The sequence below is a fragment of the Balaenoptera acutorostrata genome, chromosome 6, assembly GCF_949987535.1.
Source record: "Balaenoptera acutorostrata chromosome 6, mBalAcu1.1, whole genome shotgun sequence".
NCBI classification, from domain to species: Eukaryota; Metazoa; Chordata; class Mammalia; order Artiodactyla; family Balaenopteridae; genus Balaenoptera; species Balaenoptera acutorostrata.
The window spans coordinates 77,168,922-77,313,100 of NC_080069.1; the positions used below are offsets into that span (position 1 = coordinate 77,168,922).

Below are 144,179 nucleotides of genomic sequence, written 5' to 3' on the forward strand. Positions count from 1 at the left end.
AACAATAAGCAAACTAGCAAAGTTTTAGAGAAAACCTCCCTGGTTTCATTCTATTTCAATTCTCACCTTCATAGTTAGCTTCTTGGGAGAGCGTGTTCTCTACACATGTAGTATGTACTTTTCCATCTCCCATTCATTATTTTTCAGAATGACTTCATTTTCCATGATTTTTTTTTATGTGAGCAACAGGGGAAAAAAATGAAAGAATAAAATCACCAGAACTCTCACAACCCCAAAATAATCATCTCTTTTCTCTTTATAACATTTTTTCTATTACTATATACCAACAAGAGGGTGGATAGATAGGGGGAAAAGAATGTAAGATAGAATTGTATTGTAAATGCTGTTTTTTAAGTAAAATTTAATTGTATTTGAATTTAACAGAAGAAATGTTTAGAGTGAATGAACTGAAAAGATTGACTCTATACTTTGAACAATAAGGAAGTTAGCCTTTTATAATTCCCTTCACATTCTTAGTTTTATGAGTTATATTGTGGTTTTAATGCTGTCAAGATTTTTAATACTTAAAATTTGTTTTGTAATTATAATCTTCCAAGTGTTTACCCTTAGTTTTCTATTTAAATGTATTTGATCCTCAACACTGATCATTTTTACCATAGGTTTTCCATTCCTGAGTATATTCAACAAATATATTTGAGGCATCTAGACACTGGGGAGATAAGACTGAAAAACAGGTAAGATTCTTACACTCATGGAGCTTACCTCCTAAAGGAGGAGAGAAAAAATAAACAAAACACGTAAGAAAAAAGCCCACGATAGTTTTCAGATTGTGTGTGATTGGTGCTATGTACATAAGGACACATGGTAAATAAGTGGGGAAAAGGCTGTTTTAGCCAAGAAAGACCTCTCTTTAGATGTGACATATGAGCTGAGTCCTTGAATGATTAAAAAAAGTCAGTCAGAAAACTTCTTTAAGGGGAAACATTCTGCATAGAAGGAACAGAAGATGCCTCAGGCAAAAATAAGTGTAGCATGTTTGAGTACCAGAAAGAAGGCCAATGTGGCTAGAGTTTACTGGAGATCAGGAGAGGAGAGTATACGGTTGGAGAGGTAGACAGAGTCATTTCACACAGGGAATTTTAGGCCAACATATGAGATTGAGACTTCATTCAAAATATAATGTAAAGACTTTAGAAGGTATAAGCAAGAGGAGGAGAGAAGGACATGAACTAGTTTACATTTTTAGAAGACCAAATTTTGATTCCTGTGTAGAGAATGAATTCAAAGAGATGGTGGAGTGAAAAAGTAGAAGTAGGAAGTCCAGTTAGGAGATTACTGTAGTAAGCCAGGCAAGAGATGATGATGGCTTGGACTAGAGCAATAACAGCGAAGACACAGAAGAGTAGCAGATTTGGGATACACGTTACAAGTAGAAAAGAAGGGACTTCCCAGTGAGATGGAATTCGAGGTGGAAGAATGAGAAAACTGGAACCAAGGACAAATTCTAGTGTGTGTTTGCTCATGTGGTTGGTTGGTTGGTTTTGTTTTAGTCGAACAATAAGTTAAAATTAGTGCCACTTATTTTTTTTTTTTAGCATCTTTATTGGAGTATAATTGCTTTACAATGTTGTGTTAGTTTCTGCTGTATAACAAAGTGAATCAGCTATACGTATACATATATCCCCATATTCCCTCCCTCTTGCGTCTCACTCCCACCCTCCCTATCCCACCCCTCTATGTGGTCACAAAGCACCGAGCTGATCTCCCTGTGCTATGCGGTTGCTTTCCACTAGCCATCTATTTTACATTTGGTAGTGTATATACGTCAATAGTGCCACTTATTGAGAGGGGGGAGAGGCTGGAGAATAGGTTGAATTGGGAACAGGAGTTTAGGAATGTCTCATTTGAGATATCTGTTAGAAATCCAGTAGACAGAGCTATCTATATCTAGTCTAGAGTTCAGCGGAGAGAGAAATTTAGGAATAGTCAACATATGGATGGAATTAATACCAAGGGGGAAATCACCTTGGGTAGACAGTGGTCCTTAGTCCTCACTCTGCAACAAAACCACCTGAGATGCTTTAAGAAATACCTGTGCCCAGTTCCCCACCCCCAAATAAATCAGCGTATGTGAGGATGGGATGTGGCATCAGTGTAGGTAGAGAAGTGGACCCAGGACCAAGCCTTTGAATACACTCACATCTGAAGTGGAAGGAGAATCCAGTAAAGAAGACTGAGAGAGAGTAGCAGGGAGGGATGAGGAGAACTAGCCAAGCCCTAGAATAGAAAGTGTTTCATGAAGGATGGAGAGGCCACTCTGCTGCTGAGACATTGAGAAAGATAAGGACTGCGTAAATATGGAGGAAGTCAAGTCACCATCTGTTTGCTTTTATCAGTCATGTAAAGAGAAAACATCAGCTAAGAGAGTGCAGAAAGAGAGCGATACTAAAGGTTGGAGGAGAGAAAGTGTGTAAAGGTTATTTTGAAGAATCAGAGAGTAAAAAGAACACACAAGAAAAGCCAGGAAGTATCAAGTGCTCTTTTGAAAATTATGAGCACAAATTTATAGTGGGACTAGTCATTCCATTTGTATTAGTAATTCCAACACCATTCAAGTGCTCAGAGTAGAAGATAGTTGGGTTTAATCATGCAGGGTTTTTGTTTTGACTTTTAATTTTTGTTTGTTTATTCGTTTTGCCAAATGAATATAATGAAGGGAGAAGAGGGGAAAGGGAGTTAAACTCCTGGTTTCCCAGGGGCTGACTGCAGCAACAGACCATAGCATCAAAGCTTTCAATATGTGAAACCTTTTGCTCTAAACCAAGCACCATCCATAACAGAAGGGCTGTCATTCCCGTGGGAATTTTCCAAAAAACAAAATAAAAAACATTATTCAGATTTTCAAGGAATGTGTTTTTAAGTAAATCTAAGCTGGATAAAGAGGAAATAAGGCTAGACAGCTTGACGAATAATGAGAAGTGGTAGGATCAATGGACCGGGGATCCCAATGAGGTAGAATTCGTAGAGTGTGAACATGAGCATGAGCAGAGGACCAGTGGCGGTGAGAATCTTTGTTCTAATTGCTTTCAACTCTTGCATTTTTCCTCTGTGCTCACCATGATTTCCTCCAGCTTTTTCTCTGTGTAAGTAATCTGATTTTCAGCTGTGTGTACTCTGATCTTTGTTGTCTCTAATTTATGTATAAGTTTGGTAATGACGTTGTTTCGGTTCTTAATTTGTTCCCTTAGCTCTGAAATCTTCCGCACTTCAGGCTGTTGTTTTGTACCATTCTATCCTTGAATTCTTATTTCTTATAACCCTGTTCTTAATACGGAATTCCTGTTCATAATTCTTTTATGACCCACACCACTCATAGAAATATGGACTGAACTATTCATCTGTGTTTTGCCCAGTATGTTCCCACTTCCTTCCCTCCTTCACCCTCTTCTTTCCTTCCTTTTCTTCTAGTCTGCCTTTTCCTTCCGTCCCTCCCTCCCTTGCTTTTTCCTGCCCTTCCTCCTTCCCCTTCCTTCCCTCCCTCCTCTCTTCCTTTCTTCCCCTTTCCTTCTTTCTTTCTCTATTATCAATCTAACACCATGGATTTTTTTTTTTTTTTACACAAGCTTAAGGTAGACAACTCTAACCAAACCTCTCTTTGCTCTGACAGAACGCAAATCAATTCTTGGTGACACTATTTGCAGCTCATCTGAACCTGCATGGCTTTCTCCTCTGAGCTACAGGTTAAAGAGAGATTATTGTATTAGATTCGTTTTTCTATAGTCTGTGGTGCAAGGGGAAGGGGGAAGCTCTGCTGGGGCTCTGGGCAATAGCCCAGAACTCACGGGCTATTGAGTGAGTTCCAGTTCTTCAGAGAGTCTCTTAATATCTTATCTGAGAATTCACATCACATAGTTGTGGGTGCCATTCCTCTAAAAATATTCCCATGGGTCAAGGGTGCCCAGAGTCTTCAGATTATTGCTCAATTTATTTGAAGCCCTGGAAAATGTAAAGCTCTGGAAGCCCTTCTTTTCTCTACTGAAACCCTGTAATGATAGTTAAGGGTTTCTCTTGACTTTTTTCAAAGCTGCCTACTGCTAAGCCTAGCCATGCTAGAATCTTCTGATTTTCTTTGGCTACCAGGTTTTCACAGTTAGAGAGTGAGACTGTAACTATTCCCTTGTTTGATCACTGCTGGTGAACTTATTGCTGGTTTCAACTATATTTGCTGTTTGAGAGACAGATTTTTGTGATCCTCTTTCACACTACGGTCTAACCAGGGAGCACCAAAAATGAAGTGTCTGTCTTCATGGAGCTCACATTCTAGCGGAGGGAGACAGACATTAAATAAATACGTAAACAGGAAAGTTTCTAAATATTTCAACAGAAATAAAATGCAGAGAAAATAGCATTTCTTTAGAATCCTCTCACTAATTTTAACCTCTGTTACTCCCTGGATCTATCATTCATAGGGATCTAGCCCTACAAAGAGCACATTAAAGGCAGTTCCTTTGGTTGGATGCACTGAAGCTTTAAGTGAGGCTGCTCTTAAGTGAGTTGTGATGTAACATTTAATTGAAACTTTGTTATTTGGGATAATCAATGGGAGCAATGACAGGTCAGACACACTAAACCATTTCTGTAAACTGGCTCTCCACAGGTGGAAGGAGCCCTCACTTACAGAGTTTGCAAATTCCTGTGATAAAAGTACTTACACCATGCAATTTCAAACTACTAACAACTTAATAATCAGCTTGGAAAGTCCTGAATATTTAACAATGGGCTCTTGTGAGCCAATACAAAACAGGAAAAGACAAACCTTTCAACCTGTGACCACGAGGGCTGCTGCTCCCGAACCCAAGCTCCAGTCCTTATTTTCCGAGTGGCCTTGAACAAGTTATTTGGTCTTATTCAAAGTCTCCATACTTTTATCTTTATTAAAGGATCAATGATATTTAACTGATGCGAATTTGTGAAGGTTAAATCAGAAAATGTTTAGTCCATAAAATCTTCCTAATTCATCAAGCACATACATTGGGGGTCTATTGTGAGCTGAGCTCTGAACCAGACATTTTGAGAAGCCTCATAACAACTGAAGACAGGTTTCTCCACTCAATCTCTATAATAACTCAGTGGCGAGGGTGCATTTCCTTCTCTTGGGCCCTCTTTCTCATACACATAAATATCCAGTTTAAGCCACCTGAATGTCCAGTGGTAGAAACTCAGCTTTTAGTGCTGACTTCCTTGGGGACTTTGGACAAGTTATTCTGGCTCTTGGCCCTACCACTACCCCATGTGGAAGGGGAAGCTCATTCTCAGCACTCATACCCACAGACCTCACAGAGAAACTTTCCATGGTAGGTGGTATTAAGTAAAAATGTTTACCTCCCTCCATAGCCTCTGGTCCATTATTATATGTGACCTTGTGAATCCTTTTCCTCAAAAACTCCCTAATAGGGAAATCTGCAAAAGGCAACCAAGACGACAGGAGGGAAATGTGTCTTGGCTGTTGTGGCCCAATGGAGGACAAGCCCTGTCTGTGCATTACCTAGAGAGCCAAGCTCTGTCCCTCGAGGCAATAAACCTCCTTCCTGGAAGGCAGAAAGCACTAGGTTTGGATCCAGCAGATCTGGCTTTTAAAAAGGGCTTGGTTTTTCTCATCAGTAACCTGGGCATAATAATTGTATAGACTTCATAGTGTTCTATAAACATTAATTGAGAGCATGAATGTAAAATACTCAGTATAATACCGGGTGCCCCTAATGCTCATAAATGTTAGCTAAAATTATGATTAAGTGTAGCTTCTTATTATTAAGGATATCTTTCCAATCTTAGAGAAGTTCTGCCTATGACTTTCTTAAAACATGTGCCCTTAAGTAAATTTCAAACTTGCTGTTTCAGGACTTGTTTCACTATGTTGCTACTTTTTAATTTATCCAAAAAAGTATTCCATGATCCTTTATGCCATTTTGCCTGATAGGAATTTTTGTCTTTCCTTTACATGTCAGTTTTGACTGTTTTAAAAACCCTATTCAAGATTTGTTCAACATTCATTTCTAGCTTCTTTGAGAAATCTTTTTATCTTATTTTTATTACTTCCCTCTTTTCTTTAGTTTTATAATGAAGACTGAGAAGCAACCAGCACCATGACGGCCATGGGGAAAGTTCTTTGGGAAGGCTAGATCCATTTATTCATTCCATACACATCTCTTGAGTACATGTCTTATGCCTATGTGTGAGGAACGACCCTAGGATCTGAGGCCACAGAGAACAGAAACACAGTCCCTGGCTTAGGGACCCCAGAGATTAAGTAGGGATACAGACAGGCCAACTGGTAATAAATGTATGGTGTGATAAATGCTAGATCCAAAAATTCTATGATGCTACAGAGCCTGTGGGTCAGAGTAAGCTAAATTGGGAAAGGAGGAGACAGGGAAGAATTTTTGCAGTTTGAAAGTAATAACTAGATGACTGAGCTACAGTCAGTTAAGAAAGGGGACAAAGAAGTTCCAGGCAGAGGGAACAACATATGCATAAGCACCAAAACATGAGAGAGATTGGTTCGCTCAGGGAACCATATGTAGCTTGATTTGTTGGAAATTAGGAACAAGGAGAGGAAATTCCAGAGATGATGCCTCTCCCATGAGCCAGGTCAACCAGTTTATATTGCATCCTGATGTCCATGGTGAGTGATCAAAGGACCTTAATCAGAGGAGTGAAGAGGCCAGCTTTGTGCTTTGAGAGGTCACTGTGGTAGTGATAAGGAAAAGACTGAAAGACAAGTCTTTAAGTCTTTAAACAGAAAAAAGCCTGAAGATGGAGAGACCTGTAAGTAGCAGAATGCAACAGGCAGAGAATGAGGAGGGTCTAAGCTAAGGCAACAGCAATGGAATTGCTGTTGAGAAGTAGATAGCTATAAGAGATATGAAGTAGCAAAATCAGTAACTCTTGGTGACCAAACAGACATAGTAGAATGAACTCTTAAATGCTTGGCTTAGGCATCTAGACAGATTATAGTGGCATTCACTGATAGGAAGCATTAGAGGAAGGATATATTTAAGGAGTTAAAAAAATTATCCATTTTAAGTGTCTTCGGTTGAATTGTCTGTAAAATTTCCAGACCAGACAGAAGTGTTTAAGAATGGTACAGTAAACATTTCTCAATATTTATGTGTATCAGATCATCACATTGTACACCTTAAACTTACACAATGTTACATGTCAATAATATCTCAATAAAGCTGGGGGGGAATAAGGGTATGCAATGTATCTAGCTTGAAGTTTAAGAGACAGATCTAGGCAGGATACAGCTGGTAGTCAAGGACACAGACATATACAGAGAGTGAGTAGAATGAGAAGAGAATAAAGGGCCAAGGAAGGAGGACCGGGGAACACAACATCAAAAAAGGAGAGGTGAAAAGAAAAAGCCAAAGAGATAGGCAGGAAATAAGAAGAGTTGAAAACCACATTAATACTCAAGTTTTAAGACTCAGTTCAGGTACCACCTTCTGCAGAAAGGCTTTCTCTTGGTCTCTCTGAAACTGAGCAGGACCCTGTGGGGCTCTTGGGCACAGAAGCCTTTCTGTGTCCCCCGTTTCTTGTTTGTAGGGAACAGACTCCAACCTCCATGAACTTCCCTGAGTCCCAAAAGGGCAGGTTTAAACAGCTGCTAATCAGGGAAGGGAGGGGATGCAGAGACAAGGGAGGAGCAGCCAAGAAACAACAGTGCAGCCTTGGGGCAGGGTCCTCGTTCCACCTCAAGGGATACGCATAACAACATCTTTAAGATCTTTATAGAACTAAAACCTCCGAATGGACAATATAGCATTCTTCATTCCAGAGAAGACCACCTGAGGCCAGATTAAAGGAACCACAGAAGCTTATCAAGAGATTACCTGAGACCAGAATAAAGGAGTGCAGGCCCTGCACACACCTTAATCTTATCAGCAACCCCACCCTTGAACTATTGGTATAAAACTCCTCACCAAATCCTCCTGGGATGGAACACACAGTTTTTGAGGGCAGGAGCCTGCTGGGTCTCCCTTTGCCCGGCAAAGCGATAAAGCTATTCTTTTCTATACTTCACCCAAAACTCTGTCTCTGAGATTCGATTTGGCACCAGTGCACAGAGGCCATGTTTTCAGCATCATCTCCCCACCTCAGCACACTAACTTCTTTTCCTTTTTGCTCTTAAGCAGAGTCATAGCCCAGACCCCATGACATTCTAATGAAGCAGCATTTACCTGTCTCCCCCCACCCAAGCTCCAGCCTCTGAAGTTCTCAAGGGCAGGTCCAGGTCCTACTCATCTCCACACCTCTAGCACCCAGGGTGGCTTCTGGCACATTGTAACTGGTCCATCAATAAATGCATAAATGCATAAATAAATAAATAAATGCATGTTCAACACAATTGAAGGGCAGAAAGACGTTCAAATAAGAGGAAATAATCAACTCTATGAACTACTTCCAAGAAGCCAACTCAAAACATTATACTTACAAACAAGATATCAGTTGGCAAATTCTTGGCAAGAGAACTTAGTGGACTAAGAGGGGCAGCAACAAAACAACCATGGAAGTGGGTTGAGACAGTAGGGAAAGGAAAAGTAGATCTCTCCTTCAAGAAGTGTGACAGTGAAGCATTATGTTACCTCATGTAATAGATGGTCAGGAAAGGATTTTCACCATAATGGCTCTTCACTTAGCAATAAAGTTTTCAAAAATGAATTGAAGTTGTTGAGGGAGGAGTAGACGTAGTGGAAATGAGAGGGTCAAGGGGGAATTTTTTTTTTAAGAAGATAGTTAAGCATAATTACACACCAAAAGGAAACAAAAACACATAGGAGAGAGTAAAGACACAGGCGCCAGAGGCACCTATGATAAAGTGATATTCTGAGAAAGTAAAAGGAAAGGAGGTCCACAACACGGACGGATGAATTAAAGTAGAAGAAAGGCCATTGTTCTCACAGAAACTAAGGGGAATAGAGAGAATAAAGGCTTCAGATTCAGATCTGTGGGTCAGGAGAAAGACGGGGAGAAGCTCAGGGAGGAATGCCTACTGACCTCTTTTTCCCTGATTAAATGCTGGATGGTATCATCTGCTGAGAGTTTGGGTGCTGCTGAGGAAGGCTAGATACTGGTGAAGGTTTGGGCAGTTATTGTGGACAAGCCAGAGGTTGCTAATTGGAAATGAGCAGAAACATTACTGGACATTTGTATGTAAAAGATACTGCCGGCCTGAAGCTGCTAACAGCTGACTACTACCTATGGGCTCCTGTTCCTGGAGTTCTTCATGTTTGCACAGCATCTATATGAATAAAAGAGTTGATTTTGGGGGATGGGGGGAATGGGGAAGAATCTTCCGTGTGTAACTGGTTTATAAGAATTATGTATATGAGGGAAAGAACACATTTTTCTCACATATTTTTTACCCATGTTCTATAACCTAAATAAAAATACATGAAAGATTATCTTTTTAAAATCCAAGTATCCAAATATCCAAGTACTTACCACCTATATTGAACAAAAGTTATTTTTGCCATATTTTCACCATTTGTTTTAAGAAATAAACATGACGTGGTGGTTACCAGGGGCTGGGGAGTGGGGGAAATGGGGGGATACTGGTCAAAGGGTAAAAACTTCCAGTTATAAGATTAACAAGTTCTGGGGATCTTGTTAATATACAGCATGGTGATTATAGCTAATAATACTGTATTATGACCTTGAAAGTTGCTATGAGAAGAGATCTTAAATGGTTCCACCACAAAAAAAAAAGGTAATTATGTGACAGGATGCAGGTGTTAGCTAATGCTAAGGTGGTAATCATTTTGCAAAATATAAGTCAAATCAAAATACACATGTACACCTTAAACTTACATAATGTTATATATCAACTATATCTCAATAAAGCTAAAAATGAAAGTAAGAAATATGACAGATATCATTGAAGACTCTTGGTACCTCTCACTTCCTCTCTCCCCAGAAAGCACCAGATTCTTTGACTACCCTCCATGTTTTCATAATTTATCACCGTGGCATGTTATCTATAAGTAATATTGATATTTACTTGATACCACAGTTTCTGGTAAAAAAAACATTATATGGAATACATATAGCACTGTTTTGAATGTTTTGTTTAAATAAGTGTCATCTTACTGTACATATTCACCAATTTGCTTTTTTCACTTTATTGTTTTTGAGATTTACCATGTTAATACATGTAACTGGAAAATTAGATTCAGCATTAGAGTTTTAAGTTAATGTTCGAAGCACTAATTTATCTTACTTGAAAAAAATCTTTTTGCAGGGAGGAAGGTTTTAACTACACTTTCCTAATTTAACTGAGCAGTTTTTATATACTGGTTGTATTAATTAAAACAAGAACAGAATGACTAACATAGTTTATTTCTTTCAGTAATAAATGTAATTCTCTATTACAAATATTTGAACAAATGTAGTTTCTTAAAACATACAGACATTGTCTCAAGTTTACAAGTCAACAGTCTTTGGACAATAGCTATTAAATAAACTTTTGCATATTATAGGAAAGTTTTTCCCTTTTAAGTAAACAGACTTATGTAGAGACAATTCTGTGATAACAAAATACAAAAAAAGTGTAGATTAATTTTAAAATATGATTACTGGAATGTAAATATTATTCAGCCTTCTGTGTTATCGTTCTAATCTTCACAAAGAATAATGGTTAACCCAGTGCTTTGGATTCTCAAAATCACTTACGTCAATACACTTCATTGAAGTTTCTTATTTATCACTGAAACATTATAGTTTCTACTGTAGTATTAACTGATGCTGGTTCAAGGTATTTGGGGTTAATAATGTTATATAATATATAACATTGAAGAATCTGTAGGTAGAATTTACCTCCGCATAGTACCAATTAATTCTAATTCTTCTGAGTACTCCATTTTATGAAGATCCTGCATTTTTATCACTCCCTAGTGAAAGAATTAGGTTATTTCCAGCTTTTCATTATCACAAGCAATGCTTCCAGAACATTTATGCACACACCTCTGTACACACATACATGCAAGAGTTCCTCTGGGTTCCTTGTAAGCAGAACTGCTGGGTCACAGAGAATGTGCATCTTCACTTTGATATAACATGAGGATTATATCCTTACTAAATACAGTCAAATTGTTCTCTAAGGATTGTATCAATGCACTCTCTCACCACCTATGTGTGAGACTTCTGTCTTGTTTCTTCACTTTCCCCATTCACATTGAGAATTATGAGACTTTTAAGTTTTCACCTATCTGTTGGGTATGAATCCATGTCTTAATTTTGTATTCCCCTGGTTAGTGGTGAGACTAAGCACTTTTCATATGCTTACTTGGGCATACTGCTTTTCTTTTTTGTGAATTGCGTTCATATCCTTTGCAAATGTTCTCAGGTTTTGTCTTTTTGTTTTAGATGTTTGCAAAAGTTCTTAATATAGTCTGGACATAAATTCTTTTTCAGTTTTATGTGTTGCAAAGACTGTCTTTCTGTCTATGGGTTTAGTTCTACCATTTTAACTTTTGCTTAGCAATCTTTTTCCTCCTTATTCTCTTACGTTTTCTCCTAACCTGCCTTCTGTTGTACTGTACAGTAATTTTTTAACCTATGGTTTTAAAGTTATACATAGTTTCTATTCTATTATCGGTCACCCTTAATGTTTTGATCTACAGAGTCAGCTACAATATTTTTCTAATCAAGTCTGGAGGACTGGTTCTAAAAGTGTGGACCCCAGGCCAGCAGCATAGGCATCCTCTGGTAACTATAAGAAATGCAAATTCTCAGGTCTCACAGACCTAATGAATCAGAAACTCTGGGGATGGGACCTACAACCTGTGTGCACCAAGCGATTCTGATAGATGCCACAGTTTGAGAAACACTGGCCTAGAATTATTTAACATCTCCATCCACCGCCTAAACAACCCAAGTCTTCTTTTTCTACCCAATGAAAAGACCTAGACTCCCACTTCTGCCTCCACCCTCTTTCTTGGTATTCTTATCTAGAATTTTGAGTGTGTGTGTGTGTGAACAATGTCAATGGTTAATTAAACATAACAGCATTTTAAGAATATCAGTTTCTCTTGTTTTTTGCATCTTGATCCTTGCATATGTGTTCATGGTTCTTTCATTGAGGATCTTAAGTGGTAAATTTTTCTAATGATGTCTGAAACTGTCTTTATAAGGTCATTATTTTTGAGTCATAGTTTAACTGTATTTAGAATTCAATGTTTGCAGTTATTTGCTATCAGCACCTTGAAAACATCTGTTGTAATCTGGCATCTGTTGCAGATGAAGAGTCTGCTGTTCATCTATGGGTATTCATTAACAGGAATTCTGTTTTTCTCTCTTGTGGCTTTTAAGACTCTTCTCTTTATGCTTGGAGTTCTGCAATATTACCATCTTGGATCTACATGTGAACTTATTTCTATTTTTCCTTTTCATTATTCTTTGTGCTCTTTAAAATGTGAAGATTTGTGAATTTCTTTAAACTCTGAAATGTCTTCACTCTCCTCTGAATATTTTTTTCACCATCCCTTTTTTCTTTTTAACTTCCTGTTGGATGTATGCTGACACCCTCAATCTATATCTTCCAAGTCTCTTCCCTGCTTTTCCATATTTTTTCTCTTATTCTCTTTGTGCTGCATTCTTGTGGAACTTCTAATACAACTGTCCAGAGCACTATATTTTCTTCAACTGTGGCAGCCTAGAATATATTGTGTCTCTTATTCCACTGCCTACATTTGTCATGTACAAGATTTTTATTTCATATGCATCTTTTTGTTTCATTTCTGCCTGTATGAAAGTTTTTCTTTCATTTACCACTCTGATGATCCTAAACACATGTACTAAAAGACTTTTTCATATTAATCTATTATTTTAATTGTACCTAAAATGAATGTCTCAAATTGTTGGCTGTCCTTCTAAGACTAGATTTCTTCATATGTTTTAGAGTTTGTAGTTCAAGCTCATTTTGGTAAAATGTCTTTTTTTTCCTTCCTTTCCAGCCACTCCCAGGTATAGCGGCAACCAGCAACTGCTTCTCTTCCCCTATGTCCTTGATGGTATTGCAGATATTAAAGATTTGCCATTGTGTGGGGCTTGCCTCATTTTCAGGTTGTGAATGTGTACAAAGTATCTTTCTTTCCTGGGCACTAAGTTCACAGAAGTGACAGCCCTAAGGAGCTCTCCAGCCTCCTTTCTTAACCAGGAGAACCCCACTCAAGGCCCTAGTTTGAAGAAGCTTCTGCCTGCTTTCAGACATACCTCTCAGCATGGTCCAGTACTAACCCCCAATGATAGCTTTGTTGTTCTGTTGTGCTTCTGGTACAGGGAAATGTTATTCTTTTTTATTAGTATATCTATTACTTTCATTTTCTCTTTTTAAACTGCTATATGTTTCAATCAAAGGTGGAACTTCAAAAAGTAAATTATAATGGCTCCTTGACACACAAGATCTGACAAGGAATCTGCTTTGTTATCTTTTTAAGACCCAGGAAAGTATACAGAATGATGTGGACTTAAAAGTCTCTGGTCCAGCATGTAAAGAGTTTGAAAGTTGCCATACCATCCTAACAACAAGTAAAATGCTAAAATAAAATTAAAATTGACAATTCTTATACTTATCAGAGAAGTGAGGTCACAGGGCAAACCACTGCCCCCAAATTGGAGAGACAGACAGGTAGATGCAAAGAAATCACAACTTAACCAGAGCAAAAACCCCACAGGAACCAATACCAGGGTAGGAAAACCTAAGCTGTAATTGAAAAATTGCTGGAGGCTCAGTCTGGACAAGTCTGAAAGTTAAACCTCCAAGGGGACCCAGTCATCAGGAGGGCCTGACACTTCTGTGAGTTCTACCTACCAGGTTCTCACAGTGAAAATTGGAGAAAAATTCTCTCATGCTTCCAGGGAGGGGAAAGGGAGCCATTCTGAAATACTCTATTCTTTTCTTAACAAGGTCTGCCCTCAAGAGAAACTATTTGACCAGAGCCTAACAAATTGGGAGAAGGGAAATATCCAACTCCAGCCTACTCTGGCTGTCCTGTCCCACCTATGGGGTAGAGTTGGGGAACTGAGAAGCACTTGTGAAGTTCACAGTCCAGAGGCACAAGCTCACTAAAAGACTGAGACTTAATCATGGGACTATAAAACACTTCCCCTTCCCCCAACACTTTACCACTATATCACTAAAGTCCTATTTCCTGGAGTTTCTTTTACCCAATACATCATGACTGACTTTCAACAGCAACAAAAAAAGCACAAAGCATACTAAAAGGCAAAAATCAGTTTGAAGAGCAAGCATCAGAACCAGACTCAGATATGGCAGGAATGAGACCTATTATTAGACTCATTATTATGAGACCAGGAATTTTTTAAAAATTATGATTAATATACTAAGGACTCTAATGGAAAAAATTGACAACATGCAAGAATAGATGAGTAACATAAGCAGAGAGATTTGTTTCTAAGAAAGAATCAAAAATAAATGCTAGCAATCATAAACACTGTAACAGAAATGGAGAATGCCTCCAATAAGCTCATTAGTTGACTGGACATGGCTGAGGAAAAAAAATCTCTAAGCCTGAGCATATGTCAATAGGAACTTCAAAATATGAAGCAAAGAGAATAAAGACCAGAAAAAAAAAATAATATCCAAGGACTGCAGAACAACTACAAAAAGTAACACAAGTCGAATGGGAATATCAGAAGCAGAATAATGTATAATAATCAAGTTTGCATCTATATGACCAATCAAATTTCATCTTCTAAGCAGTTCTCTTGGAAGATAAGACAAGTACTCTCACTGTAATTCTTTGTGAAATTTCTTCATAACTAAGTTATAAGCCACCCAAGAAAAGCATCCTTGAAGTCACATCTCATGCAGCAGGGACCAATACAGAAAACTGCAAAGACCGTTAAGTGTAAAGTAGTTTGCATAAGGTGTAAACAAGTGTCGGCAAATGCTCAGCATACACACCATGGCTGACCTAGGTAATTAATTGCTGTACTCTTCCCCACTGTGCCTCGGCAGTACCTCATGACCATTCTCAATGCAATGCACTGGGCAGTCACTTCCAACTTCCTGGAGTTAGCATGCAAAATGAATTCTGTTCACCAACATTTCTTAAGGTGTTTATGGGCAACTTCCTTCTATAAAACATTAACTGGTGAGAATAATAAGGTCAAATGAATTTTAAAATACTGAATCAAAATTATACAAGTTTTTTTTTTTGTCAGATTTAACACTATACATTATAAATTTCTATTTTCTGAACTTCCTAAACCAGGAACAGCTATAGAATTAGTGTTCCCTGAAACATACTTTGAGAAATAGGGCTCCAGGAATATTCATGGACACACTGTTTAGGGGAAGGTAGAAAAGTTTAGCGGTAGAGAAGGGATCGGCAAATTTTCGCTGTAAAATGCCAGATAGTAAATATTTGGGACTTCGCAGGCCAGATGGTCTCTGTCACAACCAATCACCTCTGCTGTAGTAGCAAAAAAGCAGCCATGCTCAACATTGACTGTAGCTGTATTCCAATAAAACTTCATTTCGAAAATGAGGCCTTTGGCTATGGTTTGCCAACCCCTACTGTAGAGGAAAATGAAGATGCTTTGCCACAAAACATTCCTTCATTCAACAAATACTGAGTGCCTACCATGTGTGTTCTAGGTCCATAAATATTGTTGGATGCCATAGTGTTTAGGGCACAGAGACTACAGAGTCCTGGAACCTTCATAGTTTACATTTACATGTGATTTTTCACTTGACTTTTTTTTTTAATCAGTATTTTTAGTATCACCATTGCACAGAGGAGGACACTGAGAACTTCTTTTGGTGGCTGAGCCAGAGATGGTATCTAGGAATGGTAGGTGTATAGGCATACCCTCAGTATGGCATTTCTAAGTCACTTATGCTTCCTGTGTCAACTTGACATTGCCCCCAACTTATAGTGTAAGTCCTGCAACTACTGAACCACAATAAAAACATGAAATATTAATTAGCTTTTTCCTCAGGCAGTGGAAATCAATCCAACCCTGCAGTGTTGTACGTTCCAGGATGGGACAGATTCTTGAACTGCTCAAAGAAACTGACTGCATCTTTTGCCACATCCAACTCACTACTCCTCTAACTGAATTCAAAACCTGGCCAGAAGCAAGGAAAGACAGAGGCACCCTCTGTTTTTTTCAATGTTTTGTTTTGAAATCCTGATAGAAAAGCTTTATTTAGATCTGGCTAGCCTGCAAAACTTTCCAAACAAAGGCTTCACAGCTTGGTTCTTTTCCTCTGTTGACTCCTGTAAATCAAGTTAACTTCAGTCGTGTTTGGGCTTTGTTCAAATCACCAGCAGCCTCCACGTCCATGTCTGTTTCCCATGCCAGCTGTTTGGACTACAGCATTCAAATATCTGCTTCCCCCGGTTACACTCTGCCCTTCCTAGGAAAAGAGAACCCAAGAAGATTCAAGCATTTAGCATCTGACAACTACAGAAGCAAGGAAGAGGAAGCAGTTTATAGTGAAAAGAGAGATTGGCGCCCATGATCACTTTCTCAAGCTCTGTTCCACAATCTTTTCTAATTGTAACCTTTTTGAATAAATGCTAGCCTGTATTTGACAAAAGAAAACACTGATGTCCCCACAGCACTATATATCAAGTTGCTGATGTGAAACAATGAGCATTATGTCCAGACATAGGACTCCAATTTTAAAAAGAGCTATGCTCCTTGAAATCCCTTAGGTTTGGCTGCCCTGCTGGCCACAGACCCAGCCACTGGAATGTTTAATAGAGCAAATGTTGCTCTCTGCCTAAGCCATTTGTTTCTCTTCCTAGGTTCTCTATGGAAATTTTCCTATGAAACAGATTTGAGAGTCAGGATGAACAAAGAACCTCCTTTTGAACAAATGACTTCCACTCCCCCACCCCCAGTCACACCAGATGAAAGCAAAAAATGTTCTCAGATTGCACAAGCGAAATTTGGGCCTTACAGGATTCATAAGAGCTAGAAAAAGTGGGGGCCATTCTTCACTGGGTTCAAATGTCTGATCTACATGAAAGCAAATTTCTGGGATTCCCTTTCAGCTGGCATCATTCAGTATAGCTGTTCCCAAATAAATGTACTGCTACTACATCGCCTACAAGGATTGTCACCACTCATAAACATCTGTAGATTTAACTCACACCAGAGCTCTGAAGAGTGGGAAATCAGGCATTAATTATTTCCATAAAACAAACCTACCTTGACCCAACAAGGGACAAAAACAAAGCAAAGCAAAACGAAATGACAAGAGACAGGTGTGACTAATGGAAGGCAGAATACAGAGACAAGGGAGAGGGCTTGTTCTTGGAAATGTGTAATAGACAGTAAAGAATGCCTGACCAGCTTTTAGAACCATGCCTTGAACAAGGAGACCATTAGGCCAAGACGGTTCTAATGCTCTGGTGGCCTACAGAAGCAAACCAAATCTAAGCCTATATTTGCCTCAAGGTTACAAAATCAAAATGCTAAGGACAACCAATCACAAATGGCCAACTAGGCTTTAAGCTATAGCCAATCAGTAATTTCCTTACTTTGCTTCCATGTTTTCTCTATGAAAGCCTCTCCCAGTTCCTGTCAGTGGAGCACTTCTAACCACTTCTGGTTTGGCACTGCTTGATTTAAATAATTATTTGCTCAAATAAACTCTTAAAATTTTTAATATGCCTCAGTTTATCTTTTAACAGTTCTGATGTCAGAAGAGGGGACTGAAGAAGCTCCCCCACCCCACAGTGTCTAGGGAGCAATGGGCAATGAGGCGGAGATACCTGCTGAGTCCCTTCAGCTTGCTGCTTTCTTGCTGCCTCTGGAGGTGGTGGGTAAGTCCCTTTTGGATCCTAACGCCACACTTTTTGCATTATGAGCTTTCTAACTTTATTTGACAGTTTCCTTTTCTGAACTGGGTCTGACTGAGAAATCAGGCTGAGTCTGGGGTCAGACTGAAACCTAGCAGGACTCTGCAGGGCCCTCCCAAGGACAAGTCCCTCCATGTCCCCAGCTTCTTATTTGGCTTTCCCAAGAAGTGAGGGAACACAGAAACAAAGGAAAAGGAGTCGAGCAAGAAACTAATGATAGCTTAAACAACAGTTCAGCAATAAAACAGAGTCACAGGACACCTAGTTCATCCTCAAGGGATATACATAACAATCTGACCCATATCTTTGAGTAGCTCTGCAAAAACTAAGATCCCCATCCAGGTGAAGGATGGTGACTACATGCTGACCACAAGCACATAGACCCCAGACTAGTTAGAACCAGAAGGTTGATGATTAAGATTCCTGAAACATCACCTGTTACCTCACCAACAAGCAACCAGAAGAATGTCCATGAGCTGATCACACACCCTGCAACCCTTACCCCTAATGTTATCTTTAAAAACCCTTGCCTGAAAGTCATCAGGGAGTTCGGGTCTTTTGAGCATGAGATGCCCACTTCCCTTGCTTGGCAACCTGCAATAAATGCTGTACTTTCCTTCACTATAACCCAGTGTCAGTAGATTGACTTTGTTGCACATCTAACGAGCAGACCCAAGTTCAGTTCAGTAACGGGAGTGGCTCTTGGTCTTGGTGTTAGGCGAAACACTGACTGAAACTGCCCACCCTGGCCAGGCAAAGACAGTAACAATTTGCATGAGTTATTTTACGACAGGAGCTCCTGGTAAGGAACACAGAACTAACAAGCCACCACCAACCAGAAGAATACAGGAAAGGTCAAAAAGAGAGAGGAGACGCCGGTCCACTTGTCCTAGCAACCTCCCAGAATCCTCCTCACTGGAATCCATCTTGGCTGAGTGGTTTTACACGCCACCAGAAAGGACCCTGAGTCAGAATGATTGGCCAGAGACAACCCGGAAACTAACCCCATCACCATAAAACCCGAGACTGCAAGCTATGTGGCGGAGCAGTCCTCCTGGGTTCCCTTACCCTCGTGCTCTCCGCCCGGGTGCCCCTTCCCAATAAAGTCTCTTGCTTTGTCAGCACGTGGGTCTCCTCAGACAATTCACTTCTGAGTGTTAGACAAGAGCCCACTCTCGGGCCCTGGAAGGGGTCCCCCTTCCTGCAACATTTCGAGGATAGTATCTCCAGTACTTCTTTGGGAAATGCCTCTTTCATTCATGAGGTTGTTCAATACTCCCAGGTATATTTATTGTTTGTCCTAGCTGAAGTCTGACAAGATACTCAAAAAGATTTTTTTTTTTAAGTAGCTCTATAGCAAAAGTTAGCCAAATTGGAAACTGATATTCAGAGCCTGATAGGAAGTTCTTTTTTAGGCCTTCTCCCCTAAACTAAATGAAACTATGTACCCAGAGAGAAAGAAAAACATTCCAAAGACAAACAGTTCTAAATCTAGAACATAGGAATCTTTTGATTTCCATCTTAGTTGAAGCTCTCCCTTATATAAAAAAACAAATTAAAAATGTTGTAGTTGAATGAATCAGTCAGCCTTGCTATCATTCAGGTTGCAATTCAATTCTTCGAGGAATTAAAAACTGTACTTGCCTTACAAATCAAGTCTTTCCAAGAACATAAATTGCCCACCTAACCTTTTTACTAATCCCAAAACCTCCCCTATTCACTTCAAAATTCTTGTAGGTACTGCAAAATTCTGGATTTAGGAAACAAAAGTCCTTCTTGGAGGAACCTGCATTCTTTCCCTGTGCCTTTGAGATGTAAATGTTCTATCCAGTCTTCTCTAGGAGCTGTGGAACATCTTTTTGACATGCAAATTTCAAGAGGTAATCCTTATCAGAAGGGAAGAAAAAGAAAAAATGGGGAAAGACTATTTGAAAACTAGACAAATGAAAAATCTTAACAAAAGCTGAAAGATCTCTGTTTTCATCTGTCTGTATATTTGTGTGTGTCTGTGTACACATGTTATGGATGTGTTATATTTTTCTACCTCTGGATGGTATTGCGAAAACTAATTTACTGTTTTTGTTTTTTTAATTTTTGTTTTATATTGGAGTATAGTTGATTAACAATGTTGTATTAGTTTCAGGTGTACAGCAAAGTGATTCAGTTATACATGTATCTATTCTTTTCAAGTTCTTTTCCCATCTAGGTTATTACAGAATATTGAGCAGAGTTCCTTGTGCTATACAGTAGGTCCTTGTTGGTTATCTATTTTAAATATAGCAGTGTGTACATGTCAATTCCAAACTCCCAATCTATCCCTCCCCCCAACCCTTCCCCACTGGTAACCATAAGTTCATTCTCTAAGTCTGTGAGTCTGTTTCTGTTAATTTTTAAAGAGCTCTATTTGTTAGGGAACCATCGAATGAAACCACCTCTCAGCCAGGTATGATAATAACCACTGGCAAGAGTTGTCTCACAACAGGAGGTCCCAATAAGGAACACAGTGCTGCCACCGAAAACTAACCAGGAGAATTCATGAGGGACCAAAAGGAGGCAGGAGACACCAGCCCATAATATGTCCTGCCAACCTTCTAGAAACCCTCACACTAGAATCCATCTTGGCTGAGAGAAGCGCGTGCCACCAGGAAGGACCCTTCAGTCAAACCAAACAAAGACAAGATGACTGGCCAGAGACAACCCAGAAACTAACCCCATTACCATAAAACCTGAGACTGCGAGCCATGTGGCAGAGCAGTTCTCCTGGGTTCCCTTACCCTACTGCTCTCTGCCCAGGCACCCCTTCCCGATAAAGCCTTTTGCTTTGTCAGTACGTGTGTCTCCTTGGACAATTCATTTCCAAGTGTTAGACAAGTGCCTACTCTCGGGCCATGGAAGGGGTCCCCCTTCCTGCAACTTATTTAATTGGCTAAAGGTCAAACAAATGCTATGTAAATTAAGTATGCTCTCAGATCTATAAACACTAACCCAAACGTTTTTCAAGTGCATGTGATCTAGGATAATCTTCAGTAAATAAAAGCTAGTTTCAGTTTGCTGCTTTAATTAAAACAAGCATGTCTTCAGAATTACCAGCATTAAATTTAATGCAGACATGCAACTTTTATTCTCCCTGGATTTACTAGTCAAATAAGTTATCTCTGTTACAAAATTTGCCAGCAAGAAAACAACGTTTAAAAAGATGACGGTTAGCTCTTTAACATCTGGTAGAATTTTCTTGACTTATGTAAACATGATTGTTACAAACGTGTAAATCAAATAGATGTAAGTGGAGTAAAAGTTTATAAAACTTTTCAACAGTGATGAGATTTTATAAAATATGTCTACTTAAGAATAGTTTCTAAAGTCTTTTGGTAACTTGGAAGCTTAGCGTTTCACCAAGTTAAGTGATGGAAATTCACTGACTCTCTAGGTCATTTTCAAATAAGATAAAAATACTGAAACATTGATTAATCAATATTGGTTTATCTACTTCCGGATCCCTATTACGAAGAAAGAGCAGTTATAATTAAGTTTGAGGTTTATTTGAAAATTTTGATTACCTATTTCTGTAAAACTTTTAATTTGCATATTTCAGCAATTCTAAGGTACACTTCTTTTTTTTCAAATTTAATACATTGAACTTGGATTTTCTTACAATCCAAGGAGTTGCATTCACGATCCCTGCCAGCCAGGCACCGTCACAACTGAGCTGTCATTGCTGGCATATGCCCCATTGGTCACAGTTGTTCATATGAATGTCATCACCTCTGTTGCGTTATATGCAATCTGGCACTACACTGCTGAATTTAACTGCTGTCTAAACGTTTTCAAAAATCTTTCACTATGATTCAGCATTTAAACAAAATGTTTGGAGAATGCAGAAAGGCACAGAAACACAGCAGAGGAATATAAATTTGACATGAGTGAAACAAACAGTCTATTGTATATGCAGAAAGACATGGAAACTGAGCAGAAAATATTCCTTGTAGGAAGAATGACCACGCTTCCATATTTTCTTATAAAGGAATAACTGACTGCTTTATAGGAACTAAGAAAAAAGATGTTTACAAGTAGATAATGTTGTATTTCATTACTGAGATGTGTGCAAAGGACTATCACAAGTCAGCGAATACCACTGGAAGCAGAAGAAATTGCCAAACACTCAGAAAAGCTGAGAGACATTTCAAAGCAATAATTGGCTTCTGAACCAATTCATATGGAGTTGTTCCTTTCTTTTTTAGTAGCGCATAAAATAATGGTGAGTCTTGCAACTGATGGAATCCTAAAGTTGATGAAATATATCTTCATTATGGCTGAGTATCAAGTAAACCTTGATAAAAGTTTGAAGTAATATGTTGTACTGTACTTATGACTCACGCACAGAATCTCTTCCTCTTCTTCAAGACCTCCAGGCCTACAAACCCTCAGAGCCATAACACACACGTCCAATCTTGCAAACCACCTGAAGGGACAGTCTGCAAAGCATATCTGTGCCTAGCCAGCTACATGGGGAATTGTGTGTTGCCTTTCATGCCTCAGGCCTAGAGAGCTTCTAGAAAACAGGTTCAAGTCATCAGTCAGATTTACTTACTTAATGGAAGAGATGAGTAGGAGAACATATCCACCCCATAGCATAGCCTAAAAGTCAGCCTGGAAGAGTATCAGGTGCTACAAGTGAATTCCCCAACCTCACGAATCAGATTAATCACTCTTACTCCTGTGCAGAGAGTGGCGTAACTGGAAATATTATTCTAATGCTGTTCCCTCTTGAGAAGTGGAGCACAAGTCTGCTATTAATTTTCTAGTACTACTATTAAAAATTACCACCAGTTTAGTGTCTTAAAACAACAGTAATCTGGCAGCGTGGGCCGGACAGAGGCGAGCAAGTGGCGCAGCGCCAGAGCAAGTGGCGCGCTCAGGCCCGGAGGGCAGCGAGGAGGAGGAAGCCATGTCCAGCTCTGGCTCAGGTCTCCCGCGCGCCCAGACCCGGGGCCCTTGCATCACACCAAGGCCCGGCCAGCGGTGCCCAGCTCAAAGGGTCGCAGGAGGGGACAGGGGAGGGCTGCTGGGTGACCCTGGTGGACGGGGCGACCTGTACAACTGGGAGGTGGCCATTTTCGGGCCTAACACCTACCACGAGGGCAGCTACTTCAAGGCGCGCCTCAAGTTTCCCGACTACTACCTAACTCCCCCAACCACCACCGGACTTTCATTTCCTGACCAAGGTGACATCTACAGCGACATCTACAAGACGCTGACATGCGCGTCTCCAGGCTCCACACACCGTGCCGGGTGAGGAGCCCCGGGCGGGCAGCTGCCCTCGAAACATCGGAACCCCACCTGAGCCTCAGGACCACCCTCCTGCGCGTCACCTCCCTCCTCAACAACCCGACGCCTCCTCACCAGCCGTCATGACGTGCAGGAAGTGGAAAGAGAGCAAAGGCAAGGAGCCGGACCACAGAGGCTGAATCATTCCGAAGCACTTCCTAGGACCAAGGCGGACGCCGAGCGCGGCGGCACGAAAGCGCCCGTCACGCGGGCGGTGAGCGCTGCGTGAAGACCAACGCGCAGGCGCAAGCGCAGGCGCAGGCGCAGGCGCAGGAGGAGGCTTTGAGCTCTTAACACCAGCCCCGCTGCTGCGAGGACCGCGAGGCAGAGGCCAGGCCCAAGGCTGCTAACGGGAGAATGAGGATGATTCCGCAACCAGGAGTCCTGACTCTGAGTCCTCCACCGAATAAACTTACAAGTTTTACCTAAAACAAACAACAACAACAAACAGAAAAGTACTTTGAAAGTTCTAGAGGCCAGAAGTCCAAAATCAAGGTGTCAGCAGCATTGGTACCTTCTGGAGGCTCTGAGAGATCTTTACCTCTTTTCTACTTTTTTCATGGTTGATGGCAATCCTTGGCATTCCTCAACTTGTAATTACATAACTCTAGTCCCTGCCTGCATCTTCACATGGCTTCCCCCTGTAACCCTGTGCCAAACCTCCCTCCCCTTTCTCTTACAAGGATACCAGTCATTGGATTCATAGCCTATCCTAAATCTTAGATAATCGCATCCCAAGATCTTTAATTTAATTACATCTGCAAAGATCCTATTTCAAAATAAGATCACATTCACAGGTACACATTCACAAAGACTTGGACAGATCTTTTGGGGGAAACTAAACAATCCTTATGAAAGCATGAGAACAAGATTCTCCCCCTACCTCTCTTTTATTGCAGGAACTGTGTCAGGTACCAGAGATCCATAAATGAGTAAAATCAATTCAGTCCCTGTCCTCATTCTTCACCTTCCCTACTGCCAATGGCCTATTAGAATGGTCTCCTAATTTTTCTCCCAGCCTCAAGTCTAACTGATCTGTCAGATCTGAAACAAAACGAAGCAAAACAAAGAAACCCTATAATAGAAGAAACAGGCAAGATTATGCTGCAATAACCCCTGTATCTCAGTGTCTTATAACAACAAAGATTCGTATTTTATTCATGTCTGTGACAAATAGCTGAGGGTTTTCTTTATGTCATTCTCCCTCAAGGACCAAGGTTCATGCTTCCATAAGACCTAAGGCAGGAAAAGACTCAATGGCAAATCAGATAGTGTCTCTTAAAGTTTCCGCACAGATGTGGCATACATTAGCATTGGTCAAAGTAAGTTATGTGGCCATGCCTAGATTCAAAGGCAGATGGGGAAGTATAATCCTAATATAGGCTTAGAAGTGGGAAGAACTGAAAATATTTGGTGAATAGCTCAAATAACTACCATAATCATTCTACCATTTAAATACTTTTAATGGATTTATCTCACCTACCAGCTCAAGTTTACACTCTTTAGCGTGGCATTCCAGGCTCTGTAGAGGGATCCCAATCTCAATTTTCAGCCTCATTTCCCCCTCCTTCACTGCCACATATATATGCTCCAGCTACACTAAATTTGACTACTCACAATTCCTTGCCATGCCATGCTCTCTCTAGCCTCCAGGCATTTGTTCACACTGTTCCCTTTACCTGGAAGAACCTTTGCCTTAATTCATTCTCCAAGTTTTTTCTTAAAGGTGTCTTCCTCTTTGAAGCTGTCTCCTTAGGTAGAATTAATCCCTCCATATGCGAACACATTTCATTTTTATTTATCTCATTCCTTCACTGATTTATTTACTCAAGAAGCAAATCATGTGCCAGGCACTGTGCTGCAATAAGAGAAAAGTGCATAGCTCCAGTCCTGGAACAGTTATCATGTAGTGGGGGAGAAAGAAAAGTAACAGGCAATTATAACTCAAATTTGTACGTGCCACTCTAGGAGAAGTATGAGGTGCTATGGGAACCCCTGGCACAGTGGCAGTTTCCCAGAGGATAGGATGGTTAAAATGAGATCAGAGGTATTATAGTTAGCCAAGAAAAGGAGCGGGGTGGAGAAAGATCTGGGTAGAGAGAAAAGCCTGTATGAAGCTCAAGAAGAGAGAACACGTGGTGAGTTTGGAGAACTGAAAATATGTACTTAAAAAATACAGGGGAAATACGTGGCATACACTGTAAAGCAAATTGAAGACTGAACCACAGTTCCTGAATTGGAGAACAAGTGAGTGCCTATTTCCTACTTTTGTGATTCAACATGGGGATTGGTTCCTTAATTTAGCTTCCCTGGCCTATCAGTTTTTCTAAGAGAGATATTTCTCTTTGTCCCTTAATGCTACCTCCTATCATTATGTTTCCTTCTTTTTTCACTATGAATTTTCTTGCTTAGTATTTTAGTAGTATTCTATTAATATTATTCAATATTAATATTGTTACATCAACTTTTTTGTATATAATTTAGTATATAATTTTCTCTTTTCACTTTTAATCATTCCATATCATTTTGTGTAAGGCATGCCTATAAACAGCTTATATTTTATTTTTTTAACCAGATTTTTTAATCCAGTATTAGAAAAGTGAGTTTAATCTGAGGCTATTTACTGTAATTATTGATATATTTGGATTTCTACCATCTTACTCTATATGTATATTTTTTTTAATTTGGCTGCACCGGGCCTTAGTTGCGGCATGTGGGATCTTTGTTGCTGCATGTGGTATCTTTAGTTGAGGCATGCGAACTCTTAGTTGCGGCATGTGTGATCTAGTTCCCTGACCAGGGATCGAACCCAGGCCCCCTGCATTGGGAGCATGGAGTCTTAGCCACTGGACTACCAGAGAAGTCCCTATATCTTATTTTTTGCTATTTATTTGTACTGCTTTTCTCTTTTTTGCTATCTTTCATTAAACAGTTTTCTCAAACTTCTTTCTTTTTGCTTTCCAGTTTGGAAGTTATGCATTTTGTGCTTGTTTTTTTTAGCAAGCATTTATAATATGATGACAAAGCCAATCAGTATCTCTTTTCTCTACTGAAAAAGACAAGGACCTTAGCACATAATAACTTCCTCTGCCTCATAACTTCCAAGTTATTATGTGGTATTTTATTTCTAGTCTGTTTTCAAACACAAACACAAATAACGGTTATGCTTGTTACTTTATGGAAAGTATTTTTTAGAATTATATTCTATGTTTTACTGCTTCCTTTGTTTATCATCACTTCTTTTACCCCATAGCTTCACTCTGCAATCATTTTTCTTTTTCCTGAAGTATAGTCCACATGGCTATTTAGAGTACCACCCTCAGACCTGGGTATATGGCCCTGATGTCTGACCTAGCACTTTAAAGGGTCCCTCTGGCCCTCCATCCAGTGTGTCCATCTTTAAGAACTAAGGAATCCAGGAGCCGAAGAAGATATACCCATCTGGGCATGTACCTCTTGTTTACTTCTGGACCATTTTCCAAAGATTCAGGATGCTGGAATTTCCTGCCTGGGTGGCAAATGTTAGGGGCAGACTTTTGGTCTAAGTTTCTGGTCCCCATGGAACTTTAGCTCCTGCTCTTTGTTACTAGTTCCTTTCCAGTTTCCAATATGTTTAAGTTTTCCAGTATTCATTTTGAGCTCAGCTGTGGGGGGGGTGGGGAAGGGGTGTATGAAAAATATGTTACTTAATAAATCTATATATTTTGAGTAGAAGGATTGTTGAGGGCGAGGGGACACTGGACTTTGCAAGTGCTAAGTGCACTTCCTTAACCTTAATTTTAACATGTAAATTAAGTGTAAAATTTAAGTGAAGTAAAATTAATTGAATCACATTGATTAATTTTAAAATTAAATTAAATTGCTATACATTAAGTGATCCTCTTACTGTGGCCCAAATCATACCTTGGACTAGGTATGATTAACTGTATGACCTAGGGCAAATTACTTTATCATTCTCAGCTTCAGTTTCTCTTTTTAAAAAGGAGATTGGTATGAGCTACACATCATGACTTCCTTCCAAAGAGTACAGCATGGAAAGAGGGGACAAAGGGATAACTTTACAGCTGAAAAACCTGACAAATACTATTTCTACCAGGTGATCAAGGTTACCATCAAAGGTGATAAGTAATGTTAATAATAGGCACTCTTGATACAGCATGATGAGAATGGTACTTTACCTCTATGGTCTTCTTCTCCAAAACCGAATCTAATCATGAGAAAAATATCAGACTCCAATGAGGGACATTCTACAAAATACCTGACCAGCAACTCAAAACTGTCAAAGTCATAAAAAAAAAAGTCTGAGAAACTGCTACAACCTGGAGGAGCCTAAGGAGACATGACTAATAAATTTAATGTAGTATCCTAGATGGGATTCTAGAACAGATAAAGGAATTAGTTAAAAACTAAGATAATCTGAATAAAATATGAACTTTATTTAACATATTAGTTCAGTAATTATAGCAGATATACCATACTCATAATGTAAGATGTTAATAATAGGGGAAACTAGATGTGGGGTATATGGGAACTCTCTTCACAAATTTTCTATAAATCTAAAACTATTCTAAAATTAAAAGTTCATTTTAAAAGATTTTTAAAAACCAATAAAAAAGGAAAAGCTTGGATGAAATAATAAAGTATGAATGATAAAGCAATTTTAGCCTGAATATTCTGATATCAAAATATAAAATAATAAATCTCCAAGGTTAGCAAGAATAGAAAGAAAACCTCTTGTTAGAGATAGGAAATTGGATCATGCAACTTCAACAATATGTTTGTATCCATAAATATTATGTTATTGTTTCATATGTATCAATTTGTACTTTGTCTACCCAGCATTAGATGTACCTATACTGATACACTAAGACACAATTCATTCATTTTGACTGGAGTATGGTAGTCCCACGTATGAGTATACTATAATGTATTTATGCAGTCCCTCAATGATAAGCGTTCACGTTCTTCCCAATTTTTCACCCATATAAGCACAGCAATAAATATCTCTGCATGCCTCCTTGCACATATGAACAAGAGATTCATAGGCATATATATAATTAGTATAGCATACACACAAAGCTATTAGATACTGCCAATTTGCTCTCCAGAGTGTTTGTACCTGTTTACATCCAGCCAGTGTGTCCAAAAGCTTCATTTGTCTGCATATTCATGAACCCTTTGAATAGTATTTCACTTTTTAATTGAATTCTCCTTAAATAATAATACAGTTAGACATCTTTTCATACATGTATTTGCGTCAGATTTCCTGTTCTATGAGTTGGATATGATTAAAAACTGCCCATTTTCCCCTTGGTTTGCTTTTATTTTTCTTAAATGATTTAGAGAAGTTCTTAGGTTTGTGATACTAATTCTTTGCTGGTTATACTTGTTAGAAATATTCTATCCAAGTTTGTGGTGTGTCTCTTGACTGCTTATGGTATTTTTTTGTCACACAAAATTAGTAAATTGTAATCTAGTAGAATTCTTTTGTTTTTTTTAATGATTTGTGTTTTTCATGTATTTAAGGTCATTCCAACGTCAAAATTATATTCTTCTATATTTTATCTAAAAGTTTTATTTATTTATTTATTTTTTGGCCACGCCGCACGACTTGCGGAATCGAACCCGGGCCCATGACAGTGAAAGCGCTGAGTCTCAACCACTGGACCGCCAGGGAATTCCCACTCTCTAAAAGTTTTAACAGTACTATTTTCCACATTTAAATATTCAATATACATGGACTCTATTTTTCTTCATGGTATAAGGTAGGGATCTAACTGCATTTTTTCTATGTGGAAAATCAACTTTTCTCACATTATTTATTGAATAGTTTATTCTTTACTCATTGATTGTAATGCCATCTTTGTTACAAATCTGTTTCTGGGTTCTGTGATACATTCCACTGCTTATGTCGCTTATTTAAATGCAGACTTCTGGGTTTTAAGCAAAGATTCTAATTCAACCCATCCAGAATGGAACCCATGAATCCACAGTTTTAACAGTAAACCCCATGGTTCTGATGGAAACGGCCCACAAAATGCATTTTAAGAAGGATAATCCTGTACTTTGGGAAACAATAGAGAATGGCAGAATCCAGGACAGGGATTCCTTCCTCTTTATTTATTTATCTTTTAATTAATTAATTAATTTATATTTTATTTTTGGTTGTGTTGGGTCTTCGTTGCTGCGTGCGGGCTTTCTCTAGTTGCAGCGAGCGGGGGCTACTCTTCGTTGGGGTGCGCGGGCTACTCAGCACGGTTGCTTCTCTTGTTGCGGAGCACGGGCTCTAGGCCACGCGGGCTTCAGTATTGCAGCACACAGGCTCAGTAGTCGTGGCTCACGGGCTCCAGAACGCAGGCTCAGTAGTTGTGGCGCACGGGCTTAGTTGCTCCGCGGCATGTGGTATCTTCCCGGACCAGGGCTCGAACCTGTGTTCCCTGCATTGGCAGGCGGATTCTTAACCACTGCGCCACCAGGGAAGTCCTGATTCCTTCCTCTTTAAAACCTGTTCATTTTCTATGTGGTATCTGAAACCTTTTCATAATTCAACAGCCCATTTCAAAGCAGTTTGACTCACAGAAGTCTAATCAGAGGGAAAGGTTAAACCCTCTTTCCCTAGCTCTAAACTTAATACCAAGCAGGTGAGTGTATCTAAATAGCTAACTTCCCCATGGTAATTAACAGTAGACTTACCTTAACCCTTGAACCACTGACAAAGGCTCTGTCCTTGACCAAGCTTGAATCAGGCTCCTTTGGGTCCTTTTTCTGACGAGGCCCCTGACCTTGGGCTCAGTCCTTGGCCTTTTTAATTAAGTTTTCACAAAACTCCAGTTTAGTGAAAACTCCCCATCCTTGATATCTAATCAAATTTCTCATCCCCCCTCCCTGTTCTCAGGTATCTTATTACCCTGGCCCACCTGCTGCAAAACTCCCGTCAACCAGCATCCCCCTACCCCTGTTGTTTTCTTAGTCACTTTACATCCACCAATCCCCACCCTGCTCCTTGGGTATAACTCGTCACTTTTCCTTGGTGTATTTGGAGTTGCACTCCATCTCACTCCCCTACTACAAAACTCCATTATAACAGCCCCCTTGAATAAAGTCTGCCTTACCATCTTTAACAAGTGTCCTGAATATTTCTTCTTTAACACCACACTCACAAGTGTAATATTCTCTTTGTAGCTAGCCCTCACCAAAATAATGATATTGGTACAATGAATAAACTTTCAGACATGAGAGCAACACACACACACACACACACACACACACACACACTAACAAGGAGGGCAGGATTTGTTTAAAATAGTATTATCTCACTAAGCAAACTCAGAAATTCAATGACTAGATAGATTCTACTGGCTCTGACTTGCTAACTTAAGTATGGAAATAGTTAATGTAAAAAGTTAAAGAAAGCCAGGGTGGAGTCATTCTTCTCCCTCCTCATCCTTTACTTCCAAAGTTACTAATCTTTAAGTCTTTCATTGGTTACCCTTATGCTTCATATTCATCATTTACCTTCTGTAAACAGATAAAATAAAGGACCAAATAAAATTTAAAGGAACTCTCAGGTTATTTCAATCAAATAGGTAGCAGCCATGTAGGTATTAAGTTGATAAATTAGAAGTTGACTGTCCAAAATACCCAACAATTATACTTGTCAATAGATTTTAAATATAATATTTTAGATATCACATTAAACATTTATAACTGAAATCAACAAATTAACTCATTGCAAGGAATTGGAAATAAGACACAGAAAGTATAGATCATCACTATAATAAAATCATACTCCCACCAGCAAAAAAAATAATTTGGGGTTTGTAACTGACCTTTTTCCTCTGGATAAAACTGCACAGGAAGCCCCCAATCCTCATGATTCCTAATCTTGTTTATATATCATCTATCCACTTGGATTCTTACTTAACCTTGCTGGCATATGTTTTCAATATAAAGCTGCAACAAAGGAAAGCTATAATTACCAAATCTCTTCCTTTCAGCTATTGAAATAAGGTGATTTACAGAAATGCAGGACACCATAAGCAAAAGGGATTTTCCAGTGCTCACAGAGCACAGCTTCCAGGAAGATGCTGGAACAAATACACTTTTTTGCCGCCAAGACCCTGGGCCTGGAATCCAAATGGATTATATGTTTCAGAGCCAGGTAGAGTTACTCATCTAGTCTCCATGTTCTGAGAACATTGCTTAAGCAGGAGGAAAATCACAGTATTATCCATAATAGAGTCAAAAGGAACTCTATTCAAATACAAGTATTCATATCCACTTCATATCCATATCTATCACTACTAGATGGTAGTGACTCCATTACCCAGGGAATGATTATCCAGTTTGTTAATTTTCCAGATTCGTAACTTCCTCCAGGCTTCAATGGAATCAGCCTCATACGCAGGTGAAGTATGTAGGAGGGCAAAATTGCCTTAAAAACTAACCAGATCAGATAAACAAAACTTCCAGCACCATATTACTTTTAGCATTATGGGCACTGTGGGCAGATATTAAAATGGCCTTGCTGCCTGAGAGGGAATATGTTTCAGACACGAGGACCAATCTGACTTTGAATTAGTTTACAAAGGGCTAGCTAAGGATGCCGAGGATTGGACATGGAACATGTGAGCAATGACGGGGAACGAAAGGTACAAAGAGGGCTGGGAACATGGTCTTGCCCAGTGTGACAAGGCTGCAGCAGTGGACCCTGGGCAGTGACGAGGAGGTGGGGGTGTGACTAGAAAGAAACGGGGTGCAGAAACATAGGAAGATTTGTTGCCAAAGGCACTCATTTTCCAAGTCCTCTAACTCAGCTTCAGCTCATCATATAAACCTTCACTCTGAACCATTTCATTGCATGTTAGCATTTTTCCTACTTGGTAAGAAGGAAGAACGAAATGTGGGTAAGGTACTGAGAGAAAACCAGAAATGAGTTGTTTGCATTCCATTAGTTTACGCCAAAAGGGATTGGAAGAGGCAAACCATGAACTGCAGTTTTCCCTCACGAGAATGGAGAGCAGGAAACTGCACACACCAGCTGCAGAACAGGGTGCAGCCACATGTTTTCACTTCATAGTTGTCTATCCACATTTCATAGCTTGAGTCCGTACACAGCTGTTTGCTGAGTTACGGTGCTAGTGCAAGGAAGGGCCTAAATGCAAACCTCATTCTGGATGCTCAAACCAATTCACTAAACAAGCACTGCCTGGCCTGAGGGCCTCTTTTCTATATACAAACAACTTAGTATGGGAAGTGTGTTAAAACTAGGGCAGGGGCTTCCATAGGGCATTCTCAGTGGTTCCCAAATCTTGCACTATCTCTGAAGTTTGTTTAAAAGATACAGATTCCCTACAGCAGAAACTAACACAACATTGTAAATTAACTGTACTCCAATAGAAATTAATTAAAAAAATAGATTCCCTAATCCTTAGCCCTCAAAAAAAAAAAAAAAAAAAAAAAGACTAAATTAGAATACATGGTGTAAGCAGATAAGGTAGGAGGTCCTGGGAGAAAGAGAACCAGGCATGGCTTTCTTGATATAAGAGAAGCCATTTTGGGCCTGTCATTTTTTGATCTGAGCCTGTCCACAAAGCTTGCCCTTGAACAGGTCTCAAAATAATCAACTTCAGGGAACAAAAGAACTAACTGTTTTCAGGCAAGAGAAGTAACAACAGCAAAGATAACAAATCAGTTGTAAAAACTCCCAGATTTGTTTCAATGGTGAAGACTAGCCTGAAGCACTTTCTTGGGTTGTTTTGCAGGAATTAAACCCCTCTCAGGCGCTCGACCTAGGTCAACTGGAACCTACAGGACGATGATGTTGACCTTCTCTGACCTTTGTGACTTCAATCAATTAAAGCTGGGGACTCTGTCAGCCGCCCAAGCCTCTTCATGAATATACATGTACCCTTAGCTTAAAACGTCCCCAATTTTGCTGTTGGAGGAGACACTGCTTTGGGAAAGATCCCCAGTGTTCTCCTTACTTGACTCAAGTAATAAAGCTTCCTTCTCCCCATCTTTGGCTTGGTTGTGTCTTTTAGCTCAACACCCAGCAAGAGGCAAACCCAGTCTTCGAGTAACAAATTGCATGGAAAACTGATTTTCTTTGTAAACAAAGCACCCAGGTTTGTTGGCTACTCTCATTTGATCCCTTTTGTAATTTTACAAAAGTATTAGTAGTCCCATTTTATATATGAGAAAACTGAGGATCAGGAGTAGGAAACTGGTCGAAGTAACACTGCTAGTAAAGAGCCTTAGGTGGCATCAGACAAAACACCCACCATACCTTCAGCAACAAACTGCATTAGACACTTCAATGTATCTGGAATCTACTAACTACTCACTGAGCCATTTTCCTTAGAAGAAGACTGTTCACATGCACATTTTTGAAGGAAGCAACAAGTTCTGGCATGGTCTTTCCCCTGTGAGAACTCCCTCCTCCTCCCACCCATATTGGAGCTAATGATGTTCCTTGCCTCCTGAGTTTGTAGAGCCGACATTCTCCCACGTCAGAAACCTATCCGGAAAAAAAAAAAAGAAAGAAAAGAAACCTATCTGACCAAAGCCTTCCTCCCTCAGGAACTAGGTGTTCTGATCAGTGTAAGCTGGTGGGAGAAAGTGGAAAAAGATAAACCACCCATGCCCTCCCAGAGTGTACCACCCTCCTTCCTGGCAAGGACCAACTTCATTATCCCCCTAAAATCCACCCAACCCCCTCCCACCCCCTCCAAGAAGCTCATGTATTAAAAGGCTTTTGTGTACAAAGCAAATTGCTTATATAAAATAATTCACTCTACCTTAAAAAAAAAAATAGACCTGCAATTGCCAATCAGTACTTCGATAAATGTGAAATAACTAGGGTGAATGCAGTTCCACCCAAAAGCAAAGAAACTTATGTTGTTAGTCTGTGCAGCCTGATTGTGGCTTATTGTACATTTTCCTTTAAACTCCTTAAAATAATAAAAACTCACAAGGATGGATGGGATTTCACTGTAGGAATAATTGTAGCCAAAGGAATAATTCAAACAGTGAGAATTTCAGACAGTGGAGAGACTTTATCACAGGCTCCAAACTTTGCCCCAAGAAAACAGCCAGGTACTGTGTTGTGCACCAGATCCGCCCTGCATTAGTGACCAAAAGTTGTGGGGAAGACAGTGTAGATGGAGCTGTTCGAGTTAAACAAAATAACATTCACATTTGTTCAGATGTATTGTGTTAAAGAGGGAGAGAGATAACAGGGGCTTACTACCTGCTATGGGGTTCTCAAATGTTACTGCTCGTAAGAAACACCTGGGGAGCTTGTTATACAATTATATTCCCAGCTGCAATTCCCAGAGATGCCAATTATCTGGTCTGAGTTGGGGCTTGGGATTCTGCATTTTCATCAAGTACCTCAGGTGATTCCGATGGAGGTTTTTCCCTTAACTTTTTATTTTAAAAATTCTCAAGCCTTAGGAAGTTTCCAAGAACAGTACAATGAACACCAGTATACCCTTCACCAAGATCAAGGGTCAGCAAACTCTTTCAGTAAAGGAACATTGATCAGGCATATGTCAGAGATACTTCAGGTCTGGTTCCAGACCACTGTCATAAAGCAAATATCACAGTGAAGCAAGTCCCATAAATTTTTGGTTTCCCAGTACATGTTATGTTTACACTATACTGTAGTCTATTAAGTGTGCAATAGCATTGTCTAAAAAAACAATGTACATTCCTTAATTTAAAAACTTTATTGCTAAAAAAATGCTAATCAACATCTGAGCCTTCGGTGAGTAATCCTTTTGCAGTGGTAACATCAAAGATCATTGATCACAGATCATGATAACAAATATAATAATGAAAAAGTCAGAAATATTGCAAGTTACCAAAATGTGAGACACAAAGTGAGTAAATGTTACTCGAAGAATGGCACCGATAGACTTGCTCCACGCAGCACTGCCCCAAACCTTCCATTTGTAAAAAACACCATATCTGGGAAATACAATAAAGTGAAGCACAATAAAACAAGGTACGCCTGTAAATATTTTCAGCTTTGTAGGCCATATAGTCTCTGTGGCAACTACTTAAACCTGCCATTGCCATATGCAAGCCATAGTCAATATGTAAGCAAATGAGCATGACTGTCCTCCAACAAGACTTTATTAATGGACACTGAAATTTAAATTTTATATAATTTTCTCATCATAACGTATTACTCTTCTTTTGACTTTTTCCAATGTGTTGTATTTGAAGATGTGAAACCACTCTTAGCTCAAAATTAGTACAAAACCAGTCTGGGGGACAGGTTTGTCCTACATGTCAGTTTGCCAATTCCTGACTTATCAATTTTGATTGTAAAGTCTAAGTTTTTCTGAGGATGAATTTTAAATCTGTTATTGCTTTTCATATCCAGACTAATCACAATGTCCACCTTAGAAAATTTTTTAAAATGTATCTATGAAGTTGCCTTCGGACCCACTACTTGTTGGATTTTCAGATATAACATTTTCACATCTTGCTATGGCTGATATTTTTGGATGCCCTGTGGGGCACAGTTCCTCATTTAGAAATCATCATAGTTCAATCAGTCATTCTCTAATTTTATCACATAAATATAAAGTGGTGTGTGCCCTTCCCTACAACACCAGTGCCTAATTAGCATCCTTTTTTCAGCTTCTCTCTCATACTGAAGATAAATATGAGTAAAAGACCCTCAGTCTTCCAAATAATGCCAAGAGTCCAGCAAGATGTGAACAGCATTTTGTTATTTGTGAGCAAGGGACTGGAGATGCCTTTTCTTGATTTTTTTTCCCCTCCCTGAATTTTTGTTGAAAATGAGCTCCAATCCAGTGTGTGCTCATATTTCTAAAAGACTGGGTTATTACCAAGTTAAGACTAACTATAGTGATACAAATCTGTTACCCAATTACTCCCATTCATGGTCTTCACTTCTAGGGGAATTTCTCAAGTTATTAAACATGATTTCATAAGTATCTGAAAGCCAAACAAGAATTCTGGAGGGTAAACTCCAACTCTGCATCACGAAATCAACAAACATTGTCACAATGGAATCTAAGTACTTACCTATTAGGACCAAATGAAACAAACAAAAAAACACAAATTAAGCACATTCCTGCTTATTGAAATGCCTTTCAACTGGACTTATCCAAACATTACTTCATCCCTTAAGGAATGAAAACTTAGTTACCTGAAGTATTCAAGCCTCTATCCATCACTTCGTTGCCCACCCCTCCTCCCAAACCAAATACTCCATTTAATAGCATGAGGATATGTTCTCTTCTGATGGAGCCAGAGAACAGAGAAGTCATAAATACCTCCTCCCCACACCCAGGTCTAAACATCAGTTTAGCGGCTGCTTTGGAGTCATAGTCTACAAGACTATGAGCCTGCCTTTCATCTTCTCACAAGCACTCTCTTCCAGCCTCTGAAGATAATATACGGCACACTGATTCAGGTGGAGAGGCAGAAATCTCACAGGAAAGACTTAAAACCAGGTCTGTTGACATGAGAAGGCCCTGCGTTTCTCATCAGCTGGCTGATTTGTGCACGGCCACATTTCTGGAGCTCAACCAATTGCCTCCCCTGATGGAAAATGCTTACGAACTTATAAATCATCTTTGAACACATTTGCTCAGTAGAAATAAAACAGATTGCTAGCTCCCAACTGCTGAAATGTGTATATCAGCTTCGATAACCAATTTAACAATTTGAGACAATTAAGGACTAAAAACTCTATTTGAAAGTTCGATTGAAAGGAGACCATAGCGAAATACTTTGTTTAGGGCTGGGAATTCTGTAAGTAGTACAGGAACTGCAAATAAAAATAACAGATAATCTTAATTTTGTTTTCCTCACAAAAAAATTATAGACTGAAGTTAAACAGTGGGCCTATTATATTAGTGCAGTGGTTCTTAAACCTGGCTACATGTTATTAGCATTACCCAGAGAGCTTTAAAGAAAATTCCAATGCCCAGGCTGCACCCCACACCAATTAAATCTGAATGTAGGAGCTGGGGGGTGGGGTCCAGGACTTCACAGTTTTTAAAGCTCCCCAGGTGACTCCAATGTGCAGCCAACATTGAGAACCTCTGCATTGGCCTTATGAAGATTACTTAGTTTTACAAAATCTACTTAGTGGAGGACAATTTCCCTTCCTTATGTCTGCCCATAGGTTCTTTACAGCTGGGATAGGGAATAAAAAATGACAGATGGACTGATTGACTGCTTGCTAGATAAATAGAGTCACACACACATATAAAAAAATATACATGCACACATATTTTTATTTATTTAACTTAGGCCCTGATCATTAGCATATAAATCAGAAAAATTGAGTGCCTTAGAACGTACATATCCTCTCCAAATCTTTAAAGAGCCAAACTCTAAAAATCACACGTAAAAGATATTAGTCATAAAACACACACACGCACACACACACAAACAAACTTTAATCACCTTGAGGAACGATGATCCAATAATATATTTAATAGGTAAGATTTCATTCATTGATATACAAAAAAAAAACACCCCAAAACCTAAACTTTGATTAAGACATGTGCCCTTAGCAAGAGCACTTACAGTTAGAAAGGTTTATCGGTAGCACTTTGAGGTAGCATATTTTATAAAGTAATAGAAGTCACAGAGCTGCTCTGCAGTTTCTCTTGGACATAAAAGGACAGGCCATCAGCTGTTGCTCTTGGTAGAGAAAAGTGAATTTGTCTGTACTCACTGCCAAAGTCAACCTGAACATATTCCCTCCCGTCTTGCCATGGCCATCCCTCCACTACACTTCATGCATTGTGGGTTTAGGAAAAGGTAAAGGCATTACAATGCTTCTTTCCTCTTGGTGTGGTGACATCCCAGGCTGTGGCACCAATCTTTTGCTACATGCAGTGCTCACTGGCAAGAGATGCATGCACCTAGGGGGAAGAAAAATATGGCATCACAGTGCCTTTTTTTAAATTGGCTCTAACAATTTAATTAAGAGTAACGGATTCCTATAAGGCTAAAAAGAGGTTTCTGAATATTCCCTCCATGATTCTGGCCCTTAAAAGGTTCTCCCTTTTTTCTCCCCCTGAGTACAATATTTTGGGGGTATCATTACGCTTTCTGCAATTGTCCTGCCAGGTTGGTGGGCAGTAAAGCTTAAAAAAAAATCCACACACAAAAACAACAAAAAACTGGGTGCAGGAGAAACTCCAAGAACAGACTTCCTTTGTGCAAGTTGAAACAACCCAAGTTTATAGTTCAGGAAAATGGCCTGCTTCTTTTTTAAAAAAATGTAAATATTTAGCTCAGCTCTGCATTTTAAATACAAATATACAGTCAAAACAGGCTAAGGATTAAAGCTGCAAAAATGGTCCCACCAACATCAGACAATGGTGCAGGTCAAATTTTTGCCCAATGGTCACAGATTAAAGGGATGTCTAACCCCTAAAAGCCCTTTGTCCCAATATATTCCATACTTCTTGTTTGAAAGTTGAACCCTTAGAAGGAATCAATATACAAATGAATAAAAATAGCACACGTCCAGGCAAAAAACGGCATGAGCTGGGCCTGAGTTGCCACTTAAAACTCTACCATTCAGTATCATACCAAATCCTCAAAGGCTGCCTGGAACCAGGGCCCAAGGCATTCCTGAACATGCCAGCCACGCAGGTCAACTGCTGATCCAAAGTCAACAACACAACTGAGCATTAGACTTCAAGTATCCAAGGTGCTACAAGAGCTGGTCCTCTCAAGGACTCAGGCTGACTCTCAGAAGCCCCCTCCCTCCCCCAAGATGTCCCATTGTACAAAAGGTGAAGCACTGCTTATGGTCACTACAAAACACAGGAGTGGGAGGTGAGGAATAAGAGAACTGATCTCTGAAATATACCAGCCTAACAAATACAAATAAATTCTTTAACATTTTGTACAACTAGAAGGTGCGTGAGCCTGTATTCAAGCAATCACTTTAAATTCTTTCTTTTCTCCCCTTTCTGTATCAAACAGGAAAATAGTTCCGTTGGGTTAACAGTGTCACTTTAAAATGCCATAAATTAAATAAGTTAGTTCACATTTTTTTCCCCCAGCTAAGTTACAGTTAGTCTCTAATGTGCTTTTGAAGTTTGCTTCAACAGCTCCAAGTCTCTTCGGCGGACCGTGCCAGCTCTGGGACAACCATATCCATCCAGCTGCAAAGGTACGAATTGTTCAAGCAGCCCAAGGCCCTCTCTAGCAGGACTAGTAAACAGCTTAGTCCATGATGGTTTAAAGTTTCCACTGAATCCCAAAAATATGGTACTCCCTTAAAAAAAAGAAAAAGAAAAAGTTCAATTTGTACCTCTACTAGTTCCATGCAAGATAATGTGGGAGGTGAAGCGGAGGTGAGCAAAACAAAGATGGCTGTGAAACAAAAACAAAAAGAACTGTACTTCCTTACGTCAGAGAATGAACTCTTACCACCCACCTCTTGCCCCAAATAACAAGCCACGTCCCAACACACTTCCTCTAACACTGTCTCCTGATTTAGAAATTATCTTCATGATACCCAACCCAGCCAAACAAGCTCATGAAAACAGTCTGGTAGCTATACTCCACCATAAAAATGCGTATGTTGCTGGCCTCCTAAGAACTTCACAGAAGAATACAAATACAAACCTTTGTTATAAAGATTGGCTGGTTTGGCTAATCCCAGAGATACTAATGAGTCTGAAATATTCAACCGCTTTATCTCTCCTCTTGTGCTCAACAGGACAATTGACCTGTAAAAGTTAGAAAATCAGAGCAAATTTCAGTAATTCAGCATGTATTTATTGAGCACCGTTCTGAACTAAATACAGTATAGAAATACTAGATAAAAGCAGAACTCAAAAAACAAACACAAAAACACCCCACATGCCTTTTCATCCTTGCTATTACAAGTGTCCCCTTCAATGCCCCACCTAGAACTTATGTTGCTATTACAAGGGGTCTGTAAATGTAGGGAAAGCAAAAGTCATTTAGGTCAGTTGACCTAGTGGATGGCTTGGGACACAGCTCCGTCATGGAACAAACTATTTTAACAGAGGAGGTTAGTTTTGTTGGTTTCCGATGCTCTATATACCTACTTACGTTCTATTATCTATTTACTAAGTAAATGGATAAATGCCAATTCTAAAAAAAAATGAAATAAAATCTGTTCTCCATGGTTTGGTTTAAATTGCTACTTTTATTGTGAGTATATCAACACACACATTCAGATCTTTTTGTGGATTCTCTCTTCTGATCTCTCTATCCTCTGCCACTACTACACCGGCTTAATTACTATGGCTTTACGGCTTATTTTAATACCTTTTGTGTCTGCCCAACACAAAAAAAGATTTTTCTCCTGTGTACCTTTGTTCAGAGACTAACAAAGAAAAATGAATCAGACTAGGGCTCTTAAAAGAGAGACTACACACTCATTCACTTAAAACTCAATTTACTCCTGGGGAATTCCCTGGCGGTCCAGTGGTTAGGACTCCACGCTTTCACTGCTGAAGGCGAGGGTTCAATCCCTGGTCAGGGAAATAAGATCCCGCAAGCCACGTGGTGCAGCCAAATAAAAAAAAAAAAAAAATCAATTTACTCCTTTCCAGTCACTTCCAAGTGACCCAGGTGACAACTTCCTATACCACAGTCATAGCACAATGCTGTCCGAGGGTTCATCAGTGGGAGAGATGGCTGCAAAGGTAAAATTGTCTATAAAATTATCTATAAAATTGTTTTAAAATGATAATGAGCCTTCTGAGTGCGTTGGGTACCATGTAGACTAACTTAATACTAAAAAGTGGGATAGGAATGATCCAAAATGTTGAGCCTTTCTCCTTCCAAGAGCCCTCCCATCATTTGCAAACTCTTCTAACATCCAAGTTCTCACTTATCAATGACAAGCAACTTGGATCACACAGGCATCAACCTGAGACTAGGAAGGAATCACTATCTTTCAAGAATCCTAAATACCCTAAATGCGTAAAAGGGCAGGTAGACAAACCAAAGCTCAGAGTTAACCGGATGTCATCTTTAAGGTACCTTATCCCTCACACAGAGCAAGCTTCACCTACCTTGGAGGGATGCTTGTTTTTAAATACTCTTCCATGAGACTGACATCAGCAAAAGAGAAAACCTTTTTTTCCGTCAACCGGAAGGGAACACTGCAGGCATCCACAATCAGGAGGAGGACGCCCTCACTTCGGAAGGTAAAGTCAGTGCCGTTGATCTGAGAATACAAAAACATCTGCGGTCATCACCATTTCGGCATTTCCAAGATGACTCGTCTTTCCAGCCCCTTTCCCTCTGTCTTCTAAACCCATGAATCAAATAATAATTCCCAAACTCAAACTGCATATTCCACTACTCTTCCTCTGCCAACATTTGAAATTGAGCCTGTGTTCTCATGGACTTTTGCCTTGACTGGTCTTTTCTGACTGGCTAAGTTGCTACAAGCAAGGCATGGCAGCCCACACTCAGCTGAGCAGGGTGACTCTCTCTGCAGGCTCAGGGCCTTCATTCTTACACACGTACTCTCTCATTGGGGTCAGAGCTTTCCAACTCAGTGATCGGGTGGCAGCCTCTATACTGCATTGGTTCAGGAAAAATACATGTATCTATATGAAATAGATATCTAGTCAGATAGATAGATAAATAGATAGCATGCTTTAACCCACATAAACCCCCCCATTATAGTTTAGATTTAGAACATCAGAGAAGCCAGATTGCTTCATCTCCTTTGTTCCATATATAGCTCTCCTTTAAAATCAAAATGGAAAAATGGTAATTTTACCAGGATTTAAGCCACAGGGTATTACTATATCTTGTTCACCATTACTATGAACTGAAATTTCCAGTTGTCCTCTTTAAATTAATGGTTGGAGACCTTTTCAAGAAAAAGGAATTCCAGATACATCCAAATCTCATTAATTCCTCAACCAAAAAGGAAGGGAAAAAAACTTACTAGACTGAAAAATGATTTAACACTAATTTAAGTCATAGGCACTGTTTCTCTTTAAAATGTGTGAAATTATAAACTATGTTAAAAGCTAACAAAGGAGAGATGCTCTCTTCACTACACCTGTCCTTGCTTGGAGAAGTGATACTTAAATTTTATTTCTAATCACTAATGATCTCATAGGAATCCAAAATGGCTTTTTGCCTGTATTTAAATAGCCCTAGTCTAGAGAATAATTCTAGAAGTGCTTGACATAAAGTGCCATTTTATATTTAGAAAGACTGAAAGTGACTCAGTTATTTTTAAAAATCGGAATACTTAGAACTGAGACACATTTGATAAAAAATATACATAATGATCCTTAACACACCCAAACTGTCCCCTTGAAAAGTACCCCCCCCAAAACCTGTTACTTAAAGGAAACACAAAATTTTCCGTAAAAACTAAAGCAAGGCCATGTCCAGCAAAGACTCTTCAGGTAATGCATGTGAAAAGTATTGGAGGTAAATGTGACAAAACACAGTCCTCTGTGATCTCTTTTAGGGTCCCAGGCACCCAGTGTGCAGCAATGGAGTCAAACAATGTCTACAGACCCAGAGGAATACCCTACCTGAGACTGTCTGGGCAAAACAATATCTTCTTTAATTATCTAGTGAGCTAGTAGAGCAGAGAGACTCAGCACCAACTTGCTTCCCTTTGCAACTGACACCCACCAGATTCCACGCAAGTAGGCTGGGATGGGTTCATGCAGCTGACTGCATTGAGATGTTGAGCTAACAAACTTCATACCAATAAAATTACATCATGAACATACTACAAAATGAAGAAATGCTAATGTAGGGCAATAGGTATATATACTTGAGAAATCTTTGAGTTACATAGGGATCTTTCACTCTTTCTCTCTTTCTTTCTAATTGTGGTAAGAACACTAACGTGAGATCCATCGTCAAACATTTTAAGTGAATAATATATTATTACTGACTACAGGGACAATGTTGTACAGCAGATTTTCAGAGTTTATGCATTTTACTCAACTGAAACTTTATGCCTGTTGATTAATAACTCCCCATTTCACCCCCCCCCCTTAAGTAGCAGTATTTTTAATTCAGGGTTGTTAAAAAGTTCTTAATTCAGAGTTAAGTTCTAGAGATGGATGGATAATGGTGATGGTTGCACAACAACATGAATGTATTTCATACCACTGAACTATATACTTAAAAATGGTTAGGATGGTGAATTTTATGTTATGTGTATTTTAACACAATACAAGAGACTGGGAAAGAGAAAAAAGAGTAAGATTTAATTTTGCTCACATATATGTGGATTTGTGAATGTGTTGTCCACCACTTAAAAAAAAACCAAGCTCCTAAGGAGACCACATGAGACTGAGCCCAGACCCTAGCTGGGTATTAGCTGGATGGCTAGATACCTCCTACCCAAAGAGCTGTTTATATAGATGCACTCAGGTCAACTCGATTTTGGACAGGCCACATGCCTAGAGCTGGTTACCTTGCAGGCCAGCTTGGCTCTTAGCCCAAATTCCAGTACTGATATGAGGCTAAGGCTTTTAACTCCCATTAACCTACTTAAAAAAGACAACTAACACTTTGCATCTTCACTTTCTTCATCTGAAAAAAATGGGAACCAGGCAACTTCAAAATAAAATGCCGAGGAAATTTTAAAACCTTCACTTCCCATATTTTAAACAAATAACTGGGAAGAGTCTTTTAAGTTTCAAAATCCAAGGTTAAAATTTCTGCATATTGATTATCTATGACAATTTTTTTAAACCAAAAACGCCTTGTCTCCAACAGAAAAGAAATCTGAATAATTACCTGAATAATTTTAACATTCACCTAAAAGTAATCAATAAACATAATTGACTGAGAAAAAAATTTTAACAAATTTATTTTATTTATTTAAAATGCAAATGTTTAGGAGGTATTTACACCTCTACTGTATTGCTCTCCACTAATAATCAAAATGTGATTATAAACAAGTGAATGTTGTCAGAGATAATTCATGTTACCAGGATAAAATGTAAAACCGAGAAGCTGAGGCAATGTACACACCAGATGGTACTCACAGAAATAACAGACAGGTCTCCACGCTGAGTCTCTGCTTGACTGGGTGACTGGAATTGCACAGGGAGGTAGCTTTTATGAGGATCACTTGTAAACACCACCTAGACAGGAAAGAAGTTCCATATCTATGTCAACTGCATCTTCCTCCAAAAAGATCCTTCAAAATAAACTCAACTATATCAAAGCCAGTGAGTGGGTTTTTGTTTTTATTTTTGTTTTCTCTGAACTTTCTGTACATATTTCATGACCTGGAATTCTATCTTTTGATACAGGCTTTATACGAGAAGTGTATGTTCCTAACTTTCTGGAGCAATCCCAGTTTCAAATCATTGTAATCTTGTTAATAAAATCAGTTCTACAAAAAAAAAAAAAAATCAGTTCTACAAATGACTACATAAATATGCTTTATATCTAAATCTTTGTAAACATTTCATGCAAAAACAGTCACAAATCTTTTCAAAGGTCCTTTTCAGACCAGTTATCCTGAATTGGGACTCAGTCACTCCAGGACTGAGGAAAGAAGTGTAGATGACAAGGACTACCCTGTTTAAAAACTTTTAGGGGACTGTACATCACCAGGTCTAAATTCCTCCACCAGACCTGCAAAATGTTCCACAAATAGAGCCACGACCCTATTTCCCACTATTCTATCACATTCAACATGCAGGGCAGTTCCCTCACTTTCCCACAAGCGCTTTACCTCCTCTTCTGCTACCCTGCCTTTTCAGATGCTGTTCCCCTCCCAAGAACGCCCTTCCCTTTTTCCTTCTACTCCAAATCACTTCCAGTCTCCAAGTCCCACCACCCACCTCCTCCCTAAAGGCTGTCTTTTCATTCAAAAGCGCTCTTAACTCTTCACACAATTTAGCACTTAAAAGTATATGTCCTGGGGAATTCCCTGGTGGTCCAGTGGTTAGGTCCAGCGTTTTCATTACCATGGCCCAGGTTCAATCCCTGGTCAGGGAACTAAGATCCCGCAGGTCACGCAGCGTGGCCAAACAAACAAAAAAAAGTGTATGTCCTTATAAATCAATGCCAACAAGAGCAAATAATCATGGCAAGAGCAGATAATCATGATATTAAGCATCCAGAAGCTGGACATTGCTTTGAAGTCTCAGGTCTGAAGTCAAAAAATTCATGTGAATTTTCCTACTTATTCCTAATACACATGTGTTTTTGACATTCAAAACAAAAATTCCCCTCAAATTTCCAAGTAAAAGTGATGTCCCCAGATGCATCAAATAATTCTCAACTGCCAGGTCACTTAGTCAATACAGTTTTAAGAAATGAATTCTGATCAATGTTTTAAGCCCAAAGAATAAAGAATGCTAAACGTCAATGCATGGAACCATTTAACAAGATAGGCCCAGAATAGTTCTGAAGATGATTAAATTATTTTATAAATTGTAGTATTTCTTATAATAATTATAAATTATTTGAAGTATTTTCAGTAATGAAGGACTTTCTTAACAAATTCAACTTAAGAATTAGGCTGGAAAATTTACTTCCCCACAAAGACTATCTGAAAATTTCACTTTAACAGTCAAAACATTACATAGGACAGGCAAGGATTCATATAAACTTCTTCATGTGCCTGGTTTATTTTTTTGTCTGTTCGTTGGTTGGTTGGTTTAGCTGAATTGGAGAATAGAGGTGGCTCAAGGGTGTGAGCAACAAGACTATGACAGTGAGTTGTCATCAGAAAAATACTTATCATATATCACGATAGGAAGCATAAATCCCCCTTCCTTTCCCTGTTCTTACTGCTTCCAATGGACAGAAACAAGAAAAATTAGAAATAAAGAACCTGTGCAATGGAAGAATTTTTGTTTTCTCAAATCACTTATAATGATAAGAAATAAAAATAAAGATTTAGAGGTTTTCTCCATATTAATAGTAAGCATTTCTGTGGCAATAAGGACTTTTTAAAAACTCCTCTAGGCCAGTGAAACTAAAATGTGAACATGTATCAGAATCACCTCCAGGGCTTGTTAAAGCACAGGCTGCTAAGCCCCACCCCTGAAGTTTCTGATACAGTAGAACTGGGTGGGACCCAAGATTTAGAATTTTTCATAAGTTCCCAGGTGATGCTGATGCTGCTGGCCTGGGGACCACAAGTTGAGAACCATTCTTCTTGACCTATGTTTGTTTATATAAAGGTTAAAGATCAATTAGGGCAATATTAATTCTGTATTTCTTTTTCACCTGGAATTAGTCTAACTTCCTTCGGAAACCACATGCCTGATTTTAGCTCATACTTTGGATTTACTTTCTTTTTTTTTTTTTTTTTTTTTTAATTTTTTTATAGCTACTTTATTTATTTATTTATTTATTTTTGGCTGTGTTGGGTCTTCGGTTCGTGCGAGGGCTTTCTCTGGTTACGGCAAGTGGGGGCCACTCTTCATCGCGGTGCGGGGACCGCTCTTCATCGCGGTGCGCGGGCCTTTCACTATCGCGGCCTCTCCCGTTGCGGGGCACAGGCTCCAGACGCGCAGGCTCAGCAGTTGTGGCTCACGGGCCCAGCTGCTCCGTGGCATGTGGGATCTTCCCAGACCAGGGCTCGAACCCGTGTCCCCTGCATTAGCAGGCAGATTCTCAACCACTGCGCCACCAGGGAAGCCCTGGATTTACTTTCATTGCCATGTTTTCTCAAGATCTAGAAGGAGACCATCTCATTAAGAATATGTCACAAGAAGCATTTCACTTCTAGCCAAAGTTAGCTTGTACTTTTAATTACAGGTGAACATAATAGCACATGCTTCAAGTTAATGGCTTTTCATCTTGAAGGAAACAATTTTCATACGAGTGCCTTTTCTGAAGATAAATTTCACACTTCCAAGAAAACAAATTATTTTTTGATAACACTGACATGCAAACGTAATAGCAATACTGTAATGGAATCACATCTGAGAAAGAAAAGATGACAACCAATAAATCCACAATCATCCAGGGCAAACTGCTATATCACAGGGGGAAGGTAGTTTTATTATAAATTTGGACTGGTTTGCTTCTCATGAGCATCACATTCTAGAATGGGCCAAAATTCAGGAGAAACCATGCAATATTTATAAATTGGCAGCACAGATGTTTCAAAAAAAAATGTGCTGATTGCACAGAACCTTTTGACTTTTTCTCCTGGACCACAGACCACTTTTATTCCCTGTTTACCTGACGGGTTCCACAGCCTTGACAGAGTCCCTTGAGCATGGATGGCATCGGCTTGAGTGCTGATGGCTTTCTGTAATACTGGGGATACGCTTTGGCCATGCAGTTACTGATGTCTTTTGAGTCTGTTGCTGCCTGGATCTTGACTCTTTCGCATCCCTGAGATGAACAGTAACTGTGACCATCCCTGTGGCTTTTGGCTTTTAGATACAAAAACAGCAACCTGCACAAGACAGAAACCAGTCCAACGGGTGTTAGATTAACTTTCAAAAACTTACAAAAATTCCTCAAACAAACTCATGGCCAGAAGGGATATTCCTCCAATAAATTAAATTTTTTTTTTAAAGAAAAATAAACTACAAAACCAATAAAGTGGGCTTCCCTGGTGGTGCAGTGGTTGAGAATCCGCCTGCCAATGCAGGGGACACGGGTTCGAGCCCTGGTCTGGGAAGATCCCACATGCCACGGAGCAACTGGGCCCGTGAGCCACAACTACTGAGCCTGCGCGTCTGGAGCCTGTGCTCCGCAATAAGAGAGGCCGCGATAGTGAGAGGCCCGCGCACCGTGATGAAGAGTGGCCCCCGCTCGCCGCAACTAGAGAAAGCCCTCGCACAGAAACGAAGACCCAACACAACCAAAAATAAATAAATAAATAAATAAATTTATTTAAAAAAAAAAAAACAATAAAGTTGTTTCCCTTTCCTTTCTACCCTCCTAGGGTTCTAAGTCAAATGCAATACCACTTTAGAAAATATTTTGATAACCTGATTCAGTAGTTATGGGCAGTATCAAAGTCGATTTCTGGTTTGAATTCGTTCAATAGGTAATTTAGGAGGATGGAATTTGGCTTGGTTCAAAAATTCCTTGGAAAACTTTACACTTGTGTTGAGTTTAGGATTTGGTAAATTAGTGTGGTTTATTCTTTTTTTTTCTTTTGGTTTACAAATTGTTTTGGTTTAAGGCACAAAACTAGAATAATTAAAACAGCAACTGTGAGACTTGTTTGGTTAAGGCCAAGATATGGTCTCAAATCAATTCCTGTGATGTTTACTAAGAGCAGATGGGCCTGCGGTCCTTCTGTCTGTACTTTGGCCAAAATCAAGTGAAATGAACAGTCCTACCCATTCTGAATTCTCCTCCTACTGCCAAGATGAATGGAAAAGCAACTTCCAGGCAGTAGTCCAATGTCTGTCAGCAAACCTAGGCCTTCTAAACCAAAGGAAGTCAAGATTCTAAAAAGGACTTGATCAAATGCGATTGATTACTGGAGTTCAAGAGTTCACATTTTAACATGAGGTCATTGAACAACACAAAGTTGTGATGAGGTGAAAATCAGCCACTGTTCCAACATCCAGTAATTTTAACATATATATGAGGAATGACAGGGACTTGATTAGGCATGGGACTTTTGATATATAATTTAAATCATCAAAATGAATAGAATTAAAAAAGAATTTGAACCTCAAAAGCTGAAGGACTCCAGAAATATCCAGATGAAGAAATACTTCCCATCTTTCTACATATCAATCATTAATTCGTGATCACCAGACTGTCCTTACAAATTTGGGTGTTCCATTTATTTTTGTGGAAAATCAACTGAGAATGTGGCAGTTCTATCATCTATAGAATAAAAGCCCAACTAGGTTGTTGAAGTTGAAATCAGAGATAATGATGATAAAAAAAAGATTTAAGCTGATAACACTGGCTGCTGCACCAGCCCTGAAGGGCAAATGAGTTGCATCTTATTCAAAGGCTAACAAGACACTTGACTGAACCCTAACCTCATTCCCCCACAGTCAATCTTGCCACCCTTCTCTCCAGTAGGAAATTTTGTCTTTCCCCAAACGTGCCATGCCATGTTCTTCATGCCTCCATGCATTTATCCACACTGTCCTTGGAACACCGTCCTCGTCTCCTCCTAGTCACTCCTCAAGAGTCAGCCCCAGTGTTATCTTCTTGGGTTGTCACTGGCCACCCAAGGCTGAACCTCTGGGTTATCTCAAAAGGCACACTATAGGACTTGCAGCATTTAAACCTTTCGCCCTCTGATTACTTGCTTTACATGCCCACATCCTTCAATGGACAGTGAATTTGCAGAAGAAATGTGCCTTATTTACATTAGTATCTTTATAGTACCTAGACAATGGCATAGAGTAGAAATGCCAGCTTAAGGGATGGATATTGAAGGAGCATGCTACTTTCTGGAAGAGTACAGGAGAGCCTACCATAACCCAAAGGCTGAGAGACTGTAACTGGATAAAAGCAGACAAAGCCAACAGGACCCCAGCTGAACAGGATTAGAACTAAAAAGTGTAAAGATGCAACCTAGAGAAAGTTGAAAGCAAATATGCCATGGTTACACAGTGATTTTTTTAAAACCCAAGGTCAACTTGAGAGAGTCTTAAAGGAAGAGAAAAATGAGCTTTCACTAAAATATGAACTATATCATATGGAAATAATCATCTTTAGAGTCGTTATGGAAAACATTATTTTAATTTTCAATTGGGCCTACTGGTTCTTTATTGACAAGGATAATTTCTCTTTCTAAATCGCCTTAATAGGTAAACAGCAAACATCTCACTCGATTCCTACTGCCAACTGTAATTACGAGTCATTCTAGTTCTCTTCTAAACCTCTAATGGTGATGAGCAGAGAATTACCCACATCAGCTGCTTTTCTAAGCAGCCGTCACACATCACAATCTATTCTTAGTTACACTGAAGAACTAGTAATTTCACCACTAAAGAAAAACAGCAATAATTCTCATTCACTGGTTGCCCCGAATTACCCTGTGCTGGAGTCAAAATAGAATTTCCTCTCAGACTGTTTCCTCTGCAATTCCTCCAGCGAATGCAAGGGCTCATACTCTTCCATTTTGGATAATGAGCCATTATGCCGCTGTAGAAAGCCAAAGGTAACCTGAAAACTTGTGTTTGACGGATAGCAGAGCCCAACTCGAATCCAGTCATTCCTATAAAGGAGAGACAATAAAAACATGAATTCACATTTGAGCCAGTACATTTTGAGTATTACAGCATATATACATTTTAGCCATGGTCTTCTCCTCCTTAAATTCCTGCTGTGTATGGAGTCACTAACAATGAAAGTCCTGAATCCTAACACACTAATGAATCATCGACTTCTACATGTTACCCAAATTTCTCTCCTCAATATACGTACAACAATGATATGGCTTATAAAAAATTCTTGGTTTCAACAGGACTTCAGGGAATGTGAATAGAAGCTGGATAAAATGTACTTAGATACTGCAAGCAGATAATAAAATTGAGACAGTTGGGTATGGGTATACTAAAATGGAAGAAGCACTAATAGCTTGATAGTGGAAGTGTACACCGGTAAAGTCTTTGCAAAGAATTTTTTTATTCATAAATATATTTTTATCTTTTATAATTACATTAGGATAAATTCTTAGTGGTAAATTTGTTAGAGATAAACGTATATGCATTTTTAAAGTCTTTGATGAATATTACCAAATTGCCATAGTGTTTTTTCTTACCTAATGTCCTAAGATATAAAATTAATACTTTTTGAAAACCATTAAGAATATTTTCCCCTTTTTTATCATTTCTTTTTTTGGCATTCTTTAAGTTGTGGCAAAATATACATGTGGTAACATATAAAATTTACCATTTTAGACCTTTTTTCACTTTACGGTTTAGTGACATTAAGTACATTCACAAGGTTGTCCAACCATCACCACTATCCATTTCCAGAACTTTTTAATCATCCAAAACAATTTTAAAACAATATGTAACAATGCCTTAAAATTGTTCACACAGATTTCATCCAGTAATCCCACTAAGAAATTAGAAATACAGGGGCTTCCCTGGTGGCGCAGTGGTTGAGAATCTGCCTGCCAATGCAGGGGACACGGGTTCGAGCCCTGGTCTGGGAAGATCCCACATGCCACGGAGCAACTGGGCCCGTGAGCCACAATTACTGAGCCTGCGCATCTTGAGCCTGTGCTCCGCAACAAGAGAGGCCGCGATAGTGAGAGGCCCGCGCACCGCGATGAAGAGTGGCCCCCGCTTGCCACAACTAGAGGAAGCCCTCGCACAGAAACGAAGACCCAACACAGCCATAAATAAATTAATTAATTAAAAAAAAAAAAAAAACTAGGCCATAAAATCTCAAAAATACCTTTAAAAAAAAAAAAAAAAAAAGAAATTAGAAATACAGACCAAAAATGTATAAGAAAAGATGTTCTATCCAGTATCACTTGTAATACCAAAAGGGGGAGAGGGGCAGGAGAAAAACAATCTAAATGTTCATAGGGGAATGGAGTAGTTAAATAAATTTTGGCATATTTATATGCTCAGAGAACACTTGAGGGTGGAGAGACACGAGAACCCTATAAATGTTTATAATGCCTCAATTTGATTAGAAGAATTATAGGTTATTGCAATTTTTTAATGTTTTTCTGTATTTCCTTATTTTGTTTAATGAATAAGTACAGCTTTTATAACTTTTAAACTGTTATTTTCAAAAGTGCCACTATGACAAAATCCATGACCTCTCTATAATTATATTAAATTTGGAAAAAAAATTATCCATCTCCTCCTCTTGCCTCTGCCCATGATGTAACTTTTACAAACTTTTAGATAATTAAACAAGGAAAGTTGGACTGAATTTCAAGCCCATATGGAGTTTTGAAACTTCTGGGCTCATCTTTTTTTTCACTTTAAAATCTTTTTACTTTCTTAGTATTTATTCAAAAGTTATGCCTTGTATGTGCAGAACCCTGCATACCATTTGATTATAATACCTCACCTCAGATTCATAACCTGCCAGATACAACTTTTTGGATTGCAGATCACTCTTCCACATATCTCCTCCACCCTCTCTGACAATCGTTTGTTCCTTCATTGACTTCTAGGCAGCTCACTGATGGGGGTGACAATATCAGATTGGCTTTTAGAACCCGCACCCTGGACACAATGTGGACCAAGGATTGACGGTGGAGGGAGGTGGGGAGACCGAGTAGGAGGCTGCTGCAGGGATCCAGGCAAGAGAGGATAATGACCTAAACTCAGTCACAAGCAGTGACGGTGGAAAGAAGTGGAGAGATTTGAAAACATTAATTAAGCAGACAGGATCAACAGGGCTTGGCCACTGATAGGATGGAGAAATGAGAGAAAAGAAAGAGGCAAGGATGAGTCCTGAGATTTTTTTGACTTGGTTGACTCAGTAAGTGAAGGTGCAATTGTCCAGCAAGGGCACAGAGAAGCAGCAGCCAGTGTTACAGGAAAATAGTAATGGTTCAGTTTAGAGCATGTGCCAGAGGCCTATCATCTCAGAATAAGAGCATCTACCATGATGTTCAGCCATCCTTAGAGGGGAATTCCTACATGTTCTATGTCTATCTCTGTTCATTCCAATTGGGTATTTTAAGAGAGTTCTGACGAGTCAACCTTTATGACCAGTCACGTGAACAAACCAATTTTTCAGGTAGATATCTGAGCAGTTTCATGGAGTCCCATGGGTTAACCATCACACATCTAGATAGTCCCAGCTCTTGTTTCTAGTCTCAGCTTCTGTCACTTCCCCGACCTATGCTCCCATCACACTCAATCCATCAGTCCCTGAGCAGAACTAGCCCTTTCCCAACTCTGCTGCTTTTGTAACAAAACTGATCACTTGCTATCACTTCTCAGTGCAGCCTGGCCCAACTCCCTTAGGCAGAATAATTGCTCTTATATTTTGTCCTTTAAAAAACAGTACTGGTTTATTTACTTAAATTTTGTTCCACCTGTATACTGTGAGCTCCTGAAGGGCAAGTACTTCTCTCAGTCATCTTTATATCAACTGGCACACAGTAAACGCTTAAATAAATTAATGTAAAAATAGAGCCCTTGATTGAAAGTAATATTATTAGAGCAGACAACTGAGAAATCAAGAAGGGATAGAAAGATGCTTTCACATTCTGGCAGGGATGGCAAATACCTGGCATTATCCATGCCACAGTTCTTCCACTTCTTGCCCATTGCTGACATCACTAATCAGTCATACTACTCTCTTCTGTCAAATCTAAACTTGGCCTCAAAAATCTTTTTACTTTCTAGGTAACCAAGTGCTCAGCTGGAACACCAGATAAAATTTATTCCCATCCCAGCTACGGAGAATTAAAGTATTCAGCAGGCGGTATTAAAACCTACTGATAAATGGCTTTCTGCCCACAATTCCTTGACCATAGAGAAAAAGACATGCTTTTAATAGGACAGAATTCAATTTATACAATCTCTTAATTCCATTAATATAACATATATAGCCTCCCCACAGGAGGAACAAAGTACATAATGTTGGAGTTCTTTACTTGCTACAAAGGAGATAGGTTATTGTTTTTCTCCACTAAATTACTACTTGCCCAAGTATTTGAAATAACAGTAATAGAAGCATACTTGTTGAAGTTTATGAGGTATAGAAAAGCAGTCTTCGGTGCTGGTCCATTCCAATGGATGGTGTAGCCCTTCTCCAGCATGATCACAGGCTGGTACTGTGGAAAGGTTGCCTTCTGGTTAATTCCCCGGAGCACCATAGGGTAGGCTGGATACTCATCTCGTGTGATGGTCATAGTCAGATTCTGAGTGCTCCATGTCTGCACATAGACCTTCAAAAAATAATTAAGGATCATTATTAATAAATAAATAATGAAAATTTAAGTAGCTAAAGAAAACATATCTAGCACAAAGTCAAATGTCTCTACTTTCAAAAGAGATATTCTATGATCCGTGCCAGACTGAGTAGTAGCCAACTTCATCCTAAGCTCCACTTACAATGAAGCATGCTTAAACTGAAATAGTAAAAACAGACCATGTGTTCTGCTAGCCAAGATCTTCATCATCTCTTCCACAACAGGCCAGCTTATTTGTTAGAATATAAAACCTTTGTGGTTTACATAGCTTGTCAAAGAAATCCCTCAATCTGAAGAACACACATACAAAAAATTAGTAAATTAATGTGAAAACTGATACCCTCTAGTCAAATCTGAAAGACTTTCCTCTGAAATAAGAGATGGAAATTTAAAATATCTCAGAGCTTTGGCTTTCTATTTTCCATGACCTACATCAGCCCAAGAAGTCATTTTCCACCCATTAAAAAAAGTTATAAAGAGTTCTGCAAAAACTGGAAAAACATATTAAACTGAGGCAAACTTGAAAGCCCTGAACTTATTCCAGTGGCATTTGAGCCCCAAACTGCACCAAAACAAAATCTTCCCCAAATGCATCCTCCAAAGAACAAACCTCAGAACAATTTCCTAAAACAAATCAGTATCCTGTAACAGAATTCCCCAGAAGTATTAAAACATTTGCAGAATGTTGCATTTAATCCACGCTACTTCTCTGTTTTCTCTTTCTCTGATTTCTGCAGTTTTATCCATATTGATTCCTCAATTATAAATTCTTTGAGCCAGAAAGTCTTCTTAACTCTCATTCATGTTTGACTACAGTACTCTTCTCTACTGACACCACTTAAAGATTAAAATAGAGATAGGAAATATATATTTTGAGACTACATTTAAATATATATGTTTAATATATTATATTTATTTATTCTGTATTTAAATGTTTATATTTGATTTATATTTCATTATATAATAGGTTAAAATATAATAGAATACACCCCTGCCAAACACACACATATATATATCCTGCTTCTTCCAAATCCAAGAAGGATTTGAGGTGGCACATTCTCCTTATGTTACCACCTTTCTTCCCGAGCACCTTTACCCTTGGGTCAGCAAAGAGCAGACATCCCATTAAAATATATTTACAAATAGCTAAAGAATGATTATTCTATCTTGAGATCCAGTTGCTTCTATCTTTTGCTAAAAAAATACAGTATTATACATCATCCAAGAAAACAAATGGCTACATATCTGGGCTCCCAGCCCAAATTCCAAATTCTCAGGAGAAAATTTCTGTCCTACCATTCCCAGAGCCCCCTGGGCAGTATTAGACACCTTTTTCTTTCTTCATCTTCAAATATAAATAGAATTACTACTTTGCTTTTTAAGATAGAAGTTATCAGGTTCACATTCTCAAATACCTTAGAAAATCCAAAGACTATACAGAGACATTTATAATAAAATATAAAGTTTTCATGAGTGAGCACATACCACTTTAAGACAGACAAATACATGTACCTTGGAATACACATGGCTACCAATTTAACTAAAAGTGTAGCTACTAAAGAATTAAAAGCTTTTTATCTTTGTTTTATTTTAATTCTAGAATTTCTATATCTTCTTAGGCATTAATGAGTCAACTTAATTTTAGAGGGCAATTCTGGTTAAGAATAAAACGAATGGAAGAAGAAATCACATTTTCAACCACATTCTTTTCTTCTTTATTTTACTATAATTATTTCTCCATCCTTTCCTTGTCCTTCCCAGAACTTAGGCAAGTATGACTCCTCTTGCTCCCATGGGGATGAGAAATCCCACAACAAAGAAGCTAATACTCCATTAAAATAAACCAGAAAAAGCTCTCTAATCTTTACCCCTCTTAAGCCCTTTGTCTTGTCTATAAATGAGAATCTTTTTAAAGTTTTTTTTTTTAATTTAAGAATCATAGCATTCTTTAACAGTCATGATTCAAAGTCTGAAGAGTAATAAAGAATTCTGCTCCAAGAAGCTCCCACTATAGAAAGCTTAGATGGTAGAAACCACATACAACTCAGGGGGCTCAAGAAGTTGAAAAGCAGGAGCCACAAACACACCCTTGATGGGCAAAGTAGCCAGAGCTCAGTGGAGGGGCTCCGTCACAGAACTGGTCCTTCCCCAGGAAGAACCTACCCTGCAAATAAGAGCACTCAGCAGCACATTAACAAGGGAGGCTTCTTCCCTGCCTTTCAGGCTATCAGAGCCCAGTCTGCCTTGGAAGATACTTTGCTCTTCCTCTAATTCTCCTCTCCATGCTCCAATTATTGTTTTCCTCTATTATTTCTCTTAACATCTATTATTAAATATGACCATGTAATTGTCTAAAATATGGAAATAAAATTCTGCTCTCTTCAAAATTCTGGGCAACTGGTACCTCCATTCTGCAATCTTTCATCCATCAAATACCACTATTAAAATCATCTTTGCAACTTAGAGCCCTGCTCTTCAAATAATACTAATTGCAGCAAGCACTTCACTATGTGCTAGGCCACGGGTGAAATGCTTTACCAATACTCGCGCATTCTATCCTCACAACAGCCATATATGAGAGGATCTAATATTATTCTCACTGAGCAGAGGCACAGAGCAGTTAATTAACTTACCCATCTCATATTTAAGGAAATAACAAAGCCAGAATTCAAACCCATGCAACCTGGTTCCGGCATCTGTGCTCTTAACATACTACCTCCCTAATTATTCCATCCTCTTATACTGGGCATCCAGTTAATAAATGCACACTAGCTTAATGTTTTCAAAGAAGTGTTTCCCAATCTATATCATCCCCTTCATATTTTCATAGACATTATATCATAATGTAATTTGCAGAATTTCCTTGGATTCCTTCCTTGTCCACTCATTCCAGTTCCTAGCTCTGTTTCTGAGAACATCTCACTTTCCGTGTGACCTACTGATATTCTGCCTCACAAGTCAGAGTCCCTAATTTAGAGAAAAAAATAGAGATAATAACCCTGAAAGCGAAGAGTGAAACGCCCTCTCAGGGGACACAGCTGTAGCACAGCAAAAAAACCTGGCCTAGGAACTCAGGAAATATGGGTTCTCACCCCAACTACATCCCAACCATATTTAACCAAGGGCAAGTTATCTTACTTCTCTTGGGCTCACTTTTTCACTTTTAAATTGGTTTGGAGTGGGGGAACTTTAAATAAAATTCTGTGAGTCTATGATTCCTAATGAATTTTTTTCTTTTTTTTTCCCTAAAAAAAAAAAAAAAAAAAAAACCCATGCTTTGGAAAGTATCAATCATCCCAAAGAGCTGAAGAGTACTCCTCACAGAAGCAGTGTTGTCAGGAGCTGGTAAGGAATCAGGCATCACAATGCGTTCTGGCCTACCTGGGCATAGTTCCCACTGCACACCACTGCATTCCATTTGGTAACATTTACACAGCTTGGATGGCGGATCAGGTAGTTGTCAATTCTTCCCACGTAAGCATCCTTGTATCCTGTCACAGAGCCATCAATGTCATGGAATATGGAGTTCTTATCACCATCTAGCTCACAGTCTTCAAACCAGGGACCAGGCTTTCCAAAGAAGACATTGAGAGACACCTGAAAGCAATGAAAAACAAGGACATCATAAAATGAGGGCTCCTGCCATGTTAGCCAGCATTCCCTGCAAGGACCCAACTTCATATCCATTACAATTACTTTAAGGTTAAAGCAGTTCTGAGTCACAGCATAATTGTCAACCAACATTTTTGATTAATTATGACATGCACGGGGAAAAAAATTTCCCAAAGCCTTGTAGAGTTCAAGCAGCAAGCATTCAACTTCATCTTTGGTATTTTCCCTTATTTCAACTTAAAAACTATTACCTGTTTCCCAGATAAAACTAATCCATGGTAAGAGAAACTAGAATAGTTGTGGGAAGGGGAGCTATGCAGTCATATGTATTTGTTAAAACTTATGAACTTTATACTTAAGATCTCTGCGTTTCCCTGTAAGCAAACCATACCTCAATTAAATAAAAATCTATTATAAGTTCTATCTCCTGAGCTAATCATTTTATTTCACTCCAAATGCTTTAGTTAGCTTGTTAATGACCCCTCCCACCAAAAAATAAGTACAGTTCCAAACTAAAACACAATCTAAGTGTTACCTTGGTATGGCTGCATGACCACTGGACTCACTACAACTTGTTGAAAAGTGTGTGTTATCTTCTCTCTCCTCAACATAGACCAAGTCCAGCTCAGTAATTTTCATGTCGGGTAATGTTAATTCAATGCCCTTATCGAACACATAGTACACAGCTGCAAAGCAGGCTGCAGGTTACATGCTTTATAATCTTTAGCTGCTTCGTATTAGTGGTAAGTTACTAATGTTATTCAAGCCATGCAGATACACCTCTACAATGCTTTTATCAGGAAGTTTTAAAATCAGCTGAACATCTAAATGATAAGCGGCTCAATGGAAAATCAGTGATGTGTGGGACAAGTGGCTCTAAATTCTTAGTTCTAGGCTCTTTTCTCTTTTTCCTTATACCTCCTATGGTTAATCTAAAAGAAGTCTAGGGCATATTGTCCACCTTTTTAGGAATAACAAATATGACAGACCATTCCCTTTATGAATGGTTTCAGAGCATTGCCACCTTAGAGAATTCCAGGCTGATGAAACACTAAACTTAAACAGCATGGATTCTCTTAGGCTGTTAGAACTCTAGAACTCTGCAACAAACGAAACATCTAAAAACTGTTTTTTCAGTATGACCATGTCAGTGATCACCAAACTCTGTGCATGGGGAGAGCCATGTGGGCAGTAAGCAAACATCTAACCTCTACACTGGAGAGGTAATCCAAGACCCACCCTATTTATTTACATGGGACCCTATCCACAGTGTAGCTCTTCCTCTTCCCCTGGAGTTATGTGGCCTAGAAGAGAACCAGTCAACCAAGCTGACAGCCCAGTTTGCACGTGTGCCTCTGTTCCATGCCTCAGCTATTCACAAAAACCAGATATAGACTTTGGTAAACTATCTTAAGTTCTCTTTAAACTGGGCAACCACAGAGTTTGCCTATGGACGTGAATGAGAGAACTATGAGCCACTTTCCAATTGTGGCTGCCTGTGGGAGCAGAAAGCAATACGGTCTGAGACTCAATCTCTACACCACTGTCATCTTAGAAGTGGAAAGATGGGGAGAGGCCGGGAGTATATAATCAGATTGTCCTGTGTATTAATGGTTAAGAGGGTACTGACGAAACTACTAAGAAAACTATTTCTGTGGCCTGCGGCATTGTAAACAATTATTTCTAAGTTTTCTTTGCAATCTTTATAAAAACCTTCCAATAGTTCACATAAGTAATAACCTAATTTGTTTCTTATCACCCCACTATTCCTCTTCTTTCCCAATCTTTTATCCTCTAGTTCCCCAGAAGAATAGACCCCAGAAAAGTAAAATACCAGGTAAAACCCAAATCTCTTCATGGATTATTATACTGAATTTCACCAAATTATATGTCCTTTTGTTCCTATGAAATTCGACAATTCCCATCCCCGTGTCATCACTTTAAGTCATTTTCCCTTTGAAGATATCACCAGAATATCAGAAATACCCCAGGTCACATGGCACTTCTGTTCTCACCTTGAACTCAGCAGGACAGAGTACATGGAATTAGGAGTTGCTCTTGCATAGATTTCTCCTCCCAATCGTAAAAACTCAGTACGAACCCTTCGTTTGTGTTTTCGTCTTTGGAAATGTGCCATCCCTCCTCTTCCCACCATACTCACTGTGTAGGAACCATAAGAACATACTTACATGTGGACCAAACTTCACAAGGGAGATGTTATTCCTGGGGGTTATCTGCCAAGAATTCTTCATGAGGAAGCCAATAGCACTGGTATGCCTATCTGGAGTTGGCACGTATTGTTTGAAAGTGCACCTGGTGACATGAATGGGCCCATCATAGATCTGAAAGCCTCTAATTGGAAATGTCCTGTTGAAATACAAGATTTTGTTTAATGCATATGGGCCCGTCCCTTTAACAGCACTTCACTTGTGTACTTGTTTTATAAATACTGTTGAATATCCCATATACACTAAGCACAATTCTAGGATACAGTGGTAACCAAGCAAGATCTCCAATCAAATGAAACCTACACTGCAGTGAGAAAGGCAAACAGAAAAACAATGGACAATTTCAGATAATAAGTGCTTAAAGAAAGTAAAGACATAGTAATACAATAGACTGGGTAGAAGAGAGATGCTATTTTGGATAGAATGGAGGCTTGTCTGAAAAGGTGACTTGGCTTCCTTGAATCAACTCAGTTAAGATCTTTTCTTTGATAACTCATATACTTTAGCTTTAGTTCCAAAATCTCTAGCATGAGAACAAAAGACAAATCTGTACTTAAACAGAGAGAACCTCCTTTCAAGCCACTAAATGATAGTAATAAGGAGAAATGATATGCTTAAAAGTACAAAACTGTAAGTCTGCAAGGCTTACTATGTCAAAGGGGATGGCTAGATTGAGAAATTTGTTTTATTCATTTTACTCCTTTCTGTTCCAACACAAACTCCTTAACCTACTAATCATATATTATTAACCATAATTAATGTACAAAACCCATAATATTCTGGATCCCTTAGGTTTTTCCCCTATCACGTTCTTAATGGCATTGCAGAGGACCTCTATAGCAACTAATTAGTTTACAACTTGGTGATGTTTTACAATAAAAACATAGATGCTAGCAAGCAAATCAAATAGCCTAGTTAAAAATCTATGCCTCTTGATGTGTTTCCAAGGATACATCACAAAACGGTCATCTGCCATAGAAAAGGTTGTAAAGATACAGTAAAATGAAAACTGGATCCATTGACCAACTAGGAATCTTCATTTCGAAAATTCCTCCTTAGCAAAGAAGCAATAGCATTTCGAAATAAAACTAAAGGCCAGTGTAAAATAAAAATAATGGAATTGAATTGGCCACCATTTTTACTGCAGCCCATACCCAACTAATACAGCTTTTTTTCTTTAATTTACATATTAGAAGAGGCAGCTTTAGCCTAATTGTAAAGAGCAGAGCACTGAAGCCAAACTGTGTTCGAGTCCCACCTTAGCTATTTTTAGTAAGTTACTCACTTATAAGGCAGGATGATGACAGCACCTACCTCACTGGGCTTTGCAAGGATTAACTGAATAATAAAGTATTTTAGAACAGGGCCTGATATATCATAAGCATTTAATAAATGTTAGCCATTAAAAATCCATGAGGGCTTCCCTGGTGGCGCAGTGGTTGAGAATCTGCCTGCCAATGCAGGGGACACGGGTTCGAGCCCTGGTCTGGGAGGATCCCATATGCCGCAGAGCAACTGGGCCCATGAGCCACAATTACTGAGCCTGCGCGTCTGGAGCCTGTGCTCCGCAACAAGCGAGGCCGCGATAGTGAGAGGCCCGCGCACCGCGATGAAGAGTGGCCCCTGCTTGCCGCGGCTAGAGAAAGCCCTCGCACAGAAACGAAGACCCAACACAGCCAAAAATAAACAAATAAATAAACAAATAAAATAAAAATATTAAAAAAAAAAATCCATGAAGTTCCTTTCCTAGTGGCTTCCACGGTCTGACTAACAGGAGTTCTACACATAGCGTAGCATATAGTAAAGACGTTCAATATTTCCCAACAACAAACACAGGCGAGAGGAGCCAAGCATAGGCTGCCCTTTGCCAGAAGCTAGTTAAGCCCTTCGGCCAACACTCATTACCTGTCCCCCAAAGCCAACTATCTGTTTGCCCCATCCCCCTGACCTGTCCTAGCCCAATATCCAGACACAGTGTATAGCTTTAAGGGAATTGATGTTTGATGAATTCTGACATTAGCTCCAATGTAAGGTCTTTAGAACACTAGTATTTCTCTACCTGGTTTTCTTACGAGTAAAATGACAACTCCAAACTGTGTCTCAGAACTGAGGTACAGATTAATTACGTAATAGTTCCCTAAAAGTTCTGAAGAATCTTTCTAGTACTAAGTACTATTTTAATGACTATGATTGTTTTGGCATAAAACATGCCCAAAGTCCACCCCCATACCCTTTCAACATCTGAAACATTGTTAATTATACAGCTGTGGTTAGGTTTTGAGTCAGCTTTGGCATCTATCACCTCATTTTCTAGGACTCTTTTCAATAGGGAATTTCCTTTTTCCAGTGGCTATTTCTGAAAACTAACATCACATATTGAGGGAAAACTGACTCAATGTCCATAGTTTATGGTTTGGCAATTTTCTCAAGAAGGAAAAAAAAAAACCGATTACCAGCTTATATAAGGCCTTATACAGGAAGGATAAACAAGATAGGTTCCTTCATCATAAAACTGATAATGAAATCTATAAAGTGTTTAATAGTTAATGCTCCAGAATTCCAGAGGATAATACACACAATAGTAATAGCAATAATAACAACAAGAATAATAGTTTTAATAATAATAAGATAAGGTGGGAAAAGTGTCACAGTGAGAACCAATCGATACAGAATTATTACAGAAACTTTTGTAAGGGTTAGGTTTTCATTTATTGTTTAAATTTAACACTCCTCTGATAAAGCAATGCTTACCTGTTCCTGGGTAACGTCCGAGGCTTCTGGTCTATTCCTCCAGTGCCTACATACTTGTTCTGACCACCCTGAAATCCGTAATTCCTGCTCTCCCCAACAAAGAGAGATTCAGATACCTCTTGGCTGGAACCTTCATCACTTGGGAAGCTTCCGTCACTGTTAAAAATGAGAATAATCATTAACCACACATCTCTAGGAAATTTAAACTGACCCTCAAATGAAGGCAAGCTATAACTTTAAAAACCTAAAAATTTTCAAAGTAGCCAGTAGCTTTTTCTGATACATATTAGTGAGTCATCAAAAGGTGCCTCAAAATTGAACATACTTCTTATAAATTAATATGTGCTTGGCAAATTAGATTTAAACAAACGAGATTTAATTTAGCAGCAATAACTAATTATTTCAGTCCCAAGCAACAATACTGCAAATGAGGAGAATAAACTTGCCCTGGACAATAATTAGTGGACAAGCATGTTTAAGATGGCAATGAGAATAACTGCTATCTGGAGAAAAATATATAACATAAAAAGTTTAGTTCTTAAAGACCACTGTGAAATTAGACCAACTCCTAAGAAAGAAAATATTTAATCTGCTCCCAACTTTTAATCCCTTCCTCTTTATTCCCCTACTTTTTAAGATCTTTAATCTAAAGCTCAAGTGTTTTCTTTTAAGCAAAAAATATGGTGGGCCTACTCTTCTGTGTAATTCCAGCTAGATTCATCTCCTACTTTGGTATAAATTCAATTAATCAATAAAAGTGTATTTTTGGCCCTCAAGTGGCATCAGGAAGTGAGTGCTAATTTTTTTAATGTTAATAAATGATATAACATTCCTGTGTTATCAAAAAAGTATATATCAAGGTTATTTTACCTTACAGCTTTAAAATAATCAGATAAGTATTTTTAAAAGTAATTACAAACCTGGCAAAGGTCAGTCCTATTCCATTATCTGCAAATCTATAAGAAAAAAGAGAATGAGGGAACATTTTCATTTATCACATCATATAAGAAGAGGTAATTCTCTCAAAATATTTAATTGTCATAAAATCCAGGAAGTTCCAGTAATGTTTACTGTCCAAGACCACATAAAAATTTCACTTTCCAATAATGAAAAGCATAGGCTCCACAGTGAAGGCACCTGGTTCCAATCTCAGCTTTGCCAATTACTAGCTGTGTGGCAAGTTATTCAACCTGTTTGTCCCTCAGTTTTCTCACCTAAAGGTTGAAATAATAATATAAGCTTCCTCATAGGATACTTGAAAGCATTCAAATGCTAATTAGTGTCAACTATTTAGAACAGTGTCTGGCACAGAGTAAGCAGCAGGTAAGTAAGTGTTAGCTATAATTATAATTTTTATCATTATACTTGACCCCCATATCTGTGGGTTCTGCACCCACAGATTCAACCAACCGTGGATCAGAAATATTAAAAAAAAAATTCTGGAAAATTCCAAAAAGCAAAACTTAAATTTGTCCAGTGCTGACAACTATTTACATAGCGTTTACATTGCATTTACAACTATTTAGATAGCATTTACATTGTCTTGGATATAATAAGTTATAGAGATGATTTAAAGTATACAGGAGGATGTGTGTAGGTTATATGCAAATACTATGCCATTTTACATAAGGAACTTGAGCATCAGGATTTTGGTACCCATGGGGAATCCTGGAACCAATCCCCCACGGATATCAAGGAATGACTAATTTTTAACAATTAGATCATGGTATTCTCTTCAAAACTTTTCAACATTAATACCCAAGCTATTTCTACAGATTTTATACAATAGCCATTTTTTTTGCATGATAAAAGTCAGAGATGATGCTAAAATGCCAAGCAGCTAATGTCAGTACCAGCCAGAAAAAAACATTTTTCTAGACTCCTGAACACCAAATCTTACCTCAACATACATCAGACTTCTCCTAAAATTATACAAATGGAAAAGTAAGATGCTTACTGCCTCAAGTCATGTTAAGACATAAGTCAACAGACTTATTAAGGGAAAATTCAAAACTTTTGTTTTGAATGGCAGTGGAAGAACATCAGGAAACTGAGTTTCCAAAGGAAGGAAAAAAATGCAGGTAGTTTCAAAATCTTTATTTAGCTCTCTGACATAGACCATGTTTGTTACATAAAGTTAAAAGTCCCAGTTTCTGTTCAATCTCATCAAAAAGCTCTCATGTCACCAGACAAGTTCAGTTCCAATAAAAGCAGCAGAATGAGACGATTCCAAACATTTGCAGTCAGTTAATGCTAGCATATTTCCTCAGAGCTTGTTCTATTAGTAATGATACTATGATTCCAGAAACCACCACTGTACTTTCAGTCTACTGGGTTTTTAAAAATAGCCTTAAAAAATAAATACATCAGTGTCATCAGATAATAATTTCATAGAGAATACCCACGCTGAATTCTGAACGACAATGTCTCCCCCTCTGACCCAAGCTCCGTTATCATTATTTTTAAAAGCAATGAGCCTGTCAATTAAAGCAGCAACACGTGGCTTTTCAGGGTCTGCATCCTGATGAGGCCGAAACCTTGGGATTAGGAGAAAAAAAAAAAAAAAAAAGGACTTTTAAAAAGAGTAATGAAAAGGCAATGTAAATAAGCTATTTACGATTATAAGCTTAAGTGTCAAAAAGCAGAATTTAACTTTGAACAAAACAAATCTAAAAAAAAAAACTCCTTAAGACACAACTTAATTATTTGCATTTCAAATATTGAAAAAAAATACAAATTTGCAGAGAACTGCTTTCATATTTCATAGTTTATTTTTAATCAATTTATATTATAAAAGGGACATTACAGAACACTCTAAGCACTGAAACCATTTCAAAGATAAACAAAAAAACCTCAGACCAGGAAATATAGTATGTTTTCACTAATTCTCAAGCTACATGATATTAATATAAACTTACTGAGTAAATTAATCATATATTTCAACATACATATACGTGAACCAGAGCATTATTTGAGTTGTGTGCTGGTGAAATGTTTTAGGTAGAGAGAAAATTGGATTCAATATCTTTAAAAAGCCTAAATTTAAAATAGATTATATTTATGGAATATTACTCAGCCATAAAAAAGAATGAAATTCTGCCATTTGCAACGTGGATGGACCTAAAGGGTATTCTACTTAGTGAAATAAGTCAGACAGAGAAAGACAAATACTCTATATTATCACTTATAAGTGTAACCTAAAAAATAAAACAAACAAATGAATATAACAAAACAGAAACAGACTCACAGACACAGAGAACAAACTAGTAGTTACCAGTGAGGAGAGAGTAGATGGGGGGGCAACATAAGGGTATGGGATTAAGACATACAAACTACTATGTATGAAATAAATAAGCAACAAGGATATATTGTACAGCACAGGGAAATCTAGCCATTCTTTTATAATAACTTTAAACGGAGTATAACCTATAAAAATATTGAATCACTATGTTGTATACCTGAAACTAATATTGTAAATCTACTATAATAAAAAATATAAAGAAAAAAAGTATCAGCACTTAAAAAAAGATTGTATTTCATTGACTTATTAATTATAAAGACTGAATGTTACTTTTTCTTTCTCGTCCTTGTAAAACATTTACAAGGACCTTAATGAAAACGTCAAAAAAAATTAGTATCAAAAACTGTTAACCAGGGAGATTGGTTCAAGATGGCGGAGTAGAAGGACGTGCGCTCACTCCCTCCTGCGAGAGCAACGGAATCACAACTAACTGCTGAACAATGAATGACAGGAAGACAATGGAACTCACCAAAAAAGATACCCCACATCCAAAGACAAACGAGAGGCCACAATGAGATGGTAGGAGGGGCTCAATCACAAAAAAATCAAATCCTATAACTGCTGGGTGGGTGACTCAAAAACTGGAGTACACTTATACCACAGAAGATCACCCACTGGAGTGAAGGTTCTGAGCCCCATGTCATGCTTCCCAATCTGGGGGGCTGGCAACGGGAGGAGGAATTTACCTAGAGAATCAGACTTTGAAGGCTAGCGGGATTTGACTGCAGGACTTCGACAGGACTGGGGGAAACAGAAACTGCACTCTTGGCGGGCACACACAAAGTAGTGTGCGCATCAGGACCCAGGGGAAGGAGCAGTGACCCCATAGGAGACTGAACCAGACCTACCTGCTAGGACTGGAGGGTCACCTGCAGAGGCGGGAGGTGGCTCTGTCTCACCATGAGGACAAGGACACTGGCAGCAAAAGTTCTGGGAAGTACTCCTTAGCGTAAGCCCTCCCACAGTCTGCCATTAGCCCCACCAAAGGCCAAGTAGGCTTCAGTGTTGGGTCGCCTCAGGCCAAACAACGAACAGGGAGGGAACCCAGCTCCACCCATCAGCAGACAAGCAGATTAAAGTTTTACTGAGCTCTGCCCACCAAAGCAATACCCAGCTCTACCTACCACCAGTCCCTAGCATCAGGAAACTTGCACAAGCCTCTTAGATAGCCTCATCCACCAGAGGGCAGACAGCAGAAGCAACAAGAACTACAATTCTGCAGCCTGTGGAAGGAAAACCACATTCACAGAAACACAGACAAAATGAAAAGGCAGAGGACTGTGTACCAGATGAAGGAACAAGATAAAACCCCAGAAAACAACTAAATGAAGTGGAGATAGGCAACCTTCCAGAAAAAGAATTCAGAATAATGATAGTGAAGATGATCCAGGACCTTGGAAAAAGAATGGAGGCAAAGATCGAGAAGATGCAAGAAATGTTTAACAAAGACCTAGAAGAATTAAAGAACAAACACCTAGAAGAATTAAAGAACAAACAAACAGAGATGAACAGTACAATAACTAAAATGAAAAATACACTAGAAGGAATCAATAGCAGAATAACTGAGGCAGAAGAACGCATAAGTGACCCGGAAGACAGAAAGGTGGAATTCACTGCCACAGAACAGAATAAAGAGAAAAGAATGAAAAGAAATGAAGACAGTCTAAGAGACCTCTGGGAAAACATTAAACACAACAACATTCACATAATACGGGTCCCAAAAGGAGAAGAGAGAGAGAAAGGACGCAAGAAAATATTTGAAGAGATTATAGTCGAAAACTTCCCTAACATGGGAAAGGAAATAGCCACCCAAGTCCAGGAAGCGCAGAGAACCCCAGGCAGGATAAACCCAAGGAGAAACACACTGAGACACATAGTAATCAAATTCACAAAAATTAAAGACAAAGAAAAATTACTGAAAGCAACAAGGGAAAAACAACAAATAACATACAAGGGAACTCCCATAAGGTTAACAGCTGATTTCACAGCAGAAACTCAACAAGCCAGAAGGGAGTGGCATGATATATTTAAAGTGATAAAAGGGAAGAAACTACAACCCAGATTACTCTACCCGGCAAGGATCTCATTCAGATTTGACGGAGAAATCAAAAGCTTTACAGAAAAGCAAAAGCTAAGAGAATTCAGCAACACCAAACCAGCTCTACAACAAATGTTAAAGAAACTTCTCTAAGTGGGAAACACAAAAGAAGAAAAGGACCTACAAAAACAAACCCAAAACAATTAAGAAAATGCTAATAGGAACACACATATCGATAATTACCTTAAACGTGAATGGATTAAATGTTCCAACCAAAAGACACAGGCTCGCTGAATGGATACAAAAACAAGACCCATATATAGGCTGTCTACAAGAGACTCACTTCAGACCTAGGGACACATACAGACTGAAAGTGAGGGGATGGAAAAAGATATTCCATGCAAATGGAAATCAAAAGAAACCTGGAGTAGCTATACTCATATCAGATAAAATAGACTTTAAAATAAAGAATGTTACAAGAGACAAGGAAGGTCACTACATAATGATCAAGGGATCAATCCAAGAAGATATAACAATTATAAATATATATGCACCCAACATAACAGCACCCCAATACATAAGGCAACTGCTAACAGCTATAAAAGAGGAAATCAACAGTAATACAGCAATAGTGGGGGACATTAACACCTCACTTACACCAATGGACAGATCATCCAAACAGAAAATTAATAAGGAGACACAAGCTTTAAATGACACAATAGACCAGATAGATTTAATTGATATTTATAGGACATTCCATCCAAAAACAGCAGATGACACTTTCTTTTCAAGTGCGCATGGAACATTCTCCAGGATAGATGACACCTTGGGTCACAAATCAAGCCTCAGTAAATTTAAGAAAATTGAAATCATATCAAGCACCTTTTCTGACCACAATGCTATGAGATTAGAAATCAATTACAGGGAAAAAAATGTACAAAACACAAACACATGGAGGCTAAACAATATGTTACTAAATAACCAAGAGATCACGGAAGAAATCAAAGAGGAAATCAAAAAATACCTAGAGACAAACTACAATGAAAACACGACGATCCAAAACTTATGGGATGCAGCAAAAGCAGTTCTAAGAGGGAAGTTTATAGCTATACAAGCCTACCTCAAGAAACAAGAAAAATCTCAAATAAACATCTAACCTTACACCTAAAGGAACTAGAGAGAGAAGAACAAACAAAACCCAAAGTTTGTAGAAGGAAAGAAATCATAAAGATCAGAGCAGAAATAAATGAAGTAGAAAAAAAGAAAACAATAGCAAGGATCAATAAAACTAAAAGCTGGTTCTTTGAGAAGATAAACAAAATTGATAAACCATTAGCCAGACTCATCAAGAAAAAGAGGGAGAGGGCTCAAGTCAATAAAATTAGAAATGAAAAAGGAGAAGTTACAACAGACATCACAGAAATACAAAGCATCCTAAGAGACTACTACAAGCAACTCTATGCCAATAAAATGGACAACCTGGAAGAAATGGACAAATTCTTAGAAAAGTATAACCTTCCAAGACTGAACCAGGAAGAAAGAGAAAATATGAACAGACCAATCACAAGTAATGGAATTGAAACTGTGATTAAAAAACTGCCAACAACAACAACAACAAAATCTTTCAACAAAAGTCCAGGACCAGGGGCTTCCCTGGTGGTGCAGTGGTTGAGAATCTGCCTGCCAATGCAGGGGACACGGGTTCGAGCCCTGGTCTGGGAAGATCCCACATGCCACGGAGCAACTGGGCCCGTGAGCCACAACTACTGAGCCTGCGCGTCTGGAGCCTGTGCCCCGCAACGGGAGGGGCCGCGATAGTGAAAGGCCCGTGCACCGCGATGAAGAGCGGCCCCCGCACCGCGATGAAGAGTGGCCCCCACTTGCCGCAACTAGAGAAAGCCCTCACACGAAAGAAATAAAAAAAAAAAAAAAATTAAAAAAAAAAAAGTCCAGGACCAGATGGCTTCACAGGTGAATTCTATCAAACATTTAGAGAAGAGATAACACCCATTCTTCTCAAACTCTTCCAAAAAACTGCAGAGGAAGGAGCACTCCCAAACTCATTCTATGAGGCCACCATCACCCTGATACCAAAACCAGACAAAGATACTACAACAAAAGAAAATGACAGACCAATACCATTGATGAATATAGATGCAAAAATCCTCAACAAAATACTAGCAAACAGAATCCAATAACACATTAAAAGGATCATGCACCATGATCAACTGGGATTTATCCCAGGGATGCAACGATTCTTCAATATACGCAAGTCAATCAATGTGATACACCGTATTAACAAATTGAAGAAGAAAAACCATATGATCATCTCAATAGATACAGAAAAAGCTTTTGACAAAATTCAACACCCATTTATGATAAAAACTCTCCAGAAAGTGGGCATAGAGGGAACCTACCTCAACATAATAAAGGCCATATATGACAAACCCACAGCAAAACATCATTCTCAATGGTGAAAAACTGAAAGCATCTCCTCTAAGATCAGGAACAAGACAAGAATATCCACTCTCACCACTATTATTAAACACAGCAAGGTAATCAGAGAAGAAAAAGAAATAAAAGGAATACAAATTGGAAAAGAAGAAGTAAAACTGTCACTGTTTGCACATTACATGATACTATACATAGAGAATCCTAAAGATGCTACCAGAAAACTACTAGAGCTAATCAATGAATTTGGTAAAGTAGCAGGATACAAAATTAATGCAGAAATCTCTTGCATTCCTATACACTAATGATGAAAAATCTGAAAGAGAAATTAAGCAAACACTCCCATTTACCAATGCAACAAAAAGAATAAAATACCTAGGAATAAACCTACCTAGGGAGACAAAAGACCCGTATGCAGAAAACTATAAGACACTGATGAAAAAAATTAAAGACAGTACAAACAGATGAAGAGATATACCATGTTTTTGAATTGGAAGAATCAATGTTGTGAAAATGACTATACTACCCAAAGCAATCTACAGATTCAATGTAATCCCTATCAAATTACCAATGGCATTTTTTACAGAACTAGAACAAAAAATCTTAAAATTTGTATGGAGACACAAAAGACCCCGAATAGCCAAAGCAGTCTTGAGGGAAAAAAACGGAGCTGGAAGAATCAGACTCCCTGATTTCAGACTATACTACAAAGCTACAGTAATCAAGACAATATGGTACTGGCACAAAAACAGAAATATAGATCAATGGAACAGGACAGAAAGCCCAGAGATAAACCCACGCACCTATGGTCAACTAATCTATGACAAAGGAGGCAAGGATATACAATGGAGAAAAGACAGTGTCTTCAATAAGTGGTGCTGGGAAAATTGGACAGCTACAAGTAAAAGAATGAAATTAGAATACTCCCTAACACCATACACAAAAATAAACTCAAAATGGATTAGAGACCTAAATGTAAGACCGGACACTATAAAACTCTTAGAGGAAAACATAGGAAGAACACTCTTTGACATAAATCACAGCAATATCTTTTTTGATCCACCTCCTAGAGTAATGGAAATAAAAACAAAAGTAAACAAATGGGACCTAATGAAACTTAAAAAGCTTTTGCAAAGCAAAGGAAACTACAAACAAGACGAAAAGACAACCCTCAGAATGGGAGAAAATATTTGCAAACGAATCTCCAAAGGATTAATCTCTAAAATATATAAACAGCTCATACAGCTCAATATTAAAAAAACAAACAACCCAAGCAAGAAATGGGCAGAAGACGTAAATAGACATTTCTCCAACGACACACAGATGGCCAAGAAGCACATGAAAAACTGCTCAACATCACTATTAGAGAAATGCAAATCAAAACTACAATGCGGTATCACCTCACACCAGTTAGAATGGGCATCATCACAAAATCTACAAACAACAAATGCTGGAGAGGGTGTGGAGAAAAGGGAACCCTCTTGCACTGTTGGTGGGAATGTAAATTGATACTGCCACTATGGAGAACAGTATGGAGGTTCCGAAAAAACTAAAAATAGAGTTACCATATGACCCAGCAATCCTGCTACTGGACATATACCCAGAGAAAACCATAATTCAAAAAGACACATGCACCACAATGTTCATCACAGCACTATTTACAATAGCCAGGACGTGGAAGCAACCTGAAGGCCCATCGACAGACGAATGGATAAAGAAGATGTCGTACACATATACAATGGAATATTACTCAGCCATAAAAATGAACGAAATTGGATCATTTTTAGAGAGGTGGATGCATCTAGAGACTGTGATACAGAGTGAAGTCAGAAAGAGAAAAACAAGTATCGTATATTAACGCATACATGTGGAACCTAGAAAAATGGTACAGATGAACCGGTTTGCAGGGCAGAAACAGAGACACAGATGTAGAGAATAAACGTATCGACACCAAGGGGGGAAAGCAGGGGTGGGGGGTGGGGGTGGTGTGATGAATTGGGAGATTGGGATTGACATATATACACTGATGTGTATAAAATGGATAACTAATAAGAACCTGCTGTCTAAAAAAATAAATAAAATAAAATTCAAAAATTCAAAAGAAATTTTTTTCTTAAAAACAAAACAAAACAAAACCTGTTTATTGGGAATTCCCTGGCAGTTCAGTGGTTAGCACTCCGCACTTCCACAGCAAGGGGCATGGGTTTGATCCCTGGTCCGGGAAGTAAGATCCCACATGCCATGCAGCATGGCACCCCCCCCAAAAAAAACAAAAAAAAACCCTGTCAACTGTAACAACTCAAATAATTCCATAAAGCCACCTAATTTAAAAAAAGATCATTTCCATCATAATCTTACAAAGCTGGGCAGGTGGAGAGAGAAAAACTACACAGCTTTACAAAAACCAATTCAGCAGGTTGAGATTTTCAATCACACGTTAAAGAAACATCATTTGCACAAATGTCACTATGAAAGTTGCTAGCACATGGTAGGTGCTCATCAAATATGTATGATTTGAGAAGCAGCTATGCCCAGAAAACAGTAAGTGCAAAGGTCCTTAGGCATGAGTGAACTTGGCATATTCAAGGAACAATAAGCAGATTGGCTGGTAAGTAAGAACCAAGAGGGAGAGGATAGACAGGAAGGCATGTGCCAGGCAAGGGTGTGGTTCTTTATTCTAAATGCAAAGGTAAAAGTAGAATGGTGGTTGCCAGGGGCTGGAGGGAGGAGGAAATGGGGAAGTGATAGTCAAAGGGCACAAAAGCTCTAGTTATGTAAGATAAATAAATTCTAGAGATCTACTCTACAGCACAGTGCCTATAGCTAAAAATACTGCATTGTATACTTAAAATTTGCTAAGAGAGTAGATCTTCAGGTAAGTGATCTTTCCCCCAAAAATTGAATTTTTTTTTAATAAAGAAAATAACGACCATAAAGGAGGTAGAAGGAAACTTTGGCAGGTGATGGGTAAGTCTTTGCCCTTGACAGTTCATGGGTGTGTACTTATCTCCAAACTTACCGAGTTCTATACATTATATATGCACAGCTTTTTAAATGTCAATCATATCTCAATAAAGCAGGTGGATAAATAAATAAGTGTGATGGAAAGTCATCAGAAACATGGAGTCAGGGCAGTGATATAACCGGATTTCACTTTTTAACTGGTCATTAGCTGCTACTTGGTGAAAGGATAATGGAGAACGGATGGTAAGACCAATCTAGAAAGCGCTACATCCACCCTTAGATTGTGAACATAACCCCTTACACTAAATGGCTCTGACCTAAGGGGTAAAAAGTCTGACTCTGAGCCATCACCCACTCTTCTGGCATTGTAGTTGCTGCCAAACAGCTTTGCAGTCATCACATAATATCAAGCAGATGGAAGAGTTCTGGTAAGGAAACTACACAATGTTCTAAAAGAAAGCCAAAAAGAAAAAAAAAAAAAGTACAGTAAAGCAACATCTGATTTTCTGCTGTAGTCATCTCATTTTTTCTGAAATTTCTATCCATATAAATCACTGACCACTTGCTCGGATAACCTTTATTTTTCAACCTCTTTCCCATTTGGTATGTAGAAAATGCAGTTAATTTTCTATCACCTTCATGTATAAGCCTTCAGCCCACTTCCCAACTCTCCCTTAACTGTCCTCTGCTTTAAATGCACTAGTTGGTTCTCATGCTCTTTTACCCTTTTAGATGAAATTTCCCAACCTTAAACTGGGAGCTTTCTGGATTTAAAATATCCCATCTTTGCATTCCTGTAATTTCATATCTTGAAGACACAAGGAAAGGCTCATCTGATTAACTATTAGGTCAACTTCCCCTTTGATGAACAGACTAAATATCTTCTGGATCCCATGAGCCTGATGTTTAATTCATGGGCTGGCTTATTACTCATTTGTGTTTGAGTTTTATCATTTTTACTCACGTCTGAACTGCATGAATGCATGAGGGCATATCTTATACATTAGTTTATACAAAATTAAATGTATATACTAGCTGCCAAATGTCTTGTTTCTCCTCTCCTATAATCAGTTCTTTTCAATAACAACTTCCAAGTGGAGTCTAATTCCTTACCAATATGTACGTATTTATAAACTAGTAATAAAAGTAATAGAGAGCAGAGGAAAGAATACCATTATCATAATATCATACACTCACACATGGTAAAGAACTTCTTAGGCCACTATGAACAAGTTGTTTTATTGTCAAGTATAATGAAAATATCAATAGATTCTGAAATATATTTTCTCATCCATCCATTTATACACACACATGTAATTTTTTAAGGCAGATAAGAGAGTCAGTTGTGCTGTGTATAAAGATTTTTCTGTTAATACTAACTTAGCAAAGTACACATTATTAGTTCTATCAGTTGTAACAAACTCTTTTAAAAAGCAGCAGCAATCTTCTAGCAAAGATTTCTTTGTTTTGTCAGTTAATATTCTCTTTTTGGTTCATAATTTGTTGTCATTTGTATGCTCCTTTTTCATCTCAAGTTTATCTCCTCTTTTTCCATGTCATATCTTGCTCAGCTATTAGGTGTCCAGTACCTTCCTTGTGTTTTATTTAAACAATGCCCACAATTTCTCCACTTCTCAAATGTTTTCTGATCATTGTTTTAATATATTTCAGGCTCAACTTGACCTTTAACAATGATTAATTTTACTAACTTATTTGCCCAGTTTTCTCCCGACCTTTATTACTGTGTCACAAGGATTCTGCTTTACCGACCTCCAGTGTGACTCCTACTTTATTCCCTTGTGAACAATAGTGCCTGTCATCCTTTTCTTAAATAACTGTCAACAGAGCCTAGTACCTAGCACCCTTTCAGATCCTTTAGTTGGTCAATCAACTTGAAGTATAGAAAAATAACATGTACACAGCTTCTACTGAATATGACCTTAAGTTGCCATCTTTTCCAGAAAATTTTGTTTCCATTGGAGACATTTTATTTATTTTGGCTCATATACAGCATGTAAAAAAAAAACTTTGTTGAAATCCTGATCCACAGCCCAACCACATTTTGTGGTTATAAAGGAGAGTAACACATAGCCCAGCTATGATACGAATCTGAGACTACGAACAACTGAACCAGAACTAGCTTAATCATCAAGTTTGAGACTTTTCCCTTTGAAATAGATTTAACGCAACATTCCATTTTGACCACTAACAATAAATTATATATGCCTTGGTTTTCAGGGATTATATTAAAACATCTTAGCTTAACCTGTTTTTCAATGAATCATATTCTACTTTTGGCAAAATTTTGAACCCTTTTTCAACATATCTCTCTTCTTTTTCTCTCTTTCTACAACTCTCTCTAACATCAATTTACAACTGTCAAAAAGAGAAAAAGCATCAATTTCTTTGGCATCTCAATAAGATGAAAAGCCCAGCCACAGGACCTAGAACAGCAAAATAAATGTTTTTCCAAGACCCTCCTCAAACCCTGAAAACTTCAGTTTGAATATGTTACTGGAGAAAGAGCACAACAGCTTAACTCAGAAAGTTTTACTTTGGCAAGATATGGCTTGAGTGTGATTTAAAAGGACCAGTTCTACCTTGCACTGTTATCCAAACAGAGGTACTCCCTTGGGTCAGCAGCACTAGCATTGGTTGTTTTGACACCTTTGTCAATAAATAAGCCAGCCTGGAAAATATAATAATGGACTGAAATGAATATGAATCCCAAGTTATAACTATATATATAATGATTCATGAAATAAGTTTTAGCTTATCACATCTACCAAAAAAGGAGGGAGAAGGGAATAAACAGCAAAGCAAAGGTATTATGAAAAGAGCTACTTTACTGTATTTTTTTTAATACTTTTACTCATTTGGTCATTCAGCAAACATTTATTTAGTGCCCACCTTAGGGTAGGCACCAAGCATTATACGTCAACCAGAAAACTATGGTCTTTGCTGTTACTGACACATAAACTAGCAGGAAGACATGCAATTAAATAAACAATTACCATCCAATATGATAAGCATGTAACAAAGGAAGTAGATGATGCTTTGGCAGCACATAAGAAAAGCACCAAGATAAGACCTTTTGTGAAGGTAAGAGAGAGAGAATTCAGGGAATGTCTCCAAAAAGAAGTGACATCCTAAAGCTGAAACTTGAAGGAACTAACCACACAGAACAGGTCAGGGATGAAGGGCAGGGAGTGGGTGGGAAACAGGTGAAGAACCCAGCAGAAAGTACTCAAGGGAATCATTTGTACAAAACATCTGGGGATGAGAGAAAGCATGGCACATCTGAGGGAAAAAAATCTTAGCTGGACTAACAGGAAATGTATGGAGGGAGGAAAGGTAAGGAAGAAGACTAAAGAGAAGCAAATGCCAGATGGTGCAGAGCTGACACACTAAAGAATCAAGACAATGGGACTTTTAATAAAGGCAATGTAATCAAGTGCATTTTAAGAAAGAACACTGTAGCTACAAGATGGATAATGAATTAGAAAGGGGCAAAAAGAGAGATAAGAGAAAAAATAGGAGCTGACTACAGTAATCCAGAAGAGAAATAAAGGTGATCTAGACTTGTGACAGTAGTAACAGGTAAAACAGAGTGAGAATTCTTTACTAGGTAGAATTGATACCATGTAGTAATTAATAAAATGTCTAAGGATAAGGGAAAGGAAACAAACAATAAAGGTTCATATATTTCTAGTCTGGGCAATTAAGTGGCTAATGGTTTCTTTCACTGAAACGGAGATACAGAAATGGGTCTGGGGACAAAAATAAGGATTTTCGTGTTGAACACATTTTATTTATGTGTCCCTGAGACATCTAGCAGGCTGGATGTCTGATATCACTCTAGATAGTCATTCCCAAATTTAACAAGTTAAAACCTAATAATCCACTCATTATTTAGATCTAGTATCTTTTATTTTAAATTGATACAGTAGATTACTACATGTCCTCATGGTATATGACATTAAAAAAAAATTAATTAGAATAAGGTGTTTTTTGTAATACCACTTATAATAAGAAAATTTTGAGGATTTCTGCTTTGAAGTGCTGCTTTCAAAAATTACTAGCCTTAATCAACTATTCAGTTCATAAAAACCATAATTCTTTCTAAGTTTTTTCCTCTCTCAAGTCTTCATCAAGTGATTCTAAGCTCTTCAAATTATATCACACTTAGGTTTTTAAAGGATCCTCTGAGTATCATAAATGGAAAGTATTAATTCAACTTTGATGGGCACATCAGAGTAAAGAATCTGGGCATTGTCTCACATGATGAAAATATCAAGATGCCTTGTGAGCATAAAATGAACCAGATGCATTTATCACCAGGGAGGTGGGGACAAGTGCCAAATATCATGAAAGTTAAGAGTTCTTAAATGGCCTTTTGTCTCCTTGACCTATATATCATTTTAAATTAGGTCAAATATTCTTAAACAATATTTCACTATTTACATACCTAGTATTAAATGTCCAATAGGACACCCTATTAGCACTGAGAGAAGAGAGAAAATATGCTTTTTAAGCTCCAGAAGCATATAATACACTAATGTGTACAGCCTTAGAAACATGTAATGATATTAAAGATTGAAAAGAAGGCAAGGGGAGGGAAGGAAGAGGATGAGGATTCATAGGTCAAGTCCATTATTATAATTATTCAGATTGCATGTACATGTGTGCCGTAGCATATATTCCTATGTGTGTATAAACAGAAAGCTGTCTATACATCCTGAATGTGGCAAGGTTAGGAGTCTGCTTATTTAATCACAAATCACTTTCTCTGATGACAAGTTCTACCTAATATTAACATTTCTCAGTTGTAATCACAGTACTCCATCCTTTACCCTGCAAATCGTATGTACTGATTGTTAAAATTTAGGAACCTACCTTAAAACTTGAATGGACCCTGTTGTTATAAAATATTCCCAATGGAGTGAGTTCTGGTTTCGCTAAGAGCTGCAATCCACTGGATTCCCCTGTAGGTTCCTTGTGGAATAAATACCATATTCCAGCATCCTATAATTAAAAGGGCAAGATTATTAAAAAGCCTCCTTTTATAAAGCCACTCTATGAAACACTCTCACATAACCTAAGCATTTCACAAACAAGTTTCATCTTTTTAACACTAATTATTCATTGGTTCAGGTTCAGAATTGACTCTAAAGAGTTGTGCACTCATCTACCACCCTCAAAGCAGTATATCAGGCTTTAAAAAAAAAAGCAAATTTAATTTTGCTTGTAAGATGGGACGAAAGGGCTTCCCTGGTGGTGCAGTGGTTGGGAGTCTGCCTGCCAGTGCAGGGGACACGGGTTCAAGCCTTGGTCTGGGAGGATCCCACATGTCGCGGAGCAGCTGGGCCCATGCGCCACAACTGCTGAGCCTGCGCTCTAGAGCCCGCGCGCCTAGAGCCCGTGCTCTGCAGCAGGAGAGGCCACCACAATGAGAGGCCCGCGCACCGCAATGAAGAGTGGCCCCTGCTCGCTGCAACTAGAGAAGGCCCGTGCGCAGCAACGAAGGCCCAATGCAGCCAAAATTAAATAAATTAATTAATTAAAAAAAAAATGATGGGACGAAAGATAGAATTAGCTGATACCAAAATTTATTTTCGAAGTAACTTTCCCATCATTATCTACTTTAAAAACTCATGCAGCCAGGACATGGAAGTAACCTAAATGTCCATCAACAGAGGAATGGATAAAGAAGATGTGGTATATATATATATATGCATACATACATACACACACACAATGGAATATTACTTGCAATGAAAAAGAACAAAATAATGCCATTTGTAGCAACATGGATGGACCTAGAGATTGTTATACTAAGTGATGTAAGTCAGACACAGAAAGACAAATATCATATGATATCACTTATATGTGGAACCTAAAAAAAAGGGTACAAATGAACTTATTTACAAAACTGAAGTAGAATCACGGATGTATTTGGTTGGCCAAAAAGTTCATTTGGCCAATCCAATAGAAAAGAAACTTTTGGTTACCAGGGGATTAAGGGGGGTGGGGGGGGGAAGGAGGGATAAACTGGGAGATTGGGACTGATATATACACACGACTATATATAAAATAGATAACTAATAAGAACCTGCTGTATAGCACAGGGAACTGTACTCAGTTCTCTGTAATGCCCTATATGGGAAAAGAATCTAACAAAAAAAGAGTGGTTATATGTACATGTATAACTGATTCACCTGAAATTAACACAACACTATAAATCAACTATACTCCAATAAAATTTTTTTTTAAATCAAAGTATTAAATAACAGCTGGGGGTGGGGGGAAAGTCATACAGAACTAGAACCAAACAATTCTCCCCTTCCCTTCCATGTGACCAAGACAGCATAGCCTTTTAGCAATATGGGTTTTTTTCCGTTTACCTCCAAACCTGATCAATAGATGAGTCATACCTATTAAACAACTATCCACCAACATGCAGAGATCACTGACTTCTTTCAAACAACTCCAGTGCCATTCCTGTCCTGAGGCAATTTTTGCCAAACAGAAAAAACCACCACATGCATGAATCAGGATGCTGTCTCAGGCTGGGTCCTGTCTGTTCAATTTCAGTGTTACTTACCTTAACGAAAGCAGCAGAACAGTTTGAAAATTTCTGACACTCAAAATAAGATATAAAAATCGAAACGAAATGTTCTTAATCTCTGTGACAATTTTTTGTTTTACGATTTAATTACAAATCAGCCCAATGTGAAGGACAACTTCACATTAAGGAACTTTGATTAAACAGATTGTTAAAACTCAAATATATAGTCCAAAAGTATGGTATCAATTCAAATTTAGCAAACATTTATTTAGTGCCAGGTCTCAAAGAATTCATACTCTAATGGGAAATACAGAGAGAACTAAAATATAATATATGTAATAAGTACTGTATTAGTTGTAACGAAGTCCTTTAGGAGCATAGAGAGATGAATTGTGGAAAACGTATCACCAAAACGAATGCAGTATGTAGCATTTTTCCATGATAAAACTTTACAGATGGGTCTTAGTAAAACAAACTACTCTGAAAAATGTGTTTGCCACCTCTATTCTTTTGGGCACAAAACAGACTTGGAGGGCTGTGAGGAAGACTCCATACCATAGCCCTACAAACTGAGGGCAGAGCAAACCCTACCAGGATGCAATGGAGTTTCAGGTTGGGGGATAGAAAAAGGGGGATAAGGAGGTAGCAGCTGTTTCCTGTTAAAACTCTGTGGTGTCAAAACAGGTAAAGGGAGCTTTGTAAAAGGCAGTGGAAAGGTACCAAGAAGAAAGGGTTTGATTTACTTTGGGAGGAAAACCCTTGCCAAAACATGAGCTTTACCGGAACAATTTTTCTAGAGAGAAAAAAAGAACTCACAGAATGACTAGGAAGAAGAACATACAGGAGATGGAAAAGATAGGGACCTGCTTTCTTCTTTTCTCACATGAGGCCTAGTAAGGATGTCTGGCAACCTCACCTTACATTTTTCATGGACTATTTGCAATTTGCTTTGATCTTCAACCCATGACTTCTGAAAACAGCTGAAAGGAATCTCTGCTCTGACTGTTCATTTGTAATGTAACAGATCAGAAGATGATCCTGGGGTAAGACTGCACATCAAACCCTTGGTCACCTTTACCCAAAATCTCATCTTCCAATCAGAAACTCTCAACACAGATCCTATATGGGCTCAACAAATATTTGATGAAAAATGAATGAATAGAAGCCTGAAATGATTGAATGTCCAGGTCTCTGCTCTGTCAAATGAGAATTTTGTTTTATGTTTTATGTTTTTAAGAAAAATCACAGATGTGAATTCCACCATCACCCAGTGATACCTGTTTTCTGGTTATCTTGAAGAAATACTCCCTTCAACTAATTGTTTATTTCATCCTGGAAAACAATGCTAGGTATTCCTTTCCTTTTTAAAATGTTAATAGCCATGATGTATATATATGAATATTCAGGTTTTGCTGCAAAGCTCACATTTCTGTGCTATAGTTTTCAGCACAGATATACTCATAATAGTATCATGTCTTAAAGATTCACTTTTATGTTATAAATTAGCAGCTCTAAAAACACACTTACAAATGTAAATTTCCCCAAGCTTATCCTGGAGACATTTCTGTCATCCAAAAACAGTTCATTTATACTCTTCAGTTATCCCTGTGTATGTGTATGTGAAACAATTTAAGGCACATAGTTAATTTAAGGCACACAATTGAGTCCTTGCTTTACCAAGGAGATGAAATTCCTAAGTGTATACAATCCCTGTATTTAACAAAAGGATGTGCCCCTTTGACCAGAATGACCATTGTCATAACATTCTACAGAATAATCCACTCTCATAAGGCTTTCTTTGCTCATTAATATACGACCGAACTAGGGAAGCCAGAAAGATCGTACATAATACACTAAAAATACACTCTGGAGATGACATGATAACCCTAGATATGAGCCCACCTCTTTTCTGGCATTTAGCACCTGTCTTACTACACTCATGAATACTAACTGGCACAAATGATTTAGAAGAAATAGAAGAACCATCTCAACCATAGCCTGCTCTCAATGAAATAAGCTGCACCAGAAAGCAAGGTGCTTGAGTTAGATTACCACAAACTACACTGCATATATATAAACCAGAATACTTATAAACTTGAATACAAAAAAACTGAAGCACTTTAATATTATTTACCTGTGAGCCTGCAGCTGCATTATTAATCAGATTATTGTTGGGATGAGCAATCCAGAAAGTTGAAACAGCCCTGAAAGGCATTTATTAAGGTGATTTAAACATTCATCAGGAAAAATCCCACCTATTAAAAACCTCCCCCAAAACATCTTCCCCAAAAGCCAGCAGCCCTTGACCATCACAAGTGAGTTTTTCACTCCACCAATTACTCACATACAATCAGTTGCAGGCACAGGGATGTAATTTCCAAACACTTTTTCCCGCATGGTGGTACACATGGAGTTATTCCTATCAGTGGGAAGTAGGGTGCCTGGTTTGGTGAGGAGTCCCAGATTGTGGAACAAAGTGTTTCTCTGTTCAATACCATCTTCCAAAAAGAAACAATGACCTAGTGTGTCAAATCCGATGGTGTCTTTTATCTGCAGAAATACAAGTGTATGATGTCATTGGTAACAAGATTGACTGCAGTTTAAGCGACAAGTGCTATTCATGAGGCATGCTCAGTACAAAAGCAAAAAGAAGTTTTCATCTTAGCTGATGGGGCAAAGTCAAATGTCAGGGTTCATTGATCTCTTAAAAGAACAGAGAAAAACAGCAGAACTCTCAGTAAAGCAGGATAGAGTAAGACATGTCGTATAACAGCTTACTTATATAAAATTGAGAAGTCATGAGAATGAAGGAGAGTTAACTGTTTCCATAATATGCATCAACATAATGTGAGGCTACTTACCAGCAAGCCATTTGTCCCATGCACAGTGATACACCTTGAGAAGCTGTGATGAATAGATAGGCCGTCCACAAATGTTGCATGTCTGTACCCTCCTTTATAATCCACGTCTCCACACAGGTGAAAATGAACAGGATACCGCCCCAGGTGCTGCTGACCCATGTGTTTCAATTCCACATGAGAAAGATGGACTGAAGTAAAATTTTTCTTTATCTGTAAGACAAAGATAACCAAAATCAAACTAATACGTAAGCAAAGTAGCTTCAGCAAAGTAGCTCAGAATAGCAAAGTAGCAAAAAATATTGTTTTAATAGAAAATATCTGAAGGAGACTAGACTAGACTGTTTTCCTGGATCGTAATTTAGCAAATGCTTCCTTACGTAAGTGAATGCTTTAAAGAGCAATAAAAATAGCCTCTCATTAGGAATAAAGGAAATGTAACAAGGAAAACTACAGAAATGGTTTCTGTATATATGTTTGGGTTTGTTCAAATATTTTGGCCATTTCCAGTCTTGTCTTATTCTTTCATTTCTATAATCTCCACCAGAGTTTGATAAATAATTATTTCTAAATCCTCCCTCAATGTTTAATTAGCACATACTGTTGTTTACTTGAGTCCTTTTTAAAAATGCCACTGTTGATCCACCACTTGAGCGATCTCAATATTTACAAACACTGGATTTTTTATCACACTACTAAAAACAAAGAAATGACACTGACCAACATTTTAGAAATCAGTGCAATAGAAACGTAGCAAACAATAATAGCCTACTCAATGCACAAAAACTGATTTTAAGACACATGTAGCCAAAATGCAGCCCAGGAGTCCAATACATTAGTACATAGAGCAATGCTTAGCACACAGTAAGTGTTCAGTACTTTTACAGAATAAAAATCTGCATACAAAAAATATCTTTACAGAAACATATTTTGAATGTGTACTGCTTACCGTTTCATAATATTTTTAAAAAAAAAAACTGATTCGGGGCTTCCCTGGTGGTGCAGTGGTTGAGAATCTGCCTGCCAATGCAGGGGACACGGGTTCGAGCCCTGGTCTGGGAAGATCCCACATGCTGCGGAGCAACTAGGCCCGTGAGCCACAATTGCTGAGCCTGTGCTCCGCAACAAGAGAGGCCGCGATAGTGAGAGGCCCGCGCACCGCGATGAAGAGTGGCCCCCACTTGCCGCAACTAGAGAAAGCCCTCACACAAAAACGAAGACCCGGGCTGCCCTGGTGGCACAGTGGTTGAGAGTCTGCCTGCCAATGCAGGGGACACGGGTTCGAGCCCTGGTCTGGGAGGATCCCACATGCCGCGGAGCAACTGGGCCCGTGAGCCACAACTACTGAGCCTGCGCGTCTGGAGCCTGTGCTCTGCAACAAGAGAGGCCGCGATAGTGAGAGGCCCGTGCACCGCGATGAAGAGGCACCCCTGCTTGCCGCAACTAGAGAAAGCCCTTGGGCAGAAACGAAGACCCAACGTAGCTAAAAATAAATAAATAATAAAAATAATAAAAATAAAGGAATTCCTTAAAAAAAAAAAACCAAAAAACTAAAACCTAAAAAAAAAAAAAAAGACCCAACACAGCCATAAATAAATAAATAAAAATTTTAAAAATAACCAAAAAAAAAACTGATTCTTTCAGAGATTGCATGCATGATACTGAGATTATTTGTTTTTTTGTCTGTATAATTGGTTCTTCCCAATGTAGATTGATTTAATCCTTCATGGGACAATTCTTAAATGGTTTAACTATAGGTCCAGATCAACTAAATAAAGATATAACCTTATCTTTTAATCATCTAAAATCTCATTGTTATTGGATAAAGAAATAAAATATGATTTCAATAGCCATACAGATCTCATTCCAAAACTTGAAAGTTTTTTCCACATGCACTTAGCAGCCAGGGTTTCAAAGAGTTCATTAAATCCTTTTGCCTACCATGACATGTCCCCCAAAGGTATCATAATCAAAGAATTGGCACTGGTTTTCAGCGTAGCATGAGTCTTCCATTTCTCCTCGGATTACAATATTCTGGGTAAGAATTCCAACCTCAGCTCTCATGTCTACACCATCTATAATCTCACCCATGTGCAGGAACTGAGGCGTTTCTGGTTGATGAGAGCAAAGCAAAAATAACATTAGAACAATGAAAACATAAAACTTACGTCAAAAAGATAGTCCTCTTTATTCTGTAACTCCAAGACATTATTAAAATGTATTGTTTTCTTCCATTCTTCAATACCTCAGAACCACAGAATCCCAGGAAGTAAAGATTTTAAGGATTATCTAGTCTAATTCCCTACTCAATGCCTTAACCCTCACTACCAACTATCAAACCCACACACAGAGAGCTTACTCCTCCCTAAAGTAGTTCAGTCCTCTCTTGAACAGCACCAATAATCCGGAATCTAACTAAGAATCCATGCTGTCTCTCTCTCTCTCTCTCTGCTTCCTGTCCATGTGCTCTTGTTCTACTCCCTTGAGGACAGATGAAGACCCAGATGCATGTTGGATCTAGGAAAACAAATGGTTTTGTACATGTTGATAACAGAGTGTCAAGTTGTTTTTGCTTCTACTTCAAAGCTAAAGTAATCTGCATTTGGACATTAACAGTATAGAAATAACCATCTTTCCTTTCCCACTTCTTATTGTAATATTATTATGCACTTTTAAATTCCCACCTTTATTGGAAGCTTAGAAACACTTTAAGAATGAGCTTTTATCTGATCTTTACTATATAAACTCAGGAAGAAAAAATACAAATATATCAAGGAGTTGAGATTATGGAGACTCATTATCATGTAGACTTGTTAACAAGAGTGGGAATTTCCAACTGAAATTAATGCCAGATCGTATCATTGTTTTTTAGCTTTTTGTTTTCTGCTTATACCCTGTATTGTCAAGAAAGAAAAGTACAAAACTGAATGAAACAAGAAAAAACTGCTAAGTGGGCCAATCCCATTTTTTTCTAAAGCAAAAAATTTTCCTTTAACCTTCAAAGCTCTAAATTACCCATTGAGTACTTTTAAATAGTTACTATAAATTATTTTGTTTTGTTTTTATTTTGTTTTGTATCAAAAATGTATATTTTTATTACAGAAGCAAGGAACTATAATGAGTGAAATGCACAATGAATCCCATAATTGAGGCAATGAAGGAAGAAGCTTTGCCTATTACCAGGCTCAAAATAAGTACCTGGTAAATGTCAGTCATCCTTTATAAACACAGCTTACAGTAAGAATCTTATTGTACATTGCTCTCTCTCAAAAAATATACTATTCAAGATTATGATAGGAAATGTAGTTTTATGAAAATACCTTTTTGGTTTCATTTTAAATATATTAGTGAGATCTACTTTTTGCCAAGAAAGTAGACACTCAAAAACCATGAGTTTCATTTTTTTTAATTAAAAAAAGAAAGACTTCTATTAAAAAATGAATCTGGTTTACTATTATTTAATAGTGGAAAATTAATAAGAAAGTAGTTGGAAAGGATCTTGAAAAAATCAATCCATCTAGTCTGCATCTTTTTTTTTTTAACATAGAAACTGGCACAAAAACACTGATTTGCCTATAACACATCATTAACATCAACATTATTGCTCAATGACTACTTTTATCTAACATCCTCTGGGACTCTAGTGTTCAAAGCACCCCACTGCTAAGATCTTCAATATTGATGATGATGATGATGACGACTGAAGGAAAAACAAAGAATTCCAGGAGTCATATCTCAAAAAGAGTGTTTCCCAAGAGCCTTCTGAGCAGTCTGATACCTTTGACTTTGACCTGGAAGCGGTTGCACTTGGGACAGGGGAGAAGGGTGAACTCCTCTGCTTGGTACATGGAATAGTCCGTGCTTGCAACCACAATCTGATCTCCAGGTTTCCAGCTACTAACGTCATCCAGCAGATGAAGTTTCACTCCATCCACGACCTCTACCCGGAAACCTGAAAGAGAAACACCTAAACCAAAAAGCAAGAAAGAAAGTGATTTTTTTTTTGTAAAATCAACCCCCTCACTGACTCACAAATCAAAAGTTAAAATAAACACAAGTCAGCAATGCTTCAATTTGATCCATGCACAGGATGAGACAGGACATTAGCACACACATAATCTTAATATTAAGAATAACAGCTTGCCTTAGGCAATCTCTCATTTCTGTGCCTTTTTTCATCCTTTAGTCTTTATCTACAGTGTCCTTCCACTCTTAATTCGTCAACCAAGATACTATTCATCTGATAAAATTCAGGCGAACCTTTAAGTACTTCCCAAACATCCCTGCTGGAAGTAACCTTTATCTCCGGTATTCTCATTCTGATATTCTCTTTGGTATGATTCATATCATTCCAATGGGAAGACAGCTCACCTCCCTGGAAGCTACATCAGTAAAGGCAGCAAAGTACATGCATCTGTGTATTCACTGCTCTGTCTCATAGTGCAGACTCATAAATGTCTACTGAAGGGATGAGTATTCCCACTATTATCTGCAATGTGACCTAAAGGCCACATGATAGTGCCCCAGTCCAACTCAGCTCCTTTCCTGGGATAACGTCAGGCTTGCAATCCAGGGACTACTAATTATTGATCTCTCCTAATACCTCCTTTTGAAATTCAGAGTTGGTTCCCAACTAGGCAGATGAAAGCTGAAAGGTTGATCCAGCATCTCCATAACTTATACTCTTTAACATGCAACGAAGTGTAGAAGTGTTTCCTGCTTCTAAACTGTCCATGATATAATCTGTCATGGTTCAAAAAGTGATTTAATGCAAATGAATATGGAATAGATGGAAGCTATGGAAAATATGGAAATGTGGGAAAACACCACATTTCAAAGATATCTGTTTACTAACTGTACTTCACTATCATCCTTCTAATTAACTGGCAAACTACTCTGGGGCTACTTTAAGATACTGACTCTAAAAGTCGATGATAGGAGTAAAAAAACCTCATTTACTCAAGTTAGGGGAATAAAAAAGAGGGAAATTTAGGCAAGGCACAAAGAGTAACACAAATATCCTTACAGTCTTGAGGACATCCTGATAAAACCTAACCTGAGCAAGTCTTGAATTCTGCTCCTTTAGACTCTGATCCACCATGTTTTCCTGTTTCTACAAAGCACCAAAAAAAAAAAAAAAACAAGAAAAAAAAAAGAACCTAATAAATGTAAAGTGTTTTCTTTTTTTATATGTTTCTTGCATATAAATACTAAAGCCTATAATGGAATTCTGTCTAAATAATAATAGTAACTCAAACAATAACGATAGCGAACAGTTGTGGGATTTCACATACATAATAACTTTTCATCAAAACAACTTTGAGATATAGGAACTATTATATGCATTAAAGATAAAGAAAGCAAAGGCCAAGGAGTCTGACTGACAGCTGAAAAATGATAGAGCCCGCAAATGAATGCTAACTTAATTCCAGAGTCCAATTTCCTAAACTCTATATCATTCTGCCTTCCCAAGAATCAAAACAGGCAGGTTAAAAGCAAAGGTAAACAAAAACCTCATGGTAGCAATGACAATCACTACCCCAAATTTCAGATTTTACCAAAAAGAATTATCTAAAAAAAGAACTAAGAAACATTAATTTTTTTCATATAAAATTTCAATAATGCTTTAAAAAAAGATTTCTAGATGAATAAGTTTTGGCTTAAAAGACCATCAGAATTTGTTTCTGTTTAAAGAAAAAAAAAAGCTATGTTACATGGAAAAAATCTGTATTGTTCGATTATTCCTCATTTTTTTCTGGCTGTAGAAGAAAATCCTACCTGAGATATCTCCTATTAGCACTACTGAATTGGAAGTATGAAAGGACATAAGTTTTATCCTCCTTGCTTCCTGGAGAGAATTTCTACCTCATCCAGAAAATAGGAGCCACTGAGAACATAGAATACAAACAATATCCTACAGTAGATAGCTAGAATGTATCCTCTTCCAGAAGAGAGGAATCATTGGTAATGTGGAAATGAAAGCAAAATTTCCCACAAAGGAAATGTTGACTCAAGGTTTTGTCAGTGTTATGCTCTGCCTGGAGTCTCCCTGGAAGCAGTTCCACTAAACTCTTCATGCAGATCCAAATTCCTGCTTAGAAATACTTCTCATCTACCTATGCTTTTTGCCAGAGGCAACCATGACGTGGTCAAAAGAGCAGTAGTCTTGGAGGCAGAAAGCTAAGGCTTAATTCCAGGTTCCTTATCCATAATAGAAACCATCTCCTCACCTCAGACTCAGAAGGCTGCTTAGATGGAACATGTGAAAAGTCCCTGTTACATACCAGGAACTCTGTTTTAAAGCAAAAGACTTTCTCTCTTTAATTACAAGGACACAAAATACACCCAGGTCATGTTTGCATTATTGTTAAAATAGCTAACCTTTATTTAGTGCTTACTATATACACTGTGCTAAAAAACTTCATATTCTTCGCATTTGATACTCACAGCAGCTCTATGTGGTAGTTTCCATAATTATCTCCATTTTTCAGATGAGGAAACTGAGGGTTAGGAAGTTAAAGTCACATGCCCATCATCATATAGTAAGTAAAAGAGCTGGGATATGAACCCAGGCATTCTGTCTCCAGAAATCCATTTCAGTGAATACTTTGCTACAGTGCTGCTCAAAACAGAGTTATAAGCTCAGTCTAAAATAAACCTTTCTGGCTAATTACAGATGTAATAAAGCACTTTTTAATGACTCATTTCACATTAATTTTGGTTGGAAAAAAAAGCTGGTGGGCAAGCACAGACAGAAGGCTGCCTATCTACCTGGAGCCAAAAAAATCTAGCAGCAAAGTCGGTAAGTACAGAAATTCTGCAGTGAACATCCTTAAGAGAAAAAATGAGAGCATCAGTGCTAGACATGACAGTTCTTGGATTATTATTTTTAAAATATGCTGAAGAAAAAGTAAAGACCTAAGGTAACTTTACAATACATTATTTAAGGAGAGGAAAGCAGGTTAAAACAAAATGAACACTAGGGGAGGCAACATAAATTGAAGAGTGCTAATTAACTCTGAATGATAGGGTTAAACATTAATTTTAACTTTGTACTTTTCTGTGTTTTCCAATTTGTCCATCAGATAAATGTCGTAGCTGGATTATCAAGGAAAAATTGCTAAGAAAATGAGTAATTTGTTTATACAGCATGTGTTCAAAGGTAATATTTGCCGACACGTCTATATAACGAGAAAATCTAAGGTACAAGATCATTTCACTGTCACAGAACATAACCAAAGACAGCTCACCCGATCACATCCAGATTGGTTCAACTGGTACCAAATCCAGGAAGCAAATCCATTAACTACACCATATGACTCAAGAATGAAGAACAAAAGTCCAATTGGGGGGTGCCTAAACTAGATCATTTTCTAGTCCAGAAAAAACTCTTGAGTCTAAAAGATTATGTACAGTAGGGAAACTATAGGTTTCATCTTTAACCAGTTGAGAAATCTAAACAGACTGTCATTTGAATACAATAACACTTAAAAAAAAAAATCTGTCACAATACTTACCAATGTCTTACAAGAGTATAAACTGTACTCGCCTACCTTCAATCCATTCACTATAAGCTGTCACAGAGAACTTCTGACCATCCACAGTATAAAATTCTCTTTGGGCAAGAGCCTTTCCTCCACTACTATGATTCTCATAGTTTCTCACAGATTCATTGCAAGAAGTACTTCCACCATCAATGACACCAACCAAAGCCCAAGCTTGCCTAGAAGGAAAATAAGCAGGTGCATTTGATTATTTGTCATGGTACTGACCCAAATCCCCAACACAGATGTTATGACAGGTGCTGTTAACTCTATTTCATTTTTGTCAACCCCTCCACCTCTTTTTCCATGTGTGGTTGCAAGTCCAAACTTGACTGAAATAACTGACATCACAGAAGAAAACGCACCTGAATTTTAAATCCTTGTTTGTCCAGCTCTGTAACAGGTGAAACACTGATGACTATGACTTCAATTAATCATTGACTTCCTTCCTCAATGCATACCCATTTCATTCCTATATCATTCTGGGCACAAACCCATTTCTTTTTAAATGATTATTACCTGCTCTCTTTTCCACTCTCCTCTCTGCTATGTTCTCAAATCTAGCTGCATAATAGAATCACACGGAGCTTTAGGAATATATCCATGCTTAGACCCAGCCCATGCTGGTGCAAACAAAATCTCTACAGGTGGGGCCTGGCATTAGTCTGTTTTTAAAGTTCCCCAGATGCCACGATTGTGCAGCCACACTGGAGAACCACCAAGTTAGAGCAGTGGTTCTCGAACTCTGTAGGCATCAGGATCACCTGGAGGGCTTGTTAAATCAGATTGCTGGGTCCCACCTTCTGATTGTTTGAGGCGGGGCCATAGAATTTGCATTTATGACAAGTTCCCAAGTGATGCTGATGCTGCTGGTCTGGGAACCACACTGAGAACCTCTGAGTCACAGGTCAGAGTTTAGAGCCTTAGGTATCAACCTTAACTGCACAAATTGCAGGGGGGTGTGTCCTAGCCTTCAGAGATCCTGAGGTAAATGATGTAGGGTGGGCCCTGGGCATGGGATTTTTTTTTAAGATCTCATGTATGCAAACAAGGCTGAGCACCACTCGATTATTGGTTTCTTAATATTCTTAAATTAAAACTGTAGAATCACTATCCAATAGATTTAAAATTTTACATGCTTTGTATCTATTTGTTGAAAGCAGTATGTTTGAAAAACACCATTTTATTTCTGTGATACTGTGATAAACATCCCAGGGACTTTGCTCAAGTTTGTGGCAAAATCAATCAAAAAAAAAAAGAAAGAACAAAGATTAAAAAGTCAGAAAATTTGCCTTAAGACTCCTGGTTTAAAACATGAGAAGAAAAATGTCAACTTCCTACTGTAGAAAAAAAAAATGCCAAATGTAATCTATGCTAGACAGATGGCTGGATATTCACGGATGAAAGTTAACCAAAGCATGCCTACAACCTTACAGATTCTACACCCACCCCTGCGTGGATTAGCTACTCTTTGGCCGACTGTGCTTTATACCTCTATTTATATTCCTTGATACAGCAGAAAGAATCAAACGAAGAATGTCTCAATTTATTATCTCCTGTGTGAGAGGGAAGAGGAAGAATATCAGAGGCTTCCTTTATTTACCAGAACTGCCTCAGCAACTATAAAACAATGTTCTATTCTATTGATATTATCTCCAAAACACTCCTACTTCCCTCCTCCACTTGAGGAAAATTTCAGCATGCCAGAACATTATCTTCAAAGGGGCATGTTTATGTACCCTGGAGATAATGTCAGTGCAATGGAATGTTGGCAAAGGATCACAACTCTAATTCCTCCATCAAATCAGCAGCAATATTTCTAAATTCTAAAGGGAATTTAGAAACAGTAGGGAGAGGAACCCAAAAAAAGTCAAACAAAATATTCATAGCTAATGAACACACAAACCTAGAACAATAATGACGTAAAGAAACAAAAGTTGTAATCTCCGGTATTACTGGATAGTGAAACAAAGTAGGTGTCTGACTTTGAACAGACCACACTTCCATTCATAGGTCTATAAATTATAGAAATATGTGTACCTAAGCATGAAGAGATGGATAAAAGAACACTCAGAGAAGCACATTTTATAAGAGAGGTCTGAACTGGACAACCACCCAGATGTCCAGCAGTAAATACACTGTGCTATAGTCATACAACAGAAAATAAACAACAATGAAAATAAGCCACCCTGCATGCACCAACATAAACGACACTCAATAACGAGGTTGAGCAAATAAGCCAGACACAAAATATAACATATTGTCTGCTTCCATTTATATGAAGTTCAAAGACAGGCAAACCTGAACTTGAGTGTTCTCCACAAATTCAGGGGAGTGGTTTACCTTTGGTGAACAGAGGGAGTGGTCAGTGAACAGGATGGGATAGGATGGGGGCTTCCAGGACACTGGCAACGTTCTCTTTCTTGATCTGGGTGGTAGCTACCCCGATATCACATGGTGATAAATCATTAATCTCTACATTCTTGTTTTTAGCACTTTTCTGTATATGTATAATATTTAATTAAATCACCACCACCACCACCCCAAAAAAAACCACCTCTAAGCCCTCCTTCTCTACAGCCTACACAGTATACTCCTAAACTTCCCTCGGGCTTCTCACCTTTGGGAAGCCTCTACTGATTCCCCAAGGCTCCTTCTATTTGCACTCCCATCATACCCTGTAGCTGCACTAAGTGTCTCATTGTACGATCCCCTTCTACTTAGGTCTCTGTTTATCCACCAGATTAAAAGAGGACTCTGAGACAGTGTCCTTTCATCTAAGCATCTATGGGTACCCGGCGCTTAGAATCCCCTAAATATTCCCTGGATGAGTAAAAAGCATTTTTAAGAACATTACAGATGCTTTTTCTTCACTAATTTTTGTCTTCTTAACTTTCTCTACAATATCTATAGATAATATTCCATTCCAACACTGACCAAAGAAAAAATAATAACTAGATCAACCAACCATCAAAGGAAAAAATAATAACTAGATCATTTCAACATGGGAGTTTTGAAGTCCTCTTGCTTTTCACTGCAGATATTCCCTGACTTTATTGTGAACAGTAAGCAGAATTAAAACTTCTGTTTTTTTGAATTAATTGTTGAGCCAGCTGCTTCCCCAGAACCCAGAACTGCATTAGGAAATCATGATTAACTAGACTATGGCATAAGAACACAAGAATAAATTGTAGGAATGAATCCTACTATCTGGATGAACCTCGTAGCCTTCCAACTTGTGCTTCCTCACATGTGCCAGGGCCCCAGAGGCCTGTGCCAATCAAACAAGCAGATTCAAATTAAAGGATTCAAAAAAAAAAAAAAGAAAGAAAGAAAAAGAAAAAGAAAACTGTGCATGTTCCACCCCTCCTCAATCTTTTCAGACAACTTTTACACCTTAGCACGGAATTGGGCCCTAACCTTTCAATTCATAAGGTGCCTCAACTAGCCTGAGTTTCATATGATCTTCAGAAGATAATAAAAGAAGGAAGTCAATCTCCTTAAACTGCCTGATTGCTTTTCAGTACATTTCTGTTCTTAATTTTTCACAAGCCCAATGCTAAGGTTCACAAAGTGCTTCATAAACCAAAGCCAAGAAAAGAACTTTGTAAACAGTCTTCTGTCCTCCAGTTCAAAGCAAGAGGCAACCAGACTTCCAAATGGTAGTGGCCATTCTGGACCGTGAAGTCAGACTGTGAAGTGTTTTGTTTCTTTCTCCATCCCGCTCTCCTCTCACACAGACACAGATGCTAATACATAGCAGGAAGGAAGGTAAAGAGATATGTATGCCCACCTGTAGCCCAATCCTTGGATCAGCTTACTTCCCAGCCGGTCCTGGATCATTTGTATGGTTCCTTGTAAGAGGCTTTTGACTGCTGAATCTCCAACAGCTATGGCAACAATCCGTCCTGGATCCTGGTCTCTCAGGAATTTCTGAAGTCTCCTACTTTCATTGTGGTATTCGTGGGTATCAAACCTCTCAATTTCCAAAATTTTGGCTGTGTCTGGGTCAATGACCCTCACATTGAGGCCCCTGGAAAAGTCCTTTTCAAAGGCATGGGAGCCAAAGGTCAAGCCTGAGGAATTCAGAGTTCTCACCAACAGCGTCCACGATGCCTTCTGTGCCCCATGTAATTCCAGTGTCCCGCCGGCTTCCACACCAATAAATTTTTTGCCAAATGTTGGCATACTTTCACCTTCATCTGACTTGCCATACAAGGCAATTGTCGCTTTGGATTTATAGCGGCAATTTTCTGCTCCAATATGAAGCGCCCCACCATCCTTGATCAGGATGTAACGAGTCCTCAAAGTAATATTTCTGGATCCATCTTTATCGTCCCCAAATACAAGCAGTCCTGCAGGGAATAACACTAAGTAAGCCAACTTCTGAAACATCTTTCTGAGGTACAGAGAAATAAATTTCATCTTAAGAGGGGAAAAAAGCACTTCCGCAGTTAAGTTGGGAAAAAGAATTTACTAGAAGTCTGCTTAGAAAATTGAACCTGTTTTCAAAACATATTAAACAAAGAAATGGAGAGTTCATATCTCAACACCCTAAAAATGCCCATGTGTATGAATTTCAATCCATTCACTTTAAAAGTAAACCATTTCTAGAAAAATATCTAAGACTCTACCAATCTGAATTTCACTTTCACGTATGTTAACCCATACGTAACATAACCCATGTTAACTCTCTCATCACTGTCCATAGTTGTAACAAAGATTTAGCTATGAGAGATGACCTTCTGGAACTATTCCCTTTTCTATAAATCAAGGGTCTTGACTTGAGTGATTTCTAAGGCCCTTCCAGCTCTCGAATTCTACTGTTATACCTTAGGAACTTTTCCTGTCTCCATGGTTAGAGTGACACCACATCCTAAAAGCTAAAAATAGTTTTCTACATACAGAACATCAAACGTTGCCCTGTAGTAAAGAGCAACCTTGCTGTTCCCATAGACAGGGACCACTACTTACCTCCATCCTTAATGACTATAGAATTCACTGTGGCATCTGAGGTCAGGCGGAACATATCTCCCTCCTTGATAACAACTTGTTTTGCAGAATCTTGTCCTGGATCCCAGTTCCTGAGACGGGGGTTTTGATCTGGGCAATTCTCTATAAAACAATGCAATATCGATATCCCATTAACCAACAATATGCAAAAATACCTTTAGCCAAATCCAAGTACTACCATCATTTATTGCAACCTGCAAGTAATGGGCTGACATATTTTAATTTCCTTCCATAAGGACGGAAGTCCCATACATCCCACCAAGCAGAGATGTGTCAAATCCTTTACTTCCTCAATATATAAAAAAGGTTTCACCACAAAACCAAGTTGCCATCCTCTGGTTCGGGTCAGAGTCCACAAGGTGAAAACAGAGTTCGCCTGAACTATCTACTCTGGAAATAAATCAACAGTAAGAGGCAAAACTCTGAATTGTTCTTGGACCCACTCTAGAAAGCCATTTTAGAAAAGAAAATATGTTCACAACACACTGGTAAATAAAAAATGGAAATTGCTAAGCAATATGTATATTAGGTCTTCCCAGGTTCCTTCTTATGCATAGTGAATCATAAAGTAGGTGATAATAGCACTTCTTTCATTCCAAAGGCAGCTGCTGATAAACATCACTATCTTCAGACATGTACACTTTCCCAGCAAAGCTGCAAGAGCCAAATGGCCAAAGAATGACTTCTCATTTTCAGAGATGAGGAAACAGCAGATTAGAGAAGCCAAACCCTAGATTACTCAGCAAGTTGAGTGATATGGAAGTTCCCCTTTAAGAAATGAGGTTTACTTTCCTTGTAGCATTTCTTTACTAGAATTAGAATTTTCCTCTTGAGGGACTTCCCTGGTGGTATAGTGGGTAACACTTCGTGCTCCCAATGCAGGGGGACCGGGTTCGATCCCTGGTAGGGGAACTAGATCTCACATGCATGCCGCAACTAAGAGTCCAGAGGCCACAATGCCGTAACTAAGAAGTCCGCACAGAACTAAGACCTGGCGCAGCCGAAATAAATACATAAATAAATAAATAAATATTTCTTTAAAAAAAAATAGATGTGTATAGTGTACATAGTATGTTAGTAACGTGTAAGATATGTTACAAAAAAAGAAATTGACTTCCCTGGTGGCGCAGTAGTTAAGAATCCACCTGCCAATGTAGGGGACACGGGTTCGAGCCCTGGTCAGGGAAGATCCCACATGCCGCGGAGCAACTAAGCCCGTGCGCCACAACTACTGAGCCTGCGCTCTAGAGCCTGTGAGCCACAACTACTGAGCCCATGCACCACAACTACTGAAGCTCGTGTGCCGCAACTACTGAAGCCCGCGGGCCTAGAGCCCGTGCTCCACAACAAGAGAAGCCACCGCAATGAGAAGCCCGCGCACCACAACGAAGAGCCGCCCCCACTCGCCACAACTAGAGAAAGCCCGCGCTCAGCAACGAAGACCCAATGCAGCCAAAAATAAATTAATTAATTAAGTTTAAAAAATAAAATAAAAAATAAATGGAGTGTTTAAAAAAAAAGGAATTTGCCTCTTGAATAGATGATGAGGAAAACATAAAAGTATTTTGCATTGCCACAGCTATTTAATGCATGAGACATTTAGTTTCTGCTATAATTTGGAAGAAAAGAGAGGAAAAAAAATCACACCAATTTTGACCAACTAATGACCAGGTAGTTATTGAGGATCAATTTATCCACTCTGGACTAGATAGTGTAAAATTTATAAAGTATATAATTTATAAAATTTAGAATGAGCTCACAGCCCTCAGAACATATAACCTAGCTTGGGAGAAAAAGCCGCCATGTATGAAATAATACTGAACAATGTGGTAGCTACTTTAGATGCAAAAGAGCTCACAGAAAAGAGGGGTGGGGCTAGAGTAACTGATGCAGCTTCAGTGGAGCAGATGACACTAGACATAGATCCCCAAAGGGTGGACAGTATTTAAATAAGAGGAGCATGAAGGGGAGATAAGAATACCAGTGATACAAATATCCCTTACTATCCAAGTCCATTTGGTTGCTCATTTAGAATACCAAGATATAGCCTACATTTAAACTAAGCAAAGGTAAGAATGGACAGGATATGCTTGCAAATCATATGAAGGTGGAAGGTATATGTTGGGGGATAATATGAGAAAAAGTAGAGACACTGGGTACATCACAAAGATATAATTTTCTATAGGAAGAAAATTGTGATTCCTCATTTTGAACTTGCACACCACTAATGCAAGCATCTATTTCTAAGCATTCATGTTGGTTCACGCTTTCTCTGAGGTGATAATAACCACTACAGTTAAAATTAGTCCCACTAGTTAAGACCTTGGCAATTATTTCATGGAATTAGTTTTTCTCCTAGCAGTTTCATAATCATTGATATTTAATTCTGATAAATCAATGATCATCACTATTATACTAAGAATAATCCTTAAACTTTTAATTCCCATCGAAGAAACAAAACACGTCTTGAATTCGTTCTGACTTAATACTGAGGATTTCTTGAGCTTTTCTTCTACTTCCCTCTCTACCCATAAAACATTTAGCTGGAATGCTCCATGATATCATAAGCAAATGTAGGCCCCAGGTAACAAGCACTGTACCCAGCTACAGAAGGAAATCCCGAAGGAATCTAAGTCTCAAAAGATCTAGAGCCTACTATAATAGTTATATATTTCCTCTTAATGGTTTATAATTATTCCCCAGGAAAGCATGCTTCATTAGAAATTTTTTATCACCAAAAATTCCAGTCTGTTTTTTTCCAGTAAAGTACACTTAATGAGAAAATATATAGTCTGCAGAAAGCATCAAAAAAATAGCTTAGCTAGCCCCACCTTCTCAGCTACCCATTTGTTGAGTAGTGGATGCATTATCAAAGTTATGTAACAGCAATAACCACAGTGAGGCTGATCCTGAAATATTTCAGCATACCAGATCTTTCCACTGATATTCTGGCCTTATACTGCCAAAATGTGAAACTAAACGATGTTGATTCAAGGAACCACATCAGCAATTCAATGTCTTAGCTGGAATATGAAAACATCAATTAAAGCCACAGATTTCAGCTCTGATTTTCCATAATCTAGCATCCCTTTACTGTAGATTACTTGGAAAGAATGAATCAACAGCAGTGAATTTGGTTATTCCTCTGGAGAAAAGGGGAGAGAAAGTCAATGCTATGTGCAATGGAAAGCAATGTTGCAAGTTCTTTATGTGGTCTACTGGCTTGGCCAACAAAGATGTTGAATGAACATGTCTCTTACTTTAGGTCTATTTTCTTAGAAGTACTGACATTACCTCCCCCCAAAACCTTAAAGTCTATAAGACCCCTAAATCACCCATGAAAACTAAATAAACTAATATTTCTAAGTCTTATAACTGGTAAAATGCTTCTCAAACATTATACCCGTTTAAGGAGGCACTAATTCAACAAAAATCTGTTGCAGACTATAAAAAAAAATGCAGACCAGTATGGTGCCAATCCAGTGGCCTGGTCTGCTTTTTCCACAGTGCTGAGCCCTTTGATTTTCAGAGAGACGGATAGGGTATATTATGAGGCCATTCTTCATTGGTACTATATTGAGGCTGACTGACAGTAAACTTTTCAAAATCATTCAAAGTACTGCTATATTACCAACTTGAAAAGCAAAGGCCATTTAAGAAATTAAAATCTCCCTAAATGATATTTAACTATGAAGACAAGTGTATCAGAACTTATACCTACTAATGGATGTTTTTCTTTAAGGATATACCTTGTTCCTCAAAAATATTGGAAGCTTCTCTTTTGGAACTGTCTCCCCAACTGGTTTCAAATGGCAGAACACAAATCTTATCACTTTCACTTTTTTTTTCAATTAAATATACTTTATCACTGCATTTAGTAATTTTTATTACTAAAAACTTGTGCCAGTCTGAAAATCATACCTACCACAAAAGATGAAATTGTGCTACCACAGGATTTCAATAAAGACTCTTAAAATTACTATTTTGAAAAGAAATGCTCCAAGAAAGTCTTGAGTCCTGGGACAAAGTGGGAAAATGGAAAGGAAGAGCAATCCTTTAATTTTATCATTTCCAGTGGATTCCTTTAACAATTGCTCTCATTCATAAGAAGATACACCTCATATTATCTAATTATATATTAGTAAGCTAGAGCCAAGTTAAAATAACAAAAGATTTTTCAGAATTTATTCTACTATTTCCTTCCCTTCTTTCTTCTCCTAGAATGGGTTCTGTATGCACACATGCACACATACGCACTTACCATCTGGAGCATATTTTGAGGATATTCCTAAAATGACTGCAAGTGCAACAAAAAATGAAAAACTAGTAATAGCAAAGCAAATGAAAGTATTTTTGTGCCTCTTCTGCTTTCGGCTTTCTCTCTGGGCTTGTTGTTCCTCAGATGAGAAAGCAAAGGTGGCCCGGGCTTCCGGTCTGGTAGAGGTAAATTTGGCTGAAGCTTGGCTCTTTGGAGGAGGAGGGGGACGCAGTGGGACAACCTTCCCTGGAACATAGCCAGATGAGCGATGGCTGTTTCCATTCTGAGGTTGCAGGAAAGCAGGGGAGTGGCCCCTGGAATTAGTGGCATGCATGATATACTGTCACTGTGAAAAGAAAAGAAAATTAAGGCTCAGAAATGTGAGAATTGTAATGGCTTTTTTTTAGTATTGTGGTAAAATATACATAACATGAAGCTTACCATTTTAACCATTTTTAAACATAAAATCAGTGGCATTAAGCACATTCACAATGTTGTACAACCATTACAACCATCCATTTCCACAACATTTGCATCATCCCAAACAGAAACTCTATAGCCATTAAGCAATAACATTCCCCCCTTCTCCCCAGTCCCTGGTAACCACTGTAATGATTTTTTGAAAATATCAAGTCAGCTTATATCCTGGTATAATAAACTATGTCAACAATCACCTTCACTAATCATCTTCTAATGCCATGGCTCTTCCACCCTGCACATTATAATCACCCGCTAACGTTAATGCCCAGTGCCACACTCCCAAAATTAAGTCAGGAGCCAAGCATCTGTATCTTTTAAATGCTCCCCAAGTGACACTAATGAGCATCTAGATTGAGAGCCACTGTTCTGTGGCAACTGTTCTCAATTGTGCATAAGAATCACCAGGGAATCTTGTTAAAAATGTAGATTCCCAGGCTCTCCACCCCAGTGATTCTGGCTCAATTGGTGGAAAGAGTGCCCTGGAGTTCACATTTTTTAAATGTACCTTGGTGACACTGAAGCAGGTGGTCACACCTTGAGTATCATTACTGTAAATCTCTTCAAATTGAAGTTGGAGTCCATGTGTCATATGAGGACCATAAGGTGGCCCTAACAAGTTCCAGTAGGCAAGCATGCATGTTTAGGTGTCTAATTTTTCCACAAAATTTATCTCCTTGTAAAGCAACTGAACTAGTTTTAACCATGTTATCACTTAACAGACTGTGAATTCATTTAATGAGAAAGTCTATATTATTTCTTTAAATCCTCAAATTTTGTTTAAAAAATAGTAGCATTCAAAGATTATGGTTAAGATGATTTTTAAAAATAGCTAACATTCATAGAGCACTTACTGCCAGGCCCTGTTCTAAACACCTTACGTGTGTTAACTCATCTAATACATTTAATTTGTCGTATTCATCTAACACGACAGATCTATGAGTAGGTGCCATTATCCCCACTTTACATATGAGAAAACTGAGGACTAGAAAAGTTGATTCACTAGTTTACAGAGAACCAGGACTTGAACCCTAGAATTCTGAATCTAGAGTTCAGGCTCTTAACAGTTACACTCATGTGTCTTCCAAAACAATTGAGAGGCAATAATTTCAAAGAATCAATTCTGCAAGGGTATAACTAGAACCCTAGACCCTGTGTTGAGTCTGAAAGGGCACCTTAATATTCTCAGAACTTCTTCATGCAGAAGTTTACCAGACTCTACATGATTCTTTCTTATCTAAGAGAAGCTGACATACACACAAAACGGCAGTCCTTTTTACTTTCTATATTCTTTATAGTAAGCATTTACCAGTTTTCGAATAAAAGAATAAGTTTTGAATGAAACCTTACTCTGTAACTTTGCCAAGTTAAAGAAGGAGAGGGAGGCTAGGAGGTAGGGAGGGAGAAAAAGAGAAAGAATGGAAGGAGGGAAGGAAGGAAAGAAGGAAGGAAGGAAGGAAGGAAGGAAGGAAGGAAGGAAGGAAGGGAGGAAGGGAGGGAGGGAGGGAGGGAGGGAGGGAGGGAGGGAGGGAGGGAAAGAAGCGCTGTCATTTAATGTTCTTATTTCAGCAACTGTGGATAAATAAGAAACATGATGTTCATTACTTCCCTTCCTTAACAACTGCAGCATCTCAGAGTCACCTGACTTCATTCAATACTCTTATAATTAATCCCCTTCACCTTCTGCCAAAACAACAAAAAAGGGTACTTCCAAACTACTCTAAACTACAGCAAATCCATTAAACACAAAATGTGGCCATTAAAGAAGCCACAAATAAGTGTTCCCAGGACCCAAACGACCTGGAAATTAATGGGGACAGAAAGGGAATCTAATCAGGAATTGATGCTGATTTTACATGGGGCAAAGAACATTCTCAGAGCGTGTCTGTCAAAAACACTTGCTTTGTGGGGTTTGATTTCTGAACAAAAGTAATTATTTAGATGAAGCTTAAGCTCTATGACAAAGGGAGAACAACATGATTGAAGGTGCTGTTAAAGAAACTGCTGTATGTGTCAAGCAGCAGACCAAAATAATAGATACATCCTGCTGGAACAAATGAGAGAGTACGACAAAGACCCCTTTATGATCATCTATTAAGGAAGAAAGGACTAAACTAGATACTCTTGAGTGCCAGGCTCACCAGGGTGAGAGGGGAATCAGACTATAATCTCCTCTGAAAGGGAGTGGAAATCTTTTGTTTGAAGCTGAAATCACTTGATACTTGATTGTTTCAGGGTGAGAAAGGTTGTTATTACTTAACAGCCTGGAGGCCCCTTTTGTGGGAGATAATGTCTCCAGAGGTACCCAAAACAACAGAAAAAAAGGCAGTGAGAGCCTAAATGAAGTCACCATCCCACTGGGAAAAATATTTCTCTTCACATTCACAAAATGGTATCCTAACATGAAAATTCAGATGGTGTCTGCCACAAACTAATATGATCAATAAATCAAAAATAATCATGGTATGTTTTCCCCAGGACCCTTCTGCAAAACTGTATATATATTTTTCTATATATTATGAGTCCATTAGCTCTATTTTACTGAAAAACATGTAAATACATAAGCAACAAATACAATCATTATTTTCCTAAGTAACACATTATTGAAACTATGTTAGAATAAATTTACAAGAAAATAATAATATGCAGATTTTCCTCGTAATTTATTACAATTTTTTAATAAGACACAAATACATTGCTTTAGGATTTCACTTTACATTTAGGAGCTTGCTTTAGTAGTATTATAAATCAATTACTTTAAAATATATTGATTGCTAGCTAGATTTCAATTATTCATGCGGAAAAATTGTCATTTCACTCATTCAATAAGCAACTGCGAGCTCTTACTGTCATTAGAGAATTGTGGGAGGGACTATGGGGGAAAAAGATAAAAGATATACAGCATCCCCAAGAAATGCAATTCCTAAATTCAATTTTATTATTTATTTATTTTTAATTATTCCAAGTATTTATTTTAACAGTATTTGTGTCAATGAAATAGTATAAAAAGTTAAACAATATTACACAGAGTCCTAAATTCAATTTTAAATCACTTGCTTGAAGGAAGAGTGAAATTGACCAAGGAAATATCATGAAATACTGTGATAGGTTTCCAGGCTGCTCAGTCCATAAGGTTGTTATTACTGGTAGCATTAGTTTGAACATTAGTTTATGTTCCCAAGAACAACGGAGAAACCTAATAGAGGAAAGAGGATGAAGAGTTTCCCCTGGCTTGCAAGCTTTATTCAACGCTAGCATTAGGTGTCATTTTAAAATTTTTACTACAGATGGAAGTTTTTACTTAATATACTGTTAATTTGTTTATATCATCTGTCATTTTTAAAAGGGCTGTATTTCTAGTGGAAAGCACATAGTATACAGAAGGAACACACCAGTATTTTAAGATATATTTTAAGAGTTATTTTGGACTGTGCTAAACCCCTAAACACAGACAAACAATCCAAAATGAGGAATAACCCAAGTCATTCATATCAAATTTGGAAATACACTCTACAAAGCTTTTGGAGCATAATTTTTGGTATTTAGATGTTCCTTAGAAGAATTATCTTGTGAGTATTTATTTCCTGGATGATTAAAAACCTAGTAGCCCAAAAGCCTTGGTAATAATTAATTTAAAAATAAAATCACGCAATTAAAAATTTGCACCAGGAATTTAGGCAAAATTTAAAGTAGATAATGAAAGAAATTACTAAAAGTATGAAAAAAATCATATCAACTTAAAGATATGCAAATGCTGAAAAAAGGGGTAGCGTTCAAAACCTAGTACTTTTGTCAAATTCTCAGTTGCCCTCACAAAAAAAAATACCTTAAAAATTTGTGGTTATTTTAAATAAAATTCTTCTCTTGGATAAAAAGAGTGTATAAACTCAAACAGTAACTGTGGGAGGGGCTTACAGTTGGTAAGAGTATTCAATTAATTAATTTGATTATAAATTACAATAATCACAGAAAGTAATTTATTTTGAAATTTCAACAACATTAAAGGAGATCATAGTTGGGGTTTTTTGACCTATTAAAAAGGGGCATGATTTTAAGAAAACTGAGATAGTCTCCTATAAAGTTTTCAAATACTGTGCTATTTCATCCATGAAGGCTTCTCAGGATTCCACAATAAGTTCCCTGCCTGCTCTTCCCTGTACTCCGTTTAAAACTCTTATTGAATCACCTTGCTTTCTGCCTTATGTTTCAGTTAATGTAAGTACGTGTCCATCTCCTGCAGTTGACCAAAAGCCTCTTGAGAGCAGGGACAACACCTTACTCTTCTTGGTATTCTCACAGGAACTTACACCCAGCAGGAACTCAGTAAGTGCTTACTGAACTTAGAACTTACTGTTTTCCTCCCTCCCTCTCTCTCTCTCTCTCTCTCTCACACACACACACACATACACACACACACACACACACACACACACAGATTGGAATTTCCCATTTACTCCTTTTTCAACATCCCTGAGGCTCTGGGAAATTTGTCTAATTTCCATATTAGTTGCCCTAATTTGGGAAAAATTGAGAACATTTACTACTTCAAGCAAAAAAGTCAACGCATTAATTTTTACAAAATGCTAATATGCAATCTAGTGGGTGACTGAAAGGGTATTATTAACAACTGCAAATAGAAATTCTAAAGATAAAGAACAGCAAACCATCTAGACAAGTTCAAATTTTCACAATATTTGTAAGTTTTAGCCACACATTATGAAATGCAGTAGGTACTTAGGAAAAAGGAAATGTTCCATTCCACTTTATATTGTTATGCTGACAGCAAATAAATGCTATGATCAAAGGAAAAGTCTTCCCAATACAGAGAGAGCGGCAATTAATTCAAAACTCCTAAGAACTCTTTAAAAGGGCTGAGTTTTCATTTTCTTTCTACTGCTGAGCTACTAATACACAAGGCCAATTGCCTACCACAAGTGCTTATCACTTACACAGTGGTTGAGGACACTTGCCCTATAGTGCAAAATCATCCAGCCCCTCCAACCCAACGTAGGGGTGTCCCACAGCCCACTGCTATGCCATGCATATTGGCCCCATCATACTGAACACCTAATGAAAATGCAATACTTTTGACTCATTTAAGTTCTTTTAAATCCTGCCGGGCTTCCCTGGTGGCGCAGTGGTTGAGAATCCGCCTGCCAACTCAGGGGACGCGGGTTCGAGCCCTGGTCTGGGAGGATCCCACATGCCGTGGAGCAACTGGGCCCGTGAGCCACAGCTGCTGAGCCTGCGCGTCTGGAGCCTGTGCTCCGCAACAGGAGAGGCCGCGACGGTGAGAGGCCCGCGCACCGCGATGAAGAGTGGCCCCCGCTCGCCGCAACTAGAGAAAGCCCTCGCACAGAAACGAAGACCCAACACAGCCAAAAATAAATAAATAAATTTATAAAAAAATCCTGCCTACACTTGGTATAAAAACTTATTTTTTTTTTTAATTTTATTTATTTATTTATTTATGGCTGTGTTGGGTCTTAGTCTCTGTGCAAGGGCTTTCTCTAGTTGCGGCAAGTGGGGGCCACTCTTCATCGCGGTGCGCGGGCCTCTCACTATTGTGGCCTCTCTTGTTGTGGAGCACAGGCTCCAGATGCGCAGGCTCAGTAATTGTGGCTCGCAGGCCTAGTTGCTCAGCAGCATGTGGGATCTTCCCAGACCAGGGCTCGAACCCGTGTCCCCTGCATTAGCAGGCAGATTCTCAACCACTGCGCCACCAGGGAAGCCCTAAAAACTTATTTTTGAATGGAAAATTCAGGCTTGTAGGAACAGTCAAGAAACTGGCATGATCTCCTCAAGTTTATCTTTCTTTGATGAAGGACATAATTCTTGAAACAGTATCCAACCTAAAGGTCAGTTCCACAAATTAGTCTACTTTCTGAGAGTTTCAGTACAACTGGCCAAAACCTGGCTAAGGAAACTTTTCCTTTTATTAAGATCTTAGTAGGTCTTTGTAACACACTGACTGGTATGCTCAGTCACAGCAAAAATAAAAGTAAATTATGTCAGGAAAGAGAGGTGTTCGCGAATTATCATGAAAACAAATGATAATTTTGTTTATAATTACTAGTAATCATGACCTAACAAAATTCTTAACCAGCTCCTAATGGCCTTGAACTTTCAATTAATGGTTCTAACTTCCAATCTCCTATTTTTAAGAGAAGGAAAAGAGAGAATAACATCAAGGTGATTTTCAGGTTTGGGTTTTTTGTGTGTGTGGGGCGGGGGAGTAGGAGGTAGGATGTTTCATCTAGTTTTGTTTTAGATTCAGATTATGTCTGTAGTTGATAAACAATGAGCTCAACAACTCAATCATTCAAAACTATTCAGTAAGAAACAAACTTAGCAAAGTTGACTTTTAGGATCTTTAGTTTCACAAACTGTCAAATATTTAAGTGTGATCAATATTCTCATATAAAGATTTTCAAATGCAAAGGATAAAACAAAGAGAGTTTCGGAGAGGGGGAATTCTCTTATACATAGTTTAGCAGAATATACTTTATTACATATTCTATTCCCAGACCAAACAAGATAAAACACATTTTTCTACAACAGTGACTGCAAAGGAATTCAGCATAAATGCTAGGTCTATTCCTATAGCTATTTGAGAGAAAATAGACAGATGGTGGGAAAAAAAATAAGTTCACTTTCATTCAGAGATCTGCTTGGTTTTGTGTAACCAGACTCCCAAAGAAATGAATACTCTGAGACTTCTAAACAGGACAGTGCCTTCACACTGTCACATTCACACATTCTCCATTATTACCCAGCACTTGTCATAGCCCTTCTGTCTCTGTCCTTCAACTCTCCAAATCAGGATGAGTCATTAGCACCTGCAACTGTCTGGCACATTCCCAAGAAATAAGACACTTTGCAGAGTTAGTTTACCTGCATTGATTTCTGCTCATTTTACTAAGCTGATCACACCGAGGCCAATGCTCAGAAATAGAAGGGGAATGTACCAACCCTGAATCATCAACAGCTCCCTATGAAGTGAAAGGATAAGGTACTGAGACACTTTAATTCTAATCTTCTACCTTCTTTTCTCCACTTGGTCAATTTAGACACATATGATGAATGATATGCTCAAAAGTTAACCTACTATTATATATAAACACCAATATGCACCTGACTTCCAGTTTGGTACCATATATTGTTCACATTATCTCCCCCCTCAAAAGGAAATAACTCTCTCAATACACACTAACTCTATTAAACCACAATACCGAGAAATCACAAGGAATATTTCAAACATATAGTCCTAAAAAGACTAAATTTACTAAAAAGAAAATTTTTCACACTAAGCATTTGAGTTGGAATAATTATTATTTAAAGTTAGAAGACATTTTTTTTCCCTGCTTAGAAATTCACTTTTCATCTAATCTATACCCTCTTTGCTAGAAAACTATAGTCAGGAAACAGTAAATCCCTGGAAAACAAAAATTAACTACAAATACCAAGAGTTTGCTTTCGTGGAAAACGAAACAATATATGCTCATGGGTCTGTATTTAAGGATTTCAGATTAGCAAATTAGCTACAATTTCACTGAAGTGTATATATCCTTGGCAGATTCTATTGGAATCTCCTGTTAAAATATGGTCCCTCAAAACAGAGTCTTTATTTATATCTAATGCCCAAAGTAAACCCAGTGAACACTTTCCCACTTTAAAGTAAGTGACCTTTAAGAAATAGTTTAATTCATTATTTTACCTCTCTCATTTATGCAAGGTATAGGAGGCAGATGTCTGATTTTTCTGCCACCAAATATACTCATTAATCCTGTCTTTTTTCATATCTGTTAGCCTGTCCGTGAAAAGCAATGCTTGACCCTAAAGCCAAGATGGCTGATAGAGCGAAAAGACTGGAGAACATTATCCCGGGAAACAAAAGAGAAACAAAAGGGGCAAAAATACAGATCTACAGACCAAGGCGGGTAGAAAGGGTGACAACTGAACAATATCTCACACTCCTCGCCCAATCAAAAACAAAATTTTTAAAAAAGAGCAAAGTACGTAGGCCTCTGGGTAGAAGTAAAGAACTAAAGGATAAGCAAAACTAGAGGATGATTGTTCTTTAACTTGGAAAATTGGAGAGAGAAGGAGAGGGTCATGTTACCTACCAGTTCTCTGCTCTTCACGTCTGTTTCCTTTCTTCCGACTATTATTCCTCAGATTCCTTTTTCTCCTTAATTCTTTCTACTGAAAGCTGTTCTTTTTTCTCCCCTCCCTCTCAAGGGTCTTTAGACCATCCCCCTTCGCCCTTTTTCCCCACTGGCTGGGAGGACACAGCAGAGAGACTCCCAACCTGCTGACAGTGACGGATGGCTGTGCAGAGGCACACAATGGCGGACGCAGGCATGTCATCAGCCTTGCAGCTGGCCTTCGAAAGAAAGAACCAAAGCCTAAGTCTGACCTGAGGGAGGCTGATTTAATTAAGGTCATAGCAAAGGGCAGAGCTGCCTGTGGGCTGCATTCTCTGCCGAGTGCCAGGGACAAAGCTTTAAGATGCTTCTCCAGAAGAAAAATTCAAGAAAGTCATGTTGGTAGAATGTTGAAAGGTGGGGAAAAAAGAAAAGACAACAGAGATGTGTTTGATAAATAAGTATAGGTGTACCAAAAGTTTATGATCCAGTGATATACAGACATCAAAATGCAGTGACAGTAGGAAACATATACCAAGTATGTTTTGACATGCCTTTCAAACTAAGAAACATCCCAGATGAATAATGAGATGCCCAGACTGAAGTGATCCAGGCTACTCAATCCAACATCAAAGCAAAGTTTCTATTAATGGCAGGGGCAGGATCAGAATCCAAATGTATATATTTTTTTTAACCTACAACACATAGTCTATTTTTCATACAGTATATTTAAGAGAAAAGCCTTACCAAACAGGGAATGCGTTCAGGTTTGGGGATTGCTTATGAGACAAGGATTTTGCTAGATGATTGGGACCCAGTGGTGCAAAAAATATACATGATCTCTACCTTCAAGAAGCGCATAGCCTAGCGTTGGGGGGGGGCGGTGTGTGTCAGACGATGACACAGGTAAACAAGTAATTACAATATATGTTGAGGCAAAGACACTGGGCTGGGGTGTCTAAAGGGGTGACAGCCTGATTTTATTAAATCCCAAACTTACTTACCCAAATGTATACCATCAGACTACTACTAATACCTTCCTTTGCATGTGTGAACTAAAATCTACCACTGAACTCTGCCCCTAAAATGACAACACACTGCCCAACAATAACCAATATAGGGAGAAAACAACAAACTCATGATGTCTTTCGTAGACTCCAGAAGGCTGGCTGGCAGGTGTCACCTGCAGATGAGTTCCTGAGTCCCTGGCCAAAATACAAAAAAATCAGTCCCTGTCCTCCTAGGGCTTGTGAAACCTAGGCCTACCATAGGGACCATATTACACGCCTTCCATAGTCTCCTTGACATTTGTCAAATTCAGGGGTACCAGAGAGTCAAAAGGCAGGACCCCCAGTGAACGAGCAATTACTCAGCACCGGAGCAGAGGCTGGACTTCGCATGGCTGAACAGGGATAGAATACTGCCAGCAGGAGCAGGACAGGTAAACAGGGGCTGAGTAATGAGCTCAAGTGATGAGGACAAGCACAAACAGGGAGCAAGAAGAAATGCTTTAAGGCTAAAGCCAAGTTCAGACGACATGGTAACCAGGCAGCTGGGGAAGGTTATCCATGAACTGACCATATACTGTGAAGGGGGGCCATATGGTAAGGACAGGCACTTGGGCAAGCAGAAACTAATATCCATCAAAAGATGTCATTAATCATGCGGATAAGACGATTTATCTCTCATTTGGCCTTTTCACCTATACCTTTATACACAGCCCACTTGCTACCAAATTGCTAGCTTCTCAACATTACTAGCACTTCATTCTGTCTGAGTACATGGCATTGGATGGTTGGGGAATGGCTATCACCAAGCACCTATTGAACAATTAAAGCCATATCTTTTGCATTAATGAAGTACAATATTTTTTAAATCCTCATACAACGTTGACTTTATAGTGGTGGCACTGGCGGTATTAAAAACAATGGTATGTGTGGGGGGTTTTTTTAGGCACAATTTTTAAAAGATGACTCATTTTTCTCATTTCTTCTGTAACTGGAATCAGGCATTTGTCCTTGTGCTAAACTTAATCTTTCCAATCCCTTAAATGTTAATAATGAATTTTCCAACCTCATTGTGTGTTAAAAAACAAACAAACAAACAAACAAAAAACCTCACTCATTCTTCAGGGAAGTGAGTCACCACTAGCAGAGACCATTATGATAAGATAAGGCTTGTAGTCTCCAAGCACAAGCCAGTAATTAGGCAAGAGCCCCCAAATCAATAATAATTTCACTCTTCGGAGAGACTTAGTAATCAGACACGACACCTAGTTTGTGGTGAATATGCATATGTTTTAAGATACTAACATCAAACTCAGAGTCAATGAGGACAATTCTTTTCTCAGTTGCTCAATATGGATTGTCTTAAACTGCAACATTTTCAGGCAAAAACAATGTTCCAGTCGCACTTCTATGCAACGTTAAAGTCATTTTTTTTTCCAATTTTTTTTTTTTTTAATAGTTACTCTATTTATTTATTTATTTATTTTGACTGTGTTGGGTCTTCGGTTCGTGCGAGGGCTTTCTCTAGTTGCGGCAAGTGGGGGCCACTCTTCATCGCGGTGCGGGGACCGCTCTTCATCGCGGTGCGCGGGCCTTTCACTATCGCGGCCCCTCCCGTTGCGGGGCACAGGCTCCAGACGCGCAGGCTCAGCAGTTGTGGCTCACGGGCCAAGTCGCTCCGCGGCATGTGGGATCTTCCCAGACCAGGGCTCGAACCCGTGTCCCCTGCATTAGCAGGCAGACTCTCAACCACTGCGCCACCAGGGAAGCCCTAAAGTCATTTTTAAAATACATTAAAGCTAAGACTGCCACAAGCTCTCCTAGGCAAACTTTTCATAATATAGAATCTCATCGAATGCTGCCAAAGTTTTACTTATTGTCCAAACTAAGATGAAGCCCTGATCAAGTAAATAAAGTGAAAGGTTTATCACTTGTCACCAGGTAATGAAAATAAATATCTTGTTACAAGTCTGGTTAGTCTAATAATAACAATTTCAGAGCAGATTTGCCTACTAGATCAAAGGACTGATTTGCTGGGAGATAGCAATTCTGAGTTTTAAGTCATACACAGCTTTGAGTCTGTTTCACTTTTTGTAAAGAGACATTTTTTTTTTATACATTATTTAATTTTTATTTATTTATTTACTTATTTTTGGCTGTGTTGGGTCTTCGTTTTTGTGCGAGGGCTTTCTCTAGTTGCAGCAAGCGGGGGCCACTCTTCATTGCGGTGCGCGGGCCTCTCACTATCGCGGCCTCTCTTGTTGTGGAGCACAGGCTCCAGACGCGCAGGCTCAGTAATTGTGGCTCACGGGCCTAGTTGCTCCGCGGCATGTGGGATCTTCCCAGACCAGGGCTCGAACCTGTGTCCCCTGCATTGGCAGGCAGATTCTCAACCACTGTGCCACCAGGGAAGCCCAAGAGACATTTTAATAAAGATCCTATGCCTCACACATCTTTGTATCATTCACAGCAACTTGCACAGTGCCTTGTACATCTTGGGAATGTAACAAAATATTTGCTGGGCAGTTTCTAACAACCATCATTAAAGGCTTCCCAAAGCAAGTACGGGAAAAACAAAAGAACATGCAAACCTATTTCTAATATGCTTTTATCATATGTTTCACAACACAAATCTGAGTAATGTTTCTTACTCAGAAGAACTTGCTTCTTTTAAAAAATGTGCACTTCGACAATATTTTAAATTAGTAGACTATTTATAGAAAATGCAAGTAAAGTTAACATTACTTTTACACTTAGTTCCTTATCTGATAAATTTATTACAAGTAGCTTCACCCCACTCTGTGCACCATATCGTATCTAGATTCTCCCAAACAAAACAGAAGGTATAGTGTCTGCCTTAAACTTGGGCGCAGTGGGTTTCTAAGCCCGAATGCAAATTATTTCACTATTAAAACATTAAAATAACTAAATTGCTAACAAAACCAAAGAGTAACAAATTAGAGTATACTGGAGAGAAAAAAAATGCTGGCTGGAAATAGGGACAAAGGGGTTCTTGTCCCTGCTCAGCCATTACTTTACTACATGACCTTACCTAATTAGTTAGCCTCTCTGGGTCTCAACTTCCTCATTTTAATATTATTTTTGAGGCCCATTCAAACTGCATGCTAAGATTCAGCACGTGTAACTGTCCTGCGAACTGATTTATAGTCATACCACCCTTCCCCCAAAAAGTCACATTTAACATGGCAGTTTTAAATATCTGAGTATGGATTTCTATCAAAGGCAATTTATTAAAATGTCAGATGAGCTTAAGTCCATTTCAAGTGGAGAATTAAGGCAAGTGTATTAAATAAAGCAAGTACTGCTTACAGATTCAAGTTTCACCTAGACAGCAGCTGTTGCTATTGAGAGCACAGCCTTTCTTTATATAAATAGTATAGTTGAAAATTACACCTCTATACAAATGGAGAAAACTATTAAGGGTGATTTTCATGGTCTCAAAAATGTAAATGTATAGTTTTTCTTGTCCTTTCTTCTCCCTTTTCTATATTCATTTTGTTAGGATCAAGACAAACAGTAGGACTAGCCTGACTTGGGAGGGAGGGAGGAGAGTGCGGAAGTTACAGTACAGACCCAGACAAGCCCCTCTCAACTGATGTACTGTACTAGGCAGCCCATCCTTCTAATTAGTGTTCACAACCCAAAAGCGATGAAAAGATTTCCTATGGCTGAGATGAAGATGCCTGAACAAGTGAGACTCACCATATGACAACAGCTGAAGACTTGCACTCAAGATGGGATTCAGCACACTCAGAAAAGGGCCAATAAAATAGAAATCTGTGACTGAGACCAATTAGACTAAGTTATAAACTGTATCTATTTACAGCTTTTAAAAAGAACATATTTTGAAAGTACCAAACAGCATTAGCTTGTATGGTACTTTATCATATACACAGTAAATTAAATCAAAGTTAATCCTCAAAGAATTCCATAAAGTTATTTTACAGATGAAGAAACAATATGTGAAGAATTTGGGGATCTGCCCAATAAGCAAATGGTTAACAATTGTCAGAGCTCTGTTTTAAACTCAATTCTGACTTCAAGTCCTCCAATCTTTACATTTCAAAATGGTACCTCTAACACCAGTTTTCAGCCCCTACTATTATGTCTGATTTAGTAAATTTTATTTTTCACTAAATTGCTTCCCCCTCCCATTCCCAATCTGATCCTCCTCTGGGTTCTTAAAGCATTCTATGCATAATTCTCCAAACACTTACTGGGCTTTCTAATTGTTCATTTCCTTTTGTACCTGAATAGACTCATTTCTTCAGCAGCAGAGATCGTTTTATCTTTCTTTATAGATGGAAGCCACCAGGTTATCTTTGCTCCTTGTATTTTGTGGGGTCTTTTTTTTGGCCTCGAGGCATGTGGGGCCTTAGTTCCCTGACCAGGGATCGAACCCGCGCCCCCAGCATTGGCAGCAAGGGTCTTAACCACTGGACCCCCAGGGAAGTCCCTATCTTTGCTCCTTGTGACCTCTCGAATTTCAACCACTTCATCCAACTCCCTCTCCCTACCAAAAAGAACACTCCACAAAGAGTGGGCAATCAGATTGCTTCCAGAAAGCCTGACACACAATAGGTGATTGATAATTGTTAGCTGAAGGGATGGTGGGTGGGTGGATGATACAATACTCATAAATATTTTACAGCACTTTACAAGGTACACATTTATATACAGCATCCCATGTGAGTCTAAAACTGTTAATTTGACAATGATAATTTAAATTTTCTCTTTCTGACATGTGGTTCATCATTCTCAATTTCAGAAACTTGCCCAGAGGCACATAGCTAGTAAGTAGTAACTTTTCAAATTCAGAAATGGCCCACAAGACTACCTTACTCTCTGCTTTGTTTCCTCTTCATTTCCAAGATAGTTGTTTGAGAACAGGCTTGATATGTCTATTAGAACATGAATGAGGTGTTGCCCCATTCTGGTTTCCTGTTGTGAAAGTTTCCTGACTTTTGAAAATTTGAGGGGTTATAGGCCAAATCAAGAAAAGAGACTTTATGGGACTTCCCTGGTGGCGCAGTGGTTAAGAATCTGCCTGCCAATGCAGGGGACACGGGTTCGAGCCCTGGTCCAGGAAGATCCCACATGCCGCAGAGCAACTAAGCCCGTGCGCCACAACTACTGAGCCTGTGCTCTAGAGCCCACAAGCCACAACTACTGAGCCCACGTGCTACAACTACTGAAGCCTGAGCGCCTACAGCCCATGCTCCGCAGCAAGAGAAGCCACCGCAATGAGAAGCCCGCGCACCATAACGAAGAATAGCCCCCACTCGCCTAGACCCTGCTCGCCCCAACTAGAGAAAGTCTGCGTGCAGCAACCAAGACCCAATGCAGCCAAAATTAATAAATAAATAAACAAACAAAAAAAACCCCAATAATCCTTAAAAAAAAAAAAAAAGAGACTTTTACTCAGACAATTAGCTGTGACAAAGGAAATCTAAACAAGTACCATGTAAGAATTTACTGATTCAATTTTCCTGTCCACACACACATACACAGTTCCCAGTCCTCACCTTGCTTGCTCATTCAGACTGTAAAAGGGAAACAGGTGATGACTCAGAATTCACTTCTAACCTTACTTTTCTGGGCCTGTAAACACATTCAGATAAGACAGCATCAGGTGGACTGAACTGAAAACCACAAGACAAGACTTCCAGTTACACACACACACACACACACACACACATCCTGTAGTGCAGGTACACAGAAAATTGAGGAGTGGTTTTAATGTAAAGGATAAAGCACCAAAATGTGCTACCCAATGTTTACTAAGCAGAGGAAGTGCACTATCTTCTGCTTTGCCCAGAAATGCAAACTCAAAAGAACCCTTTGCATAGCTAATCAAAGACACAACCAAAGTATGATGCCCAGACCAATTTTGAAAATAGCAAGTTTCCTTCAAGGGTCAAACAAACATTAATAGCTCTTTTCTAGACAACCAAAGAACCATAAGGCTAAATATTTTAAATGTATTTGTTTTTATTTTATTTTTTTAACATCTTTATTGGAGTATAATTGCTTTACAATGTTGTGTTAGTTTCTGCTGTACAACAAAGTGAATCAGCTATACATGTACATATATCCTCAAATCTCCTCCCTCTTGTGTCTCCCTCCCTCCCTCCCTATCCCACCCCTCTAGGTAGTCACAAAGCACGGAGCTGATCTCCCAGTGTGAGGCAACGGCTTCCCACTAGCTATCTATTTTACATTTGGTAGTGTATATGTCAGTTCTACTTTCTCACTTCATCCCAGCCTACCCTTCCCCCTGCCGGTGTCCTCAAGTGCATTCTCTACCTCTGCGTCTTTATTCCTGCCCTGCCCCTAGGTTCATCAGAACCTAAATGTATTTGTTTTTAAAACAGAGACATTTCCAACAGGTAAGCCTGGCTGCTTTGAGGACTCAGTTCTCACTCAGCTCAGGTGAAACCTCCCTACATCCCCCTTCCTCTAAATTCTTCTCACTTTGTACTGGGAAGAGCTCACGAAGATAGTATCTGCACACCCTCAACACGTGCAATTATGCAACATCGCATCACAGTCACACTGAAACAAGGGGAGTGAACACAAGCCAGTGAGTGGCTCCTGTGCGGAATGAAAGTTCTTAAAATTATTAAGCACTCTATCCTTAACCCTTACTGCTGATGAAAGGAGACATATATCAAAGTCTGTTTTTCTAACCTAACGCGGAGAATTTAAGTGAGCGGCTTCCGCTCCACGGGAAATCTGGGGACACAAATCAACCCTCAGCAGAGAGCATCCAGGGACGTCAGAACCTTGGTTTTATTACAAGGGGTGTAGCAACCAGCATTAACCGCAGCACTTAGGGGTCCTCACAGAGCCGGACCCCCTTGCTTTGCCAAGACCTCCCAACTTTGCAGAGGAAAGCTGGAAGTGGGGGCCAGTCTAAGCCTTTCCCCAGCTTTAAAGAAAGCTGCAATAGATCTTAAAGAGTCGCCTTACCTTAACTAAAAGAAATTGGGGTGGGAGACCGGGGTGGGGGGAGAGCACCAACCCAGGGTAATAAAGAGACAAAGATCACCCCAAACGCGTACTCACTGAAGCCGAAACTGCAATGCACATTCCACCAACCTTTCACTGTAGTCGGCTTCCTGTGGGGTTTATTCCCCCAAGCCAGCCCTCTCCAGAAAGTTTAAGACTGTTCACACCGACTTTCAAAGGTCCATTGTTTGCTTCCCCGTAAAAGCAATGAAAAGAGCGAGGAAGAGAAAGAAATCAAGATGTGGTTCCCAAAGACCCTTTCTTATGGACAGGACTTACTCGGGGGAGTCTTGTTACTCCTAATCCAAAGAGGAGAAAGGCGGCGCGCGGGGGGAGGGCGGGAGGGTGCTGTGGGAGGCGGGAGGATTCTGCCGTTTCAATAGAAATGCCCCAATGCCTGACTGCCGGGAGCCGGGAAGGAGCGGAGGACCATGGTCCGCGTCCTGGCAGTGGCCCCCAGCGGGCAGCAAGGGAGGCAGGGCGGAGAGGTGGGGGTGCTGGTGACCCCGTTGCTTCTTACCTTCCCCTCCCCCGCTTAGCGTCGGCTAATTCAGGTGCCTACACAGCAGTCCAAAGAGACAGAGCCGAGCTCCTGGCGTCCCCTGGTCTGGATCGTCCCTCCATGGTCAGGGAGCCCCTCCAGCCCCGGCCCGCCGCCGCTGCCGCTTTTACGCAACTGGCAGCCGCAGCCTCTGCCTGGAGGTGAAACTCTCCTCCCGGGAATGACGCGCACTTCCCTCCGCCTCCGCCTCCTCCTCCTCCAGTCCCGAGCCTCAGGGGCAAGGGCCTCGGCTCGCTCTCTCCGGAGCAGCTGCTCCGCCGTCTCCGTTCCTTCCCCTCCGAGAGGAAGAGGAGGAGAATCGTGGCCCGGGCGGCTCGGGCCGAAGCGTCCGCGCGGCAATGAAGAGGGGGCGGCCGCGCGGGGCAAAGCGGGGTTCCGGGAGTCCCGCCTGTCCCTGGTCGGCGGGCGCCGCGGCTCGCTTGGGTCGCGCTCAGCCTCCGCCGCCCAGACAAGCAACCCGGCTCTGCGGGGCCGAGGGCTGCTGATTGGGCGCTCGGGCAGGCGAGACGAAGAAGGCGGGGGGAGAGGAGGAGCCTGCGGCCGGAGGAGGCGGTGACCGCGCAGGGCTCCTCCCGCTGCCCCAGCTCAGTGCGAGCTGCGAACGCCGGCGCTCAGCGCCTCTCGCTGCGGCGCCCAGGAACAGCACCTGACTGCCCGGTTGCCGAAGCAGGCCCCCCCAAGCAGCGCCCCACGCTGCGGCACCCATCAACTCCAGGTTGAGCCTAACCCTGAGCCCCCATAACCTCCCAGCTGAGCTTGACTCTGCACCTTCATCACTTCCCGGCTGAGCCTGACACTGCGCCCCCCATCACTCCAAGGCTGACCTGGACATTATACCCCTATCACCTCCCGGGGGAGCCTGACTTTGCGCCCCAACATCTCACGGCTGAGCTGGACATGCCCCTTCATCGCTCCTGGCTGAGCCAAACTGTGCCCCAGCATCCCCAAAGGGACTTCCACAACTCCCGAAATTTTCCTGTGCGTTCGGCCACCGCATCACGGCTGCCCCCACCTGGCCAATCACCGGCGCTGGTTTCTTAGCCTTTCCGGGAGAACAGTCTGCTCTCGACTCAGGACAGCTCCTCCGGCAGCGTAGAGCGGTCCCAGCATCCTGCTCTCAAGCCAGAATAAATATACCTACGTCTCCCCACGCCCCCTGCCCGCGCCACTCTGGAGTGGCTGCCACTTGCAGGAGTGGCGCTGCAGGCCACTCCCCCGCCCACCCCAACTCCGATGTACCTCTCCATGGACACCCACACTAGGGCTGGAATAGCCTGGCCGCCACCACAGCTGGAGCTGCTCTCACTGAGGCAAAGCTTGGCTCCCGCTGAGGGCGCGGCCGGGGTTTTATCACTCAGGCCTACGAGGTCCCGGGCTAGTGACAGCAGCAGGACTGCCAAATCCAGGCTGTCGCCATCCGCCACTTAATCCGGAATTGTAAGTTTTCCCGCTAGGGAGCTTTTTCAGGGAATACTGTACAGATAGATTGTTCAGTTTTCAGGGTTGCTCTTTTCTTTTTTCTCCACCCTTTTCATAAAAACTCAGTCCTGTAACCATGACACACCCAGCAGGCGGGAAGGGGAATTCTCTGTTTCGAGGGTTTTGGTTCAGGACTTTGCTGGAATCAGTGTTTCTAAATCTTGGCTGATAAAATTCCTCTGGGGCACTTTGAAAATTTTAGATTCCCAAACCTCGCACCACCTACGGAATTAGAGGTGCTGGGAATATGCAAGTTTGAGAAACAGTGCTAGAGTGCATCCCGGAATTAAATAAAATCTTGGAAAGATGCCTGTAAAATAGCAACACAGTCTAGTGCTGAGACCTTAAAGAAACCACCCAACTCTGGGAGCCACTGTCCCCTCTGGGAGAGGGAGGAAGGTTCTTAAAATAAGGCAGATGGTTTTGAACCACAAACTGGGGGGAACAAAGGACTATTTCAGTAATCTAAAGGTGAGATGTCCAGGACCATGCCTTGTAAGGACAGGACAGGAACTGTGTGACCCTGTGTGGTAGGCTAAAAAATAGTCCCCCTAAGATATCAGATCTTAATCACTAGAACCTGGAAATGTCCCCTTACAGAGAAACAGGGCTTATGCAGATTAAATTAAGGATCTTGAGTTGAGGAGATTTTCCTGGGTTTTCAGGGTGGCCCTAGCTGCAATCACATGTACCCTTATAAAAGGAAGGCAGAGAGGAAAAGGCAATGTGTCCAGGAAGGCAGGGATTGGAGTGATGCAGTCAAGGAATGCCAGCAGCCACCAGAAGCTGGAAGAGGCAAGAAAGGATTCTCCCCTAGAGCCTCCAGAGAGACAGCAGTCCTGCTCACACCTTGATTTCAGACTTCTGGCCTCCAGGAGCCTCAGAGAATAAATTTCTCCTGTCTTAAGCCACCAAGTCTGTGGTAATGTGTTAGAACAGCCAGAGGAAACAAATATACCCTGTGACCTGTGCAGTGCCAACTTTATGTTAAAATGCCCATTTTCTGAAGTTTTTTATGTGCCAGGCACTTTGATTAGAGTTGGGACATCTCATTTAATCCTCCCAATAATTACTATTCCAATTTTAGAGATGAGGATACTGGGACTCAAAGTTTAAGGAGCCTGCCAAGTTCACACAGCAAGAGCCTATTGGAATAAAGTCAGCCAACAACTCAAACATCAAAAATAACAATGAAAAGTTCACATAAACTATTTCAATGAAAGTTGTGGTTTGAAAGAGGTCTTCCTTCCATAACCTGTATCTATTGCCAAAACCAAAGCAAATGGATGTTGCTAGTAGGGGAGACTGTGCATGTGGGAGAAGGGCAGGGGATACAGGGGAACTCTCTGCACCTTCTGCTTTTTGTTGTGAACCTAATACAGCTCTAAATAAATTCTATTAACAACAACAACAATAACAACAAAAAAGTGGGGGGGGGAGACTGAATCTTTGTGTAAGCTACCTTTGAGAATTTTAAAATGTTTGTTCTTAGATATTTGTCTGGAACATGGAAAATCAAAGGTCCTTTTAAAAAAAAAAAAAGGCGCATGGTTTTGAAACTAACATGAAAGGAAGTTACAAAGGAGACAAAGTGAGAGGTCACAGAATGGAATTGATGTTGTCACCAATTGGGTCCCCAGGGAAGCAGGCTCTGAGACAGAGTGGTGGGATGGTCATTAAGGAATGCCCATGGGGTTGACACCTGTGGAGGGAGGGACAGGAAGCAGGATGGGACAGAAGGAGAAGTGGAGCTTCAGTGTAAACCCAACAACAGGCTCCGCAGACCTCCCCTAGAGGCCTTGCAGCTAGCCTGACCCATCAGAGTTTTGGGCCTACGTGGCTGGACCTTTATATGGCTTCCTGAATTAGTCATTGGATGTGGTACATCCTGGGAAGTAGTACGACCTTGGGAAGGTGACTCAGCAACTGAGGCAGTCCCTGAGAGGGCCAGCTGTCGACAGCACTCAGAGCTGAGCAGCATGTCCTCCCTTGAAGGCAGATCTGGCTGGCGAACTCCACGTCACCCACTCACACGGTAGGTGACACCCTCACCCTCACCATTGTGCTGTCTTTTCCATATGAGGAGGGAAAGCCCCAGGCTGGGTGGGATGCTCATAGGATATTTTTTGATTCCTGGTGGTGGCAGTGCTCACACTTTTGAGGCAGGATAGCACACTAAGACCTGAGTTCCTTCGGTGAGATTGCCTGGGTTAGAAGCAGGGTGCATAGCTCACTTGCCATATAACTTTGAACAAGATGCCTCTAAGCCTCAGTTGCTTTATTTAAAAATGGGAAAAATAATAGTACCTAGCCCACAGAGTCATTATGAGAATTAAATACGGTAATGCTGTAAGGCAGGGGTCCCCAACCCCGGGTCCACGGCCTGGTAGGAACCGGGCCGCACAGCAGGAGGTGAGCGGCGGGCTAGTGAGCGAAGCTTCATCTGCCGCTCCGCATCGCTCCCGATCCCTCGCCTTACCGCCTGAATCATCCCCACCGCCACCCCCCACTCCACTCCACCCTCCTCCCCTGGCAAAATCGTCTTCCATGAAACCGGTCCCTGGTGCCAAAAACGTTGGGGCCCGCTGCTCTAAAGGCCTTAGCTGCACACCTCATAAGTGTTCAGCAAGTTGCGTTACGGGTGCCTCAGGTCATCTCTTCTTTAGCCGTCTGTAATTCGCTAAATTGGAAAATGTATCAGGTTACACTCACAACCTGGGGATAGGAAACTGAATGCTCTTTGGATCCAGGTTGGAGGTGAAGGCCATGAGATACATACAATGAGCATTACCTAAAGGAAACTAGAATTTTCTTTTTAATGGTGAGAAACAACAGCCAGACTCCAAACATGTCTTATTCTTGCAAACCTCTCTGGCTCTGTATGTGCTTCCCTTTCCCAATCTCTCTGAAATGTCAGTTCTCCCATTCTGTACCTTGGCTGGCCCAACCCTTTACCACACTTGCCACTGTCCTTTTCGTCCCCTGAGCTGTATCAAATGTCACTCTCTCTGTGAACGTTCTAGGGTCACCATTTGGGGCTTCTCCTCAGCTTCAATGGCTCTGCACACACATCTGCTACAACCATTACCACACTGCACTGTGATTATTAAACAGGTCTTACACCCAGCTATTTCCATCCTGCCCACTCCCTCACAGCTGGTGAATTGGGGACCTGAAGATTCAGAGATTCATTCATTAAAAGTGAACTTCATTCATTTTTAAATCCTCAGGGCCTAGCACTGTTGTTGAGTGACACTGCTTATTGACTGGATGACAAAGGAGTTCACAGAGCCCTTCGAGAGAGGGCAGAGGACAAAATACCATGATTTGGAAAGAGTTTGTGCACCTCCGTGCTCAGCATTTTAGTGCCTCTGTTTGCTTTGCATTTTCCAGCTCCCCCTTTTAAGACAGAACCTCACTTGACTATCACCCACTCTTTCCCTTCTGTTTTCCCCCAGGCTGTAGAAAGTAATTCCTATGGTGTTTCATTCTATGAGGGTCTGAACAGATCGTTTTTATTTTTTTTTAATTTTTTTTCAGGAGTCTTTATTTCTCTCTCTCTCTCTCCCAGACCAGGGCTCGAACCCGTGTCCCCTGCATTGGCAGGCAGATTCTCAACCACTGCGCCACCAGGGAAGCCCTGAACAGATCGTTTTTAAATCATGTTTTTCTATTCATACTTGCTCCTGATTACATTTGGTGGAGGGTGTGGAAATGATTCTCCAGGTGATTAATGCTTCACTAGGAAGGTGTTGATATGCTGTTTGCCATCCTCACATTAATTAAAAGTCTTAGAGGAACTTTCTCCCCAGTGACCCAGTGCAATAACATTACAGAATGTTAGTGTGAACTTTCTCTGCTGTGGTACAGCTGAGTGTCTACAAAACCATCTTTTCTTTCTTTGTGTCCTTCCATCCAGCTAACCTCATTCTCACACTTCATCAGCTTGCTATGAGGACTGTACATATTTCCAGTTCAACTCTCTGGATACTTGCTTTAAAGTATGATGTAAGCAATTCTGATATAGCTAAAATTCTGACACAGTCATTTCAGAGAAAGGAAAAAAATTATTTATTTTATTTTAAGCCTCTAAATTCTGTTAATTAAGTAGGAATTCACTGTCTTTTCTTTTTCCTGTTAAATAACTTGACATTTTACTCTGAAATAAGTGATATCCCATCCTGATTTCTACCTTCAAATTTTGTACAAAACCCTCTTAAGTTATATACCCTTAGTGTTTTTCTGTTTTAAGGACCTTTACAGGCATCTTTATATAAGTGATATTGCTTTGCTGCTGGCACCCAAACCCAAGAACTAGAACGAACATTTCCCCAGTTGTCTTATTTCACAGCTGAGGACATTTCCTAATGTTCCTAAGAAGAGAAATGAGCAGCCTGAGGTCACTCAGCTAGAAAGAAGTTGCTACTGCAAGAGTTGCCACTGTTGGTTTTAATTAAGATTTTCTTCTATGATGCCTAAGATATATACGATATTGCCACCACTATCTTATGTTTGCTGTATGGGGATTGCAAGATATATGTAAACTGAAAAAACACATATGAGAAATGTAGCATCTTTTAATTATATTCACACATAGATGTGTACTGATAGATTTTAAAGAGTGAATTTGTATAAGAATTGAGAAAGCTGGTTATGTACATAGATTTTAATTTGAAATAATGCCAGTATCCTGAAATCATGCATTATCTCCTGGGTTTTATCCCTTCTTTCCTGTTCCTTCCTCCCAGACAACCAGCAAAGAAGCATAAACCCACTCTATTTTGAAAGATTAAGAATCCTGTGAACTCTTCAAAGGAGCATAATTAGAAAGAAAAAGCAAGATTAGGAGCACCTTATCTGCATAAATTTATAGCTGTCAAATTCCCCGAAGTATATTGCATAAAAGCTCTCTGCATTTTCCATAGTTATTATTAAAGACTAAGTAGGGCTTCCCTGGTGGCGCAGTGGTTGAGAATCTGCCTGCCAATGCAGGGGACACGGGTTCGAGCCCTGGTCTGGGAAGATCCCACATGCCGCGGAGCAACTGGGCCCGTGAGCCACAATTGCTGAGCCTGCGCTCCGCAACAAGAAAGGCCCCAATAGTGAGAGGCCCGCGCACTGCGATGAAGAGTGGCCCCCGCTCGCCGCAACTAGAGAAAGCCCTCGCACAGAAACGAAGACCCAACATAGCCATAAATAAATAAATTAAAAAAAAAAAAAAAAAAAGACTAAGTAAACTACAAGGAAAAAAAAATCCCTGTAGTCTCAGGGCCACCTGGAGGACAAAAGACCTCTTCAGGAAACTTGAAATCACCAGTGATTTGAAAATCCACAGTTAACAACTTGCCAGAAGTTACCATCAGTCCAGCTCAATTCCACAAATCCCTTTTGTAACATTTCTACATTCCTCGCTAAAGAAATGAATGAGACTATTTCGAAATAATCAAGATTACTTGAGGGCTTCCCTGGTGGCGCAGTGGTTAAGAATCCGCCTGCCAATGCAGGGGACACGGGTTTGAGCCCTGGTCCGGGAAGATCCCACATGCTGAGGAGCAACTAAGCCCGTGCGCCACAACTACTGAGCCTGCACTCTAGAGCCCGCAAGCCACAACTACTGAGCCCACGTGCCACAACTACTGAACCCCGCGCGCCTAGAGCCCATGCTCCACAACAAGAGAAGCCACCGCAAGGAAGAGTAGTCCCCGCTTGACGCAACTAAAGAAAAGCCTGCGTGCAGAAACGAAGACCTAATGCAGCCAAAAATAAATAAATTAATTAATTTAAAAAGATTACTTGAAATAGTATAAACTAACAAAAGTCATCAAATATACCCCAAGTTTCTAAGAGTACAATGGAAGAATGACGAAAATGACAGAAGTAGAAAAATCTGATTTTATGTTCCATTCAGATGTAAGAATTTACCACACCTTTAAACTGAGGCACTGTCTTCAGAAAACCACTGTTAAAATGTACAAGGTGCTTAAAAATGGAAGAAGGACTTTCAACCCACTCCCTGGTCACATCACCACAGGGTCTTTTGTAAAATGAGCTGAACATAGCTTAGAAAACTCAGAGCTCAGTTATTTATTCAACAAATACTTATTATTGGCCTATGTGCCAAACACTGACAGATTCTGGAAGTGAACAAGGTATCAGACACCAATGCACTTCAGTACATATTCCTCTCATTAATAGAAGGAAACAGACAAGTAAATCAATAAGCAAATGATAATATAGGTTATGATAAACTCTCTAAAGGAGATAAACAAAATTATGAATAATGAGTGGTATAGAAGTTACATCGAAAGTCCTCAATGAACCACACCTCCCAGTATTCTTGTCCTTGGAGGTCCGCTCGCATGATGACTCTGAACTTGGCCATGTGACTTGCTTTGGCCAACGCAACAATGGAAAAGTGATGTTAGAAGAGGCTTCAAAAGCGCTTCACAAGTTGTTGGAGGTCGGGTAGGGGAGGAGGTATTTAAGATAATACGGTCACAGAATACAGTGAACCTTGGAACGACACAGGTTTAAACTGCGTGGATCCAGTTATAGGTGGATTTTTTTTCAATAAATACATACTGCAGTACTACATGATCCAAGATTGGTTGAATCTACGGATGTGGAACCTTGGCATACTGAGGGTCAACTGCAAAGTTATACCCGAATTTTCAACTGCATGTAGGGTGAGCACCCCTAACCTCCAAATTGTTCAAGGTCAACTGAACACAGGAAGTGATAGTTAAACTGAGATCTACAGGATGTTAACCCTAAGAACAGAAATTTCAGAAGGAAGATGAGTTATAATGGTGAAAAAGGAAGGACCAGGACAGGGTTAGCCTTACGGAGCAGGGAATCTAGGCTTGGAATATTATGGACTCAGGAGAGGCCAATGGCAAACTTTTTGCATAATTTCTCCTTGGACTGGACTTATCCAGATACAAAATAAATCAAAAGTAGTCATTAAGGTCCAAGAATTTTCTGGACAGATTCTTCACTTTATATAGAAATGTAGAAAACTGCTTAGCTGAACATAAGCAACAGTTTTAAGAAGGCCTGGCAGCTTTCACTTTTGTGTCCTTGGTATCCCTGAGCTGCCAAGTAAAAATCTGTCTACCCTGCTGGAGAAACCACACAGAGAGAGTGTTGTACCTTCACCTTCTCTTTATACCGAGAGACCATGTGTAGGGAAAGAGGACCAGAGATGATCTTAGAGAGAGAAGACCCAGCCATCTCAGTATCCCAGCTGAGGTCAGCCCCACCTGCCACACCAAATACATGCAGCCATATGAGTGACCACTGGCAAGAACAGCAGAGGAACTGCCCAGCTGAGCCCAATCCAGATTTCAGAATCATAAGCAAATCAAATAGTTGTTATTTTAAGCCATTAAGTTTGTTGTTATGCAGTAATAAAAAAACCCTCAACCAGTCGTTCTTGACTAAGGGGAATTTTGTCCCCCATAGATATTTGGCAACGTCTGGAAGCAATTTTGGTTGCCACACTGGAGGGAGAGGTACTACAGGCATCCAGTGGGTAGAGGCCAGGCCTGCTGCTAAACATCCTGAAATGCACAGAGTAAGAATTATCTGGCCCAACATGTCAATAATGCCCAAGTTGAGAAACTGTGACCTAAACAAGGGTACATGCATTTATGATTTTGATAGGTAATTGTCAAACAGTTTTTCATAGAAGCTATGCCAATGTATTTTTCCAAGAGCAATGTATGAGAATACCTATTTTCCTATTACCTCACCAGCAATATATATTACCAGATATATGTAGATATAAATATAGACATAGATAGAAATATGTACCCATCTTTACCATAGGAAAAATGTCATAACTTTAACATATATTTAATGTTAACCAAGGATTAATAATAACCAAGGATTAGTACACACATACAAGAGCTATTTGTAGTTCCTTTTCTGCAACTTGTCTGTTCACATCCTTTGCTCATTTTTCTCCTGGGCTGTTTTCCTTATTCTCATTAATTTGTAAAAGCTCTATACGTATTAAGGAAATTATCCTTTTGTTTGTGATTTTTAGTTGAAACTATGGGTTCCCAGTTTAGCAGACTGATTTAGAAATGGTAAAATAGCTAAAAACCAAGCTATACCAAAAAAACACACTTAAGTGAAAAAATACGTTTGTAAGCTTCAATTTGAACCAGTGCAAGAAACTAACAAATGATGTGCTGAGGAAAGAAAAGTACCATTTGCTGCCAAGAACCACACAATGGGGTACAGAGGGAACCAGCACACGTGAGAAGGGGGCTGAATGGATGGATTGCTGCAATCAGGGAAGAAGGGAGCCTCCTTTGAGGCTAGACTGTGAACCCGAGAGACTGAATTTCAAACTGTAGGCAATTATTTAAAATACTAGATGATACCACAGGTCAAAAATCAGGCTCCAAGTTCAGTCTCAGCTCCACTTCACCTTCTGGACCATTCAACTCCTGTCCCTCTCTCAGTCCCTCCTGATATAAAAATGGCTACCAACCAGGGACCCTTAAACAAGGGTCTGGAGTCACACTGTTTCAGATCCTTAGCAATATCACTTAGTTGCTGTTTGACTTTGGACAAGTTACTTAAGCTCTCTGTGCCTGTTTCCTTATCTGTAAAATAGGAATAATCACCTACCCCCCCCTCACAGAGCTGTTATGACAGTAAATGAGATAATAAATGTGAGGCATTTAGAAGAGTACCTGGTACATACAGGCATACAGTTAAAGTTATTTAATGCTATTAATACACACTAATACACACACATACTTACTCTATTTCAGATAAGTAACACAATATCTCAAAATTTCAGTCACCTGCATTTCTGCAGAGAAGACATACAGATTGCCAACAAACACATGAAAGGGTGCTCAACATCACTAATCATTAGAGAAATGCAAATCAAAACTACAATGAGGTATCACCTCACACCAGTCAGAATGGCCATCATCAAAAAATCTACAAACAATAAGTGCTGAAGAGGGTGTGGAGAAAAGGGAACCCTCTTGCACTGTTGGTGGGAATGTAAACTGATACAGCCACTATGGAGAACAGTATGGAGGTTCCTTAAAAAATTAAAAATAGAGCTACCATATGATCCAGCAATCCCACTACTGGGCATATATCCTGAGAAAACGATAATTCGAAAAGAGTCATGGGGGCTTCTCTGGTGGCGCAGTGCTTAAGAATCCGCCTGCCAGTGCAGGAGACACGGATCCAAGCCCTGGTCCAGGAAGATCCCACATGCCGCGGAGCAACTAAGCCCGTGCGTCACAACTACTGCGCTCTAGAGCCCGCGAGCCACAACTACTGAGCCCATGTGCCACAACTACTTAAGCCCGCGCACCTAGGGCCTGTGCTCCGCAACAAGAGAAGCCACTGCAATGAGAAGCCCATGCACTTCAACAAAGAGTAGCCCCCGCTCGCCACAACTAGAGAGAAAGCCTGCGTGCAGCAACAAAGACCCAATGCAGCCCAAAATAAATAAATAAATAAAACTTAAAAAAAAAAACAAAGAGAGTCATGTACCACAATGTTCATTGCAGCTCTATTCACAATATCCAGGACATGGAACAACCTAAGTGTCCATCGAAAGATGAATGGATAAAGAAGATGTGGCACATATATACAATGGATTATTACTCAGCCATAAAAAGAAACGAAATTGAGTTATTTGTAATGAGGTGGATGGACCTGGAGGCTGTCATACAGAGTGTAGTAAGTCAGAAAGAGAAAAACAAATACCGTATGTTAACACGTATATATGGAATCTAAAAAAAAAAAAAATGGTTCTGAAGAACCTAGGGGCAAGACAGGAATAAAAACGCAGACATAGAGAATGGATTGAGGACATGGGGATGGGGAAAGGTAAGCTGGTATGAAGTGAGAGAGTGGCATGGACATATATATACTGACAAATGTAAAATAGATAGCTAGTGGGAAGCAGCCACATAGCACAGGGAGATCAGCTCGGTGCTTTGTGACCACCTAGAGGGGTGGGATAGGGAGGGTGGGAGGGAGACGCAAGAGGGAGGAGATATGGGGATGTATATATATGTATAGCTGATCCACTTTGTTATACAGCAGAAACTAACACACCATTGTAAAGCAATTATACTCCAATAAAGATGTTAAAAATAAATAAATAAATAAAGACTTTAAAAAAAATTTCAGTCACCTGTTGTGGATATATTATCTTCATTTCACAAATAAGGAAACTGAGGCTAGGAGAAAGTAAATAAGACCCACTTTTTTCATCACCTTTAGGTCATCTGCCAATATTAAAGAAAGTAGTATCTTTACAAAGAAAGCTTGGAGAAAAAAATCTTAGTTACACAGGCAACTGGAAAACCATCTTCAAGTATGTGAAGGATTATTGTGAGGACCAGAAATTAACCTTGTTCTGTTACTCCAGAGGGCAGAAGTGATATATCAATAGGTAGAAAGTCAAGGGATGCAGAATATAGTCCAGTCTTATGAAGAAATTGCTGTTTTTACTTTCCATTGTATCCCTAGTCCCTAGCTCAGTGGTTGGCAACAGCTCTCAGCTCTCAATAAATATTTGTTGAATAAATAAATGAATTAAATAATAAGAGTTATCCAAAATGAAACAGGCTGCCTCAGGAGCACTCCATCCTGGCCATGTGTAAGAAGAGGCTACAGCTAAGCAGCTGATGGAGAGTTAGAATAAATGCCTATTGGTACCTAATTATTCTAGCTGAGTCTTCAGGAAGAAAAATGACCCTAGTGAAAATGCAGAAAGAGAAGTTCTTCTCAGAACTACTAGGGGACTGACTTCTGACCTTAAAACTTTCTGCACTACAGGAGAAACTAACTTGAAAAGGGATTCTTGTCAAGTATTTCTCTACCTGGTGAGTCATTGTCTTTGTGAACGCAGGTGACCAGGGGCAAGACTGTGCTACTGATATTTTATACAGGTAAAACCTAGTGAAGAAGAATGTTGTAAGCAGCCTACCTCAGCAAGGAAAAAAAAGAGGGAAAGAATGGTTCCAACATATAAAGTATTAATAGAAATTAACAATAATAATCCCTATCATTTGAGAACTTACTATGTGCCAACCACTGTGAAAAACCAAAGTCTCAATGGGAAAAGGGCAGTTACCTTCCAATAATTAAAGATATTGGAGCCTAAGAGGCCCAAGTTCAAATTCTGACAGGATCATTTAATCATTATTTGACTCTGGGCAAATTTCTCAAATCCTCTGTGCTTCAGTTTTGTCACATGTTAATCAATAAAATGAGAATAAATAATTCCACAGGGTAACAACACAATATATGCAAAAAACCTACCATAGGACCCAGTATATTTTTGGCACTCCCTTTCTCTTCCTCCTCCAACAATATAAGGAGCTTGTACATGATGGTTGGAATAGACCAACGATTAAATGGCTTGCTTCATGAGCTAGAGAGTTCTCCATCCCTGGAGCTGTTTATGCAGAGGCTGGACAGGTACATGAAAATTGCAATACATATAATGCTTCCTATGAGCCAGGAACTGCTGTGTGTGTCTTACAGATAGATAAAGATAGAGATAGAGATAGAGATAGAGATAGAGATAGAGATAGAGATAGATACGAAGACAGAGATATATAGATATAGATACATTCTGCTGATCTTCATACAAGAACCCTGGGTAAATACTATTATTATCCACACTTTATAGGTAAGGGAACTAAGACAGAGCAGCTAAGTAATTTGTGTGAGATTATACAACTAGTAGGTGCCAGGAGTTTGAACCCAGGGAGTCTTGCTCTTAACCACTTCACTGAGTGTACATAAGCAAGAGTATGAAGGACATTTGACTATTAACTGAGTGGGTGCTGGCATCAATGACCTTGACGTTCCTTCCAGCACAGAGATCCCAAGAGCTCCTAATCTTAGTACGGTGTGAACAGCTAAAGGGATTCAACCTGGATAGACAGAAGAGACAAATTTAAAACGGGAAGCAGTATACGCCCACACGTGGTGCGGCCAAAGGCAGCCTCTATCTCCCAAGCTCGGAAGAGCACTTCACTCACTCTGGCTCAAGCCTAAAAAACACTTGGCTTTACGAGGCAGGACAGTGAACCAAGGATGTTTCCTAAAGCCAGACCCTAGATGCTACCCGTGTGACAGGACGACCAGTCATCCTTGCATCCTTTTGCACTTTCATTCACACAGGAAATAACACTGTCAGCAGCGCTGTGGTTCCGGCTTGTGCTGAGGGGCAATGACGCACGCAGGGCGGAAAGAGAGTAGGTGAGAGGGTGAGAGGGCAGGTGGTTTGTGCCCACACGTTTCAGCTGGTCATGGAGCTCTGCCTGCCCCGGGCCTCGGGCCTTTCTTCCGGCCCCAGGCCTCGTCTGCCGGCTGCTTATACAAGGCTCAGGCTGTTTGGAGGGGGGCATATTTGAAACTATGGTTTGAAAAGTTATTTGCATGGACTTAGGTTTGGGGTTTGGATTCTGAAGGGATAAGGGAACAGGAGGATTAACTGGTCATAACAGAACTTTTCTCCCTTTGTTCCCCTCTGCCTGTGGCAGCGTTTAGACTTATGTCTCATGCTAACTCTCAAGTTAAAAAGCCATTCTGCTGGAGAAAATGATAATAATAATGCTGACTTACATGTGCATGCTAGTGAAAAGAATGCTTTCACAAACTCAGTCTTGTTTGATCCTCATGACACACCTATGGAATAGACATGACAAGGATTATCATACCCATTATATAGATGAGAAAAGTGAGGTTCAAGGAGCCTGTAAATACTACTCAAAACAGTATTCAGTTTGTCTCTAAGAAATAAAAACATCACCTATTTTTTTTTAAATTAAATACTTCTGGGGACTTCCCTGGTGGTCCAGTGGGTAAGACTCCACGCTCCCAGTGCAGGGGGCCTGGGCTTGATCCCTGGTGGGGGAACTAGATCCCGCATGCATGCTGCAACTGAGAGTCCGCATGCCGCAACTAAGACCCGGCGCAACCTAAATAAATTAATTAAATAAATAATAAAATAAATAAATATTTTTAAAAATTCAATACTTTGGTATGATTAGCCCATATTGTATACAAAGACTCAGCCTTATTCAAACTCCTTATTTAACACCCCCCCCACCAAGATTATATTTGCTGGACAGAAGAGGAAAAAAGTTACAACCCAGAGCAAGGAGGGAAACAGTTATAGATTAAAAGAGACTTAAAATACACAATAAGCAAGTGTAATGTGTGGTCCTTGATTGGATTCTGATTTGAATGAATCAGTGAAAGACACATTTGGGAGTAAATGGGAAAACTTGAATATGGACTAGAAATTAGGTGACATTTATTGCTAATTTTCTTAGGCGTGTTAATGGTGTAGTTATAAAGAACATTTTTCTTATTTTTAGAGCTTCCCACTGAAGGATTAGGCATGAAATGTCATGACATCTTTCAAAAAGTTAACAAAAAATAATAATGAAGCATATGTGACAGTATACTGACAATTGTTCACTCTAGGTTATGGATTTATAGGTGTTTATTTCACTAATTCTATTTTTCTATGGACTTAAATTTTCACAGTAAGTTAAAGAAAAACTGTTGAGGAAAACAGTGACTCATTCTTCCTTTTACATGTAAACATCTTTGTCTTTTTAAAAATTGTTTTGTATTTTTACCTTTTCCTTGGCTCCCTTTCAGAGTATAAAAAATTTTGTGATACATAAATGGAGGAAAAGGCCTGACCTCACATTTGACTGCAATTTTACAGCTATAACTGTCTTTGGTCACATTCCACCCTGCATCACTCCAGATTACAAATGGGAGCCCAATACAAAGACTGTGAAAAAGATTTCTCAGAAAAGAAAAAAAAAAAAGATGCTCTAAAGTTTTTTGTTTTTTGTTTTTGCTTTTTGCTTTTCATTTTGAAATCATTTCAAACTTACAGGAGTTGCAAGAATATTAGGAACTCCTGGGCTTCCCTGGTGGCGCAGTGGTTGAGAATCTGCCTGCTAATGCAGGAGACACGGGTTCGAGCCCTGGTCTGGGAAGATCCCACATGCCACGGAGCAGCTGGGCCCGTGAGCCACAGCTGCTGAGCCTGCGCGTCTGGAGCCTGTGCCCCGCAACGGGAGGGGCCGCGATAGTGAAAGGCCCGCGCACCGCGATGAAGAGCGGTCCCCGCACCGCGATGAAGAGTGGCCCCCACTTGCCGCAACTAGAGAAAGCCCTCGCACGAACCGAAGACCCAGCACAGCCAAAAATAAATAAATAAATAAATAAATAAAATTAAAAAAAAAAAAAAAATTAGGAACTCCTGTGTATTCTTCACTAACGTTCATCAATTGTTAACACTTTCCCACATTTGCTCATCTCTCTATCTACACAGTTAAATGTATTTTCTCTGAATCATTTGAAAATAAAGGAGACCTTCAAGATGGAGGAGGAGTAAGACGTGGAGATCACCTTCCTCCCCACAAATATATCAGAAATACATCTACATGTGGAACAACTCTTACAGAACACCTACTGAACGTAGGCAGAAGACCGCAGACTTCCCAAAAGGCAAGAATATCCCCACGTACCTGGGTAGGGCAAAAGAAAAAAGAAAAAACAGAGACAAAAGAATAGGAATAGGACCTGCAACTCTGGGAGGGAGCTGTGAAGGAGGAAAGGTTTCCACACACTAGGAAGCCCCTTCACTGCTGGGGACGGGGGGTGGGTGGGGCGGAAGCTTTACAGCCACGGAGGAGAGCGCAGCAACAGGGGTGCGGAGGGCAAAGCGGAGAGATTCCCGCACAGAGGATTGGTGCCGACCAGAACTCACCAGCCCGAGAGGCTTGTCTGCTCACCCACCGGGGAAGGTGGGGACTGGGAGCTGAGACTCAGGCTTTGGAGGTCAGACCCCAGGAAGAGGACTGGGGTTACTTGTGTGAACACAGCCTGAAGGGGGCTAGTGAGCCACATCTAGCCGGTAGGGAGTCAGGGAAAAAGTCTGGACCTGCCTAAGAGGCAAGAGACCACTGTTTTGGGGTGTGTGAGGAGAGGGGATTCCTTCCCCGTGTGAGCATCTTCTAAGGCAGAGCATCTTCTTAGGCAGAGCATCGCCTAAGCAAGCTCCAGAGATGGGCGCAAGCCGTGCCTATCAGCTTGGACCCCAGGGACGGGCATGAAACGTTAACGCTGCTGCCGCTGCCACCAAGAATCCTGTGTGCAAGCACAGGTCACTATCCACACACACACACACACCCCCTCCAGGAGCCTGTGCAGCCTGCCACTGCCAGGGTCTGGAGATCCAGGGACAACTTCCCAAGGAGCACACACAGCGCACCTCAGGCTGTTTCAATGTCACATCAGCCTCTGCCACCGCAGGCTCACCCCACATTCCAATTATGACTACCATACCCCTCCCTCTCCCCGGCCTGAGTGAGCAAGAGAGCCCAAATCAGCCGCTGCTTTAACCCCCTCCTGTCTGGGCAGGGAACAGACGCCTGAGGGCGACCTACATGCAGAGGTGGGGCCAAAACCAAAGCTGAACCCCAGGAGCTGTGTGAACAAAGAAGAGAAAGGGAAATTTCTCTGTGCAGCCTCAGGAGCAGCAGATTAAATCCCCACAATCAACTTGATGTACCCTGCATCTGTGGAATACCTGAATCGACAACAAATGCTCCCAAAATTGAGGCAGTGGACTTTGGGAGCAACTGTAGATTTGGGGTTTGCATTCTGCATCTGATTTGTTTCTGATTTTTATGTTTATCTTAGTTTAGTTTTTAGTGCTTGTTATCATTGGTGGATTTGTTTATTTGTTTGGTTGCTCTCTTCCTTTTTATTATTTATTTATTTATTTTTAATTTAAAATTTTTTTACTTTTTTCTCTTTTTGTGAGTGTGTATGTGTATCTTTCTTTGTGTGATTTTGTCTGTTTAGGTTTGCTTTTACCATTTGTCCAAGGGTTCTGTTTGGTTTTTTGTTTGTTTGTTTTCTTTTTATGAGTGTGTGTGTGTATGTTTCTTTGTGTGACTTTGTCTGTTTAGTTTTGCTTTTACCATTTGGTTTGGGGTTCTATCCGTTCTTTTTTTTTTTTTCTTCCTTTTCTTCCGAGCCATGTGGCTGGCAGGGATTCTGTGCTCCAGCCGGGTGTCAGGCCTGAGCCTCTTATGTGGGAGAACCAAGTCCAGGACATTGGTCCACCAGACAACTCCTGGCCCCACGTAATATCAATAGGCAAGAGCTCTCCCAGAGATCTGCTTCTCAACACTAAGACCCAGCTCCACCCAACGGCCAGTAAGCTCCAATGCTGGACGCCCCATGCCAAACAACTAGCAAGACAGGAATACAACCCCACCCATTAGCAGAGAGGCTGCCTAAAGTCATACTAAGTTCACAGACACCTCAAAACATACCACTGGATGCAGCCCTGCCCACCAGAAGGACAAGACCCAGCTCCACCCACCAGAACACAGGCACCAGTCCCCTCCACCAGGAAGCCTACACAAGCCACTGAACCAACCTCACCTACTGGGGGAAGACACCAAAAACAACAGGAACTACGAACCTGCAGCCTGTAAAAAGGAGACCCCAAACACAGTAAATTAAACAAAATGAGAACACAGAGAAATATGCAGCAGATGAAGGACCAAGGTAAAAACTCACCAGACCAAACAAATGAATAGGAAATAGGGCGTCTCCCTGAAAAAGAATTCAGAGTAATGAAAGTAAAGATGATCCAAAATCTTGGAAATAGAATGGAGAAAATACAAGAAATGTTTAACAAGGACCTAGAAGAACTGAAGAGCAAACAAACAATGATGAGCAACACAATAAATGAAATTAAAAATTCTCTAGAAGGAATCAATAGCAGAATAACTGAGGCAGAAGAACGGATAAGTGACCTGAAACATAAAATAGTGGAAATAACTGCGGCAGAGCAGAATAAAGAAAAAAGAATGAAAAGAATTGAGGACAGTCTCAGAGACCTCTGGGAAAACACTAAACACATCAACATTAAAATTATAGGGGTCCCAGAAGAAGAAGAGAAAAAGAAAGGGTTTGAGAAAATATTTGAAGAGATTATAGTTGAAAACTTCCCTAACATGGGAAAGAAAATAGTCAATCAAGTCCAGGAAGCCCAGAGAGTCCCATATAGGATAAATCCAAGGAGAAACATGGCAAGACACATATTAATCAAACCATCAAAAATTAAATACAAAGAAAAAATATTAAAAGGAGCAGGGGAAGAGCAACAAATAACACACACCGGAATCCCCATAAGGTTAACAGGTAATCTTTCAGCAGAAACTCTGCAGGCCAGAAGGCAGTGGCAGGGCATATTTAAAGTGATGAAAGGGAAAAACCTACAACCAAGATTACTCTACGCAGCAAGGATCTCATTCAGATTCGATGAAGAAATTAAAAACTTTACAGACAAGCAAAAGTTAAGAGAATCCAGCACCACGAAACCAGCTTTACAACAAATGCTAAAGGAACTTTTCTAGGCAGGAAACACAAGAGAAGGAAAAGATCTACAAAAACAAACACAAAACAATTAAGAAAATGGTAATAGGAACATACATATCGATAATTACCTTAAACGTAAATGGATTAAATGCTCCAGCCAAAAGACACAGAATGGCTGAACAGATACAAAAACAAGACCTGTATATATGCTGCCTACAAGAGACCCACGTCAGACCTAGGGACACATACAGACTGAAAGTGAGGGGATGGAAAAAGATATTCTATGCAAATGGAAATCAAAAGAAAGCTGGAGTAGCAATATTCATATCAGACAAAAGAGACTTTAAAACAAAGACTATTACAAGAGACAAAGAAGGACACTACATAATGATCAAGCGATCAGTCCAAGAAGAAGATATAACAGGGCTTCCCTGGTGGCGCAGCGGTTAAGAATCTGCCTGCCAATGCAGGGGACATGGGTTCGAGCCCTGGTCCAGGAAGATCCCACATGCCACGGAGCAACTGGGCCTGTGCACCACAACTACTGAGCCTGTGCTCTCGAGCCCACGAGCCACAACTACTGAGCTCTTGCACTGCAACTACTGAAGCCCGTGAGCCCTAGAGCCCGTGCTCTGCAACAAGAGAAGCCACCGCATGGAGAGGCCCGCGCACTGAAATAAGGAGTGGCCCCCACTCGCCTCAACTAGAGAAAGCCCATGCAGAGCAATGAAGACCCAGTGCAGCTAAAAATTAATTAATTAATTAATTTAAAAAAAAGAAGGTATAACAATTGTAAATATTTATGCACCCAACATAGGAGCACCTCAGTACATAAGGCAAATGCTAACAGCCATCAAAGTGGAAATTGACGGTAACACAATCATAGTACGGGACTTTAACACCCCATTTTCACCAATGGACAGGTCATCCAAAATGAAAATAAATAAGGAAACACAAGCTTTAAATGATACATTAAACAAGATGGACTTAATTGACATTTAAAGGACATTCCATCCAAAAACAAGAGAATACACTTTCTTCTCAAGTGCTCATGGAACATTCTCCAGAATAGATCATAATGTGGGTCACAAATCAAGCCTTGGTAAATTTAAGAAAATTGAAATCGTATCAAGTATCTTTTCTGACCACAATGCTATGAGACTAGATATCAATTACAGGAAAAAAGCTGTAAAATATACAAACACATGGAAGCTAAACAATACGCTACTAAATAACCAAGAGATCCCTGAAGGAACCAAAGAGGAAATCAAAAAATACCTAGAAACAAATGACAATGAAAACATGATGGCCCAAAACCTATGGGATGCAGCAAAAGCAGTTCTAAGAGAGAAGTTTATAGCAATACAATCCTACCTCAAGAAACAAGAAAAATCTCAAATAAACAACCTCACCTCACACCTAATGCAATTAGAGAAAGAAGAACGAAAAAACCCCAAAGTTAGCAGAAGGAAAGAAATCATAAAGATCAGATCAGAAATAAGTGAAAAAGAAATGAAGGAAACGATAGCAAAGATCAATAAAACTAAAAGCTGGTTTCTGGAAGATAAACAAAATGGATAAACCATTAGCCAGACTCATCAAAAAAAAAAAAAAAGGGAGAAGACTCAAATCAACAGAATTAGAAATGAAAAAGGAAGAGTAACAACGGACACTGCAGAAATACAAAGGATCATGAGAGATTACTATAAGCAACTATATGCCAATAAAATGGACAGCCTGGAAGAAATGGACAAATTCTTAGAAATGTACAACCTTCCAAGACTGAACCAGGAAGAAATAGAAAATATGAACCAATCACAAGTAATGAAATTGAAACTGTGATTAAAAATCTTCCAACAAACAAAAGCCCAGGACCAGATGGCTTCACAGGGGAATTCTATCAAACATTTAGAGAAGAGCTAACACCTACCTTTCTCAAACTCTTCCAAAATATAGCAGAGGGAGGAACACTCCCAAACTCATTCTACGAGGCCACCATCATCCTGATACCAAAACCAGACAAAGATATCACAAAGAAAGAAAACTACAGGCCAATATCACTGATGAACATAGATACAAAAATCCTCAACAAAATACTAGCAAACAGAATCCAACACACATTAAAAGGATCATACACCATGATCAAGTGGGGTTTACCCCAGGAATGCAAGGATTCTTCAATATACGCAAATCAATCAATGTGATACACCATATTAACAAGTTGAAGGAGAAAAACCATATGATCATCTCAATAGATGCAGAAAAAGCTTTTGACAAAATTCAACACCCATTTATGATAAAAACTCTCCAGAAAGTAGGCATAGAGGGAACCTACCTCAACATAATAAAGGCCATATATGACACACCTACAGCCAACATCGTTCTCAATGGTGAAAAACTGAAACCATTTCCACTAAGATCAGGAACAAGACAAGGTTGCCCACTCTCACCACTATTATTCAACATAGTTTTGGAAGTTTTAGCCTCAGCAATCAGAGAAGAAAAAGAAATAAAAGGAATCCAAATCAGAAAAGAAGAAGTAAAACTATCACTGTTTGCAGATGACATGATACTATACATAGAGAATCCTAAAGATGCTACCAGAAAACTACTAGAGCTAATTAATGAATTTGGTAAAGTCACAGGACACAAAATTAACACACAGAAATCTCTTGTATTCCTATACACTAATGATGAAAAATCTGAAAGAGAAATTAAGGAAACACTCCCATTTACCATTGCAACAAAAAGAATAAAATACCTAGGAATAAACCTACCTAAGGAGACAAAAGACCTGTATGCAGAAAACTATAAGACACTGATGAAAGAAATTAAAGATGATACAAACAGATGAAGAGATATACCATGTTCTTGGATGGGAAGAATCAACGTTGTGAAAATGACTATACTACCCAAAGCAATCTACAGATTCAATGCAATCCCTATCAAACTACAAATGCCATTTTTCACAGAACTAGAACAAAAAAATTTCACAATTTGTGTGGAAACACAAAAGACCCTGAATAGCCAAAGCAATCTTGAGAACGAACAATGGAGCTGGAGGAATCAGGCTCCCTGACTTCAGACTATACTACAAAGCTACAGTAATCAAGACAGTATGGTACTGGCACAAAAACAGAAATATAGATATAGATCAATGTGAACAGGATAGAATGTCACGTACAGAATTTCCCCCCGTCGGAATCCAGGATCCAATCTAGGATCATCCATAGCCTTTGCTTGCCATGTTTCTTTAGTTTCTCCTATTCTGGAGCAGTCCCTTGCCTTTTTCTCTCTTTCAGGACATGAACAATGAAAAGTATAGGTGAGTTGTTTTGTATAATCTCCCTTTATTTAGGCAAAAAAAAGTAATAACTCTCTTTAACTATAATAATGAGTATTTTATAAATTCAACCTCTGTCTTCCCCAAGAAAAGCTAGAATTATATTTATAGAAGAGAAAGTTTTAACTGTTAAACCTTGAAACTGTATATAATGAGCATTATTCGCCAGGAGAAGGTTCAGAAGACTCCACTGGTGAATAAGATTAGTTAAATAAATTTACATGGCAATATCAGGTTTAAACTAGGCCAAAAGATACCTGGTGACTGTAACAATTCAGCACTAACACATACTACTAAGTGAATCTCTAGTGATCTCTAAAGGGGTTTCTTTTCTTTTAACTGAATTAATTTTAATTGTTTTACTTTTAAAAATAGCATAAATATTTCCTTATCTGGGATGTGTAAGAAATGTTTATAGAAAAGCAAGAAATCAAATTATAACTTAAGATAATCTTTCAGAATTTGAATTCTTAGAACCTTAGAGATCTTCAATTCAACTTCTTGTTTTACAGAAAAAGGGACCAAAATCCAAACTATATCCCACAGAAATAATCAGATAAGCACACGTGGGTGTTTTACAAGGATGTTCACCCAGCACTGTTTTGAATAAGGAGAATGGGGAAAAGGAAATGATCTAAATGTCCATCAATAGGAGGTCGTTTTTTTAAATTGTTTAGTCAATACATTAGATTCTCTGTAGCCATTAAATAATAATGGAAATATATATTTAATGAAAGATGGCCATCATATATGAAATGGAAAAGCAAACTCTAAAATAACATGTGTAGTATAATCTATTTTTGTAAAAGTAAACGTGTATATGTGTGTGTGTGAGTTGAAAAAGTCTGGAAATAAATACACCAGAATAGCAATAGCCTCTAGGCAAGACTAGAATTGATTTCAACTGACTTTTTCATACTTAGTAAAGCGTGAATTTTTGTATCAATTATTACTTCACTAAACAGGAAAAATAAAGTTATTTTCATTGCAGGAAAAAGCAGGTATCTTTTTTTGATTTTCACTTTTACTGGTGAACATTAACCACCCCTAAAAGTGTGTTGAACAATGTTATGAAATTGTTATTGGAGGCATTATTCTTAATGTCCAAGATCAGAATTGCAGTAAAATTAGCAGGGAAGAAAGCCATACCAACAGTATATTTGAAAATGGAATTATGTCACTGGGGTTAGAATCTGAAGTGAAAACAGAATGTATCTCTCTCATTTGAGAAGGACATGCTGTGGGGAATTTTTTGGAGGGATGGATAGAAGGAAGGAAGGATGGATGGATGAATGGAAGGATGATGGTTGGATGGAGTTCAATATGTATAAATGTGCATGACCTATCGTTCCATAAAAAACTGGAGGTGGCTGGGAGGAGAGATGGACTGCTAGATTTGATCTTAGGCTTTCATCCTTTAGTATTTACAGCCAACTTTTACAGTAACTATATTTTTTGTGTGTTATTATACTCTCCTACGGAAGAAAAGGGAGAAATTCAGGCCTCTGCTACTCCTCAAGTCCCTGCCCAATCAATAGTCCTATACTGGCAACAGAGATGGATGAAGACACAATGAATGGTGATAACTGTCATGATTTGAGGAGCTCTTAACCTCTGTAGGAGGTGTTGGGTCTCCTTTAAAATCCAGAAAAATGCACACACAATTCTGACTCAACTTCAAGAGATTCTTGAGTCCCCAGAATCTCATCCATTAATTTCACTGAGGTTCGGCAACTCCATATTAAGAACCTCTGAACTAAGTTGTAGCAGGAGATGACTAGACCTGATAATGACAGGCAGAACTGATCGTAAAAGCTTTGGAGGCCAAGCCCATGTGTTTCTATTTGGAATCTTGGCTGCTTTAAATGTAGCCGAAGCAACTGGAACTTAAAATTAAAAAGGAAGAAAATGGAAGTTTATATATTTTTCTAATTAATATTTTGAGTTCAAACAATGCCTTTCAGAATAAATAATTCACCATAGTCCCAAGTGGTGAATTAAGGACAAGGGTTCATGATTCCTTACAAAGAAAAAGAAAGAAAGAAAACTGAGGATGCATTCATTTATTCAACAAATCTATATTGAGTTCCCACGATATGCCAGGCCTTGTTCCAGGAGCTGGAGACATAGCAAAATAGACAAAGTGCCTGCCACGTGGACTAGCTTTCTTGTTGAGGTGGGGGAGGTAGACAATAAACAAGCAAACAAATAATTACATGCTATAATGTCATACTGTAATAAGTGCCAGAGAGAAAAATGCAGCAAAAGAAAGTAAGCAATGGGGTGGCTGTTTGGCAGAGGGCAGTGAGGGAAGGCTGAGAAAGAGACACTTGAACAGGTGCCAGAATGGAGTGAAGGAGTGAGCCATGCAAGCATCTGGGGAGTTTTCCAGGAAAACAGAACAGGAAATGCAAAGGCCCTGAAGAAGGAATGTGCTCCATGTGTTTGAGAAACAGCTATGAGGCCACTGTAGTTGGAGGGAGGTGAACAAGGGAGAGAGCGGTGGGAGGTTCGGGAGGCATCCTGGAGTCTAAGGCCACAGGAGGGACTTTGAGTTGTCTTCTAAGAGTTGTGGGAAGCCACCAGAAGGTTTTCAGGAGGGCAGTATCATATCTGACTTATAGTTTATGATGGGTCATTCCAGCTGCTATGTGGAAAAGAGACAGTAGGAGGATGAGTGTGAAAGCAGAGAAGAGGAAAGAGAATGCTTTCATTCCATTCCCACATGGTACCCAGCGGTTTTTGTTGGCCCTGGAAAGAGAACATAGGTACAAAGATTATCAGTATCAAACTGCACCCTTTATACCAGTTCATTCTACCCGGTATGTCACCAGCATCCAGTTGGTGGGTCCTGGAAACGAGACAGCAATCACCTACCTAACATAGCTGTGATATTGTGACTTACGATAAGAAATAAATATTTGGTCTTTGTCCAGTTCCTGGCATAGGATTCCTAAAACCCTTAGAATTTCGTAAGTGATGAGAATGAGTGCCTTTTTTTATGTTAATGGCTTTGGGGCGAAAAACCTAAAGATGGGGGCTGCTAGCCTGGAGAACCAACCATGTGATTAGAGGATTGAAACTTTAAATCCCACCCTCCCTGACTTGGGGAAGGGAAGAGGGGCTGCAGTTTGAATCAATCATCAATGGCCAATGCTTTAATCAACTATGTCTATGTAATGAAGCCTCCATAAAAACAGACAGGGTTCAGAGACCTTCCAGGTTGGTGAACATATGGAGATTTGGAGAGGGTGGTGAGCTCAGGGGAGAGCATGGAATCTCCTCACACTTTCCCCACACCTTCCCCATGCATTTCTTTCATCTGGCTGTTCCTGACATATCCTTTTTTATAATAAACTAGTAACCTAGTAAGTAAAATGTTTCTCTGAGTTCTGTGAACCTCTCTAGCAAATTAATCCAAACTAAGATGGGGGTTGTGGGAACCTTCATTCTATAGCTGGTCGGTCAGAAGCCCAGGTGGCAAACTGGAGTTGCCATTGGCACCTGAATTGGGGTATGGGGGGCAGTCTTGTAGGACTGAGCTCTTAACCTGTGGGATATGACAGTATCTTTAGGTAGAGAGTGTCAGCATGAGTTGAATTGCAGGGCGCCCATGTCAGCACGTCTGAAAAGTGCTTGGTGATATATGGGAAACCACCCCCTGACAATGGTTTCCAGAATTGGTACCAGAATACTATTAGCGCTTATCTTCTTTATGCAAATAATTGCTTGTCTTTTCCTAAGTCTTCCCACTGGGAGGTAGATACGGTAGCTAAGACATAGCAGCCAAAGCCCTGGACTTGGGATCAGAAGACCTGGGTCCAACACTCCATAGGACCTGTATAGATTGGGTAAGTCACATAACCTCTCTAGCCCTCAGATTCTTCATCTGTAAGATGAGGATAATGCTAGCTTCTTCACAGAGCGGTTATGAGAAGTAAAATTCAAAAATGTTTTTGAAAGGGCTTTGTGAATCCTATGCAAATGTAAGGAATTATTTTTAAAAACTTACTCCCCTCCAATTCAATCTTAACCCAGTTCAGACCCAGCAGCCACTAAAAGAAGGAAGTGACAAAACAAAGAAATGGTTCTCCCACTACTCTCTTGGACTCTTGGAGATGGGGGATGGGGTTGGGGGAGGAGGTGTTGGAGGGCAGGCTAGGATTTTGCAGAGTAAGGACAAAGAGAGGAAAAAAGAGAAGTGAATGGAAGAGAGAGGGGTTTGGAGGCAGTGCATGAAGAAAAGTGAGTCTGTGTAGCAGACAAGCACTGCCCAAATCCTCCTTCAAGTCTTGCAATCAGCAGACAGAGTCCAACTATCAGTCCCTCAGGGTCTGCCTTAGCTGCAGAGAGCCACCTCATCCAAGGGGCTCCTGGGGCAGCTCGCATCTGGTGACTGATAGACAAGTGTTATAAAGGCCTACCCATTTTGGCCCACTGATGGAAAAATATGACAGGCAAATTCACACCAACATTGCCAGCTGAGCTGCTGGAAACATTGTCAGGCCTACATCACAGATAAATTTCTCCCTCTTCTTCCCCTTCCTTACAAAAGTGTCGACTCCAACAAATATCTTGCAACCCAAACTCTATCTCAGCATCTGCTTCTGGAGAACCTGGACTGCACCAGGACAGGTCTGAAAGAGCAGATGATAAGATGGGGTTTACAGCCAGATCACTCTGCCCAGACTGGAGATAAGGACTCCATCAGTGAAGCACAGATAATCTGTCATAAACTTTCACAGGTGGTGAATTGAGAAGGTGGATCTGTGAAAGGGAATGCACTAGCAGGTGTGATGAATCAGGCATTTGAGACATATGGAGGAAATAGAAGCTATAAGGAAAACAGTATTGGATAGCTATTGCTAAGGACCACTGTTGTGCTACAGAAAGACAAGGAATAACTGAAGGTAAGAAACAAGGAATTGAAAGCCAGATGTGAAAGGAGGAGGGTCTCTTTGGTTGCAGAGAAGTTCTCATCTCCTGCAGCTGGAAAATAGAGAAAGTCAAGGTCCAAGCCTAGGTCTTAATGGAATGGCTGAACTTCAGAGATGATTAAAAGCCTAATCAAGGA

General features: G+C 39.5%; 1 protein-coding gene across 5 annotated transcripts; it reads right to left on the reverse strand.

Moving 5' to 3' along the window:
* Window positions 1-37,453: 37,453 nt before the first annotated feature.
* On the reverse strand, window positions 37,454-117,949 carry CEMIP2 (cell migration inducing hyaluronidase 2). Of its 5 annotated transcripts, XM_057548511.1 has the most exons (25): window positions 116,809-117,313; window positions 114,803-114,878; window positions 99,629-99,971; window positions 95,329-95,469; window positions 94,148-94,709; window positions 90,364-90,533; window positions 86,589-86,777; window positions 84,752-84,921; window positions 82,814-83,023; window positions 82,297-82,502; window positions 82,087-82,156; window positions 78,281-78,409; window positions 75,985-76,073; window positions 65,036-65,167; window positions 63,551-63,586; window positions 62,631-62,786; window positions 59,841-60,018; window positions 57,421-57,636; window positions 53,807-54,015; window positions 50,176-50,358; window positions 47,391-47,610; window positions 44,225-44,323; window positions 41,255-41,409; window positions 39,831-39,934; window positions 37,454-39,477 (listed from the first exon to the last, which is right to left on the reverse strand). In XM_057548511.1, exons 3-25 carry the CDS (start codon window positions 99,957-99,959, stop codon window positions 39,281-39,283), a joined length of 4,152 nt encoding a protein of 1,383 aa, XP_057404494.1. In that variant the 5' UTR covers window positions 99,960-99,971; window positions 114,803-114,878; window positions 116,809-117,313; the 3' UTR covers window positions 37,454-39,280. The 5 variants fall into 5 exon arrangements, with proteins under 5 accessions (XP_057404494.1, XP_057404496.1, XP_007182321.2 ...); XM_057548513.1 differs by lacking the exons at window positions 114,803-114,878; window positions 116,809-117,313 and adding an exon at window positions 117,863-117,949; XM_007182259.3 differs by lacking the exon at window positions 114,803-114,878.
* Window positions 117,950-144,179: the final 26,230 nt, after the last annotated feature.

What these genes read in the sequence shown, in the direction of transcription:
- CEMIP2 (XM_057548513.1), bottom strand. Translation starts at nt 99,959, where the DNA reads ATGCATGCCACTAATTCCAGGGGCCACTCCCCTGCTTTCCTGCAACCT. An exon ending in CTCAAAATATGCTCCAGATG is followed by an intron (nt 95,470 to 99,628) that starts GTAAGTGCGTAT and finishes ATTGTTTTATAG; the next exon opens with AGAATTGCCCAGATCAAAAC. An exon ending in GTGCCTGCAACTGATTGTAT is followed by an intron (nt 82,157 to 82,296) that starts GTGAGTAATTGG and finishes AATGCCTTTCAG; the next exon opens with GGCTGTTTCAACTTTCTGGA.